The 144,179-nt window shown below is 44.5% G+C and overlaps 1 protein-coding gene across 2 annotated transcripts; it reads left to right on the top strand.

Moving 5' to 3' along the window:
- The first annotated feature begins 29,708 nt into the window (after positions 1-29,708).
- On the top strand, positions 29,709-123,738 carry RCAN1 (regulator of calcineurin 1). 2 transcript variants are annotated; one of them, XM_058523056.1, is made up of 4 exons: positions 29,709-30,055; positions 116,767-116,940; positions 118,680-118,839; positions 121,990-123,738. In XM_058523056.1, exons 1-4 carry the CDS (start codon positions 29,813-29,815, stop codon positions 122,160-122,162), a joined length of 750 nt encoding a protein of 249 aa, XP_058379039.1. In that variant the 5' UTR covers positions 29,709-29,812; the 3' UTR covers positions 122,163-123,738. The 2 variants fall into 2 exon arrangements, with proteins under 2 accessions (XP_058379039.1, XP_058379040.1); XM_058523057.1 differs by lacking the exon at positions 29,709-30,055 and adding an exon at positions 113,827-114,076.
- The last annotated feature ends 20,441 nt before the right edge of the window (positions 123,739-144,179 follow it).

Here is a 144,179-nt window from a genome sequence, read left to right as displayed (position 1 = left end):
TGAGAGCCTCTGTCTGCCCCACTCCCACCCGATTTCCACCTGCCCTGCTCTCCTCTCCTCCTCATCTCAGCTCAGGCGAGCCCAGCCTCTTTTCCTTGGTTTTTCAAACATACCACCTCACAGAAGGTAGTTGGCATAGTTAGGACAACATTTATAACCAAAACTTAGACACTTTTGAAAGCAAAAGTAATTATGCTGGGGCTACAGGTGTAAACCAAGGGACGGGCCCAGCAAACTAGGACACATGGCTCCATGGCATGGGAGATGTTTATCTAAGATTGAGGGCTAATGATGGGCAGTGAGTTGGGGATTGGTTATGAGAACCACAACAGGAAAAACATGCCAAACAATTGGAAATTAGACATATAGATTCTTAAGGGCTCTAGGCCATTCCCAGCCCCAGGAGTTTTAATTGGTTACACCTTCTACTTGTAATACCTTCCCACTCTCCCTCTCCACCTCATCCTGAGTTCTTCCCCTTAGCTTGCTCACACTCAACCCCAAGATCCCTATTCCTTGATTATACAAAGCAATTTAGCCCTTTCTCTGTTTCATGCCTCACCCCATCTGCCTATGCCCTAAGAGCTATTGTTCTAAAACCAAAAAGGCCCATCAATGGACTTTTGCTAATCAGTTCTCCCCCTGGTAGGATTCCTCCATCTGCTCATGAACTCCAAAGCAGAGGGACTAACATTAATAGCTAATGCATAGTGAGTCATTAGTGTGCTAAGCTCTGCATGTAGATTACTCGTTCCATCCTTTCAGAGCTCTATGAGATAACTAAAATTACAATCCCCATTTTAAAGATGAGCAGACTGAGATTCAGAGGTATCAAATAACCCTGGCAGGAGGCAGAGCCAGGACTGCAACCCAAGTCTCTCAGACAGCACAGGTGACCTGCAGAACTGCCAGTGCCCTTCCTTGCCTTGTCCCAGGGCACCTAGCACGGGTGTCAGGCAAATGTTTGCTGTCTGGCTGCTTGATTTAATTGTTTAAACAACCAAATTAACTCAACAGCTGCCAAATAACCCCACTGTTTCCATTGCATTTGCAACTGCGTGAGCTCAAATTTAATCAGTGAAGGTCAGTATGAGCTTATGAACGCAGGTTCAAGAATCAAAAACACGTTCCTATTCTTGGCTTCTCAGAAGCTATGATAACCTTGTTCAGGGTTTGAAGTCATTTCCCCTCTAAACATTAAAACTCAGACTTGACACTGCACCAGGCTATTTCTCTCTGACTCCAGACCTGTGAATACAAACCAAAAATGTGGAAGGAGAATTCAGGTTTTAGTTTACTCTCCAATGGCATAAATATGGAGAGTTAGAAATGCCTCCAAGGCAGATTTAAATTTTCCATTTCGACCAAATGCTTGATAAGAAGAAACTACATGGTTTTATACAATTGGCAGTCCCTTCTTTTCTAATGGAGGTGTCGACAAGCCTGAAGGTAGGAACTTGAAATGCATTTTTCTCACGGAAACAATGTGATAAATGGCGATTAGGTGTCCAGAGAAGCTTCCCCATGGGAGTCCTGGGGAGAGAGAGTCAAATAGGGGAGGAAGAAAGAAAGAGTTTCATTCTCACTTCTTGGACCCGAAATTAACCTACCCTAAATTCTTGTAAAATGGGTGAGCTTCTGGAACCTTCCCACTCTCTTCTGCACTCCTCTCTGAGGTCCTAATGTTATTCTTGAGAATTCCAGGTTCCTGGTTTTCTCTTATGCCGACTTGAAGACTTCCTCCCTACCTTGTCTCCCACCCCCTCTTCATCCCAACCATCCACCATCCCCCTCAAACCAAAATTCTTATCCTCTTAGTGTAAATTCTATTAAGTGTTTGGAAACTCTAATAACAAACTTTTATATAGTGCTCACTGTTTGCCAGGCACTTTTCTAAGCAAGTAACATGTATTATGATAATCCTTCAGGTAATACTTATTATCACCCCACAATAAAGGTGAAGAGACTGGAAAATAGAAGGTAAGTAATTTGCCCAAGGACACCCAGTTGGAAAACAGCAGAGACCAGCCATGTACCCAGACAGGTTGGCTCCAGAGTCTGTGAACTTGACCCCTCCTAATATTTGGGAAGCATGTGCCTAGTACCAGGCACTGTACAGTGTGTGCATGTATTGAGCAGATATGCCCTGGGACCAGCTGACGTGCCAGTCACTGTGCTGGGGCTGGGGACACAGGAGTGACAAAGCCTCATAGCCTATGTCCTAATGAAGCCACAGTCCTCAGACCATTAGCAGACAAAGCCTCAGACAATTAGCAATTACAACCTGGGGAAGTAAATGTTCTGTGAGGAGTGGGCCACGTATCCAGGAGCATGTCGGAAGAATGCCCAACCCTGACCTGGCGCTGGGGAGGCATAGAGTGAGGCTTGGTCAGGTCAAAGGTACACCTGAAGGAAGAATAGAAGTTTACCTGGCCAAAAAGAAGGTACGAGACAGCATTCCAGGCAGAGGAAAGAGCATGGGAAAAACCCAGAGCAGGAAGTACGACGAGAAAAAACAAGTCATCTCAGTGAGGATGGAGCAAAGCGTGGACGCGCGCAAGGGGCGGGCTGGTGAAGGGCTAAGGCCCTAGAGAGGCAGGCAAGGACTGGACGTTGATTGGGACCCATGAGCTCCATCAGAAATTCTGGGCTCTATCCAAGAGCACTGAGGCACCCAAAGGGTTGTCTGCTAGAGGCTGTTATGAACTGATGTGCTTCCAGAGAGGGCACTTGCAGGAGATGAGTTAGGAGGATGTGGCAGTGGTCCAGGAGAGGCCATTGGCCACCACTCTCTACAGAGGAGATGCAACAGCTTCCTGAAGAGTGGAGGGCTCAACCTGGAGTTCTAGGGCCCTAACTTATGCACTGGCTGGATAGCAAATAGTAAGGGGGAGGTAGGGGACGTCTGAAAAGGGCCACCCAACTGTGAGGCTGTGGTTTCCCACCAGTGGTTCTCAACTGGGGGCAATTTTGCCCCCCAGGGGACATTTGGCAAAATCTGGAGATACTTTTGTTTGTCCTGGCTTGGGGAGTACTACAAGTATCTAGTGAGTAGAGACCAGGGATACTGCTCAACATCCTACAAGGCACAGGACAGCCCCCACAACAAAGAATGATCTGGCCTCAAATGCCAGCAGTGCCCACAATGAGAAACCCTGCACTAAACAGATGACCCAAACAAAGCAATGTGTAAACAGTTCAGAACAAGCTGGCCACGGGACAAAAAAGGAGGGACATTGCCCTCCGAGGTGGCTAAAGTAAAGAAGAATACAATTCTTTAAAAAAATCTGAAGCAGAACGATAAACAAAATAAACCAACAGGCCCCCGTGCAAGACTCCACACCCTGTCTTCAGCTTCCTGACTTCCTAGAGCAGGTCAGCCATCGGGGTCACACCCTGCTCCAGCCTGCAGGGGCTGCATGACAGGTCACCCACCTGGGAGATCCAGTTGCCTGGTCTGATAAGTGCAATGATAATCCCTGTGTTCAGGATAAAATGAGTTGATAGTGTGTCTGGCCCATTATAGATGCTCAATAAACATCCGTGTCCTTCCCACTTCCCTCTCCTCCTTGTGAGTCTGGACATGAGAAGAAGGCAAACTTTCAGCCAATCTAGAATTCCACTTCTGGGATCAGGGGAGTGTGGGGCAGTGGTCCCCAAGGCGGTGGGGTGCCCACACCCCAGGGGTGAAGGAAGTGAATACAAACACACATTGAGACACTTTTTGCCATTAACATCCTTAATACATATTTTTTGTGTATGTTCTATGGTGTAACATTCTCCTACTAATATATAAAATTTATAAATATAATATTTATATGTTTAAGTCTGTGGTTAAAATTTACTAATTAATATATTTACATATATTGGGATATTGGGAGTACAGGCTCAAAAAAAATCTTTTTTTTTTGCTGATAAGGGTGTTCAATCAAAAACTATTGGCATTGACTATAGACTGTTGGTTAGGGTGGGCTCCAGAATGGGGTGATTTGAGGAAGACTGGATTTGGGGAGGTTATTTTATTTATTCCAGTGCTTTAAAAATTTTTTAGACCAAAGGTTTCTACCCTCCCAAAAGTCAACTCCTTCCCTTGAAGAAATTTTTCAGCTTCTGGCAAATGTAGACTTGAAGTAAGTGAGCAGATAATTCGATTTTCAGCAATGGGCCTGGGTTCATTTCTAGCACAGTCCTGGGCCTCACTACCCTTTGCCAAGAGGCTCCACCCCGAGATGAGGGTGACCCCTCTGACCCGTTGGTTGGAAAGGAGCCTGAATGGAAGGGGCCTGCTCCTGGCCAGAGCTGGAAAGGAGTGTTGTGTTCATCAAGGCTTTCTCTCTTTTCCTTTCCCACATTCCCAGAAAGGCTGGGCTAATGGCTCAATGCGGGAAAAATAACAATATACAGTTACTAGAGGAGGGGGTGAGGGTGGGAGTGAGTCATCTCTGTGGATACCTTTTTAGTGTGGCTGTGACTTTTGAGTCCTGTGCATTGAATCTATTACATTAAAAATATTAAATTTTTAAAAGTATTTTTACCAATTCAAAAATATTTAATTAAAAATTTTAAAAGAGGTTAGCAATTCAGATTTCCAAACTTTTATCCCTTCTGAACTTTATTTGTAAACTCTGGATTTTTCTGATGGCCTTTCTTCTTAATGAATCTTTATTTATTGATGGCATCTTTATCGAAACACCATACTGGCTGATATTCCCTTCCTCGGAAATTTACACTGCTGATACGCACCCTATTTCTTTACAAAAGCTCAACCTGCCTTTAATCTTTCCTGAAGCCAACAGTGATCTGGTTCCAGTGAACCTTGTTTTGTTCCAGGACTTACCTGTGAAGTGTATTTATTCTACAGGGAAGCTTTTGAGTGAATCGATCACCTGATCGCTCTCTGGTATCCATAGGCTCTGAGAGGTCAAAGTTCCTGTTTTCTTCCATGGCCGCCAAGTCCCTTCAGAAGCATTTTTAAAGCCGGCTGACTCATTAGGAGAGCCTATCGTATATCCAAGGTGTGTGAGCCCTCCTTTCAGGATTCAGTCGCCTGAGAAGGGGTTTTTGGCAGGTGATCAATCTCCAGGAATTTGAAGCCTTGACTTGTTACCCAAAGCCCTAGATCATGGGGCCCAAACTCCTCGATTTGGGGGATCAGCCCATGGAATTTATGACGCATGTATCTGTATCAGACAGGCCGGCATGTCTCCACTATGCCCAGATAAATGGAACCAAAACCCTTCCTGCATTTCCAGGAGCGGGCCCTCTGCTGGCTCTTTTTGGAGGTGGTGGGAGGCAAAGAGGATCCAGAGTCCAGGCTGGACCCGTGGGAGTAAACAAAGAGGGACTTGATGCGGGAGGAAATTCAACGTCCAGTACAGGAGGGAGCTTTCCTTTTCTATAGGACTTCAGGGACATGTAATGCCATCAGGGGACACTCCAGCACCAGAGTTCTTCTCCCTGGGGATGGTATGAATTTTTTTTTATTGAAATAATTTCAAGGTGCGGTGGTTTTAATGATGCTGAAATAGCCAGCCATTAACATTTTCCAGTGTGTGGCATTCGGGCACCTTTGTAAGTGCCTAATAATTAAGTAGCCTAATTGATTTGTTTTCATGCACTAATAAAGAGTCTGTTTCATGGACACATTGAAGAAAACCTGTAATGGCAACTGAAATTATAGCCCGTCAACATAATTTTTCTCTTGAGTGGTCTCTGCCCCTGGTTCCTGGCACAGGGCTCCTGAAACCCTTGTAATTTCCTGGGTGATAGGAGTGTCTTTTGTTATAAGGAGGTGACTCTGGGTGGGCTCCTGGATGGTTCCTGGATGGGGGCTGGTCACTGGAAAGAACAAGCCATGATGAGAAGCTTGGAATATTCAACCCTGCCCTCCATCCTCTTGAGAAGGGAGAAGGGCTGGAAATGGATTTAATGATCAATCCTGCCTGCATGAGGAAGCCACCATACAAATCCCAATAGTATGGGATTCGGAGAGTTTCTGGGTTGGTGAACACATGGAGGTGCTGGGAGAATGGTGGGTGCCCAGAGAGAGCATGAAGGCTCTGTGCCCCTTCCCTAATACTTTGTCCTATGCATCACTTCCATCTGGATGTTCATCTGTATCCTTTATCATATCCTTTACCCGTAAATGTAAGTGAACTGTTTTCCTGAGTTCTGTGAGCCACTCTAGCAAATTAATGGAACCCAAGGAGAGGGTCGTGGGAACTTCTGATTTATAGCTGATAGGTCAGGAGCACAGGTGACAACCCAGAGTTGTGATTGATATCTGAAGTGGGGGGCAGTCTGGTGAGACTGAGCCCTTAACCTGTGGGATTTGGTGCTATCTCCAGGTAGACAGTGTCAGAATTGAGTTAAATTGCAGGACACTCCGCTGGTGACGTGGAAGTGCTTGGCATGGGGGATAAAACAAACCCACACATTTAATGATCAGAAGTGTCAGAAGTGAAGTGTTCTGTGTGGAGGTAAAGGAGACACACAGAAAGACTGGGGATTTTTTTCCCTAACTCAGTGGGACATTGTGCCAACAACTTAAACATAAAGCATAAGAGTGATAGACATAAAAACTTGTGACTCAAATGGTATAATATTACAGAGGAGGATTTGACATTATTTAGTAAATTTATATCTGCATTTGCCCTTTGACCCAGCAACCCCACTTCTGGGAATCTTTCCCAAAGATATACTGGCAAAATGCAAAGATTTATGCACAAGGCTGATCACAGAAACACTGTTGTCAATAGCAAAATGCAGGAAACAACCCAATGTCTGTCAATAGGAAACTAGTTGAAAAAGTTAGAAAATGGTTGAATAAACTAGGGTGCAGGTACACAGTGGGATGTAGAAATGAATGAGGAATAGTTCCATATGCAACTGTGGAATGATTTCCAGGAGATAGCATTAGGTGAAAAAAGCAAGATAGAGAAAACAGCAAAATACACATGAATTAATATGTAATACCTGTTCCCCACACTGGGGTGGGACTTGCAGGTGAGGAGAGAGGATGATGACAGACCTCTGTCGCTCCGGTCTCCAATAGGTCCAGAGTCTGCAGCAAGGATGGTCTCTCTGAGCAGAGTTCTAGAGTTCCCTGAAAGGTTCCTCTTTTCCCAAGCTGTTCCTAAACCCCCGAGTAGCTCAGTGTAGTCCACTTCACCATTATCTCTAGGTTCTGACCCCTAGGGCACCATCTAGTTTTTTATATCATGGAGACATGATGCTTTCTTTCGAGTATTATTAAACTATCACTCTTCAGAGCTCTTCAGACGAAAGGGTATGATGAGGCTGATTTTGTCCTATTAATCAGGCTTGTTTGCTTGGGGCATTTTATGAGATTCTAAATGGTAATGGAAAGGGGCTTGGAGGATGAAATAAATGAATATATATGCAATTTTTTGTTATAACCTTTGCAACCTAAAATTGACCTGAACCCTCTATCTTGCATCTGGAGAGAAGTCCAATGTGCTCACTGATATCTTGATAAATTTCCAGGAATAGCAATCATTCCTACGGGTATGTTGGCCGCCACTCCAGGGCTGAGTCTCATTAATCTAAGCTGGTCATAGTGGTCCCATGCCCCCATCAGTGATGGATCCAAGAACTCAAGCCTGAGCCAATCAATAGGTGGTATTTTTCCCACCAAAGATTAGTTCAGCGATGGACCGATTGGGCCGATGGTTGTGAAAGGAAGTTTTCTGGGGGGAAGTCTGGGAAAAATCCTTTGCTCTTAGAGAAAACCACAGAAGGAACCACTTTCCTGTTCCTTAGGATGTTGTCATGTCTGGAGGTGAGGCCTAGAGCACTGCATCCATCTCAGAGAAGGGCAGAGCCAAGAGAACCATGGGAGATGGGGCTGGAGTCCTAGACTTACAGTTACAGTTAGGTGAGTCAATCAAGAAGCCACTTGGTGGAGCCAGTCTGAGTTGGGCTTTCTGTTATTTATGGCCAACAGCATCCTGATACAGAGACCTCTGCTTCACACTCCTGTCCCCCTTGAAGTCTCTAATACATTCATGTCTCACATTGGTGGCTCTTCTCCTCCACCATCCCATGTGGGGGCATGGAACACACCTCCAACACCCTTCACCCCAAACAAGTGAGAGTGTCCACTGGATGCAGGTTTGGGTCTGCCCGTGCAGGCATATTGCAGTACCTTCAGCCAAAAAGTCCCAAAGGGAAGTTCTACTCACTCTTTTCCTAGAAGTCCTTCCACCATGTTGCGCCCTCCTTCTCTATGCCATCCAAACAGTGGTCACCTCTGGGATGGGGGAGTGGGTGTGAGCAGGCAGGACATGCTGGAGCTTCTAAGTTACTGGAAAGATCTCTTTATTAATACACGTGGTAGATACATGCATATTTGTTTTATTACTCATGAACTCATACATGTATATTTAATGCTTTCATATCTAATATGCATCTCACAATAAAAAGAATTTATGAAGTAGCTGGGGGATGAGATGGGAAGAAAGTGGTAGCTTGCCCTCCTTAAAACAACCACAGCAAAACACTGTGGTTCATAGGAAGTCTCACTGCTCTGCTCCCTCAGAGACATTGGACAGCTCCCCTCTGCCTGCAGAATAAACTGCAAGAGTCCTCAGCTTGAGGCCTCCCGTTGTCCAACCTACCTGCCTTTCCAGGCCTTCATCTTCATTACTGGTGCTTTTTCTGAAACTCTTCCATTCACCATGGCCTTTAGCACCCCCCACTGCAGATCTCAGCCCAGAATGGGTCTGAGGGGTCTGTGCTCTCCATCCCCCTTCCTGCTCTCTGAACTATGGTCGGGATGTCAAAGCACCATTTGTGTTTCCATATGCAGCCAACTGCGCCCACTTCCCACAGAACACGTGATGGGCAGACCCAGCACCCAGGGCCAGTCAGGCCCTGCCCCTGAGGCTCTCTCTCTCTCCCAGCTGGGGACCAACCTGGGAGGCAGTAGGTTTGAAAACCCCTCTGGGTTGGCGAGAAATTTACATTCACATGCACAGCCAGCAGGCAGCCAGGTTGAGGGAAGTGGGGGGTGAGAACAGGGAAAGACCCAAGGCCAGTGTCCCACCGGCATGGCTCTAGTGACCACCTGTAACTCCCAGGAATTGCAGATAGGACAGATTTGGCTCTGTGGCTTTAATACCAAGCTCAGCTCGGTGGGTCTTTGAATTCAGCCCCAATTCAGGCCAAGACTTGGAGAGCCTTGGACATTGTGAGGAATAAAAGATGACCAATGCAGGACAAGTGGGGACATCTCCATGTGGTTTATTATTATTCAGATTATTCTGATGACAAGAACGCCTAAAACTGGTGACTTCCAGATTTTAGTGTGAATTGAAATCATCTGAGACTTTTGCAAATGCACCATTCCCAGAAATTCCAACTCAGTAGGTCTAGGTTGGGCCCAGGAATCAGTACGTTTAGCACGAGTCCCCAGTATATCAGATGCATGTGGTCGCTGGATCCAATTCAGTAACCCTGCCTTAGACACCAATTTCCCGATGGAAAGAAATTATGCTTTGTCAGAAGCTATTAGTTCATTTTTTCAAATTGTGTCACAACATCAGTTGTATCAACATCAACACTACAATGGCTATAGTCTGGGAAATCTCACGGTGGCTTCAACAGCTCTGGCAAATGGCCCCATAACAAAACACAGTGTTGTGGGAGGTTATCTTCACCAATCGTTGACACACCATAACCGGAGTCCTCTTCCAGAATCTTACAGTCATGGTCACTTGAGTCCTGTTGCAAATACATCTGAGGAGTCAGGGCCAGGACCATCAGAGGATCATGAAACTCCTGAGCTTCACCATCAGGGGAACAATCAAATCCACCTGCCCTCAGGTCTCATGACCTACTACATCAGCTCCTGGTTGATGCTGGTGGGTTTGAATGTTCTGCTTCAGAATCCATTCTCTATGTCCTTGAACTTGCAGGTAGAGCACCGTGAATTCTACCAAGATCTGGGGAGGGGTTGGTGCTCTCCAGCCCACAACTGCAGGTCTCTGGGAATTTCTAAGCCATGTGTCTCTGAAAGAGGACTGTTAGCCACCAGATTCCACCAGAGTCACACCACCCCCGCCCACCAGCTCCTGGGGATCTCAGAAACACAAAAACAACTTTGCACCAACATCACATCTGAAACCCAGAGCAGGTGTCCCCTGAAACCTGATGCCTTGCCTGGCCCAGAGGGATGTGCATGTACCCCAAGCTTCATGCTGAGCCCTCATGCCTATGGCACTGCCATGCCTCACGTCCATTTCTACTAAGCCAGCTTGCTAATGTACAGGCCCCTGTGGTCATTTATTCTCTTAAGTTTTCTCATCCACATGCTGCTGTCTTCCCTTCACTAATTTATGCTCCAACTCTTGCGTTCGGTCTACTGTGTCTTCGGGAACCACATCACTTCATGTGCCTCTTCTTCACGGGGGTCACACCTGGGTTCAAACACCAGTGGAGGCACTTGTGACCTCTATGACCTTGAGCAGCTGTTCGTCTTCTCAGGTCTCATCTGTGCAATGGGTTTGACAGTTCCCCAGTTCGGGCAGGGTCCACTTGTAGTTCTAGGAACCAATCTAACTCTCTTAAGCAGAAATGGATTCAATACCGAATTTTTGTGCTTACAAAATCTTCAAGAGGGCTGGAGAAGCAGGCTACAGGTGAGGCTTCCAGGAATGACACATAGAACAATACCCCAGAACTAACCCACCAGGGACCTGCCTCTTCTAACTCCAGCAGGAAGCTCCAGCATCAAGAAGCTGCACGGCTCCGGAAACTCTGAGTCAACTTTTGCCTCCAGTTACAGAACACCTTGAGTGGCCCCTCCACACCTACTAGATCTGCACAGGCAAAAAAGATAGGTGCCCATGACTACCACCTCTCTGTGCACTTGATCTCGTTCTAAATTCAGCTCTCTCCTGGCTGCCTCTAATCTGCAGCTCCCGAATCATGCATGGAGCCCTGTTCGCAAGGCAGGCTGGGAAATGCAGTTTTCGCCTCTCCAGCCTCTGCAGAAAAGAAAAACCCAACAGAAGAAGGTTGGAATGAATGAATGAGATCTATCAAACTTGCCATACCACCTCATAGAGGTGTTGGGAGGAATATAGCCAGCATCGTCGGACATTTTCATTGGTTCATTCATTCATCTGTTTACTCAGTAAATATTTATTGCTTTTTATGGACCAGGAGTTCAATGATGAATGAAGCACAGTTTCTGCCCTCAAGGAGCTTACAGTCTATGCTGTGGACTGAATTGTGTCCCCCCCACAAATTCATATTTGAAGCCTTACTCCCAAGGTGACTGTGTTTGAAGATAGGGCATTTAGGAGATGATTAAAGTAACATGGAGTCATAAAAATAGTGTCCTAATATGATGATATTGGTGGTCTTATAAAAAAAAGGAAGAGATATCTCTCTCTCTCTCTCTCCTTGCACACACATGGAGAAAAGTCCATCTCAGCACACAGCAAGAAGGCAACCAATTGCAAGCCAGGAAAAGAGCTCTCATGGGCAACTAAACCATACTGACACTTTGATCTCAGACTTCCAGCCTCTAGAACTGTGAGAGAATAAATTTCTGCTGTTTAAGCCCCCAGTGTGTTTTGTTATGGCAGCCCAAGTAGACTAAGACAGTCCAATAGGGATTCAACCAAGGGAACAGGCATCTATAATACAGTGTGGTAAGTGCCAGGCCAAGCACCTCGGGCTTCAAGAGCACAGAGGTCACCTTTGTAAGCCTTGAGGGGCCAACAAAGGCATTTGTGAATCTGAGAGAAAAATATGTGCAAAGGTCCGGAAGGAAGAAAGACCCTGGCACATTCAATAGGGCTAGACGTGCCCTATTTCTAGGGCATTTGAGGAGCTTGAGGAGGAAGAGGTGAGGGATCAGCCTAGAGCAGCACATCCCTTGCACAGGATCCAGTTACCGAAAGTACTCACGGATGCCACACGGTTACACACACACGGCTTAAATAAAGGGAATGATACAGCACAACAGGAAGAGAAAATGGAGGCAACCACAGAGAGGTTGGAAAACCTCCAGGCACTGACCCCCACGGTCCTTCCTCAGTCGCAGAGGATGCGCGTGTCTCCAAATTACGAACCACCAAGATGTGTGTGCATTATCTCGACTTCAGGGGCCACTGGCCAAAGTTTACAGCAGGGTCTTTTAGAGCCAGATCAGGCTGTGGAACTGGTTAAAGCAGATGTATAGCATCAATCTCTACATCCACAAACAGGGTAGATGAGCCAGCCCCCAGTGCCTCCAGGAGAGCTGCAAACTATACATAGCACCTTATAAATCACTAACTAGCTCATCTCATCATTATCTTGTTTAAGAGTCAGTACCAAATAGGTGACCCAACCATCCCGGTCTTCCTGGAACTGAGGGCGGTTTTCAGTGCAAAAACCAGGAAATTCCTGGGCAAACTGGGATGAATTCGTCATCCTGGCAGCCGTCCAAGCATCTTCAGGAACCTTCAGATTTGCACAGAGCTGCCCAAGTCTCACTGTAAAATAGCCTTATCTTACACAAGAGGTAAGCATGTTCAGATCTGACAAGCTCCGTGAGCCACATGTGGAGCTGTCGTAGGTACCCCAACAAGTCCCCTCTGTGCTCACAAGCCATCGATGTCCTTCTTAAAGCACCTGTGACTCCCTATGAAGACTTAGCTGGAAGTACAGGAAAGTCAACACCTGCAGTAATCATCCTCAATGGGAGTTGGAAGATGAACACCCCAGCTACCGTACCTATTGGGTGGGCAACTCTGAGGTGTGCTCCACACGTCTCCCACAGGTCTCCACTGCACTGAGCCGTCACCCAGTTAGTAAGGGAGGATAAATAGGGAAATGACATTATCACATGTGTATTTTCATAAGAATGTAGACAAACATTCCTGCCTTCATGAATCCTATATTTGGGCAGAGGAGACTGTGGTGGGCAGAATAATGGTCCCCAAAGATGTTTGTGCCCTAATTCTTGGAATCTGTGAGTATGTTACACGACAAAGGGGAATTAAGTTTGCAGATGACATTGAAGTTGCTAATCAGCTGACTTTAAAATAAGAAGATTAAATTGGCTTATCCTGGTAAGGTCAATATAATCCCAAGTGTTCTTAAAAGATGAAAGAGGGAGGCAGCAGAGCTGGTCAGAGTAAGAGTAAGAAGAAATGAGGGAAGCAAAAAACAACAGAGTGATGTGATTGCCAGCTTTGGAGGCGGAAGGGGCTGCAAGCCAAAAAATGCAGGCAGCCTCTAGAAGCTGGAAAAGGCAAGAAAACGGATTCTGCCTCCGGAAAGGAATGCAACCCTGCTGACACATTGACTTTAGGGAGACCAGCAAGACCCATTTTGGACTTTGACCTCCAGAACTATAAGATTATAAATTTGTATTGTTTTTAGCCGCTGAGTTTGTGGTAATTTCTTACAGCAGCCATAGGGAACTAATGCAGGAGCACGGGCAAAAAAAAAAAAAAGTAATCGAAAATCTTTATACTATAAACAAAAAATCTACTGTATATGATGGTGGTAAGTGTTACGGAGAAAAACGAAGCAGCAAAGTGGGCTAGGCTGATGGGCATGGGCTGCTTTTAGTTAGAAATCTCTTTATTTGTTTGCTTCAAGATCATGTACGATGAAAATTTCTCACTGTAGGAGCCCCCAGAAGCCATATGGTTGCCATCATCCCGTTCAAAACAGAGGACCTGCTCTCATTCCAATGGAGAGAACGTGTTCGAATTTGTGACCAGCAGCTAAGAAGCTGCCTTGGGGTGAAACATCAGTCCCCATCCTCCTGAATTACTGGATGCAGCATTTGTGAGTGTAAAGCCACCACCTGCCATTACTGTTCTGTAAGAATCTCCTCTGGTCGTGAACGATGTATCAGGCAGCTGTAGAAATGGCTGCAGACACACAGATTTCCAAAAGCTGCTCATTTCTTCGGGCAGAAACAGCTGAGCAGAGATTCCCCTTAACTCAGAGAAGCCTAAAGTCACAGACACATCCAAGAGACAGAAACAGGAACACTGAACCGCTGTGTCCTCCTGATGACATCACACACCAAACCAGATACAGCTATGGCACACGGGGAAAGGATGCAGTTCCTGGTGGGTTATTCTATATACGACTCAGGCAGCGCGTTGTGGGGTGAAATGAGACTCTCAATAAGGTATGTTTTGAGTATCTATGAATGTGACCTTCTTTCAAAACAGGGTCTTTGCAGATGTAATCAAGTTAAAATGAGGTCATATTGGATTAGGGGGGCCCCCAAATCCAGTGATTGGTGTCCTTCTAAGGAGAAGGAGATTTAGAGACAGAGACACACACAGGATTAGACCATGTGAAGACAGAGGCAGAGATTGGAGTGATGCAGCCGTAAGCCAAGGAACACCAGGAGCCACCAGAAGCTGGAAGAGCCTTCAGAGGGAACACGACCCTGCTGACATCTTGATTTCAGACTTCTGGCCTCCAGAACTGTGGGAAAGTCAATTTCTTTTGTTTTAAGCCACTTAGTTTGTGGTACTTCATTTCAGCAGCCATAGGAAACAGATACACAGAATAATCTGGGAAAGAGCAGCAGAGGCTGAAACTCTGCCTTGAGTCCTTTCATAACAAGAATTTTCCCCTACTGAGGCAAATTGACCTAGAATCGGCCACCCATTTACCAGCTAAAATGTTTCACCAGAGACTGCCGAATCTGCTGTCCCCGCAGGCCTGAAGCTAAGTTGGAGAGTGGCTAAATTTCATTTTCACTGCCTCTCTGCTTCTTGCCCTGTGGGTCTCCCCTGAACCTGGCAATTGACGTTTCTCTAAACATATCCTCTTGACCAGGAGCCCTGGGGTCCCTCTCCTCCAGCTCCAGAGTCGCTTTCCAAGTCTCCATTCCTGCTCGCCTTTCATAGTCAAAGGGACACATCTCTTTGCACCCAGGAAGGAAGGGTAGAAGGCTGCCCGTATTTCCAGTTGACACGGGCAATCTTCCGGATATAATATTCCCCACAGGCGCCCCCAGGAGTGCCTGGCCCAGGATAGGCACCCACTAGAGACTCACTGAATGAGGGATTTCCCTGCGTTTTGGCCTGTCCTGTACTGTGGGAATCAACTTCAAGCAGTGTATATAGGCAGTATTCTGTGGCAGAGATGTTTTTAAGCAAACAGAACCCGCAGTGCCTTTTAAATCGCTCTTATCTGTGGTAGTCTTTGGGCTCTCCTGATCTGATCCATCTGCCTAGGTCAGTCTGTCTGATGGAAAAACGTTAGGTACCTAACCATGGGGGCAGCCAAGCTCTTCTCCTTCCCCTTTACCTCCCTCCTTCACCCGTTCCTTCTTTCTCCCAGCTTTTGTAAAGAGATGTGGGCAATTCCCCAGTGTTATTGATGATAGCACAGAAAATAACCTGCGCACATCAAGCCATGTTTTTGAAAGTCTGTCTTCTACCACTAGGTGGTAGTATTTCCACGACTTTCTCTGCCTTACCCTGCAATTTGCTAGGAGTGGCCCCGACAGACAAAGGAGTTTATTCTCAATATTTAAGCGGGGAGAAACCCCTTACAATTAGCTACTCTAAAACACAATCATTCTTTTGACAAATGTTCTACAATATTATCCTGGAGAGGTACAATTTGCAACTAGTTTGTTCTGGCAAGTTTACTTGACTTTTTTGCTTTAAATCAGGTATTTTGTGGCCATTTTATTAGACAATTTAAAAAATTAATAGACTTTTTTTAGAGCAGTTTTAGGATTACAGAAAAAAATGAATGGAAAGTACAGAGAGTTCCTATATATCACTTCATCAGCCCCACACACAGCACACAATTTCCCCTATTGTTAACATCTTGCATTGGTGAGGTACATCTGTTGTAATTGATGAGCCAATATTGATACATTATTATTAACTAAAGTCTATAGTTTACCTTAAGGTTCACTCTTGGTGTTGTACATTCTATGGGTTTGGACAAAAGTAAAATGACATAAATCCCTCATTATAATGTCATACAGAATATTTTCACTGCCCTAAAAGTCCCCTGTGCTCCACCTATTCATCCTTCCCCTACCCCCCACCCAACCCCTGCAACCACTAATCTTTTCACTGTCTCCATAGTTTTGCCTTTTCCAGAATGTTATATAGTTGGGATCATACAGTACATAGTCTTTTCAGATTGGCTTCTATCTTAGTAGTATGCATTTAAGTTTCCTCCACGTCTTTTTGTGGCTTGATAGCTCACCCTTTTTAGTGCTGAATACTATTCATCATCTGGGTGGACCACAGTTTGTTTATCCATTCACCTACTCAAGGACATCTTTCTCAAGGGGGTTGGCTAATCGTAAGAAATACTTTGAACATTTTCATCACAACACCATCTACAATGTGGAGCTCTTGCTATTTTATAAGGAAAATCTTGATTCTTCTTGAAATAGAAGTGAGGTGCCTCAGGAGTCCTGCAAAGGGAACTTGCATTGCGTAAAAGGAGGTCCCCGCCTCTGCTCACTTGATTGACAAGGAGATGGATCTGCCTTCAACCCACTACATAGAGTTCTACATTCAGAGCAGAAAATAACCTGTGACTCTCTTCTGATCAAAACTAAATTTAGAAACTCAGGTGAAATGGGTTTAGTAGAAGGAAAAACATATTTTTTTTTTTTATAAAATAAAATGGCAGTGGTGCTTCCACAGTGTAGAGGCAAGGCCTTGGTCTCACAGGTAACTCAGAAACACCCAGGTGAGCCCTGAAGAGTAGTTGTGGGTGAGAAACAGGAGGCCCTCTTGGCACAGCCTGCATGAGGGGTCAACCCGCCCCCTTGACCCAATGCAGTAAAAATAAGAATCCCAAACAACGCATGCAGCCTTGAGGTGGCTTAGCATCTCCAAGGAGCCTGTGTAGCTGAGAGAACCGAGAGGCCCCGGGCCAGGATTAGCAGAGGATTAGGGTTCAGATGGGGATTACTCGAAGTCTCTGAATAGGAAACAGCCATAACAGTCAGCGCACGTGCATGCGCGCACACTCACACATGCTCATATACGTGTGCACCTACACAGGCCCGCATACGTGCATACACGCATGCTACCCATATAAACACACATACGTGCTACACATATGCGCACACACAGCTATGTACACATACACACTAAACATACGAACGCATACCTACATATGTACACGTGCACACATAAGCACACACAAATACACATATATACATATGCACATACAAACATACACATATAGATGCACAGATACTCACACACACAGCAAACAGAACACAGCAAAAATCCAGACGGCTCTTCCAACAAGTGGAACAAACTATCTGGGGGAAGCTAAAACTTTTCTTACTAAGATTGGCATGCCAAGTGAAGCCCTTTCCCTCTGGCATTTCGGGGGTCCAAAGGCTGACAGCTGGCTCAATGCTGCATTGCAGGCTGACAGTTACCTCATCCATAACCCCCGTCCCTCCTCGCATAGAGTGGCCACTCAGAGTTCCCCTCCATGATAGACCTTGGGAAAACTGCCTCATTCAGCAGCAAAGGAAATACATGCTGGCTCCCTAGTCCTTCTTTCTTAAGGAAACATATGAGAACAAGCAAGATGAAGAAAGTAAAATTCTTTGGAGGCCACAGGGTTAACTCAGCAGACCAACCAAAATTTTTTAATCAAATTAAAATTCCAGACAGGTATCAGATAATAAAGCAACAATTTAAGAACAGGAAATCTACATAAAGAGAAGACAGAACAAAGACGCTCTTAAAGATTAAATATGCACTTGCTCAACTCATCTACAGCGGCGGGAAGCAGATCAGTATGGTTCAGGGGCACCATGGACGGAGGGCTTATGAGGAAGCATGAGGAAACCGGGAGTGGGGGTGTGGGGGGCTGGAGGGGGTTGGGAAGTGGCGAGGGAGGGTATGTTCACTCTCTTGGTTGTGGTGACGGTTGCATCATATGTCAAAACCTATCAATGGTACAGTCTAAGTGTGTTTAGTTTAGAGTATGCCAGTTATACCTCAATAAAGTGGTTTTAAAAGTATGCTTGCTCCGCAAAAAGCTATAAAGTACTGGAAAATGAATGCAAATTTGAAGAAATCAATTAGAATGTTGAGCAAAGACCCCCTTTAGGGTCTCTTCAGTCACCCTCTAGGGTAGAAGGAGAAGTGGATAGACTGTCTGCAGTACATACAGTCCAACCGTTCCTGTAGAATAGTTGTAGAATAGTTCTACAGGATAAATGAAAATGTATTCCTGAATTAAGCCGGTCTGAGGACCACAGCGTCTGCTCCCTCCCGGAACCACTTTAGTGGACTAAACATCGCTTTGCTTCATGTCCCTCCAGCGGGCACTGACGGAATCTCTAAGAAGCGGCCGTATAAAATGTGCCGTTTTGTTTATTGGAGGGATGTCGTCCACCATCCATTCATTCCTCCAGCAGTCAGTTATCAAGTGCTTGGGGTTGGGGTGCACAGATAATTACAGGAAGGTGCAGTAATTATCAAATATCAAGCAGCTGTGTGCCTGGCATTACGCAGGGTACAAGGAGACCCCCACTGTTCCTGTTCTCAGGGGACTCTCGGTATAGTGGGGAAGAAAGACAGTGAGGTGTTATAATGCAGTAGGATCGCTGTGTTTGATAAAAGTGAGAAAGAGGGCATCGATAGGGGATTGCATCACTAAGGGACCACAGACCTTGTCTGGGGGGAGGAGGAGGGAATTTGATGATCCTTATTTGAATGCCTGACCCTTGGGAGTTTCTGGTGATTAACTCAATCACGAATGGAGAAGGCACCCAAGCCCTCAGCTCTGCTCCCACGAGCTTCCTGGGAGACACTGGAGGGCACCCATCTCTTCATCTAAAGAGAGACAGGACTGGAGGGTGCGATTTAGAGACAGGACTCAGTTACAAAGCAGCTTAGGCGATCCACATAAGAAATGCTGTGGTCCTGAGCTAAGAGCCTGGAGGTGGGAATCGAGATAATGGGGTAAACTCGGCTGATAAGGGGTGATGATTCAGCAAGAAGAGTGGACAGGACTTAGTGGTTGGCTGTCTGGAGTGGGGGATGGCCACTTGGGAGTGTGTGTGTGTAAGATAGAAGGAACCACCTACAGGACTCCTGGTTCCTTCCCTGGTGGCTAGGAAGATTGCAGGGTACAAATTAAAACAGAACAGAGTGGGGTGAGCAGGTTCGATGGGAAAGATGACGACTTTCATTTTGGCCTTTTGAATTTGAAGAGGTTTTTGGAAATTAGCCTGTGTTTCGGACACCAGTGATGAGCTGGGTGGGTGGAGAGGGCAGAACTCAGTGAAACCCTGTAAGCTCCACAGCCAGAAGCCACAGTCCCTGGTCAAAGCGAGACAGTCCGTGTGGAAGGAGCTGTCCTTGGTGGAGTCTTGTCCATTCTGTTTATTTGCCCTACGGGGTCAAGGTCACTCAGTGGGGGTGAGAGATAAATATTAGGACTTCTGTTTATATTTTGGTTTCTATCTTAAAAGGAAGAAAGAAGAAAGAGAGAGAGAGGAAGGAGGGAAGGAAAGAAGGAAGGAAGGAAGGAGGGAGAGAGGGAGGGAAGGAGGAAGAGAGGGAAGAAGGAAGGAAGGAAAGGAAGGAAGGGAAGGGAAGGAAGGAAGGAAGGAAGGAAGGAAGGAAGGAAGGAAGGAAGGAAGGAAGGAAGGAAGGAAGGAAGGAAAGAAAAAAAAGAAATTATGCTCTGCTGCTTTGCCAAGTGGGTTGACCCCGGTGCCCACTCTCGCAGCAGGAGCCCTACTGGCAGGTGTCACAGAGGGGCACAAGTCACTCTGATGGAACAGCTGGAGCTCCAAGTGGCATGGGTTGCCAAGGCTCTGCACACTTTCCTTGCTTCCAGAATTTTACTGTTATTGCAGATGCCAAATTCCCGTTAAGGGAATTTGCAGATTATATTATCTAGTTTTTAATCAAACTAATCCTCATGAAAATGGACAAGTCCCTGACAAAGATGCCTGCTAAGCCATGGTATGAGGGTATTTCTAATGATGCAAGCAGAGCTGGACAATGAGATAGGGAGAGAGCTGGCACTTATCTCCAGGTATGAGCAACCGCCAGCCAACTTAGGAAATTTGAGCCTTGGCGGTAGTTTAAAATAAATAAATAAACAAACTTAACCTGCCCCTTCAGGGTCAAGACAACATTTAACAATGAGGGAGAAAGTAACCACTTTCTGCCAGAAATGTGTCCTATGGTGAGAACATTTTAAAAACAGACGTTTGGAAAGGTTTCTATCATTAAGTGATTTTATTGCCAACAAATGACGTGTGACATCTATAAAAGCTCTCATATCTCACACTTTAAAACTTGGAAACACTTTTCTAACCTGTTAAAAAGCTTTCAAAGGATTCTGTGGGTTTTAAAACCCATTGGCGAAACATAGAAAAATGAATAATTTCCAATTAATTTGCAAGAACGGCTCATTGACATCAAGGTGCATGGAAATTTACTAACTGCATCTCAATAATAACAATAAACCTTTGCATATGTGGCAGATGGGATTGAAAAATGAGTCTCCTGATTTACTAAGCAGAGCACACATTACCCTCCACGTGGATCACTATGTTTTCCAAAAGGATGAAGCATGTTTAATCACATAACTGCTGCCAAGACATTGTTATTAAGTCATCGAGAGTAACAGGAGATTTTTGAGAAAACAGAATATTTTTGATTGTTGATAAAGACTTTGCCTTCATTGATCTTCCAAGCTAGAGAAGACGAGGATAAAAACACAATAAACATTTAAATTGTGTTTATTTCTCTTTTCTTATACTTTTAAAATTTCTATTTCTATGTATGTTTTATAATAAGCATCACATCTACTATGAATAGAGTGAGGGAGACAGATAATTCAGAAAGAAATGTGTTTTTAATTGTATATATTATGCACAGTTTATTCATATGTTATTACATACATTATCTGCATATATTTCTATATTCATATATGCTGGATGAACATATATTCATATACCACTTTACATATAATATATATTAGGTACTATTGATTGTAATTATTTTGTAGTGTTTGTTTTATTACAGAGCTCTTCCTCAACTTATGATGGGGTTACGTCCTGATAAACCCATCACAAGTTGAAAATATCGTTAAGTCAAAAATGCATTTGGGGGGGCTGGCCTGGTGGTGTAGTGATTAGGTTCACCTGCTCAGCTTCGGTGACCCAGGGTTCGAGGGTTCGGACCCCGGGTGGGGACCTATGCAGCAAGCCAGGCTGCAGCAGTGTCCCAAATATAAAGTAGAAGAAGATTGGCACAGATGTTAGCTGAGCCACAATCCTCCTCAAGCAAAAAAGAGGAGGATTGCCAACAGATGTTAGCTCAGGGCCAATCTTCAGCAACAACAAAATGCATTTCATACTGCTAACCTACTGAACATCATAGCTTAGCCTAGCCTACTTTGAACGTGCTCAGAACACTTACATTAGCCTACAGTTGGGCAAAATCATCTAACACAAAGTCTATTTTATAATGAAGTGTTGAACATATATAATTTATTGAATACTGTAGGGAAAGTGAAAAACAGAATGGTTGAATGGATACAGACGATTGTAAGCAGATCAGTTGTGCACCCTCGTGATCACAGGGCTGACTGGGAGCTGCGGCTTGCTGCCACTGCCCAGCATTACAAGAGAGACTCGTACCACATAGCATATCACTAACCAGAGAAAAGATCAAAATTAAAAATTCAAAGTATAGTTTCCACCGTAGTTATCCGTATGAATGCTTATCGCTTTCACACCATCGTAAAGTCAACTAATCGAAAGTCGAACCACCCACTGTAAGTCGGGGACCACTTGTATTATACATATTATATATAAATATTATATTTGTTTACTTCTAGTAAAGCATATGTATACATTGTAATTATGTACATAGATTTACAGATTGCATACATATATTATACTCACACTACATTTGTGTGCAAATGTAATCCTCCTACGTTTCCCTAGTGCACTCAGTCCCCGCTCTCCTGGAAGGCTACTTTACATTTTCTCACATGCCTTCAACTCCCAATGCCATGTTCCTCATCCTCACCCTCAGCTGATGGTGTGGCTTCTTATTTCATCAAGAAAGTCAAGCAACCACAGGGCACTGTGGCCATCGCACTATCGCAGCTCCCCACCCACCAGCAGCAGTGTCAGCTTACTGCCTTCTTTCTGTGACAATGAATGGATTCTATTCTTCCGTCTGGGGCCGCCTCTCCACTCCCCTCCCACTGCGCAGAGATGGCTCCAGAAATCCCTCGCCCCACCCGGTCATCAAGCGTTTCCTGTTCACCGGGTCAGACGAACCTGGCGTTTCTTCTCCCATCTGTAAACACACAAACAAAACTTGTTTTCTCCTCCCATTGCTTCTTCCTGCCACCGTCCCATTTCTCTGTCCCCTCCACAGCACAGCTTCTTGAAAGAGGTGCTTAAACTCCTTGTCTCCAGTTCTTCTTCTCCCAACTGGATATTTACCTCCCACTATTTCTCCAAAGTTTCTCTTGCCAAGGTCAATAATGACTTCCAAACTGTGAAACCCAAAGGTTAGTTCCTAGTCCTCCTCAAAGCCGACGCTTCAGGAGCATTGGACGCGGAGGACCCTTCTCTCCTCAGTGAAGTCTTTCTGGCCTCGGTTTCCAGGAGGCCCCATCTGCCTCTCTGACCGCCCTTCCCAGGCACCACAGCTGAGGGTGTCTGAGCTCAGTCTCCTCTCTTCACTCACGCCAAAGGGGCCCACAACAGCCTCACGGCTTTGAATTCCATCCAGAGCTGCATCTCCCAAATGCACGACTCCAGTCTTCTCCCACGAACCCCGGACTCTCTACCCAACCGCCTCCTTGACGACTCCACTCTCAGGTCCAGGGGTCTCTCAGGCCTAAATTACCCCGAAGTCCCACCCCCATCTGCTCTTCTTCTTTGCAGCTGCACAGGCCAAAAGCCTTGGAGTTGATCTTGACCCCTGTCTTTCTCTAAGCAGGTTGAGATACAATAATGGTCCCCGCCAAAGATTTCCATGTGCTAATCCCAGGACCTGTGAATGTTACCTTATAGGCAAAAAGGACATCGTAGTGTGATTAAATGAAGGATCTGAAGATGGGGAGAGGAGCCTAGGTCATCCAGGTGCCCAGTGTAATCACAAGGGTCCTTATAAAAGAGAGGCAGAAGGGTCAGAGTCAGAGAAAGGGTTGTGATGGTGGAAGCACAGGTTGGAGCTATGTGGGGCCATGAGCCAAGGAATGCAGTAGCATCTAGAACCTGGAAAAAGGCAAGGAAATGCATTCTTTTCTAGAACCTACAGAAGAAACATAGCTCTGCTGACCCATTTCAGACTTCTGACCTCTAGAACCATAAGATAATTATTTGTGTTGTTTTAACCACTAAGTTTGTGATATTTTGTTATAGCGTCAATAGGAAACTAATACACTAAGGAAATCCTATTGGCTGAACCTTCAAAATACAGAGAGAATCTTACTGCTTCAGGTCTTCCATCTTGATCCAAGTTCCCACCATTTCTCACCTGGGTTATTGCAATGGCCTCCTGACTGGTTTCCAGTTTCCACCCTGTCCCCATCCAGTGTCCTGTGCACATCGCTCCCAAGTGAGCCTTCCTGATAGTCATGAGAAAGTCAGATTATGTTAGTTGCTTTTTGTTTAAACCCTCCACTGGCTCCCTGTCTCAGTGAAGGGGAAAGCCAAAGTCCTCATTGTGCCCTACAAAGCCCGCTGAGACCTGACCCTATCACATCTCTGACCTCAGCACTACTCACTGCCCTGAGTACTTCCCCCAGCCCCACTGGCCTTTGAACTATTCCTTCAACAGGCTAGGTGGCTGCTGCCTCAGGGCCTTTGCACTTGCTCCTCTGCCTGGAATACTCTTTCCTAGAAGTGGGCATGGCATTCTCTCCCCTCACAGGGTCTCCCCTCATGGTCTTCCCTGGCTGATCTAGCTGAAATCCTTCCCCCCACACACACTTGCATGTGTGCACACACATATACACACATTTCCAATTCCTCTTCCCTGCTTTACTTTTTGCCCCTTAGTACTTATCACCTTACATCTACATGTTATATTATTATGACCAACATCTGCATGCTGTATTTATTTATCTTATCTAATGTCCCCCCATGACCACCACTAGAAAGTACGCTTTATGAGGGCACGGATTTTTAGCTGCTTTATGAACCACTATATCCCTACCATCCCAATGAGAATGGGAGTCCCCAAAGTCAAAGTCAGGGAGGGTTCAGGCCTGAAGGAAGCTGGCTTAGTGCTGTCACGTTAGCCCAGCTCCTGGTGAGTTCATGAGCGCTAAGTCATCATTGTTCAACACACCAGGCACTGTTAGGTGCTATAGCCAAATAAGATGTGGATCCTACACAATAAGTTAAAGTCAAAGAAAGAACCCATCACAGTGGTTAAAAACCATCCTCAAAGAAAGGCGCTGGGAGAGGTACCAATGATGCCCTACCCCAACCCCTACGATGAAATCTCTCCTGTTGAAATAATGACCATGACATCAGCTGGATCTTAGGACAGGCTAGCCCAGCACACATGGTGGCTTCCAAGGACAGACTGTCAGTAGAATGGGTATGAGGTGGGACAAGTCGTTAATGTATCACCCATCTTTCAATCTAAAGAAGAACTCACAACAAGCACAATATCTAACCAGTCCACAGACCAGATCCTGCCCTGGTATTCATTCCCTAGAAGCTGGCCAGAGGGGAAGACCTATTTACCTGTTACCCCATTGTTAAAGGACTTTAACATAGAAGCGAAGGGAGTCTCCAAGTGGGACATGCAGGACCGAGAGTAGAATTATAATCCTTCTGCTCTGAGCCCCTCCTCTGTGATGGGCATAGGTCGGACATGGTTTCTAGTCCTTGAAATACTTTTGAAAGAAAGCTATTTACATCACCTTTCTATACACGAGGATTTGGAGACTCAAAGAGATCAAGTGACTTCCCCAAGGCCACAGAGATAATAAAGGACAGGACCGGAATTTAGACCAGATCTACCTGGATTCTGGAGTGATACAGGAGATCGTGAGATACTATGACAGGAGTGACGATTTGGCTCAAAACCAAGGGACACACTTTGATCAACGAGAGCTCCCTGAAAATGCATGGGCTGCGAACTTTCAGAAGTGGACACCCATTTGCTTATGTGCCCATCCCCTATCTCTGAGAGTGCCAAGATGGCCCAAAATGACAACCTGCCTTCTGGATAGCCATTGAGGTCCAGTTTCTAGGACCTTCCCAGGGTCTGGCCACATTCCTGCATTTGGCTACCATGGGACGCCCTACATCCTTAATTTAAATTCCCTCTTGTTTAAACTGGTTCCAGAGGTTTAGGTTACTTGCAACCAAAAGAATCTTAACTCACATAAAAGCCACACAAGTCTTAGCAACCTTGAAAGAGAGCTTAGGGTAATGTAAAAGTCAGTGAACATTCTTTCTAAACTTGGAAAGGCAAAGCAACCAAATTCCAATATTTCCCCCAACACCTAATTTATAACTTGGGCTTTCTGACTTAAAAAGCATCAGAAGATCATAAAAAATAACAGAGATTTTAAGAGTGGATTTTAAGAATGAAACTTGAGTAAGGAAAACAGTTCTTTTCTCAAACAAACCAAAACAACAACAAAATAGCATATATTTCTATTCATTTTATAGAAGGTAACAAAATAGAAACTTTGGAGTTATTTAAGGGAGTCTATCCGTTCGAGCAGTTTTTGGAAGAGTCCATTCTTTGTGAAAGCAAACACTCAAAGTCAGCTATTTGGCTTCTATCTTAAATAAAATTTTTAAATGTCTATAATTTCCCAGAATGTGCAGAAATGGTTCATTTAATAAGCATTCAGCAAGTGCCTATTGCACACAGCCCCCTTCAATTTCCAGAACAAAATGGGAAGCAATTGAAAGCATCGTACAGTGAAACTTTCCCACCTGGCAAATGAATAAGCTAGTTTATCTGCGCATAGGCATGTTTCCATAACTGGGCTGCATCCGATGTAAGAAACAGGTGCTAAGAACAAAAATAACCAAACGTGGCTTTTTAGTGCCTCTTCTCCTTTTATATTTGGAAATGGCTAACATGAAGAAGTGTAAGGGGAGGAAAATGAATGGGAGGTGGTAGGATATATTAATTAAAATTTGTACCTCTTCCCCAATTTCAGAATCAGAATTCACAGAATTACTGAGAGCAGTTCTTTATCTATGTTGGTTCCTTTCCCTTCTGGGTATCTGAGATTTGGATCAAATCTGCTCCTGCGAACCGATGAGGAGGAAAAGCTCTCCAGTTAGACAGATGCCGAAGCTGGATGCAGGGACAGATCTTAGATTCCCTCGCCACAGCTGGAAAACGAGGGACAGTTAACGATTCCCCAGGAATTCTGCACATGTGCTATGGTAATCTTAAAAGACTACCCCCAAGTTTAATTGATTTCACCTCAGAAATGTCTGCAATCGTATGTAAACAGTGTGTTTTGCTTGGTTTCTGCCTGCGCTGGTGACAGCTCACATTTTCTCTGTTTTTTCCTCCTTGGGAGAGTCCATTGACTGTTGGTGTTCATTGTTAGTGTCAGTGAGGGCATAAGGCACAGCATCTGCCTTTCTTAAACTTATAAGGCCTGACAAAGATGGAAGTTACTATAAAGTTTTATTTTCTAAGTGGAAAGAGGAAGCTGACATGTTAGCACTAAATTTGTCACCTGGAATAGGGCCAGAACCTTGAGCATTCAGATATGGAAGGTATGACACTAATCCTATTTATTGAGAGCTTCCATCATTTTGCTCCGGTATTTTGAGAGCTCTCTGTCTCTTTCAAGCATCATGCTGAGCGCTGGCCCTGAGGATCTGAGAGGATCAGCAGGCTGTGCTGGGGAGATTCAGCATTTCCTTAGGACCATCACTTTGAACCTCAAGAACCTCCCACCTTCTGCTCTCCATCTCCTTACCTCTCTCTCACCTCTCTGTTTCCTCTGCTTTATTTTCTCTCTCCTCTGCTTTTCTCTACCATTTTTCTTTGGTTCCTTCCCATTTTTCTGTTTCCTGTAGCCCCAGGGGGCAGAGGCATACGGGAACGAGAGCAGGATGGTGTCCTGCTTTGCCATTTGCTGCATACTTGCTTGTGGGAAGGTCACTCAATCTCTTTGAGCCTCAGATCTAAGAATCTGGAGTGATAATACCTGTTTGCGAGGACTATGTGAGCTATTTTATGTGTGTACATTCATTAACTATTTAAGAGCTACCCAGATGAAACCGGCATTATTATCAGAGTCATATAGACAACTGAGAAATGTCACCACCTTTACCTTGCTGTCTGGGGAGGGAGAGGAGAGAGGTAAAGGTGAGATTCCAAAATCACTGAAGGGATGTGTGACTTTGTCTGTGTCTTAGTGATGACTAACTGCATTCCAAAGTTTATTACAGTGATGCCTCTATTAATGATGGGTATATGTTCTTTTTCTCTCTCTCTATCATCTGAGAAGTGCGTCTTTAGGCGATTTCCTCTCTTAGCTCAGCGGCTAGCCAGCTGTGATGGCTTGCTCTGCGTGCATTGCAGGTTTCTGTTTTGCTAGTACTTTCTTTTGCTCTTGCACGCTTTGTCCACCAGGCCCACTCTGCATGTAAGCGGCTTAGGGTAAGCCAGGATTGAAAGAGCGTACTGTCCTAAGGGCGATGACAACACAGACCCACCCAGCAACGGGGTGGCTGGGTGTTGTTTTTCCAAAACTGGTGCCTCATCCCCTTTGTTACCCTTTCCAGAATGTCTGAGTTAGTTCACAGAGAGTTTTCAACTCTGCAATGTCATCCACTCTGCCACACTTCATCTAACCCCTCGTGGCCTTTATCACATTCTCTTTTTTGTAAATACCAGCTTTATTGAGATATAATTCACATACCATAAATTTCACCCTTTGAGGTGCCATTCAGTGATTTTTGGTATATTCACGGAGTTGGGCAAACATCACCACAATCCAATTTTTGAACATTTTCTTCACCTGGAGCAGTCACTCCCCCTTCCCTCCTCTCCCAGCCACTGGCAACCACTAATCTACTTTCTGTCTCTATAGATTTTCCTATTCTGGACAGTTCATATAAATGGAATCATACAATATGTGCCTTTTGCAACTGGCTTCTTTCACTTAGCATACTGTTTTTGAGGTTCATCCATGTTGCAGCAAGTATCAGTACTTCATTCCTTTGTACGGTTGAATAATAACCCATCATATGGATATATATCTGGTTCACCCATTCATCAGTTGATGAATACTTGGGTTATTTCCACTTTTGGGTTACTATGAATAATGATGCTATGAACCCATATATACGTTTTTGTGTGGACATATGTTTTCGTTTCTCTTGGGTTTGTACCTAGGAGTGGAATTGCTGGGTCATGTGATAATTCTATGTTTAACTTGTTGAGGAACTGCTAAACTGTTTTTCCAAAACAGCTGTACTGTTTTACATTCCCACCAGCAATGTACGATCGTTCCAATTTCTCCAGATCCTCCCATCACATTCCATTTTATGAGTTATCTCTGCATGCATATTACTACTCCCCCTGGATTTAAGCTCCCAGAGGGCACGAACTGCCCTGAGATTGTCATAATAGCAAGCATAACACATGGTATGTTCTGAATTAATCTCAGCTGTTAGTTGATATACTTTTATTATAATCAGTCACAGTCCCTAACTAGACGTTAAGCCTACTTTAGGAGAAAACACAGGTCTAATTTCACATCTTCCAAAGAACCCTGCACATAAACAGAACTGCCTTTTATTGGGCCCTTACTGGATTCTTACCATATATGACCTCATTCTTCACATGAGGAAACTGAGATTCAGGTTACCGTCCAAGTAATTAACGTCAAAGCTGAAATTCAGACCCAAGTTTTCACTGTACCACATTGTCCTTTGCGGAGAAAGAATTCTATTTTGCAGGAAGAGGGCGAGGGAGAGACAGATGCTTATTTAAGGACCTCTGCTTTCCCTCTATAAACAGGTGAAAGGCAAGAACCCATGTTTTACTTCTTTTGTTGTCTCCTATTGTACATAGTGGTCATTCAAAAAATTCCTTCTGATTATATAAATTTTGAACAATGATATAACGACTAATAAGCTGAAATATAAAAGTAAAGTATTGTTATGGTCTAGTTCAATTCCCTATTTGCGACTATATCTAATAATATACGGTAAGCATCTAACCACTTGCCAATGGCCCCGGAGACATAGCCAGAACTGTATCTCGCTTAAATCTCCAAAAGTTTGCCTATGTGCCTCAAAACGTCACCTCATGGGAACCACAAAAGCGCTGCCTCTCCAGCTATCATTCCGGCGCCCAAAACACTGCCTGGCGCCATTCAGCTGGCATCAGCTGTCAGAAGAGCGGAACTGGCTAAAGAGGCCTTTGCCCCTAACCAATATGGCCGCCCCGAGGCTTCAGGCTGAGGGCGGCAGAATGATGATCACGTGAGGAGAATCCCGTTCCTTTATTGGCTTTTTCTCCTGGGAGGGCGGGACACAATGCAACACCGGGGGCCGGCCTTAAAGGGCCCACGGCTAAATTCTCCAGAGCTCCGCCCTCGGGGCTGGGCGGGCGGGGCGCCGCGCGGAACAGTGACAGGCGGGCCCGGCGCGCGGAGGCCGCGTCTCCGGGAGCCCTGGTGGCCGCCGCCGGCTGCGACGCGAGGCGGAGGGAGTTAACCGCGGAGTCGGCGGACGGGAGAGCGCGGGGATCCTGCGCGCGAGCCCGGCGCAGCCGACGGGGGCGCACGGGGGCGCGCGAAGGCAGGCGCGGGGATGGAGGACGGCGTGGCCGGGCCCCGGGTCGGGGCGGCGGCCGAGGCTGCCGAGGCGCGAGCGGGGCCCGGGGTGACGCTGCGGCCCTTCGCGCCCTTCTCGGGGGCGGCCGAGGCCGACGAGGGCGGCGGCGACTGGAGCTTCATCGACTGCGAGATGGAGGAGGTGGACCTGCAGGACCTGCCCAGCGCCACCATCGCCTGCCACCTGGACCCGCGCGTGTTCGTGGACGGCCTCTGCCGGGTGAGGGCCGGGCCGTGCGGGCCGTCGGGCGGAGGGCGGACACTTGTTGCCCGGAGGAGGCGGCGCGGGTCGCGGCGCAAGTCCCGGCTGGCCCGGACCGCCGGCGGGGCGGGGTAGGCGACCCCCGGGGACACGGCGACGCCCCCGGCCGCCCTGCCGCGGCCCCCTCTTGTCCCAGCGGGGGTGAGGCGCGCTCCCCGAGGGTGCCGGGTCCCCAGCACCTGCCGGGCCGCCCTCGCAGCGCGCCCAGGGGGGTGTCAGGGGCTCGCCTTTGACGGGGGGTAACCGCCTCCCCGCGACGCCCCTGCCCACGGGTGTTTACTCGGGCGAGAAGGGTGGAGAAGAGGTAGGAGACAATCAGGGGGTGAATTAGCCCCCCAAAGTGCCTGAGCTCGTACTGTCACCCCGGGGCTTTAACCGTCGCCCTGCCTTTACTCCTTAGAGGAGGGGGTCGCCTCATTCATAGGGAAGCAGATACTGAGTGGCGACGTGACTCACTGTTCATAAATAGGACGAGGTCCCTGCATTTTCAATCTGCACTATTGGAAGAAAAGCCAATGTTTGGGTGAGGATCCATGGTTGCTCATTATCCTGCTGTTGGCCAGTTTTGGTCGAATGGTGTTGGGGGGAAGGGGCCCATTTTCTAGGCCTTTATGATATTTAGTAGATATTTATCTTGCTCCCTGAAGGGGTGACATGCCACCAACCAGGGACACTCAGTACCTGGGGAGTTGATTTTTTTTTTCACATTCACACAGTTCAGACACTTAGGTGGGTGAGGGGGCAGATATGAGTAATCAGTAGTGGTGGTGGTGGGGAGGAGGAATTTATTTCAAATCAGCAATTAGTGTTCAGAAGAAAATTTGGACACCGTAGGCGTTGCAGACTGAAGCCTGTCTTTGAGAGATATGCTCCATTAGGAGAGCAGCTGTTAGAAAAAGCAGTGCTTTCCATGCTTGGCTCTGGGTCTGCATATACTGTCAATGAACTGTAGTTGAAGGCTGCTGCCAAGAACACCACTGTAGAACAGAGAAGGGTGTGCTTAATCCCATTTATTTATAATTTATATGCCCATCTACTTTCAGAAAGGATTTACAGTGGCTGCGTGCTTAGATAAGTTTCCATGCATGCTTTCTAATGCAACAATTGTCAAAATACAGGGTCTGGCTCATTTTACTCTAAAACCTTTTCTCTTCCTGAGGCCGAGGTCTAGCTGGCATTTCAATGAGTTTCTTTCCTCCGGGTCCTGGGCTGTCTTTCTCATCGAGCAAGGTCAGGTCATATAAGACTGCACTTATTAGCTTAGTGTCTAGCAATTCATAGTTTTACATTCATCCCAGTAAGTATGCAGACAGTCCTGAAATTGCTTTGTATGAAATTTTGCCCACTTGGCTAGCTATTCATTTGAACAAATGTGTATTGAGACTGTGCTGTGGGCCAGGCACTGATCTAGGCTCTGAGGGCAGCATTCCTGCCTTCAGGGCTAACATTTTTGTTGGAGGCAACAGGCAATAAACAAATAAATATCAAATATGTCATGAGGTGATGGTGCTGTAGGAAAAAGTAAGAGTTGGAAGCTGGGGGAGGAGGGAGTGGAGGTCTGAGAGGGGAAGGAGATTGCTGTTATACATAAGCTGATCAGGGAAGGTCTTACTACCGAGGTGATAGTTTGAGCCGAGACAGTGGGCTAGCATTCATTCATTCATTCATTTATTCTTTTGCTGTTTATGGCATGCTTACTTGTTGCAGGCACTGTTTTAGGCCCAGTGGAAAGACTGATGAACACCATGAGCTGCCTGCCTATGTTCTCGTGGTTGAGGGGGAGATAGACAATACAAAAATGTAAGTGAACAAGGTAATTGCAGATAGTGATAAGTGCAATGGAGACAATAAAACAGGAGAATGATGGAGAGTGACGAAGGAAGGGTCGGGGCTGGGCCTTATCAAACAGGTCCTAACAGGGACGTGTGGAGGTTCAAGAGGTTCTAATGAAGAACTGACCCCCCCAGGACTGAGGGGGTCACAAGGGGTGTTGGATCCAGAGGAGAAGGTAGTGTTGCTGGAACCCTGGAAGGAGCCTCCTGGCAGGAGCTGCAGACGTGAAGGTGTGGAATTGAGATGCTGAAGTGGAGAGTTCCAGGAAGGAACTACCCTGACTTGGCCTGGCTTTCTCATCCCATTGGCAGATCCCAGCTGGCAGCCAGGAAGCAGGGGAGCCCAAACAATGTAGTCCATAGGTGGGGTTGGCCTTCCAGGGCCCAGAGAAGGGCGGAGAGAGGCAGAGAATGGCTCTGGGACAGTGCGGGTCAACAGGACATGCAGAGAGGAGTCAACCTTGGGCCATTTTAGACTGAATGGCCTGAAAGGCCCTGGAAGGCCTCTGCACAGCCTGGACTTGGCTCACAGGAAGAAACTCCTTGTGTAGATTTTGTGTGTCCGGTGTCCAGGGAGAGGAAATAGCCAATATGAAAGTTCCAGTGCTGGGATGAACTGAGTGTATTCAGAGGGCACGACGGGGCCCGCATGGCAGAGTGAGAGGTGGTGGGAGGGGTGGCCCAGGTTGGACACAGCCAGGGAACGGTTCCATGAAGGGCCTTCGTAGGGATTCGGATGTTATTCTAATTGCAAAGCTGGGTGGAGGATGTCTTTTGGGGAAGGAGGGTGGGTGGGCAAGAAGAGAAGAAGCAAGGAGACCCCTCGGAGGCTCTTGACTTTCGTTGTCCAGTGGAGCCTTGAAGGGATTTGGACTAGGGCGATGGTGTCGGAGATGGAGCAAAGGACAGAGCCTCTGTTTGAGCCTGTCCCCTCCATTCGGAGGGTCGGGGGCTTCAGAATGGGGACAGGGGGAGCATTGTGCTGGTTGCCCATCCATAGGGTCCTGTAAGATGAACACAGACGGTAAAGACACAGAAACCCGATGGGCTAAGGGAGTCGGAGTCCCTGAAGGCAAAGAGCTCTGAAACAAGGCAGTGGGAGCAGACATCACTGCTGGCCACTGGGAAGCCTTCCTGGAAAGACAGCATTTCTCATTTAGCTAAAACCATCCCTCTGGGTGGGAAGATGTGGCTTCTGAGATTTCAGTCTGATAGCTGTATTATTTGGAAGGCTGTTCTTCCTTAAGGCTGGCGTGTCACCTTTGGGTGCTGTAATGAAAGTGTGATTCTACTTCAGGTTGGTGGTCTCTGACCCTTGAGTCACAGACCATTAACTGCGTTGCCGACAGAAGTCCCTGTGCTGGTGGTCTGGCTGTCCCCTCTCCTTAACCAGTCTGTTGGAGGGCCACCCAAGTTAGTGATGGTGCTTAGCCTGTTAGGGCTCCTATAACAAAACACCACAGACAGGGTGGCTTATAAACAACAGACATTGATTTCTCACAGTTCCACAGGCCGGCCTGGTTGGGTGAGGGCCCTCTTCTGGCTTGCAGACTTCTTGCTGTGCCCTGCTGGGGTGGAAGGGAAGAGGGAGCTCTCTGGGATCTCTTTTATAAGGGCACTAATCCCATTCATGAAGGCTCCACCCTCATGACCTCATCACCTCCCACAGGCCCCACCTCCTAATACCATCACCTTCAGGGGTTAGAATTTCAACATATGAATTTTGGGGGCACGCAAACATCCAGACCATGGCAGGTGGTGTGAAGGAAAAAGGCTGTGTCAAACTTGTTTACATTTGTTCATATTATTCTCTAACCTTAGTCTTAAAGGAAAGAAAGAAATTGACATGAACTCCCCATTTATTTGAGAATTTGCATCGGAAGCAGTTTTCTAACTATAACACTTGGGTCTGATATGTAAATTTGTTTTTGTTAGCCAGATCATCCTCAATATTGTGAATAATTTATACTGAGTATGTTCATTAAATGTTTATCTAAAAAATAACTGAACCCATATTGTCATTAATTTCAAGTAATATTATTAGAGAGATTCACACCATTACAAATGAATGAAAACTTTTATTAAAATAAGATTATTTTCCGTTGTACAAATATTCACTTAGCATATTCCATTACTGTGGACCTTTTTTCTTTTTACCGAGAAGGCAGAGCACTGCTCTGAACCAGTAATTACTTGTGCTTTGGGTTGCTGGCAGCGGTTCATTGGTTCCCCAGAGTAAGGGTTTATTCAGTCGTCACCATGCTAACCAGAAATTTAACGGTTCTCAAATAATATTCTGTTAGTTTCCAGGCAGTAAATATAGTTCCATACTGTAATGGAAACAATACCATTTTTTCTGTTATCTGAAACATGGACATATATTTGATAGAGCTTTGCATGAAGGCTAAGTCGGAAAATGCTAATCATAGAAAAATTTACTCTCCTTTAGTGAATAAACTCATCTTTCTTAAAGCAAATGCCCACTTAAGATTTGGGATACTTCCATGACTTTCTTTTAATAACAGGAAATATTCTGATAGGCATAAAAGAAGTTTGAGTGATGTCCTTAAATTCTTTGTATCTGAAGATCTGTGAGCAGTTCACACCTTGGCTGCCCTTGGAACCCCTGGGGAGCTTTGAAAACACCCCCATGCCCAGGGCTCCAGACCAAGTCCAGTCTTGGGGGCTGGGAACCACCTGGATAGAATCACCTAGAAAGTTCCCCCAGGTGATTCTAATTGGGAGTCAAGGCTGAGGACCATTGTCCTAGCCAGAAAGCGTTTTGCCTGATCAGAGGCATTGTTGTATCAGGAGAAGATCATTGGGTTCCTCTTGTAGCCAGATCTTGATTCCTAGATCCAAAAATGGGAGTCAGGCTCTTCCGAGTCTGGTGCCTCTCTTCTGAGTGGCGTTTGACCTTGTAGCCTGAAAGCAGGATGATAGGCCATCAGCTGGAGAGCTGGAGTCCTTGGGCAGGTGAGACGCGAGTTAAGAGCATTTTACTTTAACGGAGGGCTGCCCACCTTGGCCTTTGCATCCTCTCCACGATGCTGCTCATTCTCCATCCAAATGTTAGATCCCAGACTTGTCCTCCCCAAACTTGTTTTTTGGTAGACGAGATGTCATCCAGTAGTAATTTGATGATTGAAAGGATTTTAAGATCCAAGGTGGCACAGCTGATACGCATAGTGTCTGCTCATAAGGTTGTGTCTACTTGGCTGTGTTTCTGCCTGTTTCTATTATAAGTCAGTCGGTGGCAGCTTGTTGTAAAATGTGACATTCCAGCAGGATAGTAACATTTGGATTCTATTACAGTGTAAAATCCAGGCATTTTTAGGCCGTTTTCACTTTTCACCTTGGTGTCAAAAGCATGTTTCTCAGACTTAAATTATGCATAAAATTTCCCCTTAAACCTCGTTAAGTGTGGAGTGATATTAAACCAATGTGGTAGGGTTTAATCTACTTGGGAATGTTCAGACTGTTGTATGTTAAAAAAGAAAACTACATGTTATATACATGCAGAATTTATTTTAGAAGTTATCCACTATTTCTTTAATTTTAGAATTTCTGACTCTTAAATAAATCAAATTTTTTTTACATCCATGAGGTCCTTTTAATCCCTGCTCACCACTCCACTCCCTAGCAAGGGTTTGGGGTTTTTTTCAGCTCAGTCTGCCACCACTACACAATGCTCAAAGCATGTTATTCTTCAGTAGCAGTAGCTTTAAACAGTTTTGCCTGCAACTCTGGACTTTTCAAGCCCCAAGACAATTACATAAGGGAACAAAAAATAGGCTTTGTGATTGAACAGAATAGCTAAAGCAGAGGCTGTTTGATTTCAGTGTTTCTATTTCAGGCTGTATTCTTTCTTTCTTTCCTTTTTTAAACATGCCATCAGACAACACAGCCCACTCTTTTTCATGCATGTCGCTGATGGGCCTGTTTGCCCTGTTCTGTGACTGCCTCATTCCTGTTACTGTAATATAGTTGTGCACACGTCAGTGTGTGTGTTGAGGGGAATAGACCGCTCAGTGGATGTTTTCTATTGTTAGGGCTCATTTCAAGGGCTGTGGGGAGTGCCGATCGTTTGCGATACAATCCAGTTGTGACAGAAAGTTTTTTCTTTGGAAATACTAATCACCATCAAAACCTGGGGATGCTGACAGGTAACAAGATGGTAAATGACTCTGCCATGTTCTCTGAGCATTGCCAGGCTATACCATGGCAATAGAAAGTAAAAAGAGGGGGCCCGCCCCGTAGCTTAGCAGTTAAATGCGCGCGCTCCGCTGCTGGCAGCCCGGGTTCAGATCCCAGGCGCGCACCGACACACCGCTTGTCCGGCCATGCTGAGGCCGCGTCCCACATACAGCAACTAGGAGGATATGCAACTATGACATACAACTATCTACTGGGGCTTTGGGGAGAAAAAGGGAAAAAAAGGAGGAGGATTGGCAATAGATGTTAGCTCAGGGCTGGTCTTCCTCAGCAAAAAGAGGAGGATTGGCATGGATGTTAGCTCAGGGCTGATCTTCCTCACACACACAAAAAAAGTAAAAAGAGCTCTTCTACCCTTCTTGGGCAAAACAGAAACATTTTTAAAGTATAACATCAGGAAAATATTAATTACCTTAACTCAAACTTTGACGTTGGGGAAGGGGTTGGCTTCCTGTTGTATAGATTTCAATCATTATAGAAATCCTTTATATATTTGATTTAGTTGGTGGAGAGGGTTTTTATTTATTTTTTTAACCTCTAAGGATTTAATATGCTCACAGTCCCCATTGAAGTGTGTACGTGAGGAGGCAGGCAGCCTAATAGCTAGGGGTATGGGTCTTAAGCATACCTTCACCACTTACACAGTGTGACTCTGGGGAAGCTATTTATCCTACCTGTGCCTTAGTTTCCCTACCTGTAAAATGGGGGTGCTGATAGTACTTATGCCTTATAATGTACATAAAATGCTTATCACAGTGACTAGGTCATAGTAAACACAATATAGGTTAGTGTATTAGTTATCTACTGCTGTGTAACTAACTCAAAAGTTGGTGGTTTAGAGCAATAAGCAGTTATTATCTCACAGTTTATGTGGGTCGGGAATCCAGGGATAGCTTAGCTTGGTGCCTCTGCCTCAAAGACAGCAATAAAGTATCAGCCACTGTCTCATCTGAAGGCTCAACTGAAGGAGTGTCCACCTCCAGGCTCACCCACATGGTTGCTGGCAGGATTGCATTTCTGGTGGGGAGGGACTGAGAGCCTCAGGCCTTCGGTGGCTGTTGGCTGGAGGCCTCCCTCAATTCCTCCCCACACGGACCTCTTCGTAGGACAGCTCACAACATGGCAGCTGGCTTCCATCAGAGCAAGCAAGAAAGGGCATGCAAGACGGAATGGAACTCATAGTCTTTTTGTAACTTAATCTCGGAGTGCTATCCCAGCACTGTTGCTGTCTTCTCTTCATTAGAAGTCAGTCAATAGTACAGGTCACAGTGAAGGGGGCAGGGGGCTTACACCAGGGCGTGAATGCTGGGAACTGGAGGTCACGGGGGCCATCTTGCAGGCTGCCTGCCACAGTAGCTATTTATTAGCACAGTTTTTTCTTTGTAAACTTTTTTGACTTCTGTGGAGCAGTTAATGTTCAGAAATGTTTATTGAGGTATTTTCTAATCTGAATTTTTTTAGCTTCATCTCTATAAAAGAATACAGTTTTAGGCTCCACATCTTAGTATAAAATACCTCATTGATAGGATTATAGGTGGGTTATTAAGTTTCTAAAGTGTCAAAAGCTGTTAGCCGCTACATTTTTGAAAGAAGAACTCAGGAAACTAAACCTTTCGTAGCTCAGGAAGGTCCAGTATTTTTCCTCTCATTTCTAATTCCAGCAGGTGCGGTTATGTACGAAATTCCCACGTGTAATCATAATTAGCACCATAGGAAGAGGTATTTGAGGTTGGCCTGAATTCAGAATTAAAATACAGAAGTATTATTTAATTCAGATAGCTAATTTTGGATTTTATTCACTCAACAATAGCTTGTTTTACTTCATCACCTTCATATTTTTTGTTAAACTTTCTGCTTTATTTTAAAGATAATAAAATAGTTTCGGTTCATTAATGTGAAGTGCTTTATGTGTAATATATATATCATTTCATCTTTTTATGAGATCTCTATGAAATAAGTATTGTTATCATCCCATTCTACAGATGTGGAAACTGAGGCCAGAGGATGCCCAGTAACCCATCCTGGCTCACACAGCCAGTAAGCGTTGGTCCTGTGATTCAAACCTAGTTTTAGCCAACTCAAAAGCCTGTGCTGTAATCAGCTTATGATATGCAGTAATGTACATGAATTTTTCATATCTTTCACATCTTATTTAAAGCCTAGGACAGCTCTGTGACGAAACTATTTTTATCCACAGGAAACTGAGGTTCAGATGAGTTACAACTCTATTATTCTTTCAGTCATTTATTTATATTTGACAGATGTATTTGAGTGCTTATGGGACAGCGCTGGGTGAATGACAGACACCATCCCTCCCTTCATGGAGCTCACAGGCTAGCAGGGAAGACACAAAACTAAATTTTTTTTTATTGTGTGTGTTATGTAAATATAACCAAAAAGCTTAATAGAGCCATACTAAACCACATGTCCTGGGGCAAGTTATTCAGCCAGACCTCAGTTGCTTCATCTGCAAAATGAGCAGGTTGAACTGGCTAATCTCTGTGAGGTCATTTCTGGCTGTCAATGCTCGATGGCTCTGTATTCTTCTATCAGTGGAACACAGCCCGGCCGCTGGCCCCTTGCTCCCCCGTGCCCCCAAATGTAAAATCAGACTTTTCTAAGTAGGAATTTGCTCAAGAAGAGAATTTCTCTAGCGTGATTCTGGTTCTCTTCCATCCAGCCTCTCCAGCCTTCCACCTGTAGGGGAGACAGAACTTGACTTCCACCCATCCTAGGTTTTCAGCCGCGGCTGTGTAACAAAAAGACAGATTAACAAGAGAAAAACAGACAGTTATTAATGCGTGCAGTGCACATTGTGCAGGCAAAACCTCAGCAAAATGTCACTCACAGCGGAGGCTTAGAACTCGGCTTACATAGCCTCTTCAACAAAGAACAATAAATTTGTAGAGAAATGACATGACGGAGGAAAGCAGTTTTAGGCTTCCAAGCGGCAGCAAACTATGGGAAGGTAAATATGTGGGAGGAAACGAATAGAATCAAGTTTGCTTGCAGATTCCTCTGGGCTGATAAGATTCTAAAGTTATCTCCAGTAAAAGGAGAATTTATATCCTACCTTTAGGCAGAGAAGGAGGAGAGGACAGAGAGGGCTCTTCCTGCATGAGCTGCTGCTGAATTGCTTTCAGCTCAAAATAACTTTATGTCAGGGAGGCATATTTTGGGATGGCATTCCAGTTTCCTTCATACATGTACTCCAGCCTGTCCTGCATTGGTCAGTGGGAGGCCTCTCTGCTAGTTTGTAGCTAGACAGGAGGTAAATTTCAGTCACTTAAACTGGTCTTTAATTGGTCTTGGAAATTTACCTAGGACAGATGGGAGGGGAGCCTGTGTCAGAGAGGGTGTAACTGACCCCAGCACCAATTCTGTGCAGTTACCATTTGAGGGTTTGCCAAAGATACAGCCTCACCAAGCCAGAACACTTGAGTGAAACATTTTTTTTTTTAAACTCTGTCGATTATCGGGGCCTTTTCCAAATCTCCTAATAGTGATTACTTATTGATAGGGTGACAGTATGTCCCAGTTTCTCCTTCGGTTTATGCCTGTCATCCAGGGAAAGTTATTCATAGTACCCCCTTTTAAGTTTGGGTGATAAATTATATAGCTAGTAGTTATACAATTAATCATAAGCATCCTATTTATTTAGCACTTACCATTTGTGCCGAATATTTTATGTACATGATTTCGTTTAATCCTTCTTACAACCTTCTAAGATAAAGACTATATTTGCCCATTTATAGAGGAAGAAGCTGCCTTCTCCCTTTGCAAAACTAGTCAGCACATGGATTCCCATGGCAGCTGGGTGTCTGACCCTGGGGGCTCTCATAGAACCTCGGCAGGAAGGGCCCTCAGACCTGAGCCTTTCCTTTCTCCAAGGAGGAATCAAGGCTCAGAGAGGTGATGACATTTTCTCCGAGGTGCTCACTAGGTACTGGCAGAACTAGAACTTACCCGCCGATCTCCTTTTTCCCAGCCGGCTGGTGTTTATACCTCTCATTTAATTTTCTGTGAAATAATGTCCTCCCCTCCCACCCCTACCCCACCCAAAAGAACCTAGGGCATGCAAGTAATGAGGAGGGCATCTAGAGTCAAGTCAACTGGAACAGGCATTCTGTCACAACACACCGGTCGGCCTGTCGCCAGCGCCACTGTTCCTGGGCTGCCAGAGGGCAGGGTCTCTGTGGCCCCTGTTCCCTGAGGAGCGGAGAGCTTTGCCTTGAGAGGGAGTCCGATGCTGTTCAGCACACCAGCAGTCACCAGCAGGGGGAGGTAACTTCACATATGTTCTGCGATGGATCCTGGTGGTTGACTTAGACTTTATTTCAGGCACCAAAAACAGAAGGTGCATTTTCAGGTGGGAGAAGTCATGCCTTGTGCTACAAAAGAAGCTATTGTAGAGATAAGTTCGTAGTTGAAACTTGAAAGTGGAGAGACAGCCGCCAGCAGAAAACCAGGGGAGTGAGGGAGCCACCTCTCTGAGTGGACCTGTCCCTGCTACTGGGCGATGGGACGCCCCCTTTGGTTAAACAGGAAACAGGGGCACTGTGTTCGCCTAAAGAAATGACCCTCCTACTCCAACTATGCGTGGGTACAAGTTTGTGACATCCTCTGCCATATGCTCAGATTTGTTGCAATTTATTTGGACTCTGACTCAAATTATCAGCATAAAGAAATACCAAGAAAGAATTCACTTAGATGAAATACACACTTCATTTCACAAAAGGGAATTTTCTGAGCCGGCTTCAGATATTGGGTTACTAAGTAGATTACTTTTAAAATGCAAAGCTTGTTCTGGTGGATAGGTCTCTGGACCTGTGTGGTGAGAAGTGTTCTTTCACATGGGAGCCTCTGTCCTCGGATGATTCCAGAATTACCTGCTGCTCAGGCCACGTAGGGACAGTATTCTTCTGGGCTGGAGCAGGGATTCTGGGGAATTCAGATAGATCTTGGCTCCACTAGCACAACCACCTTTTTTCATCCTAAGCTGCAGATCTCAGATGGCGATGGAGACCCCCTCAGGTCTGGGTCAGCAGTCTGTAAACTCCTTTGCAGTCCCTAAAAACAGACTACTCATCAGAAAAATTCCCTGGGTTACATATAGTTCATGAACTGGCCTGCAGACACTTGCACATGTTTGGCAACCTCAGGGGTTTGGATCTTTATCTCTCTTTCTAGAATCGCTGAACCTAAGATGTATCTTTCAAACCACCTGCTTTTCCTCTGACACAGTATTTCAACAGAGAGTTTTCATTTTCGTAATCAATTGTGAATTTGTGTCGTTCTTCAGAGTGATTCATAAATTTGCAGGGGGATAAACTCTGACCTTAATGTGCTCTGTTTTGTCAAATACTCATTTAATCCTTGACATATACTGGGAACTACTGTTAACAGATCATAAGATACTTTGTAACCTCCCCAGTTAGAGTATTCTGGTTATTTAGGGCAAGTTCAGGAAAATGACCTGGTCCTCAGCGCCATGAGCCTACCTGAGACTGTGGCAAAGGGTGAGGTGGGGTGGGGGTAGAGAGGTTGTCTGCTGATGAGGTGACTTGCTACATTTACTGCAGGGGGTGGTTGTGCAGAGGACAGAACAGAGCATTATGTGCTGTTAGTGGCTTGGAAAGAAGCCGTACCAGCGGGCAGCTTCGAAGGCTGTGGCTGAGATTCTGAAGAGCTTCATCTTGTATCTGTAAAAGGAGGGTTGGTGGTGCTTTCACCTGACTAGGATGCTGTGAGAATTAAATACAGCACGACAATGTTTGCGATAGTATCTGAAGGCAGGCGGTAACTCCGAAAATATTTGTTTAGTCTTTATCAAGGACTCCATTTTAATGTCACTATATCGTTAGAGGTTTTATATTGGGTTGCCATTTAATTTTTGTTTGTCCATGTATTTCCTTTTCACTTATTTTCTTTCCCTCCTTTGTTTGATCTGCTAGATAGCACAGGGACCACGTTGGCAGGATCGTCTGCTTGCAGGTTTTCTTGCTGCTTGTTATTAATCGAGAGTGGAAATGTGCACCGTGTATGTGCGTATTACCCCTGAGTGCCCACCCTTCTTTATGGACAGATACCTACCTTAGTTTGGAGTTGTGCATGTTAGAAGGCAGACGATGCAGCGGTTAGGAGGGTGGGCCCCAGAGCCAACGGGGCCTGAATCCCAGCTCTGCCAGCAACTGGCTGTGTGACCTTGGACAAGTAACTTAGCTTCTCTGTGCTTCAGTCTCTTCATTTGTAAAATGGGATAAGAAAAGTTCCTACCTTATAAGGTCGTTGTGAGGATGAAAGGAGAGCATATAAATAAAAGGCTAAGAATAATACCAGGCTCGTAGTAACTGTTTAATACGTGTTAGCGATTTTATTAACATTATTATTAAAATGCAAAGATTACAGTGTCTGTATTGCTCACTACTGTTTATCCTATGCCTAAGACAGTGCCTGCCACATAGTAGGCACTTAATAAATATTTATGCAGCAGTGGAAGTAAAACACTAACATAAAAATGAAAGTATTGCTATTTCAGTCCATTAAACATTAAGCCTTATTTTCCCAGGAGTAATTTAGGCTCTTCCAGAAGTTGCATAAATTATTTTAGGCTGGTAGAGTCTTTGGCTTTAAAATTATTGCAGTGATGTGTGTGTGTGTGTGTGTGTGTATTTGTGTATACGTGTGTATGAAATTAATAGGCTTAGATATTGCTGAACACTTAGAAAGACTGGCGTGTTATCACTTGTAAATGCTTAGAAAAAGCATGTTTTAACATGAAATGAGCATCTACAAAGTTATAAACAACTCAAGAAACTAAACACTTTTTAAAATAAATCTCAAGTAAGATAATGGATATAAAAACCCCATGAACTCTACAGCGTAAAATCATTATTACTGATGATGAGAAATCCTAGGCTTCCTAACACAGTTAAAAAAAAAAAGATCTTGTAATTGAAAAATAAATGCCATGTTTGCTGGTGAGTTCCCCCCACCACCCTCCCTTCCTCCCTCCCTCCCTCGCTGTCTTTCTCTTCCCTCCCTCCTTCCATTCTCTCTTTGTTCTTAGGATGCCTTTTAGGGGACACATGGATCATTCATTGTCATCTGCTAAATCTCCATCTACTGCACCAGCCAACCTCTAGCACCCCTGGTAGAAGGTGGCTGGTCATCCTTTGCCAGATCTTGTCCTAAGAGGGCAAAATCAACCTGTGATCTGATCTCTGAATGCCATCCTGGTTTCCATTAGGTTGTGCCAGGAAAGATGACCTTCTTTGATGAAATGCGTGCTGTCTGCTTAGTACTCAGTAGCCTGCTGTGCTTTTAATTAAATGAACCAGTCTTTAAAAACTTGATTCTTACCCCCGAAGCGGCATGTGACCCAACAGTCTGTTCCCAGTTACAGGACCGCGGGATGATTACATCTTAGGGCGGCCCCAGTGAGGACTGAAGATTGGAGCGAGACTTTAGTATGGTGTGACCTGGGCTTGTAGTTCTTGGGGCCAGTTCTCTGTGCTTTAGGTCTGGGATAACTCACCCCTTAGGCAGCATTCTAGCCAGAGAGCACCGCCATTGCAAGCTGACTTGAGCCAAAAGTTACCCACCGTTGTGTTAGGTCTACACTGTGCTGGGTATAAGGGTGTTTAATGGCATTAGAGAGCATGACTCATAATAAATACCACTTGCTGAGTACCAATTATGGGTCTTTACATTTGTCTAGATTGCTGTGTGATTGGAAGAGTAATTCATTATAAAAGTAATATTTGGTTGTCAAAATAAATAAAAGCCTTTACTAAAAATTCCCTCCTCTTCTCTCAACCTGTTTCTTAAAGGTAGCCTTTGTTAAGTTTTATATGTACTCTTTCATGCATGTTCTATGCATGTTTAAACATATATATGGTATATATAAAGAGAGATAAATGCACTTAAAATATATACATGTAGGGGCCAGCCCCGTGGCGTAGTGGTTAAGTGCGCGCGCTCCGCTGCTGGCAGCCTGTCTGGTATCAGATCCCGGGCGTGCACCGATGCACCGCTTGTCAGGCCATGCTGTGGCGGCGTCCCATGTAAAGGGGAGGAAGATGGGCACAGATGTTAGCCCAGGGCTGGTCTTCCTCCGCAAAAAGAGGAGGATTGGCATGGATGTTAGCTCAGGGCTGATCTTCCTCACGCGCACACACACAAAAATATATATATACATGTATGTATTTATATGATATCATACTGTATACACTCTTTGCTAATTGCCTTTTAAAAATATTGTGGACAGTTTTTTTCTTTTGAGGGATTTTGTTATAAGAACATAACATAATTTAACCAGCAATTCCTATTGATAGACATTTAGGTTGTTTTCCCTGTTATAAACAATGTTGCAAGCAGCATTCTTATACATATATCTTTGTTCACTTGTGTGAATATGTTTGTAGAGATACATTCCTAGAAGTGGAATTTCTGAGTCAGAGGGTGTGGTTGTTTTGCATTTTGATAGATACTGCCAATTTGTGCTCCAAAATGTTTATACTAATTTTTATTACCATCTGCATTGCATAACAGTTCCTCTTTCCCATGTTCTTGTCAATCCTAGGGATTATAAATCATTTTGGATCATTACCAAGATCCTTGAGTGATGAAAATTGTCTCTCTTTGTTTTAATTTGCTCTTCCTTAGTTAGGAACAAGGTTGACTGTCTTTTGTGCTTATTGGTAATTCATTGTTGGTTTTTTGTCCTGTAAATTGATTGTTTATATCTTTTGCAAGTTTTCTGATGAATTTTTGGTCTGTACTTATGAATTTGTAAGTTTTTTTGTATGTTAAGAAATTGGTATTTTATCATATATGTTGCAGATATTTTTCCCAGTTTGCCATTTGATTTTATCCTACAGAAATTTGTATTTTTTTTTATTTGTAGTTCAGCTTGTCTCATACCTAGAGACTCTTTACCTGGGCCAAAATGTTGGGAGTATGTTTTCTTCTACTACTTTTACATTTTATTTTTGATGTTTGCCTTTAATTCCCTGGGTAGTTTGGTATAAGGAATGAGGTAGGTTTCTGAGTTTTTTGGGTATTTTGTTTTTTGCATATTACCTGTGAGTTTCAAATCCTGGAGATTTGAAATACCACCTAAATAGTTAAATATACTTCCATCAGGACTCTTCTGTTGATCTTTTTGTCCACGTCTGAACCACTTTCATGCTATTTTAATACTGTGGTCTTACCTTTTAGCCTTATTTAACAATGAAATAAGGCTAATCCTCCTCCATTAGTCTTCTCTTTCAGAATTTATTTTCCTGGCCAGTTTCATTTGCTTGTTTTTCTTCATGAACTTTAGAATTATTCTGTCACTTTCAAACTATCCTCCACCCCCTACAAAGAACGAAAACAAAAACGCAACAACCAAACCTGTTGGTATTTTGAGTGGAATTGCTTTAAGTTTATAGAGTTACTTATGGAGAATTAACATCTTGGACTATTATGTTCCTATAATTTAATGTTCCTATAATTTATTAGTATTCTTAATAATTTAAGCCATCTTTTATGCCACTCAGTACAGGATTGACGTTTTCTTCATATAGATCCTATCTATTTCTTTAGTTTGTGTTTATGTTTTAGATTCTTTAGTATAAATATTTTTATGTAAACTTAAGAAATAGATTAAAATATGAGATCTTTTTTTCCACTCTACTTAGCTTTACTTTCATATAGAGGGCATTGATGTTTCTACGTATTAACTTTGTAACCAAAAACTATACTCAAGCCTCTGTTTCTAGTAGTATTTCAGTTGATTATTTTGCATTTTCCAGGTATAAAATCATATCATCCACAAATAGTGATGCTTTTGCCATCTTCTTTACAATACTTGTGTTTTACTCTCTTATTCACGTGGCACTTCCACACTGAATTATAGTGACAGCAGATGGCATCCTTGTCTTGTACCCAACTTTTAAGGGAAATGTGCTCGTGTTTCACCATCGACCGTAACCTTGGCGTGGCACTATGGTATTGTAACTCACCTTCAGGTATCTGACAAATAACTTTCCCGATCTAAACCTGGTTACACACAACAAACACATCCAGCTCTCTCTCGCTGCTTTTATGTAGGCTCTAGCCTAGCACTCAATTATCCTTTTAAAGAAGTGACTTTAAGAATGTTCTATGAACCGTGTGTCTCTGTCTGCAGTCTCAACGCTGCCCAGTGGAACTCTTTGTGGATGGAAATATTCTGTATCCACATTGCTCAGTGCACGAGCCACCGAGTGTTTGAAATGTGGCAGATACAACTAAAGAACTGAATTTTTAGTTTTATTTCATTTTAATTAATTTACATCATCAGATGCTATTGAGCACTTAAAATGTGGTCCAGTGCTACTGAGGAACTGAATTTTTAATTTTGTTTCCAGTTTAATCAATTTTAGTTGAAATAGCCATGCCTGGTTAGTCGCTACAGACTCGGGCATCACGAGCCCCTCACTCATATCATGAAAGGATAAGATGTGAGCGCTGGGAAGGACCTAATGGCCACTCAGTGTGCCCAGAGAGGTTGAGATGGGCCCCAAGTCACACAGCAAGTTCCTGACTAAACTGAACAGAGAAGCTCAGGCTCCTTGTTCTCATCCTGAGCTTTTCCACTATGCCTGACCCTCACTTTCCTCCTCACCTCCCACTTCCCTTCTCTGAATGAAAACCAAAGTCCCAGGGTGTGCAGACCTGGAAGCGTTCAGTAGGCGTGCCTCAGCCCCACTGACTCTCCACTGATGTGGGTTGACCCCGGGGTGTGCAGCTGTGAGTTTTCAGCTGTCACCTTGCTCTGCACTGCACAGTTCTCTCCAGATAAGGGCAACGCACTGGGCCTGGGAGGCCCAGTCCCCTGGCTGTGAGTCCAGGTTCTGCGTCTGGCCTTTCTGCAGGAGGATTGAAAGCACCGTTGGGCACTGGGCTCGTGTTCCAGCATCCTCAGGAAATGTTAGTACTGTACCCTTTTGGTCCAAATATATTTTCTTGTCCTTTTCCTAAAAGATTATAAACATCCGTGCTTCCAGCAAGACAGCAGGGAGTTGCTTCTCCCCCCCATGACTACTCTAAACTTGAAGAGAACTCGGGTCTGGTGAGCCGGGAGTCAGTGAGGAGAATAAAGAAAGGAGAACCTTCAAGAAGGCCCTCAACAGGGGCTCCAGGGTAGAAGTCGGGTCTCGGTGATGAAGAAACCACAGCGATGCTCATGAGTCCCTTCGAATCCTTCCCCCTTCAGCCAACCCTTCCTCTCTCCCAGGGGGCTCCTGGCTCAGTCACGTGGGGCCGCTGCTGGTGTATCCTTAGCTTTCCCTTCCAGCTCAGTGACCCACCTTCTAAGGAACTCTTTTCGCTTTTTCTCAACCATAGGAAGCCCCGCCGCTCACATCTGAAGGTCACTGGTCGGAGCTTAGCTGTTAAGAGTGCCCGCCCGCCTGGGTTTCATTGCAGCCCCGCCACTCACTCTCAGTGTGACTTTGGGCAACTCACTCACCCCCTCTGAGCCTCAGCTCGCTCACTTGGAAGATAATAGTGGCCCCTCACAGGGCTCCAGTGAAGATTACGTGAGTCCACGGGTGGAAAGTGCTCAGAGGCTCAGCTCACCAGAATGCCCCCCACAAACGTTAACTCTTCTGCACACAGGTAACGGCTCTCCCTGCTCTGAGGGCGGGTCACCTCCAGGCTCGGTCCCCCTCTGCCCCTCAGTGAGAGTTCTCAGTGCAGGCATGTTTGGGGAGCATTGCCTGGGTGTGTGCAGATGGCTGTACCAGTGGCCCCCCCGAGAGTCCCCTTGCCTGGCCTGACCACATGTATATCCCGGCTGGGAAGAGCAGTGGTTCCTTCTGGCAGCTGGCCCAGCCCCAGTGGCCTCGTCCCGAGCTGCAAGGACGCATCCAGGCAGTGTGTTGGTGTTGGAAGCAACGCCATCCCAGCGGCCAGTGAAAGGGCATCCATGTCCGAACCTGCGTGCCGGTTCAGAAGTCAGCTCCTCGAGTGGGAAGAGGCCCCAGCCTCCTGGGAGCCTGAGGAGCCCCCAGGGTTTTTCTTTCTCAGCACAGGCTTCTGCAGTGGCTTAGATGTCAGCACTCACCTGCAGGGCCTGGCCCTCGGGACCCACTTCCCAGATGCTGGAATCTGTGATGAATAGATGGGTTGTGTACACTCTTAGCAGAGTCAGTAATTTGCGAAAAGGTCAAACTCAGCTTGATCAGAACACAAAATTACCAGGATTCTATTCTTTCTGCAGGTGTTGCTCCATTTTTCGTTTTTCTCATGGTCAAGAAAGAGCCTTGGAGTACTTTCTTAAAGCTTAAAAATGGTCAGTTTTCCTCCCCCTCTCATGGCCCTCTCTTCCTGCCTCCCAACACTCCCAGAGAAGGGAAATGGCTATGGAGACTTCCCCAAACAGTTACTCAGTTCCTGCCATGTTCCAGTCCCCACAGCAAGTGGCTCGTATGTGTGTGCTTACAAGAACGCTTTTACAAAAGTGTTTGTCCTGTGCGAGTCGCTCTTGTGCACGCTTAGAAACGTGGACGCCTTTAATCTTCACACAAACCCTGTGAGGGAGATACCACTGTTGTCCCCATTTTAGGGATGGAGTAACTGAGGCAAACAGATGGAGTAACGCTCAATGTTGGACAGCTAAGTTGTGGGAGGGGCAGGATTCGAACCCAGGCTGTCTTGTCCCTGCATCCGTGTTCTTAACCACTACCCACCGCTGCCTCTCCGCTCTGGTCCCTCGTTTAGTTTGAGGCCGGCATCCCTGTGGGGTACGCACTTGTTATGGCACAAGGCCTGGAGAGCTCGTGTGCAGACCGGTAGCCTGCCTGGGATTCAGACGCAACACCCGGGGCTCTGACTCCAAACACTGCTCTTCCTCCGGGCACCTGGCCGTCCATCATTGCCACCTGAGCCCCTGGACTCTACCTCACCACGTGCCCCTCAAGTCAAATGCAGCTAACTGACATTAGGGGTCTGGAGGCTCCCCTAAAGGGGCGCCTCTCCTCATCCCTTCATGGAACTTTCTGTTTTTTTTTCCACTAAGTCTCTGACTGCAAAGTTGTTCTATCTTCCCGCATGCTTGTGGACTAGTTCTGTTTCCTCTAGTCTGTTTCCTCCGGATAGTTCATATCCTCTGCCTGGTCAGCTATCGGGCTGTTTATTTTAGGTAGGCCCACTTTCCAACCCAAGGTCAGGACAGAAATTCCTCTAAACTCATCAATCGATATGTGACATTTTTTGTACCAAAAGGTACGTAGAAAACTATGTTGCAACAACTCTAAAAATAGTCCCTGGCCCATAATCCTGAATAAGAGGATAAGAATGCAGACTCCATGCCTCCCCTAGCCCTCCAGCCTCCCAATAAAAACAAAGGTAAGCTAGCAGTTTTTTCCCTATACGTATTATGGAATTATAAGTCTGTCTGAGGTAATGTTCGCCCAGGGTGTAAGCCACTCCTCTAGTCTGTGCACCTGTTCCTTGAGGGCAGGGACCGTCCCTGGTTCACCCTGTACCCCGGCCTGGACCTGGTGTGCCAGAACCTTCTATCAGTGTCTGTCAAGGGAATGATAGTGAGCAGCTCATATACATTCAGTGGGATGGGAGACCCAGGAATTCAGAAACTGGCCCTGAACTTCTATGAAGAGAATGCCCTCAATAGTTTTCTTCTCAGTTTTCCAGGCATTTTCCCATTTGTGTATTTACTAAGCCTGTTTCCTACTCTGAAAACTGCATATCCCTTCTCCTCGCATCAGTTGGCTCAGCAGCCAGAGGGCCCCTTTGTCCACCATGTAACTCACTGAGGCCCAGTTCCTTAATCTCGCGGAGGCTCTGTTTCTTCATCTATAAAGCAGACACGGTTGTTAGAATTCAGGCTGCCTCCTTCTTGCTCCCTCCCTGCCTAAGCGGCCGAGTGGGCACAAGCATAAGAGCGATGCTCATCTTAGTATATGCAAAAGACAGCAAAAATACTAGCTTGGTTAGCATCTCTTCATAACTTCCCTAAAAGGAAGCTTGTGATTCAGGGTGGCACCTCCGCCCATGTTGTAAGCCAAATCTTATTCATAACTGTTCAATTGTTTTATAATTTGTGATGAGGCATTTAGAAGGTTGGCCAAGCAAGGGTGACCTTTGCATATGAGCTTGCAAAATAGCTTGTGCCTTGAATGGCAGTTATAGGCACTCTATAAGCACCGAGTTAGGTGAGGGCTAATTAGCGTTATGTCAAAACACATGAAATTGCCAATACCTGAGCATTTTTGACTTAAAAATATTGGCACTTCACTATTATGCCTCTCTCTGTGATCAGGTTTCTCATATGAGACCATCTCATAAAGAGCTTCTTCCATTGCTAAAGCGAGATTGAGAACATCCTATGAAGTCTTAATCTAGGTAAACGAGGGTCAGATTTTATCGTCATCTAGATGAGGGAAGATTTAGCTCATTTTGGAGAGAAGGCCAACCATCGTTGATTTGCAGTACTGATCAGAGTTGGTGCGTAACTGCGCTCAGGGGTCTACTGTGTGTTGAAGCCCTCGTGACTGCTCAGACCCCAGTGCCCGATCTTCTGTCTTCGTGTTCCCATACGCACTTAAAAGAAACAGCGTACAGTTCCTTCCCCCGTCCTCCTGGTACTCCAATTAAGTCAAGCTGTTGAGGTTTTCCTGTAATTGTAGGTCATCTCCGTATTAATCACTGGAGTACGTAGAAGTTACACAGGAAAATCTGGTCAGGGACCAGATGGCCTTAACCAGGAAAGGTTTTTCTTTAGAATTAGAGAATACAAGTAACAGATGATTGGGTTCCGTTCACTTTTTAAGGCCGCATGAATTAATATGGGTCGTTGATAAACCATTCTCTTCTTAGAAACTTCGAGTCCTGGTGTAGAATAATGACAGGCAGCTAGATGGGAAAGGTGGCTCCAGTGGGAAAGGCGGCAAGGGGTTTGTGTGGGTGTGGGAGGGAACAAATGGTCCCATTATATTGATTTGCTTGGCTAATCCCAGTGCTGGGAAAACGGGACTTGCCCCTCTGCTTGAACTTGAATCACTTCCTGACCAGTGTTTTGTTCAGAACAGCAGCCTAAATACTGATCCTTAGGTTTTAGCAAATCTTTTTTTAGCCAGTCAATCAGAAGACAGTGTCAACAGGGTGTGGGCTTGAGCTTGGGTGTCATCATCCTGAAATAATAAGAACCGTGCTGATTGTGGGGGTGGCCTTAGCCCAGCAGGAGAGCTACCTGCAGATGAGGCCAGAAGGGGGTCCTGACTCTTCCTGACATCCAGGTGCACTGCGAGGCTGGGAGCTTCCTGGGTGCCCCCGCCTCAAGCAGAACTTCTCTACAGATGGAAGTTCAGACATTTGGGTGAATTTGGCTCCCATCATTTTTCTTTCATCTGTCTAAACCCAAACAGAGGAAGATTTGGTAAAGATGGTGGGATCTGAAATTCTGGCAGGGGGCAAGGTGTGGGAGCACTTCTTCATTACATTTGATGACACCTTGACAGCTCGGATCTCTGTCATGCTGCAAGTTGCTGTGTAACCACGTATATTGTAATAGAGGCGGGGGCAGTGGGATGGAGAAGAGAGGATGGGTTGAATTAGGTGATGGCTCATTCTGTGGACTCATGTGATATAGCGGACATTTGGGTATTAGCCTGACAATCATAAAATCCCACTTGTGGGGATCTTGAGCTCTTTTGCTGGATCAATTCATCAAATTAGAATTCAGTGGCTCAAGCTCTACTTAGTCTTAAAGGAGGTGTGTTTGAAGCTTTAATTCTGCTCCCCTTTATTCACACCCTCTGGGGTTTCCCATGTCGCCCTGGACAGTGTAGCTGGCCCATCCCTCTCTGCTGCCTCCTGTTGTTCCTGCCTCCTCAGGCCTTTGTGCCTGCCCTTCCCTCATCCTGGGATTGTTTTCACCCAGAAAGCCATAGCCGGCTTCCTCACCTCCTTCTGGTGTTGGCTCAAATGTCATCTTCTCAAGGAGACCGTCCCCTGCCATCCTATTTCAGTTGTACCCACCTCCCCTGTACTCTGTCCCCTGCCCTACTTTTTATTCCTCCGTGCCACTTACCATACAACACACTGTGTGTTTTACTTATTATTATTTATTGTTTGTCTCTTCTTTCCAGACTGTGAACTGCATGCAGGAGCTATGCCTGGTACACAGTAGGTGCCTAAATGAAAGTTTATGAAATAAGAGAATGAATCCTTCCTGACACAGATTTCCACTAGCTTTGGCCGGGTGGCGCCCTGGCAGTGAGGGCCGGATCCGGCTTCTCTCTTGCTTCCATGCTCCTCATGAGGACCTAGCTTTCGTGGGTCCTGGCAGGTCTCTTGTTCTGAACACTGCGCAGGCATCACCTGTACTCAGATTATAAGAGAACAGCTTGATGGGTTTTTACTAAGGAAACAAATCCTTATCATTCCTCCCAGGTCAAGAAAGAGAATATAATTATTCCCAGAAATTTCTAGACCATCCCAATCCAGTCTTTCTCATCGCTTCATTCTACTGCTATAATTGGCTGGATAGATGCTGTTTTGCAACAAGGACATAGTTTTACTTATCTACGAGATTCCCAGCTTCTCAAGGGTGAGAAACATGTCTTCTAGTTCTTTTGTAACCTTCCTTCTGTAAACCTTGCACACAGGGACCATCACGGATGTGACAGATCAGCCCTTAGCCCTGGCTTCACTGTATGAGGAAATGTTGGCTGAAGTCACAGTGTTCTGATTGTCAGAACCCTGCAGGGTGCTAGGTGCTGGTAGGATGTAGGGATGGGAAGAGTTTGTTATGTGTGTCAAGATAATGTGGAGAAAATACTCAGTTGAAGAGATGCAATTTAGAAAGGGAATTCAGAACATTTTTTTCCTGTAAGTTTCTGGTTCTTATTCCCTTTTAGATCAGAGTGCTGAAGTTAACATCCTGTGAGGCCTCCTCATTAGACATCCATTAATTCATTTAGTTGTTCATCCAACAAATATTTATTGAACTCTTATACCCAGACCCAGGGGAAGACAAAGCAATGTCATTGTCCTCATGGAAGGTACATTTCCTGGGAGAGACAGATAATACTTTCTAAGTGTATAGGTAGGTTATAGATTATGATTACTGTTATGAGTAAGGCCAACAAGGAGCTGTGATAAACAAGAACAAGAGGCACCTATTGGGGGCCCAGAAGTTCTGAGGAGGTGATGTAGAGGTGAGGTCTGAGGGATGCAAAGAGCCAGGTAAGGTCCAGGCAGAGGGAATGGCTGATGCAGAGGTCTCTGGCAGAAAGAGCGTGGTGTGTTCACACAGGAAACCAGTGTGCACAGAAAGTAGTGAGCAAAGAGAAAATGGGTAAGCATTGAAAAGTGTTTGCTAGACTTTGGTATTAGTCCAGGTTCTACAGAGAAACAGAACTAAATAGGATAGGTAGGTAGGTAGGTAGGTAGGTAGGTAGATAGATAGATAGATAGATAGGGATGGATGGATGGATGGATGGATGGATGGATATAGGTATATAGATATGTAAAATTAATCCCTTATATATATAAAATAAAAATATTTATAAATATATAAATATGTATGTATATAGAATATCCGAGAGAGAGAGAGAGAGAGAGATTAGTTTTGCTTGTTTGGAAACTTATATAAATGGGAACATATGTTTTTAATTATTTGTATCTGGTTTCTTTTGTCCAACATTATGTTTATAAAATTCATCCATGTTGCATGTGGTATTAGTCAGAGTTCTTCAGAGAAACAGAACCAATAGGATGTGTATATCTATAGAGAGAGATTTATTTTAAGGAATTGTCTTACATAATTACGGAGGCTGGAAAGTCCAGAATTTGCACGGTGGGCCGGCAGGCTGGAGACCGAAGGACAAGCTGATATTACAGTTCAAGCTGAAAGGCCATCAGGCTGGAGACCCAGGAGAGACCCAGGGCTGCAGAATTCACTCTTGCTCGGGAGAGGTCAGTCTTTTTGTTCTATTCAGACCTTCAACTAATTGGATGAGGCCCACCATATTAGGGAGCACAATCAGCTTACTAAAAGTTCACCAATTTAAACGTTAATCTCCAAAAACACCCTCACAGAAACAGCCAAGATAACATTTGACCACATATCTGGGCACTGTGGCCCAGCCAAATTGACATATAAAATGAACTGTCACACATATAGTAATAGTTCATTTTCATGGTTTTTTCTAATCTATGATGTGAATATATCGCAGTTTATTTATCATTCTACTGTTTATGGCCATTTGGATGTTTTGCAGTTTGGAGGTGTCACAATAATGCTGCTATAAGATTCTCCTACATGTGTTTTGACATACATGTATTCACATTTCCGTGATTGGGGTGCAGTGTTCTTTGTTACAACTCCAGCTTTGCTTTATTATTATTTTTGTTTTGGAATTTTCCATCTATATTCATGAGAGACATAGGTCAATAATTTTTCTTTCTTATAGTATCCTTGTCAGCTTTTAGGATCAGTTATGCTAAAGTCTTGAAACAAGAGGGAAGAGTTCCCCTTTTTGTGTCTTCTATTGAAGAGTTTATGTAAGTGTGATGTTATTTCTTACTTAAATGTTGGGAAGATTTCACTGCTCTTCTGTGAGGGCCTGGAGTCTTCTTTTGAAAAGCTTTTTAATTTGAGATTCAGTTTCTTTAATAGATATAGACCTAACTGATTTTCTCTTCTGTCAGTTTTGTAACTTGTGTTTTTCTAGGAATTTGCCCATTTAAAATTTCAAATATATTGTCAAAAATTTTTTATTATATTTTTGTAGGCTTTTTAATACCTGTAGGACCTATACTGATGTCTCCTTTTTCAATCCTGATGATGGCGATTTGTGCTTTTTTTCCTTTTTCTTCATCAGTCTTGTCAGAGGTTTATTAAATTTATTAATGTTTTCAAAGAGCCAATGCTTGACTGTTAGTTGTTTTCTGTTGTATATTTGTTTTCTATTTCAGTGTTTTGTACTCTCTTTTTTTCCTTCTACTTTCCTTGGGTTATATTTGCTGTTCTGTTTTCCTGCTTTTTGAAATTAATATGTAAAGCATTGATTTTCAGTCTTTCTTCTTTTTCAGTATATGCATATAAGGCTATACATTTCCCTCTAAATATGGCTTTTGTTGCATCTTACAAGTTTTATGTCATATCTTCATTATCTTTCACCTCAAGATATTTTCTGATTTCCATTGTAATTTCTTCTTTGACCTATGGATTATTTATAAGTGCATTGCTTTGTTTACAAACATTTGGGGATTTTCTAGTTATCTTTTATGTTGATTCCTAGCATAACTCCACTGTTTGATCAGAAAACACCGTATCTCAGTCCCTTGACATTTTTTTCAGACTTGCTTTATGGCTCAACAAAGAGCAAGTTTCATGTGTACTTGAAAAGAATGTGTATTCCGCAGTTGTTAGGTACATTTAACAACTTAGAGTCAATTGGGTTAAATTTGTTATTTATATTGTTCATATCATCCATTGCCTTACTGAGTTTTGTCTATTCTATCAGTTGCTGAGAGAAGTGTCTTAAAATTTCCAACTATGATTTGGATTTATTTCCCCTTTCTGATCTGTCAACTTTATATATTATTCATTTGAGGCTATAGTATTAGGTACATACAAATTTAGGATTGTTATATCTCCCAGGCAAATTGTCCCTTTTATCATTATTAAATTACTCTCTTTTTTGCTAATAATTCTTCTTGTCTTAAAGTCTATTTGCGTGATATGAGTATACCTATACCAGCTTTCTTCTGATTAGTGTTTATGTGATATATCTTTTTCCATTCTTCTGTTTTCTGTCATCTTACCATTTGTCTTCCGTTTGTTCCACTTTCCTTTCTTGCCTTCTTTTGAATTAGTGTTTTTTCATTATTTCATTGTCTCCCCTCTACTAATTTTTCTGCTATACATTCCTTTCCTCTTCTTTTAGTGGTTATTTTAGAGGTTACAATATGCATCCTTCATTTATTAAGGTCTAACATGAATTAGAAAGTAGAAATAATATCTTAGCATATACTCCTTCTATAGCTAATGCATTATTCTGGGAATGCCTATAAATTTGCTTCTTTTTTTGTATATTAGTAGGATTCCTAAGCACCTTTTAGAGCTGTTAATGTTATAAATAATCACCAAAATGAGTTGAGGGTGAAGTTTGAAATCTTATATAACCTTTAGAAATTATTCAACTTTTTTGAAATTCTATTACTAATTTTCCTAGAAAAAGAGAAATTTTTTTTTAAAAAAGAGTAATTTATAAATTATTTTTACAATAAAGTACACAGTTTATATAAAATTTTAACACAATGCCCTTTCAGCATACAGAAGTCATATCCGTTAAATGCATATCAAAGCATGCCCCTCACATAATGGATAATTCTTGTTTTTAGTTCCTAATGCCCCACATTTACATGAAGCTGTGGGCACTAGTGGTTAGTGTGTATTAATTTTGTCATTTGGATTCATGATGCTCTTAGGAATCCTCTGGTGAAAGTCAGACTTAAAAAATGTACAGATTTATTTTGAAATAGACTGTCACCAGGCAGGCAGGTACATGCTCTCACAAGGTCTGAAGGAGCCTGGCCTGTGAGCTCTTTTGAATTTGTAAGCACATGATCCAGAGTTAAAAGCAACTTATGATCTTCTCATTGTTTACCTCCTTTGGGCTGATGTCCTCTGCATCCTTTGTAATTTTCCCCGTCTGTCCCTAATTACACAGTCTCACCTAGCAATTTGACGAAAACCTTAATAGGTGTTAATACCAACGGGATTATGTTTCGCAGAGGAATGTAATTTTCCACTGCAGTCAGCGATGGAAGAAGAGGAGGTAAAAGAAAACCTTTTGCAAGAAGGATATATTTGAAGAGTTATTCACAAGAACAAACTATAATTATGAAGCTTTATTTTTACAAAGTACAAATTTTTTTTTAACCTTAGTAATGTCTGTTTTCTTAGATTTGGTAGAAACATTCAGAAAGAGAAATACTCTGGTGTTAGAAGGCTTATATGTCATTATTATTTTTGCTTTGAAGTTGACTGGTGAATTCATTTTGAATGCGACATTTTGGATGTTTCTAGCTAACTGAATTTCTGATTTCCCTTTGCATTCTTAGCATCTTCTGAGGGCTAGGGAGGGATATTAATAGAGATTACTTGAAATAAGGTGTGAGGTTTTTCTGCATCTAGACTACGGGCAAAAGGTTAAAGGTGACAAATTGCTGTGTGATGACAGTCAGCAGGCTGGCCACTCCACATGGCTCTTGCAAGCTGTCCTTGGCCAGCCCTGTCCCCGGGAATCTGGACAGGAGCAGGAGCAGGGATGCTCTTCAGCAGAAAGTTCAAAGAAAAGTTGTCTAAGATAATAAGGCAGCTCTTGGTTAGACTTCATATTGACTTTGCTTGTGTGTGTGTGTGTGTGTGTGTGTGTGTGTGTGTGTAATTTGTTTTTTTAATGATCAGCCTTCAGGTCTCTGCAGTGGCTGATCTGGTCACAGGATCTCTGTAAATTGTGGTTAAGTTTATCAACCTATAGAGATTCAAAGCAAAATAAAGGCTCTTTGTATTAGTCTGCTAGGGCTGCCATATCAAAGTACCACAGACTGGGCAGCTTAAACAACGGTCATTTATTTTCTCACAGATTTGAAGGCTGAAGGCTAAGTTCAAGGTATTGGCAGGTTTGGTTTCTCCTGAGGCCTCTCTCCTTGGCTTGCAGATGGCTGCCTTCTTGCTATGTCCTCATGTGGTCTTTCCTCCGTGCACACATGTCTCATGTCCCTCTGTGTGTCCTAATCTCTTCTTCTTATGAGGACACTAGTCAGATTGGATTAGGGCCCAGCCTAAGGGCCTCCTTTTACCTTCAGTACCTCTTTGAAGGCCCTATCTCCAAATATAGTCATATTCTGAGGTAGTGGGGCTTAGGACTTCAACATAGGATTTTGTGGGGGTGAGGCACAATTCAGCCCATAACACTATTAGGGTAATCTTAGCTCTCTAGCAGAAACAGAGAGTAGAAGGTGGTTACCAGGGGCTAGCAGATGGCAGTGGGCAAAATGAGGAGATTTTGGTCAAAGGGTACTGATTTTCAGTTATAAGATGCATAAGTTCTGGAGACCTAGTATACCACGGCATGGTGATTATAGTTAACAATACTGTGTTGTATACTTGAAATCTGCTAAGAGAATAGATCTTAAGTGTCCTCATCACACACACACACACAAAGGGAGTAACTGTGTAAGGTGCTGGATGCTTGATTGTAGAAATCATTTCATGATGTGTATGTATATCAGTTCATCACGTTGTACACCTTAAGTATATAAAAGTTTTATTTGTCAATCCTACTTCAATAAAACTGGGGGAAGAAAGAGTCTCTGCAGGAATTTATTGGTACTGTTGTTCCTAAAACAAGCATCAGGTTGTTCTCTCTTTGATACTAAGGACTCCGGACCCAGTTCCAACATGTGTGTGTGGAGGGTTTCCCCATACCACCAATTCTTGGATGCCAGCAACTCAATTATGACACAGTCTACCTGGAGATAGCGTCAGATTGCACAGGTTAAGGGCTCAGTCCTAGAAGACCGCCCCCCCCCGCCCCCATACACATACACTTCAAATGCCAGTTGTAAGTCCAGGTGGTCACCTGTGCTTCTGATTGACCAACTATGATTGGAGGTTCCAATGACCCCCTCCTTGGGTTTGATGAATTTGCTAGAGTGGCTCACAGAACTCATTTACTTACTAGATCACCGGTTTATTATAAAAGGATGTAACTGAGGAACAGCCAGATGGAAGATATGCAGAGGGCAAGGAAAGGGGAAAGGGCGTGGGGCTTCCATGTTCTCTGAGCAAGCCACTCTCTCCGAATCTCCCTCTGTTCACCAACCTGGAAGCTCTCCGCACCCTGTCCTTTTGGGTTTTTATGGAAGCTCCATTACATAGGCATGATTGATTGAATCATTGGCCGTTGGTGATCTAGCCCCTCTCCCCATTGGAGGTCAAGGGGTGGGGCTGAAGTTCCCACCTTCTAATCACAGGATTGGTTCCTCTGGCAACCAGCCCATCCTTAGGTGTGTTCCAAAAATCACCTCATTATCATAACAAAAGACACCTTTATGCTCTCATCACTTAGGAAATTCCAAGGGTTTTAGGAGCTCTGTGCCAGAAAGGAGGACGAAGACCAAATATCTATTTCTTATTATAAATCACACTATCACAGATACTCTTTAAAATGGCAGCAACCTCCATCTGGCAGCCACTCAGCTCCTTTCTCCATGCCCTACATCCAGCCCAGGTGCAGTACTAAATGACTCGTCTGGTTAGAGAGAGAGCAGCCCTGTGGCATTTTGATAACAGATTCTGAGCTGGGAGGTCACTGATGAGCCTGGTCCCTGATTCTGCGACCTAGATGGACAGGCACCCGCTTTGCAAGAATGCAGCTGAGCCCCGTGCACTCTCAGTAGATATGTAGGCCACGTCCTAATCTTCCTTTTTTTTTAAGATTTTTTTTCATTAATACCCTATTGAAACTGTCATACTGGCTATCCTGATTGTGTCTAACATTTTGGGGAGCTGGTAAGCAATAGCAGCTTTTCATTTTTAGTGATGTTTTTTCCATTAGCAATGGCACTGATGTCTGGGATGGGTGCTGTATGTCTTTTGGAATTCTTGACGTCCATGGTCAGAGTCCAGCAAGTGGAGAGAGGAGAGTGGGGGCTTGGAGGGGTGGGAGTTTCCACTTCCTCCTCCTCCTCCTCCCTCTTAAACCTCTTCTTCCATGTGAGGAAACTTTTCAAGTGAGAAGAAAGAGGGGGTATGAAGAATACTTTCTCAGATTGAAAAGACCTTTCAAGGGCAGTGTTGATTCATTCTTCGACTCTGGAAGATATTCATTTTCCTTTTCTTCTGCTTTTTAATAAGCCTTTACTCCTAGCCCTCCTTGCTCTGCCCAGTCCTGGAGCTATCTGCGCAGGGGCAGTTAGGACCCTAGAGACAGCATCTTGATTTGGTTGGGATGTTAGAATAGGTATCTTTCAATTCTAAGACAATCTTTAGAAAAAATTATGAGGGAGGCTCAAACATGTTGGTTATTTAAACTTTCCAGCTTGAGTGCATTTCCAGCTATTCTTTCCTACGGAGACTAAGACATCTCTGGGGCAACTCTGGGCCTGTCTCTGGAAGGGCCTAGAACTCCCAAATCACTGCTCAGTGCTTTTGTTTTTTGGGGTGCTTCTCCTAGTGTTGTCTAAAAGACATTTTCCGAGTTTTCTCCCTCCTTCTCACCGGTCCCAGCTCACAAACATCCCTTGTTGCCGCTTGCGTTTCTTTGCTTTTCCTTGGCTTACGACAACTTTTATACGTATGTGAGTGGGACACAAGCAGAGTCGCAGAGTCGTGGAAAGCTCACAGGTCTCAGGTTTAAATCACAGGGCCTGGGGTTGGGATCCCTGCTCCGTGCAACCCTGGGCAAGTCCTTTAACCTCTCTGGGGTTGGATTCCCTTGTCCATGAAGTGGGGCGAATACCGCACACCTCTTAGGATCACGCACCGAGGTGAGGGGTCCAGGAGAAGCATCCAGAGCCCCGCTGGGCGCTGGGTAGTTAATTAGCACGGGCAGTGACCACACCCATCTCAGCTCCCAGCTTCAGTTCTCAGGAGGACGCCCCGTCCCGTGCCTGTTTTTGCAAGCACTGTCTCTTCAGCTGCTTCGGGTTGCAGCATATAATTCTTGCAGCCCAAAGGACGTGCCTGGGTAACAGCCTAAGTGAGCTGCAGTGATATTGGAACACGAGCCCCGATCTGATTATTCCTCAGTCATTCAACCCCAGGCAAGAATGGATTCATACTTTCCACTGCCGCCTGCGCCAGCCGGTTTCCATATCAGCCGGAGCCTCAGGAAGATGGAAGGACACACTGTCATTCTTTCCATTCGCGCTGACCCCGCTGCTATCAGGCCTGAATACCAGCACGTTCAGCCAAAGGAAGTTGCAAGTGCTGACCAGGCTGTGCAGACCTCTGTTTCCAGCACACTTGGGGATAGATAAGATGGCTCTTGATGCTCTAAAGCCGGACTCGCCTTACCTGTGAAAGCAGAACAAACAGAGCCGCCGCCTCTCTCCTTGGGAATCCTTGGCCAGGTTCTCTTATTTTGAGCTGTTGAAGTAATTGCAGTGCAGACGCTTTGGGTTTGAAAGTAATGCAATGTGACATTCTCCCCTCTGTTCCCTGACGCCTGGTGTTAGTTGTAAAGGGTCAGAGTGATGGCAAATTCCATACGAATTCTTCCCAACAGCCCTGGGAGACAGATTGGTGGTTGTTATTTCTATTTTACAGAGCAGAAAGGCAATTTAAAAGAAAAAATCAAAAATTCTTCTGCTCAGGGTCGTCATAGCAAACCAATGGTCTAGATGGAATTAGAGCCCATGGCCCTGGACCTGCCAACCCACCACCTCCCTCCTCTCAGCTCAGGGATGTTGCTGACACTCTGTTACAGTTTTAAAAAATTTATCCAAGGGAAATGAGAGATGGGTCTATTTTAGGACCCCTGACTAATTCATTTTATTCTGTTTTCTGTAAAGCAGAGAGTTATTCATCAGCAAGTATAAGCAATGTCTGAGCAATGCAACTACACTGTGTTAGCTTTGGGGTCATGATTATTGAATTGGTCATGAGCGTTTATTAAATACATGCATTGAATCATATAGTGTTAGAGCTGGGAGGGACTTTAGTAATCATTTAAGCCAGTGGCTCCTAAATCTGGCTGTTTATCAGAGTCATCCAGAGAGCTTATTAAAAATTCACAAACCCTGGTCCTACCCCAGGCCCAGGGTCCATGTTAGCATTGCCTTTTTTTTTTTATAATGTTTACATCACTCAACTTGTTTTTTTTTTTTCTTTGAGGAAGATTCGCCCTGAGCTAACATCTGTTGCCAATCTTCTTCTTTTTCTTTTTTCTCCCCAAAGCCCCAGTACATAGTTGTATCCTAGTTGTAGGTCCTTCTAGTTCTTCTATGCAGGACGCCACCTCAGCATAGCTTGAGCGGTGAGTAGCTCCACACCCAGCATCCGAACCCACGAACCCCAGGCCGCTGAAGCGGAACACGCAAACTTAACTGCTGTGTCACCAGGCTAGCCCCTAGCATTGCATTTTTAACAAGCTTCCCAAGTGGTTCCTAAACAGCTAGGCTAAAAATCTCTAAAGGACCCACATTTGAGAATCACTAAACACAAATCCTTTTTTTTTTTATTTGCTGGTTTTTTGTTTGTCTGCTTATTGTTTTTATTGTTCTTCAGGTGAGGAACCAAGGGCCCAAATGCTAGGTGAGCTTGCCTGGGGTCTCTCAACTAGTCAGTGTTAAAGTTGGGACTAGAAACCCAGCTCTGCTCTTCCCAGGGCATCAATGTGAACATAGCCTGAGAGGGCGGCCAGCAGAGGCTGATGACCAAGGCACTGTATGCAGAGCCACACAAACCACTCCTGGGAACATTTTCTAATGTGCCAAGGCTCCTGCAAAGTCTCTCTGGTCAAGATGGATCTCTGTCTGGTCAAGATGGATCTCTGTCTAGTCAAGATGGACCCCTCAAGATAGGTTCAGGAGATTCTTAGGGCTGTCTACAAAGCCTGCTTTCCCTCTCTGGGCAGACCCTAGGGCCCAGAAGGGGCCCACCAAGACCAGACCAGATGCCAGGGCTTAGCTCTGAAATAAAGCTGATCTGCCCAGTCTATCTGCTGTCCTGTGATAGCAACCTTCCTGGGAGTCCTGCTCCCAGATAACCAGTTCCATTGCCTTAGACAATGACCTTTACTTGTCAGTGGCTTCAGTTAAATGGCCCATTTTAAAATAATTGTCCAATAGGTTTCAGATGGGGCACCAGCTATCTGATTACTTATTTGGCTCAGTGGACAGATGATAAGAACATGTCATCTGGTCTGTCTCAGATTTCTAGGCGGTCTGGCTAATTGCTACTCACAGCAGGAAACCTACTAACCTATGATGTAATCCATTTCTTCATTTTCTCCTGCAAGATAATTCTGATGTCTTTCTTCCATCCCTCCCTTTCCTGGAGTTTCTCAATATTCTGACTTATTTCCAGATCAAATAGGTAGAAATGTCTTTCCAGATTGTGCCTATCCTTGGTACTCCTTTAACATGGAGTCCAGTATGATGTCCTGATCTGTTTACCCAAATCATATATTCTGGAGGGAAAAAAATCATAAGGTAAGTAGTCAGAGAGATACAAGGGTGAAGGACAATATAAAATCTTCTATTCCCATAGCATACATCTTACTCTTTCACGTTTTTGAATTATCACCTCCACATTGGTTGTCCTCAGGACCCTGGCCGTGGCTGGCTCAGTGTCCTCCTCCTATTCACCCACTTGTCATAGTCTGCTGACGGACACACCGAGACCCCTCTCTAAGGGCTCCAGACCCTGCTAGCCGCCTTTCTAGTGGACCTTCCACCCAGCTGCCCCGCAGGCATTTCAGGCTCCATGTGTCCAAACCCTGGGCCATTGTCTTCACTCCTGAACTTGCCATCCCCCTTTCTTCTCTCCCATCCACTCAGTTGTTCGTGCCAGAAACAGAGGAGATGTTGACACCTTCTCTCTCATCCTCATTTATTCAGCCAAAAGTTCTGTAGATTTCACATCTAAACATGCTTTCCATCTGTTTCCACTTTCCTGTCCCCACCAGAACTGCCTTAATTCAGTATCTTAGAATGCCTCTTGCCTGGGTTACTGCAGCAGCCTGCCACCTAGCTTTCCTGTTCCGTCCCAGCCCCCCCGGTCTACCTGTAGCCTGCTCCCTGAGACGTCCTTCTGAAGACCTATTGAATCATCTCACTACCCTGCTTTTAACAACTCTTCCACACTTAACCATTTTCTATAAGATAAAATTCAAAATCCTTACTTTGCAAAAAAGGCCTTTCATTTGGCAACTGCTCTGTCCCTGTCCCATTCCCTAGTATGGGTTGTTAATGCAGGGGTGCAGAAGCACTTGGGGTCCTCAGATTGCAGAGTGCTATGTGATGGAAACTGCTGTTGGCTCTGCCTGGGATGCGTCACCCCACTTCTTCGTCCAGCTGACGCCTGTGGTCCTTCTTAAAATTGTTTTTAAAATAGACTTCCTGTTTTAGAGCAGTTTTATGTTCACAGCAAAATTGAGCGGAAGATACAGAGATGTCCTGTATACCCCCTGTCCCCACACATGCACAACCTCCCCCGCTACCAACATCCCCACCAGAGTGGTACATTTGCTACGATCAATAAACCTACACTGACACATCATAATCACCCAAAGTCTGCAGTTCACATTAGGGTTCACTCTTAGTTTTAGTGTTGTGTTGTACATTCTATGGGTTTGGACAAAGGTACAATGACGTGTATCCGCCATTATAGTATCATACAGAGTATTTTCACTGCCCTAAAAATCCTCTGTGCTCTGCCTATTTATCCCAGATAGACTTTTCTCAGTAGCGGTCATCTATCTTCCCAACTAACCTCTGATCTTCTCCAGTGAAGAACCTGTCTTAGTATTGCCAGCTCCTAGCACAGTTGCTTGCCATGTTATATGTTATTAATAAGTGTTTGATGAATGAATGAATGAGTTAGCGAGTCATTTAAAAACCAAGTCATATAATTGAACCAAAGGGGAAAGCATAATTCATTAGGTCTCTTTGGGTCTTCTCCCCTCTGCTTGTTTGTATTATAAAATTGGACTGCAGTAGATTTCTTGCCAAGCAGCAGTTAGACCCCCTGGAAATCTGCCCAATTTAAACTTTAAAACATTCACGTGTATTTACCAAAATGTGCAGACTTCTGCAATGTTGGTGCATTATTCTCAATCAAAAGTAATTTATTTCTTCTAAAGTCTGTACTTGCTGGCTGGTTTTGGTTTTGTTTTTAATAAAATTCATCATTGTTCCTTAAGAAGAAAGGCTGAGTTTAAGAGCACACAAGACAACCATAGACTGATTTAAAGTAAAAAGAGTGCTCCATTGAGCCTGGAACCCCTCACGGCCACCCACCCCACTGTTCGCTTGTGTCCGAGTTGGATGGTGTTTCAGAGGCTCTTTTCTCCTTGTCACAGGCTCCTCTGGAAGCTGTCCAGAGCCCTGCTCTTGGAGAGGCCCCAGTTCTCGTTGCTGGAAGGAACAGGTCAGGGAGAGGGCATGGCCCCCAGGCTGGGGTGGTGCAGGTGTGAGCCTGCAGAGCTCCCAGACTTGATTATCGCACTGATCTGAGAAAGACAGTGCAAAACCCTGTCATGGTTGAGGGTTGAGAAACAGAAGGAAGAACTAGGAGGCCAATTATGGAATCATCGAAGTTTATCATTGGGTGGTACCAAGGGAACATCTAAGGTGAGCTACATTGTTGAGCTCTTGGATTCGAATCAAAATCTTCCTTAAGCTCTCTGACATGTTGCACTTCTTCTCCTTGAGCTGTAACATCTGGGGTGCAGTGTTGGGAGACTTTTGTTGGACGCTGGCTTGCTTACTCACTCACTCAGAGTAACCAAGAGTTAATGATCACAGGTGGTGTGATGGAAGGAACCCAATCTCTGGTGCTACACAGGCCTGGGTTGGGCCTACTCAAGTTCTTCAAGTTTGTCTCCTCATCAGTAAAATGATGCCCACCTCAAAGAGTTGGCATGAAGATTAAAGGGAGATGATGTGTTTGAGGGTCCCATAGTCGTCCCCCAGCAAACTGCTGTCTCATCTACTCTTCTGTGTTTCAGTTGGCGGATTTTTTGCATGTGCCCTTCTGGTTAGTGGAATTATGCTTAGGAAGTCCTAATCACTGATCTTTCTATGTTAAATGCCTTCTAGAAAACACTTTACTTTACATCTTCTTCTCTGTCACCTCCAGGCATACTTTCTTCGGGCCTTAGGTGTGACCCTGTTTAAGATGGGCTCACTTTGAGAGCAAGACCATAATGTTTGGTATATCAAGAAGCTTCATGATGGGGAGAGGAGAGACGGAAAGAAGGAGGAAGAGAAGGAGGAAAGGCAGGAAGAGGAAATGATATCCCCAGCAGGTTGAGTGTGGTAGACCCAGGCAGGGACAAGGGGGAGAACCGTGTTTTCCTGTGGAGTGATGCCATCCATGCTAAGGGTGGGCCTGGGCCATTTGGGGCCACCCAGGTGTGGACGGCAATGGGGGCCAGGTAGCTGTTGCAGAGAGAGGCTCACTCTGACCACATCTCTGAAAAGCCCAGGACCAGTTTTCATAGAGTGACCCATGATGCTGTTTGAAAACTGATTTGATGTAAATGGACCGGTTTTAGCAGATCCCCTCAAATTCTGGAATTGAGAGTTTCTACCTTCCTCTTCCTCTCATTTCTTCTTGACTCAACCTTCCACGTGTCCAGTTCTACCTTCTAACAGCGATAGTTTTACGTTTACATTTAGGTTAACATTACATTCTATGCTGTAACCATTGTCCATGTTTTACTCATAAGTTGATCTAAAACCTGAAAATCAGGTAAGTAGAGTTTACACTATTATAGGTATAAAAATATTCTTCAATGCTGGGCCAAGCAATTGGTTAGGATCACGTTTCCTTCTAAGTAGGTCCAATTTCATGATGCAGGAGGCACTTGAAGAGAATGTGTTTAGCATCAAAGGTAAATGGATACTCCTTTTATACACTCAAAAACCTGCCAGTTTAAAATCATGTCATGTTACACTTTACTTCATGTTTGGACCTGACTTTCTTGAATAGAATTTTTATTTTTCTTGAAGTTTCTGCTTTCTTTTTTCATGTGTCATGTGCTTTATTATAGTCTTAAGTTTTTGCATCTTCTCAATTATTGGAAACATTCTATTATTCACATTTCCCATTCTGGAAAGACAGAATGCAAAGTAAATTGTCTGATTTCTTGAAAATATGTTAAAGTATATGTATTTCACCTTTGCACTTGATCACTAATTTCTCTGCACGTAGAATTCTCTGGTGAACACTGTTTTCTCTCAGAACTTTCAGGGAGGCTCATTGTCTTCTAGGGTCCAGTCTGGCTGATGTGAAGGCTGATGTCAGTCTGATTTGCACACCTTTGTAGGTGACCGATTTTTTTTTTTCTCCTAAAACATCTCTCTTCATCTTTGATATTCTGAAATGCTTTGCGGATATGTCTACATGTGGGTCTTTATTCACAGTAGTCTCCATTTGATGAGTTCTTTCCATCTGCAGACTCATCCCTTTAGACCTAAAGAATGTTTTTTAGCATTTCTAATCTCTTCCCCTTCATTTATTTCTCTTCTTTCTGGAACCCTAGTAATTGAATTTTGGGCCTTCTAAATTGATACTCTATATCTCTTATCTTTTCTATCTTTATGTGTTTTCATGACACAGGTTTTGGCAATTTTCTACTAATTAGAGAAGCAATGTATATTGTAACAGCAATAACAAAAATTACAGGTAGGGGTAATTATAAGATGGAGTAAGACCTTGGAGGAGGCGGGAGGGAGCAGAATTGAAGGAACAAATGAAGGCTTTATGTTTGGGAAGAAGGAAGGATGCTTCTTATTGACATGATAGAGGAAGAGCCAAGAATGAGTCGAGATACAGAAAATGTTGTAGTACAGAGTGGAGAAATTAACTCAAGTTTCTTGGCCTTGATGGTGGTATAAAGTAGAATTAGAGGTTTTCTACTTAGACTGAAGACTCGGGGATATAACAAGTTATGAAATGTCTGCTGAGGCAACAAATGGTGAATGGAAGTTTGACCCAGAAGCCTTGAAGACTCATCAGAAGTTATATAGGTTGTATTTGTAGTGGGACGGGTTGGCCTGGTTTTGTAGCATCCAATAATTAGAACCCGTGAGCAGGACTGGGATTGAAATTTGGCAAGGCAAGCACAGTAATAGGACATTGATGAGGCCACTCAACCAAGGGAAAATATTTTCATCAGTGATGTTAATATGAGACATGAACTAAATGATCTTGACTTTATCCCAGTCCGTGACTTAATGTTCTCTCTGTGGCCCTCCCCCTAATCACCATCACCACGCCAAAGTTTGCCCCAGGAAAAACTGAGACTAAAAGGAATTTGGAAACTTTGGGTCCCCAAATTTGAGGGTCTCTTTCCGTTGACATCAAGTCCGTTTTCAAACAGCATCCTTGGATCACCGTTGTAAAACCAAAATCTCACCCAGGAGAGTAATTTCCTCTTGCATGCAGAATTTCCAGCTGATGTTTGCTTGGATCTAGGAGCAGAATCCAGATAAGCCAAATTCACCCATGTTCATGGACTTTAGAAGGTTGAGCACGGAAGAAACCTTAGGGATCAAGCTCAGTGGTTTTGAAATGGTCTCATTTTGGGCTTTTGTTGTTGTTTTTAATGAAATGTTTGAAATGAACTCTTCTGATGAACCCAAAACATACAGAGGGCAAAGTGGAGCTGCTCTGTTGTACAGTAGGGTATGCCCTGGAGCCCCACCATGAGTTCCCCTTCCCCTCCTGTACCATCTCCACAGCCTCCTAGAATGTCCCCTTATTTTATGATTGATGAAACTGAGCCCAAAAGAGGGCAAGCAGGGTCAGAACTGCACCCTAGCCCGCTCTGTTCTGTTCGCTGTGCTGTTCTCCCTGCCATCCGAGAAGCAGCAGGTCCTGGACCCGAAAGGTATGTGGATGAATCTAGACCTTTGATATTCTAGCTCCTCATGGGGATGAAGGGAGCTTTCTTAGGAGAGCTTTAATCCGAGGCTTTTTTACCGTAGGCTCTTAGGAAATCTCTCGGTCCTAAGGGAGTTAACTGCTTGTGTTTTAGTCCCACAGATGCCTATGTGCCCTTCAGATAAAGTGTGGGTTAATTCTGCAGATTTTCCAGCCTACCATCCAAGGAACCGCTGGGTACTGTGTTCCCTAGTCATAAAGAGGGCTCTTCTTGCAAGAGAATGATCATTCTCTGCCCTTTCCTGGTCACCAATTATGTTAGCGATAATTAAATTAGGTCTTTGACAGGCACGCAAGTAAAAGCAGTTTGCTGTAATTTACCAAATTCAATAAATTGTCTTAATGATTAATTGTAAAGTCATTTAAGATTTTTATCTGTATTCTCTGCATAGTTTTAATTTAAAATGAATTCATTGGCATTCTTAGGGAAATTTGAATTCTTTGATTAAAAGTACATTCATGTTTTGAAATAATACTTATTTTTAAGAGGTAGGTGTAAGTTTAATTTTTATAGAATACATTTAATCAATTTTTAAATTGTGATTTATTTTTATTTTTTCAGGAGAATTTTGTCAGAAAACCAAACTATGTTGTGACATATTTAAATATGTTCCATTCATTTATAAAGCAACTTGCCTCTGAGAACTCTCCCTAATCATGACTAATTTGTGTGGGTCTTTGTTACCAAGTTTGCAACTTGCTTGAGTCTGTGACTGGGGAAAGGATTTTTAAATATATATATGACTTATACAAAGTCATGTAAATCTCTATAAACAAAAGCATATTCTAGCACTGTACCAAAAGCAATTTGCAGCTTTTCTTTTCAGATTGTATTTGGAGCAAGTTCACCAAGTACATGAGAAAATTAGATGGGGGTTATGGTCACATTCTATTTTTGGTTTATAATAGTGTTACCTAGGTTGATCATGCACTTCATGTACCAAATTTTGGTTTCAAGTGTTAAAAAAAAAACCAAATTCACCATCATCAAAGAACAGAAATGCATCATCAGAAAAATGTGTTATAGAGGCAATATGCAGCGTGACTTCCAAAAGAGTTTTTAACCATATAGCATGGAGTACGTGGACAACATGCTTTAAATATTTTAGTGGTGGAGTGCTCATTCAAGATGTCGACCATATTGCTCTACAGTCTAAACTCCTGTTGCCTAAGAAGTTGTCATTTACATCCTATTCTTAGGATTTTTTTCCATATTTACTAGACCTCTTACACCATTGGTACTTAAATTAATGGAAGTTACATGCCAAAGCAAATCACCTAGTCTTTTAGAGAATGTTTGTGCCATAAAAGCTTCCTTCCTGGTCCAGCCCTCTGGCTTAGCAGTTAAGTGCACGCACTCCGCTACTGGCAGCCCGGGTTCAGATCCCGGGTGCACACCAACGCACCGCTTGTCCAGCGATGCTGAGGCCGCGTCCCACATACAGCAACTAGAAGGATGTGCAACTATGACATACAACTATCTACTGGGGCTTTGGGGAGAAAAGGGGAAAAAAAGGAGGAGGATTGGCAATAGATGTTAGCTCAGGGCTGGTCTTCCTCAGCAAAAAAATAAATAAATAAATAAAGAGGAGGATTGGCATAGATGTTAGCTCAGGGCTGATCTTCCTCACAGAAAAAAATATAAAAAGAAAGCTTCCTTCCTTTCTTCCTTTCCTCTTTCCTTCCTTCCTTCCTTCTTTCTTTTTTGAATTATTATTCCCTTACTTGATTTGTTCTCTTTTATTTTCTCCAGAGCATATTTTACCTATAACAATTTTTCACTCTGAATTTTTAGAAATGAAAGGGCCTTTTTCATTGTCTGGGATCTTCTGGATTGACTGGTTCTCTTTCAAATCTCTACAGACACCACACTATTGAAAACTCAACCATACGGGGGCTGGGGATTCTCATACAGGCTCCAGCGGCCATGGGCATAGACCTGCCCCTTCCCTGTCCCCTGTCCCTCAGCTTCAGTCTGTGGATGGACAATCCCACAGGCTTCCAGGAGAAGCAATGGGAATGCCCCCACCCCCATCTTCACTTCTGCTGCTTCCTCTAGCCCCTCTCACCTCCATCCGAGGCTCCTAGATCTTGCCCAGTGGTCTTTGGCTCCAGAAGGGAATTAACTGATGACCTCAGGCAAGACCTTTAACCTCTTTGAGATTGTTTCCTCCTCTGCAAATGGAAGTAACATGTACCTCATAACCAAGATGAGAAATTTAAAAAGATAATATATTTGAACACCTACGCCCGGTTGCTGGCACGTAAGACATGCTGAAATTTTTAGTTGCTTTCCCTTCCTTTTCTTTTCTTCTCTCTATGGTTATCCCTCCATCCCTGTCCCCAGTAGCTCTGCCAGTGGCTTCCCCACCTCAAGCAGTGCCTGGAGGGCGAGCATGCAGCCGGAAGTGCTCCACCTTGTTGTGAAGGTGCAGAGAGGCAAGACCTTCCATCTGCAGCTCTGGATATTCTTTCTCATGGGATAATAGTCAAAAACGGGTTTCTAATCTAAGATATGCAAACATGTAAAGAATCACCACAGAATAAAGGTAACATTAATTTATTAGTATTTGTATTCAATTATTTTAAGACAACTTAAAGGAAATAGACTCTTATTTGAGGCTCAGTCTTTCAGGATTTATGGCAATTCCTATACAGCAATTCTCCCAACTTCAAAAATAAGTTTTATTCCAAAAAACATCTCTTTGTGAACGTGCCATTTAGGGTTTGGAAGGCATTTTCCCACCTGCCCCTGAGAAGGGAGGCCCAAATGCGTCCTGTTCAGGTGGTTCCACCCCAGTTGTTCCTGAGCACAGTTCCTTAGAGAAACAAAGCTCCTTTCTGCTTAGAGCTCCCTCACCCTTAACATACGATTAATAAGTGACTCCTCCACTTGGCGTAAGGAGACCCATCTGAGGAGCCCAATCTGCTGTAGATGTCAGAGGATTAGGTTGGAGCCAACACACCTTTGCTCCCTGGCATCGCTGCCATCTCTCACCAGCAAACGCACTTCTGAGACTCAGTTCCAACTTCACATCATTGCGAAGTGGGAAAACTGAATTCTCAAAAGTTAACCAAAAGGTTAAAAGATGCTTGAGGTCACGCTCTTCACAGCCAATATAATTAAACAGCAAGATCTTTTGATAGGTTTGATGGGGGAGAAATTGCGCCAAATATAGAGCGCCTTTCTCTTGCCTAACATGAGCACAGAGAAGTGTCTAGATTTCAAGATGGAATTCTGACTGTTGGGGGAGCGAAGGAAGTCGTTAGCAGAAGCCTCAGTAGCCAGCTGAAGTGCTGAGTGAAGCAGAAGGTCAGCTTCCAGTGTTCATATTGAACTTCCTCTTAATGGCACCATGGTGTGCTTTCAAAGCTGGAGCCCAGGTCCTGAGCGGAAGGCTCATGTCCCAGTGGAAGCTGTTTTAAGTGCATTGTCACACAGATCTGCCAACGCTTCCCCTATTCTCAGAGCTAAGCCCCTTCTACACAGTTATCCATCAAGTGGAATTTGGTCCTGACTATGAGATCGACCGACCAAATGCATGAGAGATGTCTCTATTTCACTCCGATGATCTTCTGTCCACGGAGCAGACAGAATTCTGGGATATAAATGGCAACAGGGAGGTACATGATTCCTCCCCCTTTTTTCCTCTTATGTTCCTACTATTTCTTTACACCAGCAATGCAAGAACAAGTAGAAAATTCCAATGAAGCTCATACTTGCTGAAGACTTCTTCGGTTGTAGGTTAAACCTTACAAAGATTTCCCCATTTTCCCTGCCGGTAACTAGACTGAAGTTTTAAGTTTCAAAGTTGATTTGAGAGTATTCCGAATAGTTGTCTTTTTCTAACAGAGGGATGCCTCTTAGAGCTTATGTTCTCAATCCATTAAGCATTCATAATTTCTTTTTAGTGGAAATGATCTGAACCTTTTTTACTTTAGAGCATCTGGTTTGTGCCTACCCAGAGCCTCAAATTGCAGAAACAGGTAGAACCATAAGGGGCTGTGCAAGCGTAGGAGTGGGTGGAAGGCAAAGCAATACTGTTTATCAGATTTTTAGTTTAAAGCTGCAGAAAACACTCAAGTGAGGGCGCGAGACATGATTCTGACCTCTCCTCAACCTCCTCTTCAGCTGAGGTCCCAGTCGCACTGGTCCTGTGTGTCTCCTCCGGGTCAGATGGCGATCTGACCGTATCCTGCTCCGCACTGGAGGAACACGTGGTTGGTCCATAACTGCGTATGTGCGCATGCGCGCGCGGGAAATGCACCTGTGCGTCTATGCTCCCACTGAGAAGGGAGAAAGGAAAAGGAACAGGGAAGGAAAAGCAAGGAGAGTCTGGTTAATCGTAGTTGGGAAGCTAGAGGACAAAGAAATCACGTTCTTTTGGGGAGTGGGGAGCGTGGCGTGCTTGTCTTGTAATCAAGACCTCCTGTAGACCCAGGCAATGGGCACAAGCCCTGGACCTGGTGCTTCCCCACTGTAGCCCTCCTCTCTGTCCACACCCCTATGTCCTCAAGGGGACATGCCACCCATACCCTACACCCCTTCCATTTACACCACATTCTGGAGTTTCTTCCCAAAATAGCCCAAATCCACTTCCAAGGTTTGAATGAACTTCTTCCCCAGATCCTTTTATGCCACCAGGTGCTGAGGAGCAGTGGTCTCCTCAGGCTGTGGACAGAGCTTCAACATATCCTCAGGAGTGCTGACCTGGAGTGTACAAGGCCCCTTGGGGAGTGACCCCAGGGTGTGAGGTGCAGGCGGTGGTAAGGAGTGAAGGGGTCAGTTCTCTATTCTCTGTTACATTCCACTGAGAGACTCTAAGGAGTTTGAGAGTCCTAAATTTGAGCCTGACCTTCCAGGTTACTATGACTGTCTTTGTCAGCTTGAGATGCTATAACAAAACACCATACACTGAGTGGATTATAAACAACAGAAATGTATTTCTCACTGTTCTGGAGGCTGGAAGTGAAATCAGGATGCCAGCATGGTTGGGTTCTGGTGAGAGCCCTCTTCTGGATTGCAGATGACTGACCTCTCCATGTATCCTCATGTGGTAGAAGGAGTGAGCTAGCTCTTAGACCTCTTCTTGTAAGGGCACTAATCCCATTCATGAGGGCTCCACCCTTTCGTTACCTCCTAAAGGCCCCACCTCCGAACACCATAGCATTAGGATTAGGGCTTCAGCATATGAATTTGGAGGGGGACATAAACATTCAGTCCATTGCAATGACCATCCTTTTTTTTCAAGATAGGAAGATAAAACATATTTTATTCAAACTTTGTTATTGATGTATAACTTTTAACCATTTAGGCACATGGTATGTGGGCCTACATTTGTCCGTGAAAGGCAGCCCACTGTAAACCCAAGTGCTGTAAGATTGAGCAGGTCTGAGTTCTTCACACAGAATTTGGAGACCCAGGAAAAGCCTTTCCATGTCCAGAAGCCATCTGTGCTGCACTGCCTTGACATGCCCAGGTACATGCCACGTGGTTGCCTGGCCTCTTCACTCAGGAAAGGGCAGCTTCCTCTGTCCCCAGGCAGCCCATGCCATCTTTACATGGCTCTGAAGTAGGTCCCCCTTCTCTTAAGCCAAAGATATCCCCATTTCCACTGTGGCATTATCTAGTAGATTTCAGAAAGATGACAGGTTAGGCGAGGAATTGAAAGTGTTTCTGAGTGAGCATAGTAACCAGCCCTCGCGGTCCAGGAGACAAGGTGCAGCTCCACTGAGACAATAAGCACAGAAAGGCCTTAAACCATCTCATGCTGTTCAAACAGGAGGTGGTAGCGCTCATTCTGTGGTCCTGCTCGGTGCCATGCAGACGCGCATATATGTGCGTACACGTAGGATGGTGACATGAGCCCCGCCCTTATGGAGCTTCAGTCAAATGCATAAACATAGTCATTGTTGAGGAGACGCGACGAAGCCCTTTGAATCAAAAGGCATGTCGTCTTTCTGTGGCCAGTTCTTATTAAATGCAAGTCACAAAATTTTCAGAGAGCACATGAAGGCCATTGGATTCATCTAATAGTGCCTTTTAAAAATGACAAAAAATAGAGGGGTCAATCAGGAGGAGGTTCTAGTGCTCTTTAATGGTCCCCTTTCTTGTCGCGGCAGCACTTCTCATCTGTTGTAGTGTCTGATGCATACACACACACACTCATCTAAGTGATCATTACAGGAGTGTTATCCCCTGGTGATGGCTGTCTGACTGTATCATATGGCTGTTTCCCAGCTGCTGAGCCCTCACCATCCCAACCACCACATCAGTGGAGCAGCAGCCCAGATTTGGGGGTGAGAGTGGCCTAAGTGGCCCTGGTGCTAAGCTTTGAGTTGGAGCAGGCGGCCCTGTGTGGACCACACCAGCCTCTGAGAGCCCCGCAGCTGTGCCGTGTTTTTAGTCGGTGTTTCTCAAACGATTCGTGAGGGTGACCTGCTTTGTTTCAATTTCCCATCTCTTGCCAACTAATAAATACATTATAATAAAAATAAATTACCAGAAGAATGAAGTAGAACAGAAAGACATACAAAACACAAGCATTAACTTTTTATGATTAGATGCAACAGACATGCAATTTTTCTGATAAATTGCTTTACAAGTTTCTGAATACTTACTCCCGGTTTCTGTTGTTACCTCATTGCAGACTGGCCCCCGTCCACAGACCGCACTTGGGTAGCACTGTCCTGAATGACAAGTAGAGGTCGGAGCCTGGATTTGAAATGAGAAATATGTATATTTATAATTATGAGGTTATCATAAACTTTTCAGGGAAAAAAATGAAAATCAATGCACATCGTATTCAATTTGCATGACTTTTAATTTATTTTTAAATTTTTTCCAGTGAACAGGCACACATTTTACATCATTGTAATCCCTAACTGTGTTTATATTCTGCTTTTATTCACTGCCCTTTTCACACACCTACGTCTCCAGAGCCACTGCCTAGGTCGTGACCCTCCTCACTTGCCAGCTGGTCACTGTCCCAGCTTCCACTGTTCTCCCCTCTCACCTCTGTTCTCCATTCAGGGCAAGCCCCATGAGGTGCCCAGAGTGGTCTTCCCAAGTCACAAACCTAGTCTCATTCCTTCCGGTGGTCTCTCAGTTCTTATAGGACGGTGTCTATGTTCCTGCATGGCCTGATCTGGCCCCTGCTCGCCTCTCTGGCTTCATTTCTTATTTATTTCTTGTGCTATGATCTTCTCACCCCACCCCACCCCAGCCATGCTGAGCTCCCGGCAGCCCTGGAAGGTCTCTGCCTTTTCATGCCTCCCTGCCTATGGCACTGATAAACCACATCAGCGTCCAGCACTCAGTGAACCGTAGCTGTTTGTTCTTATGGAGAATTCCGCATTCTGGTGCATTTCCCCAGATATTTTTCTATCATAAACAGCACTGACTTAAACATCTTTATGCAGTCTATCTTTTTAAATAGAGGAATTAATTCCCGCAAATGGAATTATAGAGTCCAAGATTATGGACCCTTTATAAACATGGTTGCATATTGCCAATTTGTTTTCCAGAGAGGTGGAGCTACTTTCAGCATCAACATCAATAAGTCATGAATTTTAACTCAGAAATATTGTGCCAATATTGACCCCAAGTTAAGTTTTGCATTGGATTATACAGTGTGTTCTTAAGTTTGTGATAGCTGATGGCACCCTAATTGGCTCTCTGCTGTGGATGTTAGTTCTGCAAAGGCAAGGGCCTTGTCTTCCAACATTCTTTTACCCTGAAAACAATGGACACATAATCAATGCATGATGACAGTGATGTTGATGACGCCAAGTCTGATGCTGAGGTGAGAAGAAGTTAAGATAAAAGGTTTGTTGATGGAAAATATCTGTCCCTATGGGTCCAGTAAAGGTGGAAATGAAGAGTAACAAAAATGGCCAGCTCAGTACATACGATATGCCTAGGCATGCTGGTGGCAGAAGGTTGACATGGATGCACCATCCACAGGGTCTTTGATCATTTGGGGTAAGAATATCCTAACATGTGCACTTATAATAGTGCTGGCACTGTGAGCACTTCCCACTTACACTGAATCCTCACAACAACTGTATGAGCTAGTATGCTAATAGGGTGCTATTAGCCCTTTTTATGGATGAAAAACTAACGCCCAGAGAGATTAAATAACTTGCCCAAGATGGCAAGTACACACAATGAAGCAGGGATTTGATCCTGGGTGGCCCGGAGGCCCAACACCACCCTGTGACAACGCCATGTTTAACTTCTGCATTTGCCCGACTTGATGTGGAAGTTCTTTTTTGGGGCAGTTATTATTATGGTTATTGTTGTTATTACACATAAGTTGCAAGTTCAATACAAGTAACTTTTGTTCTGAGCCATTTGAAAGTCGTTGCCAACCTGATGCCCCATCATCCCCAAAGACAGTAGAATATCTCCTAAAACAAGGACGTGCTTCTAGATAATTACAATAAACTGCCAGGGTCCGGACATTAACGCTGACACAGTACTGCCATCCAACCCTGAGACTCCATGTAAACTTCCCCATTTGTCCCAGTGATGTCCTTTGTAGTAAAGGATCCAGTTGCACGTTGTCAATAGTCATCTTATCTCTTGAGTCTCCTTCAGTCTAGAACAGCCCCTGTCTTTCCTGGACTCTCATGCCCTGGACACTTTTGATGGGTATAGACCCATCGTTTTGTGGCATGTCCCTCAGTCTGGGTTGGTCTGATGTTTCCTTGTGATTAAATTCAGGTCATGCATCTTTTTTTTTTCATTGTGGCAAAATACACATAACATAAAACTTATCATCTTAACCACTTTTAAATGTACAGTTCAGTAGTGTTAAGTATATTCATGTTGTTGTGCATAAGTGTTCTTTCGTAAGCATCCTGGACATCTCAGGTGGGTAAGAACACCTGGGAAGGATGCAGGCTTTGCTGGCAGCACCACCCCTCCCTCCAGTTCTCCCACTGGTGTCATCCCGCGGCCCTTTGTGGGTGCCTCCCTAGGGCATTTGTCACGTGACTTTTTTCACATGCTGCCCTTTTCCTGGCTCTCCTAGAAAGTACACTTTCTTGGGAATGCCTGGCACGTAGTAGGTATCCAATCAGTGATGACCGAATGAAGCAGAATATGCAGGGGAAATTATCGAATGTAGAGTGATTTCATTTTCCAGGAGTGTAAGAATGTCCCCAAACTGATGTCACTGCAGAGTAAATCAGTGCTCCATAAAGTCTTTATTGACTTTTAGCCCGGAGATTAGCCCTGAGGGAAATGGAGCAAGATGATGATCTTATGTGCCTTCATAATGGAATCCACAGAGCGCTTGGTCAGATTTTCTTGAAGCACTCGTCCTGCATGACCTCACAGAAAGTAGGAGCCCGGCCTGGGAGTGCCCCACTCGGGTAACGCAGTCACATTTAAGAAGCTGTAATTGAGTGCAGCCCTAGTGCACTGGAGTGATAAACAATCTGGAATTTTCTGGGTAGATCCCTGAATTGGAAAAGATAGGATCTTGAGCCTTTTAAGGAGCCAAATTCCTGAATCCCATGTACCTGTGGAAAATGCGGTAGGGCAGGAGCTGACTCACGTGCTTCGGCTCTTCTGACTGGTAGAACTGTGCTGGCCCCCTGACATGAGGCCAATATTGACAGAATGTTTCTGAGTTAAAATTCAGGCTTTATTGGCATGACACTGTTTATTAGTTTCTCTTCTTTTCCTAAACAGATTACTTAAGTAATTATCTTTTATGTAAAATAATCCAGAAAGAGGTAAAAGTTTTCCAGAAAGTGCTAGTGCTTGCAATTCTGCCTTCAAGTATTTGAACCAGCCAAGTAAAACTAGCAGCAATATTTTTAACTCTTGGAGGAAAATAAAACTATTCAAATGTATCTTTGTTTACATACAGACCATTAGAATGGTATTTAAAATCAACAGGATATGTAGGCAGATCACTATTTCTAACATCACAAATAGTCCAACCATGGCTTACAAATATACTTTTGGGATTATTTTTCTTTGTACTAAAATAAAAGTTTTAAAGTAACTGCTTGCCAAAAAGAATTTCCTGGCGCTTGAGGAAATGGCATAGACTGAGAACTTTTTCCTATATTTCCAGTGATTATGATTTCAGCATAGCATTAGTTTGTAAGTATAGTCAGAACAGCTTTGGGGGACATTGCTCTTCTTTTTTTTCTTTATTTCACCACTAATTCTCCATTTAGCTTCTCCCCAGGCTCTCACTGTGCTTCCTAAGCAGATATATCATTCTTCTGATGTCTTTGTGAAATCACGTCGATATTTCCAATTTTTAGCACATTATTTTCTTTTTGTTCTTGCTTCAACCAAATTTTTTTCTGGTATACTTTTCAAAGTGTTATATTAAGTATTAAAATTATTAAAGAATGCAAAATGGTTTCCATTATAAAACCCTATTTTCATCATTTAAAACTTCACAACAGTCCTCCTTTTGTAAAGATGTTTTCCAGTCAATGGATGTCCCACAAAAATCAGCGACCTTGAGATGAATATCAATATGGATATTCGTGGTTTGCCTCTGTTTTTCCTCAATTTTTATTGTTATTCTCTATTACCTGCTTGTTCTGAGTATAAAAGATGGGGAAACGATAAAGGAAGATCCTGCTTTTAAATTCTTACAGAGGTCTGGGTTGCTGTCCTAATGTGGAGCAGTTCACCGAAAAAGTTAGCCTTCTCGCAGAAACTTCCTGCCCCTTCCAGTGTGGGTTCTTCCTTACTAGCACTTTCATGGGGTGCCTGCGTCTGTGCAGAAGGTGCCTTTGATCAGCCACACCTCCAGACTAAAGCTTATTAGAGTCTTAAACCTGCAACCTCGATTACTAGCTTAGGCAGATTCTGGGCTTGTATTAGAGCTCTAGCAAATGCCTAGAACCTGACTTCTTGTATTAGAAGATAAATTTGGGGGAAATTTTTTTTAGTTATCTTAACCCTTTCTCAGTTCAGAGCCTGCGACCTGAATGAGCTCACCAATGTTTCTTTTAAGTCATGTTTACTGACTCACCACCCACAGGGGCGCCTACATTTCGTGGGCGTTTGGTGATTGTAACATCACAGACCTGAGCTGGTGTGGTTTGGACCCACACACCGTGCAGCTGAAGGCAGTGGTAAACCACTACTGTATTTTCCTTTTTTTTGAAATATGAGATAGTGGTGGAAGATGAGGTGTCCCAAGTCGGAAGGCACTCAGTACCTTGGGAAGAGCAAAGAACAACCACGAATAGTATTGTTGCTAATGACGCAGCCAGACTCCAGCGCGAAGGTCGTCTAGCAGCTGAAATGCACAAAGCTGAAAGCAAAGTCCGATGCTGTACCACACACACAGCTGGAACATGGAACATGAGAAGCATGAACCAAAGTAAGCTGGAAATCGTAAAGCAAGAAATGGAATGTTTAACTCTCGCAGTGCTTGGTGTTAGCAAACTAAAATGGACTGGAATGGGCCACATTCAGTCAGACAACTACAAAGTGTTCTACTCTAAGTGAGACACTCAGAAGAAAGAGAGTGGCTCTAGTACTGAGGCAGGAGGTAGTACAGGCAGTTAGGGGCTCTAGTGCAAGGTCAGACTGAATAATATCCATCAGACTTCTGAGAAAACCTACTAACGTAACCATCACCCAAGTGTGTGCTCCAACGACAGGTGCTGAAGAAGATGAAAGTGAAAGTTTTTATGCAAGTATCCCAAAAGAACTTGATCGTTCACCAAAACAAGACATGCTGATAATTGTAGGTGACAGAACGCACAAGTAGCAGAGAAAACGGAATCAAATGTCGTAGGAAAATTTGGACAAGCGGTCAGAAATGATGCAGGAGAATGACTCGTGGATTTCTGCAAAGCCAACAATCTGTCCATCGCAAATACACACTTCAAGCAACAGAACAGACGACTGTCTGCACAGACATCACCAGATGGCTGATATGGAAATCAAATAGGCAGGAGATGGATAAGCTGTATCCTCTCTGCCAGAACAAGACCAGGAGCAGCTTGAGGGACTGACCATGAACTGTTAACATCAAATATCAGAGCAAAGCTGGAGATGAGCACAAAAAGAATTGTAGCGCCGAAATAGAACAGAAACCACATTCCTGAGGAAATTTAAAGTCCACGTGAAAACCAGATTTGCGTGGTTAAACTTAACTGGCCAAGAACCAGAAGAACTACGGACTGAAATCAGAAATATTAAGGAAGAATGCGAAAAGACAATGCCTGAGTAAAAAGAAAAGAAAAATTGAGATGGACGACGGAAGAAACCCTAAAAATTATTTAGGAGAGGTGAGAAGCAGAAGTGAAAAGAGCCAAAGGTAGGGTTAGAATCCTGAACGCAGTTTTTCAGCGACTGTCACGTAGAGATAAAGAGAACCACTGTGATGGCCAATGCAAAGAGACAGAAGAGAACAACGAAAAAGGAGGAACAAGAGGTCTCTTCCAGAAGATTCAAGAAATCAAAGGGAAATTGAAACCTAGATTGGGAATACTGAGCAGCCAATAGGGAAGCATACTCTCTGATCAGCAGAAATTAGAGGGAAGGTGGAAACAGTAACTGATGATCTAAACAGAAGAGACAAAAGGATGACAGATGCCTTTGAAGAAGATTCCTATGAGGAAGAACTTGTAATTTTAGAAAGCGAAATGAAAGCTGCCCCAAAAGAAATGTCACCATTTCTGGGGCAGAAATGGGAAGAAATGTCACCAGGGGTAGATGGGATATCAGTAGAATTATTTCAAACCACAGAGACTGAATCTGTCAAAATCCTACCAAGAATAAGCCAACAAATATGGAAAACAAAACAATGACCTACAGACTGGAAATGCCATATAACCCAATCCCCAAGAAAGGAGATGCCAAGGAGTGCAGCAACAGTAGGACCATTGCTGTAATTTCCTATGCGAGTAAAGTGATGCTCAAGGTGCTGCAACAGAGGCTTTTACCTTACATGGAGCAAGAAATGCCTGATGTCCAAGCTGGATTTTGAAAAGGGAGAGGCACACGACATCTAATTGTGATTATTCATTGGCTACTGGAGTGCTCCAAAGAATTTCAGAAGAAGGTTGATCTATGTTTTATAGACTATAGTAAAGCCTTTGACTGTGTGGATGATGAAAAGCTATGGGCTGCTCTGAAAGAAATGGGTGTGCCTCAGCACTTGAATGCCCTGATGCGTAACCTGTATTGTGGACAAGAAGCCACTGTCAGGACAGAATATGGAGAGACAGAATGGTTTCCAAAGTTGTCAGACAAGGGTACATTTTCTCTCCCTGTTTAGTCCGTACGCAGAACATATCACATGAAAAACTGTGCTAGACTCAGAAGAAGGAGGAGTGAAAATTGATGGAAGAAATATCAACAATCTGAGATATACAGATGACACCGTCTTACTGGCAGAAAGCAGCAATGACTTGAAATGACTTCTGATGAAAGTGACAGAAGAAAGTGCCCAAGCAGAGCTGCATTTGAACATCAAGAAGACAAAAATCGTGACTACCGAAGAACTAGACAATGTTGACCTAAACAATGAAGACACTGAAATTGTTAAAGATTTTGTTTACCTTGGTTCAGTCATCAATTTAAATGGAGACTGTAGCCAAGGAAGACTGAGACTCAGAAAGGCAGCAATGAAAGAATTAGGCAAAATCATCAAGGGTAAGGAAGTGTCATTAGAGACTAAGGCCAAGATTATCCACGCCCTCATATTCCCAATTACTACACACAGGTGTGAAAGCTGGACACTGAAGAAAGCTGACAGGAGAAAAATGGGTTCATTTGAAATATGGTATTGGAGGAGAGCTCTACAGATACCCTGGACTGCCAGAAACACCACAAGGGGGTCCTAGAGCAAATTAAGCCTGAACTATCACTGGAGGCAAAAATGGTAAAACTGAGGCTGCCCTACTTTGGGCACATCCTGAAAAGGCACGATTCCTTGGAAAAGGCAATAATGCTGGGAAAAGTAGAAGGCAGCAGGAAAAGAGGAAGACCAAATAGGGGATGGATTGATTCCAGAAAGGAAGCCATAGGCATGAGTCTACAGAGGCTGAGTAGGGCTGTTGAAGACAGGACGTTGTGGACATCACTCATTCACAGGGTCACCAGGAGTTGGAGCTGACTTGATGGCACACAACAACAACTGACTCACCACGGAAATCTGAAGTCCTGTCCTATACCTAAACTGTGCCTTTTTTGGTACTATCTTAAGGGTTTACCGGAAGGCGTATTTGGGTACAGCCATCCTGCGTAACAGTCAGAGGGTGTGATTGTGCGTGTTGATGTTGCCAGTTATGAGCTATATGACCTTGGGCAAGAAATCTGAGCTCACCGAGCCTCATTTCTGCAAAGATAGGGTTAAGAATGCCTTCCCTATGTCCTCTCAAGGGTTTAGGGAAACTCAAATGAGTTAATACACGTGAAAAGACCTTGTAAACTGCAAAGTGTAGATTGCATGTAACTTTAGAATTATCATCAGTCAGCCTGCATAATAAACTGGAAAATGTGAGCTACGTTCTCAGAAGAACCTCAGGACCTTCTGTGAGATCCGTTCTGGTTATTTTGACTGACTGTATCCACTGGAACAAGGGGATATTCCAGAGCGTGGCATTTAAAGCATTGGGCTGGTTAGAGCGTTACCAGCGGAACATTTGTGCACCTTACAAACGAATTCTTTATCTTCTCCCTTGCCTATGAAAGTTATGGGAACACCTGCTTAATAGGATTCATCGTGGAGCTCTCCTTTAACTTGCACTTGTCTGAACTTGTTCATGAGCGTGTCAACCATTATCCAGAACAGAGTTTGATGAGAGTTCTTACAGAAAGAATCCTGCGCTGTGAATTGAACAGATTATATTAAACTTCCTGACACCGCTTAATTCATCAGGCAAGTTTTCTTTTCTTTTTTATCCCCTACCCCTGGCCTTGTTCCGAATTTTCCAATGATTCCTGGAATAAGTAGGCTACATTTATCCATCTTTGCATTCTCACAATTTCCAGTGACTCCAAGGGGACTTTCATGCAGCTAGGATGACAGCAATTTATGATCTTTTTTTACTATTATGATTACTTAGAAGCCTATTTTTAGTATTCAGGTGAAACGTTTTTATAGTGCTCATTAGCATAGATATTAATACACTCGAGTATTTATAACTCTGCCTGCTTTCCCACACTTTGTTCCGTTATATAAGCTGAATCATATCATACATGGTTATGATCTTTCCTATCCCTGCTGTTATCCTTTTGGATTCTCTGGATCCAGAGCGTTGGAGCTGAAGGAGCCTTTACCATTGATTTTGCAACAGATGAGACTGAGGTTCAGGGAGGTGAAATGTTCTGCCCAAAACAGCACAACTTAATTTTGCCAAAGCCGGAGCTAGAAACCAAAACTGACTCCTGGACCAGCGTCCTCTCTACCCGAGTCAACCTCTGTTATTCAAAAGCCTTAGATAGCCAGATTTTCTGTAGAGAAGGGTCTGTAACATTTTGATTGTTAGGAGTTTAATGTTTAACCATTTGGAGATCACTGTCTAAAATGGACAGTCCAGCCTTGCCTTCTTCAATAGGGATGAAAAGTTTTTTCTTGATAATTTCCTTTCTTGATAATTTTTGATCATGGCTTTTCTAGATCATTCTAGCTTATCAATCACCCTGAGCCTGCGCCTCAGTCACTGTGTTTTGCTACTGGTGGACGTGGCGTGGTGTATCAGGTGAAAACCGGGGCCTGAGCTTTCTGAGCAAAGGTCACGGGCTTTGCAAACTTTTTGATCTTTGCCTTTCTCGAATACATTTCTTTGTTAGTTTGTCAGCGCAGGACGCCTGTGCGAGGTAACATCTTCCCGTAAAGTGGCTGAATGTCTCTTGAATTGTCAGCAGCATTAAAAGAATTATGCTTTTTCCATCAGTAGTATGTGAGACCACAGGCACCTCCTTGACAGCTTGAACTTGTCATCATAGTTTGCCACTGGGCATGATGGATCATTCTTCACTATTGTAAGAATTTGTGTTAGGCTGGGTGCAATTTCATCATCGCTTTCCTTCGGATTCTGATTCTGATTCAAACATCCAAGAGAATTAGGCATGACATGTGGCCTTAGTTCCTCATCTGTGGAAAAAAAAAAATTAGTGCCTATCTCATAGAGGAGTTTGAGAATGAAAAGAAAGAATGTTTGCAGAGTACCTGCCTCAGTACCTGGCAGACAGTAAGGTATCAATTTATGATAGCTGCTGTTTCCCATCATCTTCATCAGCATCCTTATCACCATTTGCTGCTAAGTCTATTAATGTCATCTTCTTCTGTGAAAAATGGACACCACCTTTCTCATCTTTTAAGTACATTAAATGTGAAAGTTGTTTTAGTGTTTACTTTTAAGAATTATCTGGAAATTTAAAAACCCACCACCAGATACTTGCTAATATGCATCTTAATATGTCAGTCTGTTTAGCATCTTCCCCAGGCTTGGAAAAGGTACACTGTGATGGTTAAAGCCTCGTGCTGGGATGTCGAAGTGTTGGGTTGGGTTCTATTTCTGGCCTTCCCCTTGAATCACTCCCTGGCTTGAGCAATCACGTGATCTGCATCCATCTTTTCGTAGATGAAATACAAACATACAGATTGCCACCTCCACACCTCATTGGATTGTTGTGGGAGTTAAGAGTTAGTGCTTCTGAGATGGGGGGCTGGAATGAGACATGCAGGCATGAGGTGTCTGAGTGGCATATCTGGTAGAAGGGACATTATCTTTATGGATAATGTAATGGCTCTCGTGTGGTCTTCACAGCTTTAAATGTTTCATCAACAGTGCAGTAAGGGCACCCTTCTTGGCATGGCCCTCAGACCTTTCAAGTCACATGATTGATTGATAGAAGTCTGTTATACAGTAAGACGCAAAAACTTCGGTAATACTTGGTCTTCACCTGAAAGGTGGGTTGAGATGTTTCTCCGCTCGTATTTTCCAGCACTTTGAAAATTACTAAATACTTTCCCTACTGTCTGTATTACCATGATTGTAAAAATAATCTAAATATTTTCCCTACTGACTATATTGCAATAGTTGCAAAAATAAATCATGTCCAAGAGACTTCTATTGTATACTTTTACTGTCAGAGTATGCAATTTTTCATCAGAGACCTCGCTTTCTTGAAAAATTGTTAAAACTCAAATTACAAAAGCAGAGAGGATAGTCTAACGAACCCCAAGTACTCGTCACCCAGCTTCAACAATGATCAACACATGCCCCCTTCCCATGGGGTAATTTGAAACATACCCCCAGACATCATATCATTTCAGTTGTATGCCTCTCTGAGAGATAAGGATTCTTTTTTAAAAAAATAAAATAAAAGTATTTTCTTAACATCAGATATCCATTCTGTGTTCAAATTTCCCTAATTGCTTCATGAATATATATATATTTTTTTTGCAGGGAAGGATTTACCCTTAGCTAACATCTGTTGCCAATCTTCCTCTTTTTTTTTTTTCTTCCCCCCAAAGCCCCAGGGCGTGGTTATATATCCTGGTTGTAAGTTCTAGTTCTGTGTGAGCCGCCACCACAGCATGGCAACTGACAGCCAGGTGGTATGGTTCTGCGACTGGGAAGTGAACTCAGGCCACCGAAGTGGTGAGAGCACCAAACCTTGACCACTAGGCCATCAGGCCTGGCTCTCATGAATCTATTTTTCTAATTAGTGTGTTTGAATCAGAATCCATGAAATGTACCCGTTGCTTTTGGTTGATACATCTCTTCTGTCTCTTCTGTTTTTTTTTTTGGTGAGGAAGAGTGGCCCTGAGCTAACTTCTTTGCCCATCTTCCTCTATTTTGTATATGAGACGCTGCCACAGCATGGCTTGATGAGCAGTGCGTAGATCCGTGCCCAGGATCTGAACCCACAAACCCTGGGCCGCCAAAGCAGAGCGTGCGAACTTAACCACTATGCTACCAGGCTGGCCCCTCTTCTGTCTCTTAATATCTGGGTTCATAGTTGTTTGTATTTGAAGACACTGGATCATTAGTCTGGTAGAATGTCCCACAATCTGGAAGCAATGATTGTATCCCTTTAGCATCCTTTAGCACATCCCTTTCTCCTTCTGTTTATTGTAATCTCTTAGGTCTGGGAGACTGGTCAAAATCAGAGTGTTTCGTTTGTTTTGTTTTTGTTTACCTGAGATATCCTGTTACTGACCACTGCTGTCCATTGAGAGGTGCACGATGACTGGTTGTCTCTCCTTTGGTGTGTCAGATCAATCCATCCCTGTACTAGAGTGTGGTCAGTCTAATCCAGCTTATAAAATTCCCCATCAGCTTTTCCCCTGATGGTTCAGCAGCTGTTGCTGGCCCTTGCCTGTAGATCCATCATTTCGTTAGGGTTTCAGCACCTGAAATCTAACTTTGAGCACCCAATGCATAACTCATTTTGAAAGATTTTCCAAAAATATTCCTTAGTGGGTATTAGGAATACTGAGTGATTCTAATAAAATAATGATTTTTAGGTAAAAGCGATTGCATGATTGAAAATGTTTTCATGTTTTTATATAGAAACATGCTTTTTGAGAAGCTAACTAGAAAAATAAAAATAATTCTGTCTCAAAGAAAGAAGTTATGAGAAATAATTAGAAAAGGGTTGACTTGTGTACTCGCTTCCCATAAGCTCCAACTGAAGATTTGAAATATGCATTATTTCCAAGAGTTTTTTTTTTTTTTTTAGAAAAAAAAAGTAATTTTAAAGCATTTATCTCCCTTAAAACACAAGCAGATCGAGGCAATTTAAAGTACTTCATGTTCCTTTTGGTAATAATGTAAAAAAGAAATTGGCGCTTAAATATTGAAATGCCCCTTTAAATAAAGCATAATAGTGCGCAATCTTATAGAGCAGGCGTGTCTATAATGCTTCTAATCCGCTTTGCGCCTCATCATGCTTTTTGACTTTAGACCTCTCTTTGGTCTGAAAAGATTTTTGCTTTATAGCTTATTTGTTCCATTACTGGTAGATCTGATTCTGGAACTGAATTCAGTAAGTTTTGATCATGGGCCCCACACTGTGCTTGCTACAGGCTCATCTCCTGGAGTATATGATGTCCCATAGAACCCAGAAACGTTGGTCCATCTTATGAATTAACAGCCAAAGTTTAATTCAGGACCTAGGGTTAAGACTTGAAAGTTGTACCTAGGTTTCTGGGTTTTATATATCATTCCACTTTTTATATGGAATAACCTTCATCAGAATCACTTCAGGAAATGAGAAAAGTAGGATAGGGTTATGAGTCAGCCAGGGAAAACTGCGGCATGGAATGAATTAGTCAGAAGAAGGGTTTCAGTGGCCAGCGTGAGCTGTGTGCTATCAGGAAGTGGCGTGACTTTCCATGATTTTACGCACTGTAAATCATGTGGCATCATGCTCCAGACAGCTGGAGTTTTTTTTTTTTTTTTTTTTAAGCATAAGTTTTGAAATAAAATTGAAAAGTACTATGAGCCAAAGCACCACAGCCCTCTCAGTAGTCAGCCACCCCTACTGTCAGCTTGAATGGATTTCCTCCCACTGCCACTCCATCCGGGAGAGGGACGCTCACGTGAAAGACCTTGGAGCTGCCAGGTCAAGTCTGAAAAACGATTGGTCTTGGCAGAGTCTCTGCTACAAAGGGCAGCATCTGGCTCTTTCTTTGGTTTCTAACACTTTTTCTGATACCCCAGGTCCTGCTGCTTATAAAACCAGGCCATTTATGGTCTGCAAGAGAGTTGCTTCTCCCTGTGTTATGCTGTGTTGTAGAAAGGTACTCTGAAATTCAGAATAAGGCAGTGTGTTTCTGTCTTCCATCAGCCTGTTAAAGAGAAACGAAAAGCTTGTGGAAATGGGTGGATTAAAAGTTTGAGTCGTGTAACGTCTGTAAAACTACATCTCTAGGGGAAAAGGCTAAAAATAGATAGTTAACCACTAAAACAGGAGAGAAATACGTTCATTTTATTGGCAATGCAAGTCAATTAAAATACAATCAAGTAATCAAGTCACCTCTTCCCTGTCACTTATGCTTGATAGGCACATATAGCATTCAAGAATTACAGCTTGGGAGATATATGTATATTTATATACATATATGTGATATATATATTCATTTATTGATATTTATATATAAAATATGTGTATATTTTTAACCAGCATATCTAGTGGAATAATAATTTTTTTTAACCAGCATATCTACTGAAACAATTCACATTTTTTTAACCAGCATATCTAATGGAATAATTCAGTTAAGAACGGAGCCTGCATGTGAGTACTCACATTGCCCACTGAACACCAATGAAATTTCCAGTTGACTCTGATGCCCTTGGCAACCTGGTAAACATTTTCTCTGGAAGAATCCTGTAAACCAAGTTTGCCATTTGTGGCAATCTGGCGAGACTCCTGTGGAGAATTATTGGTCCACAGTTAACCCAGGATGGTTTAATGTTCTTGTCACATGGTATCTACACTTAGCAATCAGATGATGGTAATAGGCACAGTCTTCCTCCCCTCCTACCCTAGACCAGTGCTTCTCAAGCCTTACTGTGTGCCATAGACTGAATGTCTGTGTTCCCCTGAAATTCGTATGTTGAAACCCTGACCTGCAATGTGATGGTGTTAGGAAGTGGAGCCTTTGGAGGGTTATTAGGTCATGAGGGTGGAGTCCTCATGAATGGGATTAGTGCCCTCATAAAAGAGACCCCAGAGAGCCCCCTTGCCCCTCCCCTTGTGAGGACACAGTGAGAAGATGGGAGTCTATGAACCAGGAAGCAGACCCTTGCCGGACACCAGATCTGCCAGTGCCTCGATCTTGGATGTGTAGCCTCCAGAACTGTGAGAAAGAAACATCTGTTGTTTATAAGCTGCCCAGTCTACGGTATTCTGTTACAGCAGCCGAACAAACTAAGACAGTGTGCATACTCAGAGTCACCTGGGAATCTTGTTAAAATGCAGGCTGTTACTTCCATAGATCTGAGGTGGGGCCCGGTGCTCTGTATTTCTCACAAGCTCACAGGTGATGCTAGTCCTGCTGGCTCAGGGCCACCCTGTGAGTATGCAGGGCAGTGCAGAGTCAGCAAGAAGCCAAACTCTAAAAGGTATGGCTGCCTGTATCGCTGATACAGAGCCCTTTGTTCACGACCTCAAGTCTCTACATCACATTAACAACCCCCCACCCAGCAGGACTGGGAATCACCCCAGGATGGAGGGACCCTCATAGCCACATAGCATGAGTCCCCTGCCGGGCGTCCCACCCAGCATCTTGAACCATACTTCATCCAGCACATGACCATCTGCCCCAGACTCAGCCAAAGCCTCATAAAGGTCTGGCAATTCCTTCCATTTCTCCACTGACTGGACTCTTTCTTAGTATGAAGAGGATTTCTAGAACTGTTGGTCATCTAAGTCTCCTCACGGGACCCATGGGTCCTACTCTTAACTATTCATCCCAAGACTTTTTTACACAACCCATTTGTCTTCATCCTCCAGCATGCAGAGAAAGGGCTCAGAAAGTTCAGAATGACAAGAAAGGATTTCAGCATTAGTGACCAAGCAGTCAATGCTAGAAGTTCTGTGAACAAAGGATTAAGAAGTTTAATAATTCCTTATGGCTGGTTTCAAGAAAGAATGTTCACCAGGAGAGGATCCCAGCCTAGAAACTTCAGCAGTTGCTGTCTTTCAGACCCATCAGAACGTGGGTTGTGGACTAGCTGAAGAGTTACTAAGCCGAAGTGATAGAGCCGCTTTCTGCCACCTTCTTTCCCTTGATTGCCCTGCTGGAAATAGGTTTAATCTTTAATTGGTTATTTTACAACAATGGAATTTTCAAATAAACCAGCAAAATCAGCATGATTGTTTTAAGAACCTAGGAAATATGATTCAGGATTTGTCATTATTTTTTCCAAGGAAGAAACTGTTACAGATATTTTCTGCAAGGATAAATTTCTGTGACTTTTCCAGTTAGAAACCAGCCAGCAGACCTCCCATCCCCCCGGTTTGAAAAGAAACAGTGTTCAGAATGTAGGAGTAAAAATAGTTACTACTGGCATGCATACATCCTCGATGGCTTCCGTTAGTGCAATGGGGGCTTTTGAAAGCCTTTCCGCTGTTCTCCTTGGGTCTTTATTTAGGGGAAAAAAAAACCCATTCCAAATGATTGCCAAGAATGTGGCATTTGAAAAGGCAAATTTGATCATTGTCTTAGACTTGCTCATCTTATTTAGCAACATCAGAGAGTTGTGTGGTTTTGCATATATGAATGAGTGACTTCCAGTGTGGACTCGGATGATGGCAGGATATGAATTCCAGCAGATACATGATAAAGCTCTGCACACACCACTAAACGTGTCTGAAGGCAGCTGGGTGTGCATTCCAGTGGTGCACTGGAGATGTCCTTACGTTCCTGTCTATCATTTTCTTCCGGAGACTTTTCCTTGAAAACATGTAGGCACACTAGATAGAACTGGTGCTTCTGCAGAGACCTGATATGAGGATTTTCAGTAGGAGGTAGTTCAAGATGGGCACATTGTATATTGTTACGTACTCTTAAGTTGGCGGTTATATTAGTTTCATAGGGCTGCTGTAACAAAATACCGCAGGCTGCGGGGCTTAAACAACAGAATTAATTTTCTCACGGTTCTAGAGGCTGGAAGTTCAAGATCAAGGTGTCGGCAGGGTTGGTTTCTTCTAAGGCCTCTCTCCTTGGCTTGGTGGCTGCTTTCTCGCTGTGCCCTCACATGGTCTTTCCTCTGTGTGTCCGTATCCCTGGTTCTTTGTGTGTCCATATTTCCTCTTCTTATAAGGACACAGTCCTGCAGGATTGAAGCCCACCCTAACAGCCTCATTTAACTTGAATTACCTCTTTAAAAGCTACAGTCACATTTTGAGGGGTGGGGGGTTAGGACTTCAACATAATGACATGAATTTTGTGGGGACATAACAAAGTTCATAGAAACCACTTTGAAATTGCAAGACTATTTCTTAGACTCAGATTATTTGCACTTCTTCCATTTCTTTTCAAGAATGGTTCTGTCTTCACCTTAGTGGGGAGAAGGCAGATCGGGAATATTATTTTGGAAGTCAAAATTGCGACAACAATAACGTAATTCTCTAAATGGTATTTTAGGCCACTGGAGAAGGTTTTACTCTGTGAGAAGACTTCATTAGACATACATCTGGAATGTCTGCAGAGAACAGAATAGACCTTTGTCACTTAGGAGTCTCGGCTGTGCTTTCTCACTTGCTCTACCTCACAGTCAATGTGCTGTCCTGCAGCTGCCACCACCAGCAGGAGCACCTGGGGGCGGGGCCTCAGAACTACACCTGGATTCTGTGGTCAGTAGCTCCCAGGGTCAGTTTGGGTGGCCAGGTCTCCTCTGTGGGACTGTCGGCTCCTCAAGGAACATGGCGGAGTCATTTCTGGGCCCCAGCACCTGGCTTAGTCAGTGCCTGACCCATGGTAGATATTCAATGAATGGATGAATGAATGAATGAATGAATTGATAACAATGGCAAACCACTTCACACCTACCTCCACTTGGAAGTATTTCAGAAAAATTTCAGCCATTGAGGCCGTGACCTCCTCCTAGTCTACCATCATTGCCTCCACCCTGTGCAGTCCTTTACGGACAGCTGCTATAGACACCGCCAGTGGCATTCAACCTCATTTTGCATTATGTATATTGGAAACAAGGCAGGTGTTGTGCGGTCCTGTTTTAACCTGGTCTGGAGGGGCACCAGCACCATCCTGGCTGTGAAAGAGTACTAATTTTCCAAGTTTACCTCCATCATTTGTCCTTTTGGGGTCTTAGGCACCCATCACTCATACTGATTTTGAGCAGCCACAATGACTCATTTACTAGATGCATTTTCAAACTCAAAAGCAGATTAGAACATCATGTAAACCACCACCAGGTTAGAAAATGAGCATTACGATGAAAACATAAAAATAATAATTATATAGTCATAGGCTGTCTTAGAAAGTGCCTTCATGGCAGAGTTCACCTTTTTGAATGCAGGCTGCCGCGACCATGGCTACTGGCTGGTTGACTCTCTTCCTTCACCCAGTACCTTTGAGGCCCACTGACAGCATAAGTCAGAACACGCCAGGACCCAACCCAAGCGTGCAGGGGCATGGCCGGTGCCTTAGTCATTGGCCAAAGACACCCAGTTTTCTTGCGTCAGAGAGGATGGAGACAGTAAAGATATGAGTAACCCAAGGCAAATGAAGGAGAACTTTAGACGTGACTATTTGGTCATAGCCCAGCATCTGGCAAACAAAATCTCATAGTCCCTCCCCTGGGTGTTTGACCACAAAAAGCCAGTTTGTTGACAGTGCAATTTAGCAAAATCATCAAACCTACACAAAATAAGAAATGAGCGTGCAAAATAAGCACAAAGAGGAAAGCACGAATTTCTTTGTAATTGCTTCATACTCTGTTATATCCTTTGCTTGAATTTTTACAATATAAACTTAGAAGAAATAAAGTTTTATTTAAATGGCACTAAGACAGATTTTACCATTCTTCTGCCAGCACATTTTGCACTAGACATGAGTAGATTTACTGATAAGTGTAGAAGTTCATAACTGCTTTTTAAATTATTGTGAATAATGTTTTTTGGTTAAAACAATATTTCTCATGATGTTAAGCAAAATATCAATTTTATCACAATACAGTTAAAGGCAAAGATTTTTAAAATACCATAACGTTTTTTAAATTATATCTCAATAAAGATCTTTAAAAATGTACTATGCTTATATTTCAAAACTTTCAATATTGCGGAGCATTTAAATCCTGAGCATGTACTGACTTAACCTTTTCAATCATTTTTACCCTTTCGAAAACTACACTTTTTCAGTTTAAATCTAAAAACCCAGCTTTCCCAGTTTAAGAGGTCATTAAAGAGCTTTTGCAGAAATCAGAGAAATATCATTTTATTAAGAGAACTGATTTAATTATCGATATGTTATTTTCCAAATTCTTAATCGTCCAGTACATGTCTAACCATGCAAAACAAATTTCATATGTAGCTTTGAAAGCAAAAAGTGCATTGTAATTAAACCACATTGAGTGTCTTAATTCAGTGCTTCTTGAAAAGTGGTAAAGTGCAGTTGTTAAGAACATGGGCTTAGAATCCAGAGACTTTGGCTTGAATTCCCGGTTCCAAAGCTGCGTGAGTGCCTTAGCTCAGGCTGCTATCACAAATGCCATAGTCTGGGGGGCCCAAACAGCGGATGGAGCCTGGGGAGTCGAGCTCAAGCGGCCAGCATGGCATAGGTTCTGTGTGCTGTCTTCCCGGCTTGAAGATGGCCACCTTCTTGCTGTGTCCTCGCATAGTGGAGAGAGAGAGAGCTCTGGTGTCTCCTCCTCTTTTTGCAAGGACGCTAATCCCATCACGGGGGTCCCACCTTCATGGCCTTATCCATTACCTTCCAAAGGCCTCACTTCCTAATACCATCACATTGGGAGTTTGGGCTTTAACATATGAATGTTGTGTGGGGACATAGCGGTGGACAGGGTACTTAATTATCTCATTCTCCTGGCCTCTTCGTGACAGATTTTTACTTTTTCTTTTGGGACTATTTTTTTCCAAGTTTTCTCTCTCCTAGGGAGTATTCACCTGCATGGCAGGGAGCAGGTGGTGGGGTGGGGGGAGAAAGGGGATACGTGGTGTACAGAGAGCACTAGGCCTATATGACTTCCCAGTCGCCCGTGCAAGGTCTCCTGACTTGAGTCCCCATGCCTGGGCACAGGCTCCTGAGACAGCCGGGCACTGGGGCCCCGAGCGCTTTCCTGACTCCACTGCTCCTTGGTTCTGGGGACGGCATGGCTGCAGCCTGGTGGGAGTCTTTCTGTGACGCTCTGAGTTCCAAAAAAAAAACAGCACCCACAAAATCCACCTGTCATGCTCACTGTGTAGACCTTTTAAAAGAATGGACCCCAAAACAGAGGTTTGGGGAAACGTTCATTCACGTAGGCCTGTCCTGTTATCCAGAAAGTCGTTTTTCATAAGTCATGCTCTTATGACTCATCATTTTCTCCACCTTTTTTATTTTCCAGATAGGACATAGTAATAGGTCAAGCTACTTATACCTTTCCTGTTTCCTCTTTTGATGGGAAAAACACACTATCTTTCCATATCTAAAATGGAATTGAACATTTCGTGTAAAATATACATCTCAGGGAAAAACCCATTGCTATTCTAAACCGGCTTCCTCCTATTCTTGAGTTCCTGGTACGGTGGATGTTGTTTGTGACCTCTGGCTTCTACTTTCTGAGTCGAGGAGTTATAATAACTTATTTGCTTATTGATATTTGAAAGTGCTGTGTTTATCTTCAAACTACAAAGACAGTTTTGCTTTTAAGCTACACTGATTTTTCTTTCACTTTCAAGTTTGTGGTATCTTTTTGGCATCAGCTTCTAAAATAAAGAGTAGTTACACACTGTTGACGGTATATTAACAGTATACTTGGGATTTTTTCAAATAATTTAATGCTCAATTATATCAGTAAATGATTTTAAGTTAAAGCCTATTTAGTTTGAAACAAAGAAATGGTTTCTACATTAAAAAAAAAAACTAATTAATGATAAGGAAGAAACTGTGAACAAGTACACAGAGACAATATTTTTATTCCATTTCCTCTTAGAGCCAAAGTTTAGTAAGTTCTCAGCCTGCTGGCAAATGTTTGGAGCGGGAGGTTGCTATTAGGCGCATTTTTTTTTTTTTAGTGGAAAAAAGTGAACTTTTGCCTGATGTGATTTCTGGCCATTTTCTGAGTCAGTGCAATGTTTGTTGTTATTCATTTTATGTCTGTAAATCACTTTCTTTTGCTATCCCTCAGATGATCAAAGAGCATGTTATGTCTCTGAGGGATTTCTTTTTATTCAAGATGGACTGAAATCTTTCAGCATTTCTATGTGTGTATTTCAACAGAGTGATTGAGATCAGAACAATATCTGCTTTGGACTCTTTTGAAATGACATGTTTCAAAGGAGCTCTTTATTAAAAGAGGTCATTCTTTCCTGTTGACAAGAAATTAAATGAATGTGTTTGGTGTGCTGGGCCTATTCTTAGGATGTTAGAACAAACCTGCTTAATTTTAGATCCCAGAATTATCCTCCCAGTGACATTTGAAAATCCATGGGAGGCAGGGGGTTGCAGTGGTGATGGGGTGAGGGGAGCTGCTGGCATTTGGGGAGGGGGAAGGGGAGACCTGCAGGATGCTAAACAGTCTAGAATGTGAAAGACAGGGCCACATGAGGAAAAATTGTTTCATCCAAAATGTCATTAGTGTAACTGTTGAGAAACACAGAGAGAAATCATAGGCTCCTTGAATATTAAGACATAAAGGATCTTCCCAGCTGGTTCGACTCCTTCATTCTTCAGAAGAGCAAATGGAGTGCACACGTCTCTTTTTTTCAGCGTTTTCCTTCGCCCCAGCCCCACATTGCAGAAGTTTTCATCAGAAACCACAGGGAGCCCAAGATACACTTCCTCATTTCTAAACTGACTTTGTTAGTCACGGCTCAGATCAGTTTTCTGTGGGGGACCAAGGGTCATATACTCCACCAGCACAATCTTTTGTTAGAAAATGTCAACCCAGTGTTCAGATTGTCCTCCGGCCGGGTTTTGGGAGTGTGGGTCATACATGCCTGACGGGCCCAAACTGCCCCTTGTGCAGTACTGTAATCTCCCTGGGAGAGCCAGAAGCAAACTGGAGGTGACATTGAAACAAGGCATTGGAGGGGGGCTGCTTCTGTGACTTTGCTTTGCTTTTGCCTTCTAGTTCAGTTTCTCTGAGGGATCATGTCCCATTGCGAAGTATACGGAGCTGCCGAACCACAGGCCAGTCCAGCCTGCCCCCGATTGCAGGCATGGGGCTTGGGAGAGGTGGTCCCAGTGGCTCTCACATCACTGACAGTGGGCCGGAGGATTCTGTCGAGCTTTGTCAACATAAAGTCGCGTATAAAAGGCCTCCATCTCTCTTAGGGCTTCCTGGCCTTCAAGGATAGATCCTGAAGCTCACATCCCACAGCCTGTAAGAGGCTTCCCTCCCTGCACCAGTGGCACTCAATGCTCCCTTTTCTTGGGTGTGCATCGCTCATACGGCTGTTTGCTAAGACTTAAAGGATAGTTCCGTGTACCCACCGGCCTTTGACTCCGACCTGACATGGGTGCTCTGAGAGCATGGCTGTGTCTCATTCACCTGATCTCTCTCTCAGGGACCAGTGGGGCCCCTCAGACAGGGAAGATGCTCAGAAAATGCTGTTGAATGAATGGGGAAAGGAAATCTAAAACTCAGATTGTCCCCCACTCATTTATAAGTTTTAAAAGGTGCTGATTACCTTTTTTCTTTTTTTTCTAAATTCCTCTTTTTAGGTCAATATTTCAGAGTTTACAGAGAGCGTGATCATTAATTCATTCAGTCATTCAGCCAACAGATGGTCACTGAGCCATCTCCTGGGTGTCCAGCCTGGGGCTAGATGTGGAAATATGGCTGGCCACAGGAAGGTCACTTTCCAACCCTAAACCCAGTACTGATTACAGTTGTCACATGTGCCAGGAAGGAATAGGCGCTCTTAATAGAGGACTTAACCTCGTCTAGGGGATCAGGGGCAGTTTCTCTGAGGGAGGATGTTTAAATTGTTATCCAAGTGGGAATCAGCCAAGAGCAGATGTGGGTGGTGCTCTAGGCAGAGAAAGCAGCCTGGACAAAGGACCTGAGGACGGGTGTGGGGAGCACTGACGACCCAGGACAGGGTGGCTGGAGCTGGACTGTGGTGAGGGCGGGGCCTGCGCCGAGAGGTAGCAGGAGCCACTCGTGGTCAGCATGCTGGACTTTCTCCCGAGAGCAAATGGAGGCCAGAGAAGAGCTGACAGGAGGAGAGGGCAAGCCATTTCCAACACCCTAGTCGAGAATGTCTCCAAGAAGAGGCCAGGGTGGTGCATTTTCCGAGGCTCACCTTCCCGAATGCACCTCAAGACACGTCTTCCTCCTTGTATGCTGGGGCCTGTTGCATGCAGAGAACTGGGTGGGGCTGCCAGCCATCCTTTCCGGTAAACAGGCTGCCCTAAGCTTACGTGAAAGCACCCGTGGCCATCCACCACCCTCCCCAGGACCCTCTGGGCAGCCCCAGTGAAGGAAGCATCTAGGAGTGAAAGGGGAGGTGGGGGATGACTTGGGAACAAACCAGAGAGCTGGAAAGAAGGATGGGGGCCAGAAACAGGGATTTGAAAAAGAGTCAGAAATCGTAACAAATATCCTAGATATTAATCCAACTAGATCAGTAATCTCTTTGAATGTCAGTGGTCTAAGTGCACCAATTAAAAGACAGAGACTGTCAGAGTGGATCAAAACACAAGACCCAACCATATGTTGTCTACAAGAAACCCACTTTAAGTATAAAGATACATATAGGTTAAAAATAAATGGATGGAGAAAGATAAACCATGCTATTGCTAATCAAAAAAGAGTGGGAAAAGGCTGGAAGGAATGAGAGGTGTGTGGAGAGAAATGGAGGGAGATGGAAAAGGGGGTCCACCCTGACTGTGCATCTGCTGAGTGCCAGGCCCCGCGCTGAGCCCCGGGTATGGGTCTCTCATCACATCCTCACAACCGCCCTATGAGGGAGGCCCTGCTGTTATAGTTTTGGAGACTCGGGTCCCCCTCCCCTGCTCGCAGCCTCTCAGAATAGGGGATATGGTCCCACCTTCCCTGGCCCACTCCAGTTAGAAATCTTCTTCTGCAGCTAGTTGAGTGGTATTATCTCTAGCTGCCCTTGACCCTTAGGCTGAAGGGGAAAAAGGAAATTTCTCATGGCCTCCTTATCTGGTGTTTGCAGAATGTCCAGGGGCCAGTCTGATCTTACACCCAAAAGGGCAAGCCGGGAAGATTTTTTTCTTTTGTGCTTTTTCAACCTTTTTCAAATGCAACAAAGGAGCCAGAAGATTCTCTGAATATATAATGATAGTCCAGCCGCAGGTGCTGTTCGCGCCGACCTACTTGCAGTGAGCTCTGTGCTGGGTGGGTCCTTTATGTACACCAGAGGTGCTCAAACTTGAGTGCACATCCCAGTCACCTGGAGGGCTTGTTAAAACACAGAGCTTCTGACTCAGTAAATATATTCTGTAGCTGCGTAATGAATTACCACAAATTTAGTGGCTTAACAACACCCATTTATTAGCTGACAGTCTGTGTTCAGAAGTCCAGGCATGGCTGGGTTCTCTGCTCAAGGTCATAGAAGGCCAGAATCAAGTCATCAGGCCAGCTATGTTTCAGGAGGTGTGGGGAAGAATCTGCTTCCAGGAACATTCAGGTCCCCATTTCGTTGTGGGGAGAGGCCACTCACATCCCTTGCCACCTGGCCCCCTCCATTTTCAAGCGAGCAACAGAGGATCTCGCTCACGGCAAATCTCTGACTTCAGAAAGAGCCTGGTCCCTTTTATGGGCTCGCCTTGTATAGTCTCCCTTTCACACGCTGTGCTGTGTAATGTAACCTGATCCCGGGGTAAAATCCATCATGGCCACAGTCCTGGGGTTTATGCAGGGCATGTCCACCCAGGAGTGGGATCTTGGGGCCATTCTAGATTCTGCCTCCTACAGTAGGTGGGGCGAAAATTGGCACTTCTAACAAGTTCCCCAGTAAAGAGATACTGCTGCTCTGAGAATCAGTTTGAGAACTACTTACGTACACCAGTTCCACAACTTTTGACTTAGACTGTGCCTAATTTAATGATGAGGAGTTTTAAGTCTAGGGGTAATATTCAGAACATACAGAAACTAGTACCTCGTGGGCACTGACCAATCAGAAGGGATGTCGAGATAATCAGGACGGATTCTGGCTGTGAATAACCACTGGGGCCCTGCTGGCCGACACCAGTTGACTGGGGACCCCAGCACGTAAGGGCTGGACATGCCAGAGCTGGGACATTGGCTACTCCACCATGCTAAGACTAAAGAGCAAACGTCCCACCAAGGCTAAGTCAGGATGAGAGGAAATAAAGAGAGAGCAGTTTATTGATTCCAAAATCCATCTTCTTTCCATCATTCTATCTACTCCATGTTCTGTAAAGCCACCTTTCTCAAGGTTAAAATCTGGATTCGTTTCCTATCGTGGCTGTAACAAATTACTAAGATTTAGTGGCTGAAAACAACACAGACTTATTACCTTACAGTTCTGGAGGTCAGAAGTCCAAAATCAGTCTCAGTGAGCTAAAATCGAGGTGTCGGCAGGGCTGCGTTCCTTCCAGGGGAACATCTGTTTCCTTGCCTTTTTCCAGGTTCTAGAGGCTACGGCCTTCCTTGGCTCGCAACCCTGCATCACTGCAATCTCTGCTTTCATCATCACATCTGGGTCTCCAACCCTGACCCTCCACCTCCCTCTTATAAAGACCCTGTGATCACACCAAGCCCTGTCCAGGACAATCCAGGGGCATCTCCCTTCTCAGGAGCCTTGACTTAATCACACCTGCAAAGGGCCCTCTGCCGTGTAAGGTAACGTATTCACAGGTTCCAGGGATTAGGACACGCGTGTCTTTGAGAGGCCATTCTTCAGCCTACATCACCATCTAAGGCCCACATTTATGCGGATCACAACAGCAGACGCATTCCTAGAACCTCCTACGTGCCAAGCCCTCTGTAGACATTAGCTCAGTTGGTGCCACAACCACCGGATGAGGTAGGGTCTGTTATTATCCTGCTTTTACAGACAAGGAACCTGAAGCACAGGGGAGTTAAGAACCTCGCCCAAGGTCACGCAGCTAAGAAACAGCAAGGCCAGTGTCACACCCGGGTGGTCTGGCTCCAGAGTCCGCCGTCTTTACCACTCTGTTCTGTGCCTCTCATAGATGCACAGGTAACAAGCAGCCCACTTTATATAAGTGGCAAGAAACCAAAGTCACCATCCCCACCTCCCCCCGTCACCTGTCCTTATACTCCCACTGCCCTTGTTAAGGACCCTGTGCTCCTCTGGTCTCTTAGGTGGGAAAGCAGTTAAAAACTTTGGTCTTTCCTTTCTTCCTTTCCAAATCTAATTAGTGGCAAGGCCTGATACTTCTGCCCATCTCTGAAATGTTGTTCCAGTTACTCTTGCTATGAAACCAACCACCCAAAACTTAGTGGATTAAAACAGCAACAGTCATTTATTTTGCTCATGAATCTGCAGTCTGTGCGGAGATGGTTCTTCTCTCCTCCATGCGGCATCTGCTGGGTTTGTGTGGTTGGGGACAGGAGAGCTTGCTCTCTAGATGTCACACTCACATAGCTGGCAGGTTGTGCTGGCTGTCAGTTGTCAGCTCAGCCAGGGCTTTGGGCCAGGGGCCTCAGTTCCTGTGCACGTGGGCCCCTCCATGGGTTGTTGGGCTTCCTGACAGCATGGTGACTGGGTTCCAAGAGAACAAGGCGGGAAGTGCAAGGCTTTTTATGACCTAGCCTCAGAAGTCATATGGTGTCACTTCCCCCATATAGAATGGGTTGAGGCGCTCACAAAGGCCCTCCCACGTTCAAGGGCAGGAGACAGACACTCTTCCTCTTGATAGGGGAATGGCAAGGTTCTACAAGAGCATGTGGGATGTTAGATGTTGTGGCAGCCATCTTTGGAATAGTCAATCTGCCAGAATTATCTTTACTATAGCTCCCTGAATCCTCCTCACCCCACCCACACTTATCAATACATTATTCTCCAAGCCCCAATTTGGGTGTATGAGCTAACAGAAGATTTTGTCTAATATATAATTAATTTATTTTGATATTCTTACCAAAATATTAAATATGTAGCCACATATATTGCATGTATTGTCTTTATTTTAGAAATAAATCCAAGTATGCAAAGGTAAGTTTGTCCTGAAATCCAGGACATCAGATTAACAAATATTGGCACTTAACCAATGCCATGTAAAAATGCAGGCAATCAAAGAAATTTGTTCAAAATGAATAAACTTTGAATATCCTTTAGTAAAAGCAGCTCCTTATTTGATTCTCCATGATAAGGGATGGAGAAAATGTTAACTTTCCTAATCCCTTTTTTTCAATTAGGAATGAGAAAATAGAGGGATATATCCTTTTCCCACCCATTTAAAATCTAACCTTGTTTTCAAGGCCTTTAACCAGAGGACTGTCCATGACTAGATTAATTAGGTATTGAGAAGGGATCATTACATACTACACTAGATCACCACCCTCCACCTCCAATAGTGTGACTCTTATTGTCTGCATCACACAATGAACATCATTTATCTTGCCACTAGAGTTGCAGTCTTGTCTCCCAGGCTTCAATGTTAAGCCCCTGGAGGGACAGGAACTGGGTCTTGGGCTTTTGAAGCCCCTAGTAGATTACTGAGACCTGGTACTGGCTTAGTACATATTTCCTGGTTGATTTGATGAAGAGCTTTTTGAAAGAATGGTCATGCCTTCCTCTTTGTATCTCCAGTGAAGAGTCAGGTACTTGGCTACATGTGCTCGTTCAACAGATATTTATGGAGGATCCTAAGTGTTCAAGGATCTGTGGCTTGGTCTGACCTCAGTTTAGTAGAGGAAAGCAATTAAAATGTGGTAAATGCTAAGAACTAGAGGTTCCTGGTGTTATGGTGTAATTTGTAAAATAGGTGTAATTTGACCCAATCAAGGAGTTTGAGAAGGCACATAGCAGATCCTTAATAAATGGTGGTTGAATGAAGGAATGAATGAGTTGTTTTCCTTTAAACTTGGAAGTCTGTTCTTAACTCCAAACAGCCCGTATAAGAATCTGCTCAATGACACAAGCTCGAGAATCTGCTTGAAAAATATGTGTCTCATCTCCAGGTAGGCAGCACCTGGCACCAGAAGAACCAGGCAGTTTCTCCTATAACTGACTTGCTGCCTGGAATTTCCCCCTTAGTGATGCATTTTTTGGGGCTGAGACTTTGATCTCCAGAATTTGCTGATTAAATTGGCCCTATACATTAAACAGCTGTCATCGTTAACGCCGTAATAGGAAAAAGTTCATTAGGTAACATTCCAGTGTTGTTAGAAGGGAGCTACAGAGGGCAGGACCGTTCTAGGGAGGAAGGAAAAGACCTGGATATGATTCTGGGACAGCAAGGAGAATGGAGAAAGTAACACAGAAGAGGAAGGAGTAAATGTAGGGACAGGGCAGTGACAAGAAAGAATTTGATAGTTTTGCTCAGAGAAGGCATCATGGTGGGGGACATTTGCAAGACCTGGGTAGGAGATTTTCCAAAAAACATTGGATATTCTCTGGAGCCTGCAGAATGTTCTGCGTGATATCTGTTCACACCAATGCAGAGCTCGGCCCGCTACCCGCGCTGTGGAGCAGGACAGAATCACAGGACTGTTTCCTGGCGTGCGTCCGGCCCTGACTCCAGCGAGAGTGGCTCTGTCAACACAACTGATTAGTTGGGCATTTCACCAGATAAAGAGGGTTGGCAGGAGAGGTTATCAAAGAAAAGCAAAATAAACATTTTCTGGTGAAATCCCTGTTTTTAAAGGTATTTAGGTAAGAAATGGAATTCTTTCAACAGTTGGCACCCCAAAATATTAATGGGCTAAAAATACCAGGTTTGGGAATTGTGCATTACAAATACTCCCAGTGCAAAGAAATTAAAGCCATGATATCACACCACTGTGCAAAAAGGTGTAGATTTCCTATCTGACTAACTTTTAACCTTACATCTGTTAACCATGGTTAACCATGCTTTTCATGACGATTGATAGAACAAATAGTGGAGGGAAGGGAAAGAGAGAAGCTTATTTGTTATTACAAAAGAAAGAAATGTTCATTGTGGAAATTCTAGTAAGTCCAAATAGACAAAAAAGGAAAACATTGCAATTTTCTTTAATACTAACATGCATATTTTTTCTTTTCACCGAAATGGAGTCACAACAATAAACATTACTTTGTAACCTGCTTTTTTCTTAACAGAAAGTTGTGAATATCGTTTTAGGTCATTAAATAGTTTTCATCTCCTCAGTGTGAGTAGTCTATAGCCTACTGAATGGATTCAGCATATTTATTAGCCAGTCACTGATTGGATGTTTAGGTTGGTATTTAGTGTGTTATTTGCATGAACAGCGTTGCAGGGAATGTATTTGCATCTAAATCTTTGCCCACAGCCATGAGGATTTCCTTAGAATAAATTCCTAGGAGTGAAACTGTTGGGTCAATATTCAGCGTTTTAGTTGACCTGGATTATACCACAAGTTGAAACAAGTTTCAGGTTGAGTTTGCTACTTATTTTACCATGTTCCTTTTGAAGTTCCTTACATGGATAGAGGAGCTAATGATTTGGAGTGGAATCAGTCACATTTTCATGGTGTCCAGTTTAAAGTCTGGCCTATCTGTGAGTAATTTCAGATGATTAGCTTAAGGTACAAATCTTTGATTTTGGGTCTTATTGTTTCCTTGACTTTGGATTTTCTCAGTTTCTTGACCTTGGGTCTGGTTGCTTGGTTGGTTGGTTGGTTGGTTGGTTGGTTGGTTGGTTGGTGGACACAGTGACACACCCCAGGACCCTCCAGGAATAAAGGATTTGTCCCCCAGCTGCCCTTGGCAATTGCCCCCTTTGGGGATTACTTCAGCTGAGGAGAGCCACCACCCTAAGTCCCCTCCTTTCTCAAGGTAGCCCCTATCCCAGAGCTGACCAATGTGGGGGTATCAAGGCCCAGCACTTCTGCTCCACAGAGGGTCATCCCATCTCAGTGAAGCTTCCATTGGGACCACACTGTGGATCCACCCTCCCTCTCCCCAGTCCCAATTTCTCCTCTCCCCTCCCTTGCCCTCCCCGCCCCTTCCCTGGGCGTTGATCCCAGAAACACTCCCTAATAAACCTCCTGCACAAGAACCTCTGACTCAGATTCTGGAAGCAGCCAGTGACTGTTGAGTTTTTGTTGGCTGGTTGGTTGGGTCAGGGGGCAGGGGTGGGGGCTCGGCAGACCCCAGCGGTTGATCACTGTATGTGACACACAGTTTCACCCCTGCAGAGGCAGTAGTGCCACTGTGACCTCCCTCAGGATGGAAGAGCCCAGGGCGGCTCAGATTCACGGGGAGAGTTTCTTACAAGTATGAGGTCAGGCACCATCTTCCTAAGAGTTATCTCAACATAAGAAGAGTGATCAAACGGTATCCTAGATTTTTATAAGAGCAGTTTAAAAGGCTGTCTTCTCAAAAAGGTCTTTTAAAAGACTATGTTAAAGGGGCCGGCCTGGTGGCATCGCGGTTAGGTTCGTGCTCTCTGCTTCAGCAGCCCGGGGTTCGGATCCCAGGCGCGCACTGGCACACCGCTTGTCAAGCCATGCTGCGGCGGCGTCCCATATAAAGTAGAGGAAGGTGCGCACGGATGTTAGCCCAGGGCCAATCTTCCTCAGCCAAAAAGAGGAACATTGGCAACAGATGTTAGCTCAAGGCTGATCTTCCTCACACAAAAACAAAACTATGTTAAAAACCTCACCCTGAAAGTACCTGGATCTCGGTCTACTTTCAGATCATCTTTCTAACCCTGTCTTCTAATGCTAGTCACGACAAAGCCTTTCTGCCTCCATTTGTCATAAGCTAGGTCTGTAGAAATCTGTGAGTATTAAGGTTCTGATCCTCAGCCATGCTGTTCGCCTCCTGGTATGGCCCAATCATGTCTTACTAACCATTGCTAAAGAAACAAAGTGTGGTTTGTAAAAGTTTGGGCAGAATCTAGGTCATCCTCATAATAATGTCGCCACCGTTCACTTGGATTACAGTATAATTTTCAGGAGTGGGAGAGAACATTCTGCAAATGCCCAGGGAGTCGCCCATGGAAATGTGCTGTGCCAGAGAATGGGCCAGAAAAAAATAAAGGACTGCTGTGTAAGGAGTGAGGGCCACACTCTCTAAATGTGTTATTTGGAGTCAGTTATTTGACATAGAACATTTGGGGCCCCGGGGATGGATGGTAAGCTGCCATACATGTATTCCTACTTCTCACAGTGTCTGGCTCACAGCAGGTGACTAATCTATTTTTGATGACTTACTAAATTAAGCCAGAGGCCAAAAACTCAAAAGCTTTGGGGTCGAGAGCGATGGGGCCATTGACATTTGGAAAGCCCGGGTTTAGCCAAAGGTTCAGCCATAGCCACATGGGCCTGTGGGCCCCAACTTGCCACATCTTCCTTTTTTGTATCCTAAAGAAGCCACCGGGCCTGTCCCAATCATTCCCTTTTTTGATGGCAAGTGTTAATATCCAAGTGTGGTGGTATCTTGTTTGTTCTGTTTATAGTTTATTGTTTCTTTTTTTTTTTAAAGAGACATCTGTTTTTAAAGATTTTATTTATTTATTTTTTCCCCCTAAAGCCACAGTAGATAGTTGTATGTCATAGCTGCACATCCTTCTAGTTGCTGTATGTGGGACGCAGCCTCACCATGGCCAAAGAAGCGGTGCGTCGGCGCGCGCCCGGGATCCGAACCCGGGTCGCCAGCAGCGGAGCACACACACTTAACCGCTAAGCCACGGGGCTGGCCCTGTTTATAGTTTCTTAAGTATGTTTTGAATCATTGTGTTACTCGCCTGAAGATAACAGGATATCCTTCCTCAAGTGACTTATTGCTAGACTTTTAAATAATCGGCGAAGAAGGCAATGTAAGTGTAAAACGACAGTATATTGGTAACTTCTCAACCACAGACATGGGAACAGGGCCTGTGGGTAATGGAAAGAGTAAGAACACAACGCACTTTTCTCTTCTCCCACACTTGGCAAAAAACGATTTCTGAGCTGACTCCTGAGATTTAAAGCTGGGTGTGGATACAAACTCTGCATAGCAGAGTTGCTGAAAACTGTGTTTTATATCTGGTATTAAAGATTTACAGATTTCAGTTTTACGCCTATTATTCCCCCTTCCTCTCTTTTGATCTTCAGTGAAGCCAGTCACTCACTGGGTATCAACAGGGTGTTGGCCTCTCCCCAGCACTGTGCCAGTTCTCTGGGAGAACCTACTAGAATGAGATCCGGCCTCTGCCCTGTGGCGGCATGCGTCCTGGCCAGGCTTTAGTTGTGTCAGTTCTTCCGAGATGAGTCTGGAATATGGCAAGGAAAGGAATAAGGCTTTTCCACCAGCGTTAACACTAGAGCGTAGAACCCACACTTTGCGTGTAAAGGGATTTATTGATGGGAATGAACCAGTCTGGGGCTGGGAAAGCTGTTTCATGCTGGAATGAAAGATCACCACGTCCTGGTGACTGATGAACGGTGCAGTGGCAGCCAGTCCCTAGCCCACTCCTGCACAGCTGTTTCTCCCCAGGTTTTTGTCTGATTGTGCAGGCTTGTGTCCCCGCCTGAGAACCGCTTCAAAGCAGAATTTGAAATCAGTAATTTAAGCAAGGTAGGTCTGGAAGGGAATAGACTAAAGAGAGCAAATCAGGAATGATTAATGAGGGTGGCTTTGGCCCCCATCATCTCTGAATAAATGTTCCCTCCCTGAATCCTGCGGCCGCTGGTCTCCAAGTTATTAAGTGTAGTTTTGATTTGCCTGTGGCTGTTTCCCCATCTTAAGCATTGCAAGCAGCGCGTTTCCAAGAAGTTACAGAGGAGTGGTTAACCTTTATGTACTAAGGAAAGATTGAGGTAATAAGGAAACAAGTTAATGGGATTTTGAGTGCACATGGAATTTACCAAACAAGATGAAATCTTGTACAAACTGTGACCTCTCTCTTAAGGAATAAATTTGAACACGCTCTTCCCTATTTCTCCCAATCAATTGGCTATTTTATTTTATCTTATTTCTTTTCTTTCCTTTCTTTCTTTTTTTATGATGATTGCAATTTTTCTTTATTTCCACCATGATCTTTAACAGAGCATGATTGCCATTCTGCTAAAATACGCGTTTGTCATTTTCATTATTGCATCCATCGTTTTTGACACTGGCATCAATAAGCCACTTTTTTAATTTAAGTAATTGAAAGTTCTGTGTTATCTCAGAAATACAAATTATTTGTACGCTATCTTGTAATAATCCATGCAAAGTACTAATCAAACAATATTTCAGGCTTTTCTACTTTTTTCCAAGTGTCAGAAATGTGCCAGGCTGAAGTTTAGTATTAATACCATTTCTTCTGTGTTATCCTACAGATTCAGAAGATTAATGCTTATTAAACTTAAAGGTGATTTTCATTTAAGGTGGTTTTCTCATTTCAGATTTAGAATTATCAGGCTTCATCCTCTATCGTGAGAGAAACAGCACTTGCCTGTTTTCTCAAGGGGGTTCTGGTTAGAACCTTGAAGCCCTTCAGAAAAAAGGTTATCTGCTTTGTTTTACATTCTCTTTGAAACAGAAGCCCCTCTCTGTGGCCGAGCAGATTTTACCAGTAAAAAAAAGCAAATACTAAGAGCGATAAATTCCTGAGCCCAAATCTGGCCTCCCAGCCCATTCCCTGATTACCTCTAAAAGTGCACAAAACTGGAAATTCCTTTAGAGATCAAAAAGAAGAATAGTTTTCCTGTTCTCTTTCTTACACTTGATCGTTCTGAAGAATCCTAAAGAAAGTTGGGAATTTCATCACACTGCTGCTTGGACAAAGGGTCCCCAAATGTTTTTGATCATGAACCTCATTGGTAAAAGATTTTTCAGTACCTCCACCAGTAAAAGCATTTTATTTGTAAATTCTGTGCAATTTCTACTCTACACTGGGCACCTTATAAAACACACCCTAAAAATAAGGATTTAAAAAAGACAAGGGTGACATATATTCAGTTGAATATGGTCTTCCCACACGCAAAGGATTGTGGAGACTACTGCCGTAGACCCCTAAGAACTACAAGGCTCTGGTAATGTTGCGTGGGGCGGGGCCTCAGAGTCGGGGGTTGGTGGTGCAGTCCCATGCCCCGGCGCCCTGCAAGGCCCCGTATAGCAAGGGCAGAGAAAGGACACTGGAAATGTGATGGCGCTCGTTGAGCAAACATGCCTTTACCAACGCTATACCACCTCCTGTGACAAACAAGAATGGCATGGCCTTTGCTCAAACCAAAGACACAGGACGCCCTTCAGTCAGGAACACAGATGGCCATGGCTCTTTGATGCCTGGTGAATTCCAGCTCTACATCTGCCTCAGATGGGCCATCCCTAGTGCAGTCCCTGGACTTCACAAGCATTTATCCGCATCTCTGGGGAGCGCCCTCATGCAGCTCTCGCTGTAGTGGGGAGATTGCCAGGTAAGGAGTCATGCCTGGCACTCTATGGTGAGAGCCAGGGGATCTCCAGAGTTCAAGGATGGAGAGAACATTTAGTTGGGAGGGGCCCCTTCTGGACAAGTGGCATTCATGATGGGCTTTGAAGGATGAATAGGAGTTTGACAGGCAGTGAAGAGACAAGGGAGGAGCCAGCTGAGGGAACTGAGGAAAGTGGGTACAGCGGAGAGCATGTCTGGGAGACATGGGCTCCACAGCCGAGAAGGCCTCATGCCTCACTAGGCACCTTGCTTCCACCTTGCCCCTCCCTCTGTTCTGAACCCAGGCACTGGAGTGATTCTGTTATATGGAAGTCAGATCATGCCCCTCCTCTGCTCAGAACCCTCTGATGGCTCCCACCTCAGTCAGTGTACAAGCGAGAGTCCTTGCAGTGCCTAAAGGTCTCACATGGCCTCGTTTCCAACCACTTTCTCCATGTCCCTCCTCTGCAACCACCCTGAGCATCCTGCTGGGCCTTCAACATGCCAGGCTTCTCCTGCCTTGGGGCTCTGTGCATTCTGTTCCCTGGGCCTGGAAGGCTGTTCCCCAACACCCCATGGTTCACTCCCCCACCTCCTTCAGGTCTTGATGCATCCTCATGTCATCGCAGGATACCTTCCCTGGCTAGTCTTTCAACATCTCTTTTTCCCAACTTTTCTATCTCTGCTCTCTGCCTTATTCCCAGCCCTTGTCACTATCCAAACCTACTATATATTTCTCCCCATCAAGAATGTAAGCTCCACAAGGGCAGGAGTTTTGTCTCTTTTGTTCACTTTGAACCGCCAACATCTAGAACAGTGCTTGAGTGAAAGAATGAGTGGATGGATGGATACATGCGTGGATGGATGTGTGGATGGACAGCCAGATGAATACTAAGTGAAAGGCTTCATCTTCAACCTCGAGCGCAGTGAGAAGTCACTGAAATCTTATATTAGGAGAAGAATGTTTTATGTTGTGGGAATTACACACCATATTGGAGCAATAAGAAATAGGCCACAGTGAGGCCAGTTAGGAAGATCTTGTGGGTGCAAAGGACTGCCTGCAGTGGTGTGCTAGGGGTCCAAAGTGGAGGGTGGTACAGAGAGCCTACAGAACTCTCCATTGACCTGCGGGGCACAGGACATCCAAGGTGCCCCGGACGGTCCAGCGGAAGGACTGAAAACAGAGATGGGGAAATGAGCTACATACCAAAGGGCACTGCTGCTAGACAGGCAGAGTCCACGGAACAAGCGTGGAATCTGCAATCAAGAGACCACGGTGAGTCCTGGCTGTCCTAGACACAGGGTGCCCCTTGAACTTCAGTATCTTGTATGGGTGAAATGGGAAATAGAAACGCAACTAACATGCTTCAACCATGGATTGTGTCTCAGGCCCTGTGCCTACATCATATTGTTCAATCCTCACCACAATCCTGAATTTGATATTGACCCGTTTTACAAGTTGAGGACAAGAACTCCCCTCAGTTAGTAACACCTCTCAGACTGGGAACTGATTGAGATGCCTAAGGGGTGAGCCCCTGTGTTTTTCTTTTGTTTGGTAACTTAGGTTAGGGGAACAATGCTCCACATTAGAGAGGGAAGGGCTGCAAATATTCAATAACAGTAAAGCTATGCCATCATCCCAGAAACTGAAAACTCCACTAAAACATAAGTTTCATCAGATTCCAGATAAATGCTCTGAAACCTTTTACCCTTTTCCTTCCCGAGAGATCTTTTGCAAATTGCCTCATTCTTTGCTCTGCTTTTGTTTGCACATCAAAGTCAAAACTCAGTTTCCTTCCCTGGTCATTTTGTAGAATGTTCCACCCATGGCACATTCTTGGTGTAGTTGTAAACTCCTTGGGGTTTATAATGGACGTGCTGAGGTCATCCTAGCTATGTTTTAGGAATGTTGTAATGGGAATGATGGAATTCAGCATAAACCTCAATTTTTCCTCACTGAAAATAGAAACTTCTTAATGAAAATATGCTCTAACTGTTTGGAGCCAGAGAATGCAGGTTAAAGAGATTCATTTAAGAGATTTATGGTGTGAATGGAAGAAATGCCAAGCATCTAAAGCATTTCATTTCTTCTTTAACTTCTGGTTTCAGTCTTGCTATTTTAAGTGCAATTTTTAGTATGCTTTTCAAGAGTTCTAATGAGACATTAGGCACTGCGTTTGTCAAATCACTTACATCTGACCAGCAAACAAGAATCTAGAATGTACCTGTCTCTCAAACCACAAGGGATATACAAGTAAGAAAGTCAACTTTTTTTAATACTTGCTTTGGATCAACTTTTATTCTAGGTGGGGAAAATTGCTATTTACAAACCAAATTTTTGCATAGGATGTTTAGAAACCCAAGTTCACGGATAATAGACATGCAGTCAAAGAGCGGACATTCCTAGAGAGAACTGTCAGATTAGCAGGTGAAGGGAAATTGAGATGTTTAAAGCAGTGTTACCTCTGGATACAGGGACAGGTGTCTGTCCCCTTGGCCAGCCAGGGTGTTAGAGCACCACAAAGGAGCCACACTACTCAGAGTGACACACTGGAAACATGGATCTGCTCCACCCCTCTCACATAGCTGAGGGAGCCTGCGCCAGCAGACCCTAGGTGCCCTCTCTCCCGGTCCAGGGCGCTGGTATACTTTGTGACCCAGTGACTTGCCAGATAGGATCTGATCCAGCATCCCTACAGTTGGCTGCCATTTTGAGCCCCTTTCCCTGATCTAAAAACGGAAGCACTCAAGTTCGCTAAATTCAATTCAGAGGGAGCTTAAAACCAGTTCAAAGGCAGGCGCAGAATTACACATTTTGTTAGGCTTTGGGGGCAGCCTAGTGAAAGATCGATCATTTATCATTTATTTCTACGAGCAAAGATGGTTGAACAATCTTCAAATACCTCACCATTCTTTTTTTGTTTTCATCTGTATAATGAAACCAAAATTGTAAATTTGGGTGAGCTCAGTACTGTTGTCTCAGATGAACAGAAATGTTCCCGATTCACCTGCAGAAGTGAACTGGAGCTTCATGTCGTGATTTTTTTAAAAAGAAGGAAGAGAAGGAGAAGAAGACAGTGAAATTGGCCTCTTCTTTCTCCTCTGGTCACCTTTGAACTCCATTTGCCAAGGTGGACTCCAGGAGAAAGAGAAAAGGCGGCGTGAGGGGTTGGGGGTGAGGGAGGGAGTGCACCTCAGAGAAGTTCCCAGCCTCCCTGGAGGAGAGGAACGAAGTTCTGAGTCTCCTACCTCACTCTCCCCTTCCCCTTAGTCTCCCCCCCACCAACGCCTCCCATACAACCTCCACCGCCACCGGAGTCTGCACATGCCTCCAGGACCCGCCGCCGACTCTGCGCAGAAAACGCAGCACATCCAAGCCCACGTTCCCCATCACCAAGCACCATCCCTGTGGTGATTGATGTACATCGAACTATTCACAGCGTTCCAAACCTCTTTAGAATATATGCATTTAGATCTTTTCAGGTTGGGAGTTATGGGTAATTTGGGAAAGCAAACACCATAACTGGTTTCTTACATAACTCTACAGTTGGCAGCAAGGCACCGTGCATTGAAATTAAGCAGTGCTCATTCATCCACGAAGACTCTGCTTTTCCTTTTTTGGAGGGATCAGTGCTCTGGTTGGTTTTTTTCCCCATTGCTTATATTCTTTTTATTATCGGCTGAGTTTAATGATTCTTTGAAGTTAATTTTTAAATGTGAATGGCAGGGTTCCATTTAACTTTTAGAAACTTAAGAAGTGTATCTGTGTGTCTCTAGACTCGAGAATGCTTTTATAAATGACATGAGTACTTGTAGGTGATAACGAAATTGGGGAGATTGGAAGGCCTCGGACCCAGACTGCCATAGGGATCTAAACTGGTAAAGTGCTTAGAAGTTCAAAGAGTTGCAGCCTTTTGAAGGAACTGGCATCCTGCCATTCAAGTATGCTTCTCTAGACCAGACAGCTTACCTGAAGAAAGACAGCTGAATTAACTTTTCAATTGTAGTGTACATTCTTTCCATTTCTTCTTTCTTTCTTATTTAAAAAAAAAAAAAATCAGTCTGTGAGTCTCAAAGCAGAGTGACCTCTTAATGTTTCTTTTCTCAGCTTCAGAGACTAGAATCTCTAAACGGTTTTTGTATCTTTTTCTGACTTCCGTAGCTGTTAGAAAATGATCAAAGTGTTGCATATTCCTAGTTCTCAAATTACAATAATAAAGTTTTCCAGTGAAAATTCTAGGATGGCCTGAGGATCTCCTCCCATGTTTTCACTGTGGAATACAAGTGAGAATTAGGACCTTCATCCAATAAAGTTCAATTGGGAAAAAAGAAAATCATATTTCACAATGAATTCCACTTTTTTCTTTAGAAACAGAGTTCACTGACCAAGACAGATTTCAAAATGTTCTCTCTAGTACCCCGATATGAAACTTTGATGGAGGCTTTCAAGAAATTACAGGGATCAAAGCACTTACCAAGACTTTGGTTTCCAGGTTTCCCAAAGCCTTGAAACTTCCCTGGAGGCTAATTACTGTTTACTGCTGTAGACCTTCCTCCTTTTTCTTCTGTAACATTTTCCATCTTAAGACGCTTGTCCCATTCAGCTGAGCAGCGTGGTGTCTGAGTGGCTGAATGGAATTACTACCAGTGGAAACTATGCTGCAAGAGGGGTCGATAGAGCAGCTGCAGAGCAAACCTCGGCTGTTTTTTCCATCCTCCTCGAGCAAAGTTAATTAGCATAGGGAAAATGACTAAGGTGCTGACGTCACCTCTTTCCAGTAGAAACTTACACTCTGTCCCTGTCTGCCTGCAAGCATGCAGGACTTGAGTCAGGAATTTGCTGTCCAAACAGGATGCCCTGGAAGCTGCGCTTTTGTTCCCAGGGGGCTGGACCTCGGCGCTTTATAAGCGCTGGCTCCAGAAAGAACCTACAGCCTCTCGCAAAGGAACCTCACTTGGAGCTTGACTGCGAGCGTCTCTAGCGCTTTCACTGCAAGAAAGCAAGATGCATTTTAGAAACTTTAACTACAGTTTTAGCTCCCTGATTGCCTGTGTGGCAAACAGTGATATCTTCAGCGAAAGTGAAACCAGGGTAAGGCTTCTAATATAATGGGATTTCTGCGAGTTTTCAAAGCATTACGTTAATGGGGACTATTAACTGCAATATTTGGGGGGGTCTGTGGCTCTCTTGTGGGTTTGGGGGTGTTGAAATAAATCCAAAATACTTTGAGCCTTAGAAATCAAAAAGTGTCGCCTGAGGAATTAAGTAGGAAGGAATTTTTAAAGCTCTCAATATTTGAAAACTAGGAAGGCAGAGTTTTGGCATCGTGTGTTTTTCATGCTGTGTAGCTTTGTAAGTAAATTTTTTGGAGGGAAGTCTTTTCTGACAGTGAATAGAAAGTTTCACTTTGCCATCTAGAGTTCAGAATATTTGATTTTATCTTAGGAAATAAATATTGTAAAGATATTTATATGTTCGCAGTAATTACAAGGGTCTGTCCTCAAGTTTCCAGATTTCTCTAACTACAGAAAAGGCAGCCATAGCAAATAATAAAACTGGGTAAATAACTTAAGTGTGGGGTGAGTGTACCTCCTGGGAAACAGCTCTCATTGATGGTAATTAATATAATTAGTAATTTTAATTACTGTGCTTGCTTCTTCATTTGATTAAAATGTAACATTTTCATCCGTAGCTACCCAGCTATCTAATTGATCTTTAACAATATTGGATATGAATGAATTCTGTATGTTCTGTTTGGGGGGTGGTATTCGCATTATATGCTTTATACCCAAAGCCATATTGGGACATCTGAAGGTTTCTTTTTTTTTTTTTTTCTTTAATTCAGTTTAACTCCATAATTGTGTACTGTGGTTTCAGCTGGGACTACAGTTTTTGAACTAAGTATTAGAGCACTTTCTATGTAGTAAAGTACTACCAGGTAGTAAAAGTACTACCAGGTTTGTGTATTTAATATTAGCCTTATGTGAGTAAAATTGCTATTTTATTTATTTAAGTAAGTAGGGATTCCATCCAACAACTATAATAACTAGATATCAGTTATTAGAACAAATTAGATTATTTTATAAGAGAATAGTATAATAGTATGATGGACTTAACAGATAATGTGGGTTCTCTTGTGTTCTTGTCCTAAGCCTTGACTTGTATTCTAAAAATATTCATCAAAGTCATCTCACCTAAATTATGAATCATAACTTCAGAACTACACAGTTGGTGACAGTGCCCATCGATGAGGTCATGCGAAATTCCAAATTTACAGACACCCTTATGCCAGAAACTTGCCCATGCTCAAAGAGGTGGAGAAAAAAAGTCCCAGGCGGCCAGATGAAATCCCACGGGAAGCATCTGCTCTGCTTTCTTTCTCGTTTTTTGCCTCTGTAAAGCCCCTCATGGGAAAGTCACAGAAATGTCCATAAACTAAAGAAAAGCCAGGGAATTCACAGAGAGAAAGTTTGGGGGTTGTTCCCACTCCCCCCTAACAACCTGCCTGTTGGAGACCTGCTGGCAACCCTGCCATGTGGAGCAGGCACCTACAGGGAGGCCCATTCCCTCCTCCTCTTTCTAGCACTGAATATTCTTGAAGATGTTCTCCTCTCTTGCTCAGAGTCCTCTCTCCCCTCTGCAGAAATACTGTGCTTTCCATAGGTTTCCACAGTACTTGGGCCCCGCCTCCTCTTCTGCATCAGTTGCCTGTGTAAAGGGCATCCACGTGCTCAGCCACCCCCTTCTGCCTTTCACAGGGGTTCCCAACCTGTCCTCAGTGTTTAGTCTGGAATAAAAGACTCATAAAACACAGTGACTAAAAGTCCGTGCAATCTTCCCCACAGTTTCGACTGTCCATCAACTCCCTCTCTGGTTGGAATCCTGAAGGATTGCAGTGGCCTCCCAGCTCCCCCCATGGACACCTCCACCCCAGGACCCAGCCCAGGAGGCCTCCCCCTAGAGCTTTCCGAGGAGGCTAATGAGCTCTTTCCTGAATCTAAGCTTGTAATCATTGAACTTGGGCATTTCAATTCTAAGAGCTCCTGCTGTTTGAGAATTTTCACTAGCCCTGATAACACTAGAGCTAGATATGTGTATATATAATTAACACTAGCATGCAGAAATGGGTCCATTGGCAGTACATTCATTTTTTAAACCAGTATTATTTTAGAGAGTTAAAAAGTAACAGATTGAGGGGGAAAACGGTAGTAGGAATTTTTTTTTAAACTGCTTCCTTTACATTAAGAAATGCAAGGCTTGTTATTAACTTCATTATTTTCCAATTCAATAAAAATGGTTTTTTCAAATTAGCTCCAGTGCTTTTAAGCCCTACAGAAGTCTTTGATGTACACAGCAATGCCGCAAGCTGAGAGGTGGGGTTGGAGTTCACCAGGCTGCGGAAGGTTGTGGGACACAGAAAGTGTTAGGCCAGAGGGGTGGCAAATTACCAAACCGGTCCTCCTTGGAAAATGCTCATTCTACTTTAAAAAGAATGTTTCTGTGACTATAACAAGTGGTTAAGAATTAGTAATTGTTCTGCTGATTAAATGAAGTTAGTAAATCGTATACATTCTTACTTTCATATAAAATCACCTGTACCCGAATTAAAAGGGCAGAATCTCCTCAGAGGGGGAAGTTCATCTCTCTGTCTTCTCTGAGAAAGAAGTTAGGAGTTCTTGAAATGGTTAATAATTCCATTCCTCAATAAGAAATGTAATGAAGTCTTCTAGTCAGGGACCATATGCAGGTAAATTTTAACTCCTCTCGTTTTTATTTTTCAGGCCAAATTTGAATCCCTCTTTAGGACATATGATAAGGATATCACCTTTCAGTATTTTAAGAGCTTCAAACGAGTCAGAATAAACTTCAGCAACCCCCTATCTGCAGCAGATGCCAGACTCCAGCTACATAAGACGGAATTTCTCGGAAAGGAAATGAAATTATATTTTGCTCAGGTGAGTCGAGTTCATCCATCTGCTTGCCTCTCTCTTCTCTCTCTCACCCTTATTAAAAGTAGCTTATACATCAATTACATATCCATTGATTTAAAACTCCAAGATTTCATCTTGAGAGAGGCAAAGTTCATACTCCAAATTTGCAATGTCTTACTGCTTTTAGGAAAACATCAGGGTGTATTTGAAAGCGACCTCAGAAATGGCTCCTGACCTTGGGTTGAGTGATGATGGCAGAAAGAATAAGGTTGTAGAGGGCAGTGTTGTGGGCACGGCTACTCTAGAACCCTAAGATTCGTGCAGCAAGTTTTCATGCATTTGCTCAAGGATCAGGGCTGAGGACTCGTTCCAGACCGAGAGCAGACCAGACTGGCTCCCCGCAGGTCCTCAGCCTTCTCGAGGTGGAGAACTTGTAGTCTGCAAGCCGTGGATGTGCATCAGCGCAGGGCTGCCAGGCCCGCTTCAAAGGAAGAAAATGAGTTACCCAGACAGGTGGCCAGCGCTAAGAGGAGTCCTGGCCCCAGGGCACTCAAGGGGGCTGTGAGTGGGCTTGCTTTTCCTGATGCTCGCCACCCTTCCAGCTCTCCCCCTGGGGACCTTCCATGATAGGTGCCCACCTTTCAGGCAGCTCACAAAGTTCCATTTGACGATGTAACGGGGGTCTAACAGGTTTACAGGGGGAGGAGGACGGAGCTTCTCTCGGGTGCTGCTCCCTGGTTAAATCGAGCCCCCATCCGCCGTGGGGGCTCTCAGTTCGCACCAGTTTGGGAGCAGACCCGGTAGAGAGGCTCCAGCGGAAGGCGGCCAACTTGCCCACTCGTCAAGTGTCTGTTAGAGCTGGGATGCCCTGCCCCCTGGTGGTGGTTGGGAGGCACAGCTTTGACCTTCGATGGTTGGTTGAGTCCACTTCTCTCTGCATTTGGTGGAGTTCCACGTAAAGAATTACTTAGTCCCTCCACGACTTCTTCTGATTAGTAAAGTAAATGTATGTTCATCGTGAAAATCGGGGGCAGGAAATATTAAAACACAAAGAAAATTCTAACCGGTGAGATGTTGATGTCCTGTCTTTCTGGACAGCCCTCTTGATCACTGACATAATTTTTAAGCCCAAACTAGGATCATAGGTTATTGTTCCTTATTATTATTTTTTTAAATCTCCTGGAAGGTGGATTTTTTTTCCTTCCACACTTTTGGCATCCAATTCGGAGCCCCAGAGGGAGGGAAGTGTGGGGCTACCACTGGGAGGGGAGGCCTGAGCATGTCAGGGGCAGGAGTCCTGGGTCCCATCCCTGCTTTGCCCCTCTGAAAAACTGTATAATCCTAGAGATGTTGCTTAGCCTGTTGGAGCTTCAGTTACACCTTTATGATATGAGGAGCTGGAAGAAATGGGTTCTGAGATCCCTCTGACCTGGATGATAGTGGCTGTATTTTTTCCATTTAGAGTAAAACCATCTCTGTTGGTTTTCCGTCAGTCTAGGTTAAGTGTAATTACTTGCAGTCCCTGTGCCTGTGAGTCCCAGTCCTGGGAGGAGCTTCTAATCATGTTTGCAACCAACCCAGAGTTCTTCCTTTCCCCTCCCCTCAAAGACCAAGATCCCATTCATCCCCGAACGGCCCTCATTCTGCTGCCCAGACATGGCTCGTCTTTTCCCCCTGTCTTCAATACGCGGTCATTAAGTGCTGTTGCACTGCTTCAGTTCTTCCCTCTGGAAACGTCCACCTGTATTTATTTCTCTTCTCAGACTTTACACATAGGAAGTTCACACCTGGCTCCACCAAATCCAGACAAGCAGTTTCTGATCTCTCCTCCTGCCTCTCCGCCGGTGGGTTGGAAACAAGTGGAAGACGCTACTCCCGTCATAAATTATGATCTATTATATGCTATCTCCAAGCTAGGGCCAGGTAAGCGGAGCTCTCAGGTGGGAGCGGGGCAAGGGGACAGGGAGAGATGGTGCTAAAGGTCTCAAGACACAGAGGCTCACCTGCAGCAAGGAGCTGCGGCCCCATTGCTTTTTCAGCTCTCATGGGATGTGTTGTGAATTGTTGCTATTTGCATTGTTCTGCACCACCGTAACTCATGCTGGGAGCCTGTGTGCCTGCCTCAGGCCTCATTCCTTGGGATGGTATACAAGAGGGACTGTAGCTGGCTATGGGGGACCATGCACCATGACCCTCCCACACGCCATCACATGAATCCATCCCTCATGCACTGAGCACAGCCCCCCATGGGGGTGGCTCAAAACCAGGCCCCACGTCCTATCGCTCCAAGTGGGGATGAACAGGTGGCTTTGGAAAGGGAAAACAGACCCCTCCTTTTAGAAATTTCGTTTTTGGTCAAGGTAATTTTGTTCATTGATCTGATTCTCACCTGCCCATTTGAATTTGAGGAAATGGAGAACAGAACTGTAGATCGTAGTGAAGAAAGAGACCCACTCCTGCATGCCCCCTTCTGGCCCCATAGGGGCGCTCCCCTGCTGAGCTTGCCAGGGAAAGAAGAGGGTCCAGACTCCTGAAGGGACGAAGGTGTGAGCATTCCGGGAGACAATTTCTCTGGCCTCAGGCTCCTCATCCGTAAAATGGGTATAACCCCATGGAGTTGTGATCGGTAGATGAGACCATTGTGGAAAAAGCCCTTCAAATAGTGCCTGGCCCATAGGCAGCACTCAATACATGCTTTTTGGAAACAATAAAATGTTGGTGGCTCCTGTCCTCTCTGATAAGGTTTGGGTGAGTAGGCAGGTGCGAGGGGGATCTTGGGGTACAGAAGTTTGAGCCCCACTCCTGCCCTATCTGTGGAGCAAATGCAGTAAGTGCTGAGACCATCAGCTTTCTCCTTGACCCGCAATCTGATGTTCCTTTGGGTTGAGGGTTTTATTTTCTCAGACCATCAGCAGTTTCATGTTGAAAAGGTTACTACATTTATGAAAACATCGCCCAGACGGAAATCCCCTGTGTCGTAGAAAGCAAGAACCACGTGACTTCCTGCTAACCATGGCGTGAAGGTCAAGATGGAAATGGCCGGTTTGAGGAAGCCTGTGCCCCTCTGGCAGCTCCTGGCTGAGGGGCATTAGCAAAGCTGAGGGTTGGAACCTGCTGGGATGTTAGAGGAGGGAGGAAACGAAATCTTCACCTGCGGAGACGTGTCAAACTGCTCCAGGGGCAGGAAGTACTGCTAAAGAAAATTCCCCACACTCCAGAATCTACCACTCCTTACAGAAGGCTTATTTGAGAAGGCTGTTTTAGAACAGAGGCGTAATAAGATCAGTTTGCCCCTTAGTTTACTTAACAATGAGCTTGAATAATATTTCGTATTTCGGCTGTGCTTCGCAGCCAAGATTGCAAAGATTTTGCAGATACGGTCCTAGGTGGAGTTTTCTGGCTTGTGACTGACTGGTGGGTAGATGAGGATTTGTAGAGAGCATCCTGACCAAGGTGATCTGTCTGACTCTCCACCTTAGTTCTCTCCCTGAGAGAGCTAAGGTTCCTTCACCTCTCCAAAGGCAATTGCAGGAACATTCTAGTCTCCTGTGTGGGATAGAAAAAAGGCAACCAGCTTTTTTTATGGGTAGAAGCGCCTTCTCTGTTCAGAGGAGTCACCAAAGCAGCATGAGGCAGGAAAACATAGTTAGCTGCTCCTTCCAGCCTAGAATCAGGCAAGAAGAGAACCTGGAGGAAAACTCACCCCAGTCCTGCCCCCCACAACTGGGAGGTAGAGCAAACTGAAGCAAACCACCTCCCCCTCCCCCACCCCTTTCTGAAATCCCTAGCATTTCTACCACTCCCAGCTTTCCGCCAGTAACCATTCATGCTCTATTTTTAAGCATAATAAAGCTGGGTGACACTTGTGGGGAATGTGTACCATGGGCCAGGTACAAATGCTTTGCCTGCATTCGCACGTGTAATCAGCTCCCTGAGGTCAATGCCTTTATTATCCCATTTTACAGAGGAGGAAACTGAGGGGCACAGGGAGGCGAAGGAACATGCCCATGAGCACCGGGTACTAAGTGGTGGGGTCACAGCCTGAGTGTTGGCCACTGTGCTGCACTGCCTCCTTCAGCTCCCAGGATGCAGACTCTTCTGTCACCAGACTGGCGCCATAGAGCTCTGCCAGGGCTTTGCAGTTACAGAAAGCTCCCCAGGCCCTTGCTGGACCAGAGTGGCCTGAACTTGAATGAACTGGTAACACTCAGGCTGACCTAGAACAGCAGGACACTCTTGGTTCCAGGGGGTTGATAGTTGTCGTATGAAAAAGGATCCTGTAGTCAAAAATGTTTTCGGAGCCCCTGGTTCAACCAGCCACACTTGTGTCTTCGTGCAGGCCCTCCTTGTGCCTCCCGTCCCCCAGGGTGATCTGTGGACCTCAGCGGGAGCCTCCAGAGAGAGGCTCACCATGTCCTCTCCTAACACGTTTATTTGTGTAGCGTCTTTTCCTGAACAGATACTCCTCACACTGCCCTGGGGGAGTCCACTGGGTGTTTTAGGAGACCTGCTGGACATGTTAAGTGTAATTGGAAAATACATTCCTTCCATACCTTTCGTATGCCTAGATTGAGAGTGTTTGATTGAAAGCAGAGTAATATACAATGGTGATACTGTATCTTACAGTCATGCCTCATTTAATGACGGGGATACACTCTGAGAAATGCATTATTAGGTGATTTTGTCATTGTGTGAACATCATAGCGTGTACTTAGACAAACCTAGATGGGATAGCCTACTACACACCTAGGCTGTATGGTACTAATCTTACGGGACCACTGTCATATATGTGGTCTGAAATGTCATTGAAATGTCATGACATTGACAGAAATGTCATTATGTGGTGCATGACTGTGTGTGCATGTGTGTGTGCATATGTATATATATATTTTTTCCCCTGAATGAGCCACCAAAGAAACACCAATCCAGAGCATAGTGGCCATGTCCCTCAGTCCCCACTGAATGTCCACAGAAGCTTGGCCGACCACACCCCTACCAGCTTTTCCAGTTACTCTTACCCATTGGCTCTCAATGACTTGCCTGAGTTACCCTGCAATTGTTTTCTTTCCCCAGGGGAAAAGTATGAATTGCACGCAGCCACCGACACCACTCCCAGCGTGGTGGTCCATGTATGTGAGAGCGACCAGGAGAACGAGGAAGAAGATGAGATGGAAAGAATGAAGAGACCCAAACCAAAAATTATCCAGACCCGGAGGCCAGAATACACGCCTATCCACTTAAGCTGAGCTGGCACCGGGACGAAGAAGTAATCCAAGTCATACTCACGGGGAGGAATCTTTTACTGTGGAAGTGGCCGGTCACAACTTTGGAGGTGGCAGCCGTGATCGCTGTGGCAGAAATTCCAGTTCATGTTGCTCAAGAGAGAATCAAGGCTTTGTCTCCTGGTTCTAATGCTGCGCATCCGTCAATGTTCACGGCTCCCGGGAATGTCCTGGGCCAATCACTGAGTCTGGGGTGATCGCACAAGGACATTTGGGAATGTCTCGAGAAAACTGATAACAGTAGTGTTTTGTACTTGTTCTTTTCTAGTAGGTTCTGTTTTTGCCAAGGGCAGGGTGATCAATGGGTCCGGGGAGAGCCTTCTGTTTCTAACCAGCCCACGGGTTAGACTCTCTCTACTGGTAGGAAAAGGCACTGCGTGAAGCGACGAAGTGTCTGGTGCAGAAAGGTTGTGAAAACAACAACACAATGTGGGAATTGTGGTGTTTCCTTTTTTTCCCTCATGTTCTAATGTTTGTGCATGTATATAACTGATTTTCACAACTAACCTTTGTTCGTGTATAGAGTTCCGCCATTGTTTTACATCTTTTGGGAAGCTAGGAAAGCATTTGAAAAAGCTATCACCTTTCCAGATTGATGACTCTCTTTGCAACAGCACTCACACGTGGAATTCTACCTGGAATACACTCAGTCAGCATCCTGTCTGATGCAACCTACAACCAGTGCTTTGGCAAAAGAAGTCAATCTGAAATTCCTCCGTAGAGTTTCGCTTGTAAAATTCAGAGAACCACAGTTTCACTGCCAACTTTTCGTGGGTGAGACATTTTAGTTTAGATGTTTTGGGTAGGACGTCGGTTTCATTGATTTCTTTCACGTGGTGGTTAAATCCATGACTCATAGCCAAAAACCTTTTAGGAGGATCTGTCGGTTGAGATAGTTGAATTTTCACCCCACTAAAAACATCAAGATAAACTTGTAAATAAAGCCAATAGCATATATTCATACCTGTTGTGCACTTGGGTGAAGAGTATGGCAGTGGAAAAATAGTGTAAGATGTATTAACCCACCTGTGAATTGTACGTCGTAGAAATGTTTGGCAGGACTTGAATTCAAAGCATGTGAAGTGGATAGTCGATTGTGGTGACATGAGAGAGATGCAGTGCCTTTCCCCATTAATTCCTGATGGAATTGTTACACTAGGTTAACGTTTGTAATTTTTTTCTAGTTGTAACGTGTATGTCTGGTAAATAGGTATCATATTTTGGCCTTACGATATCATAACAGAATTTGTCCTTTTGAAATACCTAATGCTGGATAACAGTGCATGCTTTGGAAATTTGGAAGATGGTGTCCTTTAAGAAGCAAATACATTGGTGGTTCATATCAAGAAATTGACTGAACGTTCTCAAAACCCTGTTTACAGAACTTGGCGGGTGGGGTAGGGCAGGTGAGGGAAAGACCATTGCATAGCTGGTCAAGTGTTCCTAGTGAAGTGCTTTTAAACTGGAGAGGCTAACCTCAAAATATTTTTTTTAACTGCATTCTGTTATAATAAATCAACACAATATGCTCTTTATGGAAAAGTTATCTGTTTGTCCTTTTATTTCTGATGATCCATCTGTGAGCCCTTTGAATTCTGCAGTCTCAGAAGGACACACTCCTTCCTCAGTTTGAGTTTAGAAACTCTTAACTCTTTGCTATGGTTCACGGAGGATCAACCGCACTAATGTACATCACTTCATAAAGGGGAAAATGCGTGAAATTGGAAGTTTGAGCACTTCCCTTGTCGAGGCGGATGATACTATGGTGAAAACCAGCAACTCCACTAAACAACGGTGTTTATGATTGTTAACTTGAGGAATTCTCTTCCCATTAGAAAAGACGTCCACAGAAGGTACTACATTACGAAGGCCCGTTCTTTTCAGAAAGCCTGTCTCTAAGCCTTCTGTTTGCATCTCAGGCAACCTTTTCCCTGGAATTCTTATTACAAATGGTAGTGAGCTTCCTAGGCCAGCCCACAAAGGCCTAAATAACCCAATATTTATTTGCTGAACTCTAGCGAATGACATCAATCTTGATCAAGATTAACATTCAGCATTTTTCCATAAAAATTCACCTGTTCCTCTTTGTTCCGTTTATGAATAGCCTCATCCTGTCGTGTCTCAAGAGTATTTACGTATTTCAGAGCCATATATGTTTGAGGTTTAAACATGTTGGAAAATCCATGTTTCCATCAGGTTGGTCGACTCTGCAGATTAGTGAGCAGATTCACTCATTGACCACCTAGTAGGGGAGGAGGCTGTCATCTATCATCATTTTAAATAGTTAGGAGCCCATGGATGAACAGAGCTGGATTGACAAGTGTGCCAGCCCAAGATCCTATTTCATAAAAAACCCTGGAATGAAGCCGAAATGTGTTGTCAGTTAACTCAGATGTCCAGCAGGTCCCCTTACACAACTGGGAAAGGTAAGTGGATGGTCCCACTGCCCGAGAAACCGACAGACCCTAGAGTAGACATCGCATGTCAACCAACATCCTGGCTCATGACGGATAACGTCTGATGAGTAGTTCTGTGGCAGGTACATGTGGCAACCTCAGCTGAAACTCTGAAACCAATAGTGTATGCAGTTGCTGGTTACCAGGCTGATGCATATGAAGGGCCCCAAATCATGAACGTGCCCAGGACTGCTAGTGAGAGGGCTCAGTAAAACGCAAAATGACACACAAAATGAGTGGAATCCTGCAGAACACATCCTTTGCCATTGATTGAATGTGTTCCTTAAATAGATTTGATAGACTATATTTCTGATCTGCTGGTAAGTGGCTTAGGGCCATCCAAGAAAAGAAAATCAGCCCCTTGGAAAAGTATGCTAAATCCAAGCGAAGGGTGATAAACGATGAGAGAAGCATAACATTTGACGCAGCTATTAGTACTTGGGTTATAAACATTGATTTGCAGTCAGCAAGCATTTAGGATTTTACATTTCCAGAAGGTTGTGTGAATTAGTGCCCACAGGAGATTTGGGTTTTCGGAGAGCTTTAACTTTAGGTAAGATGTACAGAACTCACTACACAGTAAATAGATTTTATCAAATACCAAATTGCAAAGGATTGAATACACTATATGGACATGTTATGACCAAAAATGAATCAGCGGCTGGGCTTTGTCACCCTTTATGGCTTTTGCAGAACTCCATGGAATGTTTGCCTCGATGTATTAAGTGTCTATCAAGTAACATTCATCTAAAAGTCAACAATTTGGATGGAAACTACATAAATAATTTACCTTATAATTATTTGGGAAGAAGTTAGAATATAAGGAAAAAAATACATTCTTTCTTCCCCAGTTCTCTGGTCTTCTGATTCTAAAATAGGACATGTCAGGAATTTTTTTCAAGTATGCCACCACTCTTGGCAATCTTTAATTCACATCTGAAATTCTCTGGTGACTCACCAAAAGTTACATGGCAATCAGGTAGATGGGTTTTATTCTCGCATAACTCATTTTCTTCAGCAGTCCCTCCCTGCTGTTCGTGAAAGGTCATTTTAATCATGGCTATGTTTATGAGAGACAGAAGGAAATTATTTGCAAGTGATTGAGATGTGGTATCTATATTCAATATTTCTTTTTCTTTTAAAATTCTGATTAGGGCTTCATGACCATTCTAAACAGCAAATGAGAGCCAAGCAATTGCTATGGCCCCAGCTCACAGCTCCCTCTTTCAAGGCCATCAGGGCCCCCATCCTGGCTGACATTCATATTCTGGTCATGTGGAATTTTGGGTGTTTCTAACTCACCTTGTTGTCTTTTCCCTATGCTCCATTACACAGGTTCTCTCTGCCTAGAACATTATCCCACTGCCCCAGCCCAGCCTGGACTAAGTCCACAACAATATGCACCCCATGAGAGCAGTCCCATGTCTGTCCTACTCACATCTGTCTGAATCACTAGCAGCTACCACTGTGCCCAGCCTGCAGCACCCAATAAATGTGACTGAAATAATTAACTGACTTGTTGATATTTGTCCTACAGGTCTCCATCGTTAATGTCTCTTCCCCCTGAGAATCATTCTTAGCTATTCCTGCTGAGTATCCCATTGTATCTCCCATACTTCCCCATTATACTATGTATTGTCTTTTTAGCATAATTGTTAAATTGTTTGTCTTTTGTGTTAGAACATAAGTCAAGTGGAGGCAGGATTCTTGGTAGCCTGTGGCTCATAGTAGACACTCAACAAAAGTTGGATGGATGGATGGATAAGTGGGAGGATGGATGGATGGATAGGTGGATGGACGGATGGATGGATAGATGGATGGATGGATGGATAAGTAGGTGGATGGATGGATGGATAGGTGGGTGGATGGATGGATATGGGTGGATGGATGGATAGATGGATGGATGGATGGATGGATGGATGGATGGATGGATGGATGCAGAGGTGGGTGGGTGGGTGAATGGAGAGGTGGGTGGGTGGGTGGATGGATGGATGGATGGATAGATACATGGAGGGTTGGATGGATGGATGGATGGATGGATGGATAAGTAGGTGGATGGATGGATGGATAGGTGGGTGGGTGGATGGATAGATGGGTGGATGGATGAATAGATGGATGGATAGATGGATGGATGGATGGATGGATGGATGGATGGATGGATGGATGGATGGGTGGATACATGGATGGTTGGATGGATGGATGGATGGATGGATAGATGGGTGGATGCATAGATAGATGGGTGGATGGATGGATGGATGGATGGATGGATGGGTAGATGGATGGACGGATGGGTGCATGGGGATTTCAGAGGCAGAGCAGTGAGAGGTCACTGAGAAAGAATAGAAAAACAATGAAGCATATTCTCCTCTCTCTACTCAGTAGAGCCAACAAGCAGCTCAGTGCTTTAATCCAAAAAATTGCCAGGCTGCTGGAGCAACAAGAAAGGGAGAGAGAGAAAAAGAGACATAATTGTGTTGGGGTAGGGCAATAGATGAGAAAAGAAAAGAAAACTTTGTTTTTAAAATTTTCTTCTCAAAACAGAGTGATTGGCTAGAAGGTGAATGACTGGGAAGGGCATGAAAAAACTTTTCAGGTGGATGGAAATGTTCTGCATCTTGATTGAGCAACACAGTAATAGCAGCAGTAAGAACACAGTCGTAGTAAAACAAGTATATACATTTGTCCAAAACTCATCAAACTGCATACTTATGATGGGTGCATTTTGTTACATGTAAAGTGTGCCTCAATAAAGTTGATTTAATTTTTAAAAATCAGGATAAGGGGAAAAAATTTCAAATTTTGGACAATGGACAACAGTTGGGGGGAGGTCTTAATTCTCATTATCCTATGAAAAACATTTTCAAGTGTATAATGCTTTAATAACATTTTTAAAACACAGTGTTATATAGCTAGGCAAAGCAGCATCCCTAATTAAGCTTTCCTAGAAGAGCTTGATATGTCCATGACAATGTTAACTTTAAAAATTGACTTTTTGATATTTATTTCCTTGAAGAATAATACACACCCACAAATAACCAGTGGTAAATAACATTGACTTAGGCTTGTCTTTAATGTCAACCCATACTCTCATGAGACCTCGGGTAGCAGTGACATATTGGACCAGGAAAATACATTTGCAATGATGCATTTGAAATGAATGAACTATTGGAAAAACAAACAAACAAAAAAACACCACTATGTTTCTGCAAGGTCAATATTATTTCTGAAGCTTCTAAAACATTTTTCCTGCAAACTAGACAAAATGTACCTCATTCTTTTTATTGTAGAAATAAAAAAATTTTAAGCACCATGAATGTTGGAGAAATGACTTTAAAAAATTTTTTTTTCTTTTTGTGAGGAAGATCAGCCCTGAGCTAACATCCGTTCCACTCCTCCTCTTTTTGCTGAGGAAGACCAGCTCTGAACTAACATCTATTGCCAATCCTCCTCCTTTTTTTTCCCCCAAAGCCCCAGTAGATAGTTGTATGTCATAGTTGCACATCCTTCTAGTTGCTGTATGTGGGACGCGGCCTCAGCACGGCCGGAGAAGCGGTGCGTCGGTGCACGCCCGGGATCCTAACCCTGGCGGCCAGTAGCAGAGCGCGCGCACTTAACCAATAAGCCACTGGGCCGGCCCTGACTTTTAAAATTTATATAGGATCATAAATAACCATTATAAATAGCGGCTTATATCAAATATGCATTTTTATACCTTCCAACATCTAATATTTTTCTTGTGGTTTTACTATAGGTTCAGTTGCCAAATAACTTCTTTTAACAGAGTTCATTTGAATTCATGGTTTGTATAAGGTAAAAATAGTCCCAGCTTTAGTTTTTGGTCTTTGAGGCAGGTCTTTGGTGAAAAAGCAAAAAAACTGCTTTATAGAGGTACTAATAAGTGGGTATGTAGAAGTTTCTTAAAATATCTTCATATTGAATAATCAAGAACGGAGGGATTCACATAGATTCACTTGGATACGGCATGATATCTCTTGTTTTTATTATGAAATGCTACCGTGGAAATAAAAGTGATTTTATCTCTACCGGGGAAAAATGCTACCAGGGAAAAAAGTGCTCACCGCCTTCACCCCACCACCTGAGTTTGCCGCCGGCTCCTAGGCTGGTACTGGGAACTAACGAAGCTGAGAGCCTGAGAAGCCCAAGGGACCACTTACATCTGGGAAAATAGGAGCTCACGTGGGAAGAGGAAGAGTAAGGGTGGACCTTCAGAGAAAAGGGGCGAGCAGACCAGCTTTGGTCAAAGTATTCAGGGAGATTTCATTTGAGGCTGGTGAGAGGCTCTGGGCAACCGCTGGTCTCAGGAGTTAGACAGACAGACAGATAAATGAGCTTAAAAACCAACTAAGGGTGGGACTTGTTTTCATTTAGTACCTGGCCGCCCGTCTGCTGTTTCCTTAAACCTAACCATGCAGTGCTCAGACTCTGAACTGCCTCAGCTTTGAATCAGTTGCTTAAAATTTTCTCTGCTGAATTTCATTTCCTAAATAGTTTTTCTTCTTGTTTGGTTGAGAGCCATTCTGTTCCAGATTCTTGCCCTCCCAGCACCGTGCCGTCACAGGACAGGTGAACACAGGATAGGTGTTGATCTTCTCCCTGGGGTTACGCACCGTCTCTGAGCCGAGTCTAGTCTAGCCTTGTGACCTATTGAGAAGTTATTCTTTGCATGGATGGGTTTCTTGTTCTTCTTTTTTTAACCCCTGCAGGCCCATTAGGAAAAGAATGGAAAAAGTTTCCCCTTCCAAAGCATTTAACCAGGATAATGTGCTCCTAAGACTGGGCTCCTTTAGCCCTCAGATGAGGTCAACAAGATCTCTTGGGGTCCCAGTGTCTGGGGATCCCCTCTCTGAAAGATCAAGGTCTTCCTGGTGAGAAGTCAAGCTTCCAGTCTCTGAGACAGGAGTCACAGAAAGAATCTGGGCTCAGAGCTGGGAGGGGAGAGGCCAGGGGTCAGGAGAGGTTGGGGTTGGCGGTAGTGGGGGGTACAGAAAGGGGCAAAAGGAGAGAGCTGAGCCTGCAAGCGTGCAGGGCCTCCCAGGAGCGAAGACTTGGAAGAGCCTGACTGGGTCTTTACAGGTGAGATTCAGGGCCAAGTGTGAAGCCTCATCCAAGATGCCCCAAGGCCAAGCTTGGCAAGGCCGCAGTTGATGGCTCCTCCCACTAAGGATCCTCTTCTTCACCTGGGCCGTGAAGGCCTGAGCAGGGAGCAGTGGCAGTCACCGCAGAGGAAGAACCAGGCCCTTCCCATGGCGTGGGAGGGCAGAGCCCCAGGCTCCCTGCCTTCATGGAAAAAGCCCCCCAGTTGACCTCCACTGAGCTGCCTACCAATCTCGGAAGGTGGGTTCCTGCGCAAAATTTCATTTTATCCTATGCTCAGGATGTTTTTTTGTTTGTTTTACTTTTCATTCATTCAGACAAAATGTACCCAAATCCAAACTTTTTCTTTTTCTCTCTTTACTGAGAACAATTGGCCCAGAGCTAACATCTGTGCCCATCTTCCTCTATTTTGTATGTGGGATGCTGCTACAGCATGGCTTGATGAGCAGCGTGTAGGTCCATGCCAGGGATCCAAACCCATGAACCCTGGGCTGGTGAAGCGGAGTGTGCAAACTTAACCACTACGCCACCGGCCAGCCCCCAAAATTTCTTTTTAATCTTAATTTCCACACGAGATCCTTAGACCTGTCCCTCCTCCAGTGTTCCTTATCCCCCTCAGTGGTGACACCATTCACCCAGCTCAGCTGAGAAACCCTGGGGTCATCCCTGACTGTCCTCTGTCTTACCCCTCACATCCAGGCCATTAGCAAATGTTCTCACCTGTCTTCAAAATACATCCAGAAATCCCCCTCCTTCAGATCGCCTGGTCTAAGCCACCTCTCTGCCCAGGGCGCTGCAGGAGCTTCCCACGTGGTCGCCCTGCTCTGCTCTTTCCCACTCCAGTCACTTCTCCACAGCAGCCAGAGGGACTCTTCTTACAATAGATTGGCTCCTGCCACACCCTTGCTCACCGCCCCCAAGTGACTTTCCGCGTGTGATTGACTGAATGAAGGACCCCAAAGATATCCAGGTCCTAATCCCTGGGAGCTGTGGATGTGACCTCATAGGGCCACAAGAACTTTGCAGGTGTGATTAAGATAAGGCTTTGAGATGGGGAGAGTATCCAGGTGGGCCCTATAGGTAATCACAAGGGTCCTTATAAGAGGGAAGCAGAGAGAGATCTGACGACAGAAAAGAGATCTGAAGATGCTCCACTGCTGACTTTCAAGATGGAGGAAGGGGCCACGAGCCCAGGGATGCAAGGAAGACAGCTCTTGAAGCTGGAATAGGCAAGGAAAATGATTCTCCCCCAGAGCCTCCGGAGGAAGCACAGCTTTGCCAACAGCGGGACTTTGCCCAGTGAAACTGATGTTTGACTCTGGCCTCTAGAATGGACAGAGAATAAATGTGTGCTGTGGTTAGCCACTGAGTGTGTTTATTCGCTGCAGCAGCAGTAGGAAGCTAATACACCCCTGACTTAGAGTGGAATTTAAAGTCCTTACCAGGCTCCGAGGCCCTCTCCCTCCTGCCCTCTGTCCTTGTGTCTGACATCCTCTTCTACACTCTCCCCCCGGCTCAGCACTGCTCAGCTACACCAACATGCCAAACACACTCCCTCGTATCCAAGTTTGCCACAGATACTAACTTCTGTGCAGTTTCCTGGACAACACAGAAAGAGGCATGGATGGTGAGTTTTAGGGCTCTGCCTTGGGCCCTGAATAATAGAAACTACCAAATGTCTTCTAGAGGAGGAAATTACACCACAGACCGATGTTGCCAGACACCCAGGACATCTGATGACCCCTGTTGCCCTAGCCTGGTCAAGCCACATGGGCTAGGCGGTGGGTGGACCACCGAGCCAGTGGTGGAAATCATGAATTACCAAGAATTCAGAGTACTTTCTGGAAATAAACCTTCCTCCCCAGGGAGCAAGGGTTTTGAATCTTGACTGGGATACACCACAGGGATGCTCCAAGGATGGCGGTTCTCAGTGAGGCAGAAGCAAGTGGCCAACAGATGGTCTTAAGTGCTCAGGTTTTGGGGACATTTCTAGTCCTAATGCCCACTCTTGAGTGATTGCAGCAGAAAACCTGAGTCCTTCAAAGAGAGGGTTTGGGAGGGGCTGGGTGGGGAGCTGTACAAGCCATGCAGACAGATTCATGGCGATGGGCTGTCCACCTGATCGGGAGAGTCCTAAGACTCAGGCCATGTGAGAAGGGCACCTTGAGGGACACGCTTTGCTCTAAGCGCAGAGCAAGTGAGTTTGAGCCCCACTCACCACTTCTTCTAAGTACAGAAGCTGACAGAGATGGGAGGAGGAGAAAGGATTGCTCACCTCCAAAAGTGAGGGGAGCGTGGTGCAGAAGGATAATCATGGCGCCAGACAAGGCCCACGTGCACGGGGGCAGTGCTGACCCAGTGGGTCCCAGTTCACACTGCTGCCATGCGGGACTTCAGGGGCCTCATCGGCAGGCCTGTGTAAGCTGCCTGCACGCCCTGGGATACAGCCCCTGGGCCTGCTGTGAAGGACACAGAACGGTGTGGCCTGGGGCTCACCTAGGGCAACTGTGCCCAGGAGGAAGAGACTAGAAAGAGTTCTGCCAAGTTCCTGAGACTGCCCTGAGGACAAGAACCTACTGCCAATAATGTGAACACTGTAGTGGGCTTGAGGGGGCCTTCAGAGACGAGAAAGGGATAAGAGAAGGGGCAATACAGGCCCCTCTTCTGTTAGGGACCCCTCAGCTCCCACCACTATCCTCACCTCCACCCCCAGATGCCGGACAGAGTGGGAGGCGTCTCATCTGCTGACGGGCCTGGCCATGGGAGCCCTCATTCATGCACTCTGCCACCCAGACGGGGCAGGGCCTGACTCCCCTGCAGAGACGCAGGCGGGGAGAGAGGAGACCTCAGGTATAAGCAGAGCCTACCTCCTCCCCGGGCCAGGGTCCCGACAACCAGGAGGGAGCCGGGAACCTCGGAAGATGAGCTGGCCTGGGACGTGACAGCTTCAGCCTCTGTGGCTGCCCACCAGCCGAGGCCAGCAGCGCCCCCTGCTGCCTGTACTGAGCGGTGCACACTCAGAGAGCAGCGAGGAGAGAAACACAGCACCAGCCGCGACAGAAGTTCTGAGGCGGAGGCTGGCGTTACAGGGAGGATGGAAGGGCAGGCAGAGAGGTGACCTGAGCAGGTCACGTAGGGCCCTGTGGGAGAAGGTAAGAGGGCTCAGCAAGTTGGCATCCCTGGTCTGAAAAGATAGTTCCTTTATCCCCAGTCTCCAGAGAGTTCTCTGGACTCGGCAGAAGCCCGGCTGGAGGCTGTGTCACCGGGATGGGAGAGGACAGGATTGGTGAGAATGCCATTGTGAGTTTGGGCCTTTTGGGTTGAGAGGTTGGGGTAGGCAGAATGGCAAAAATGCCCCCAAGATCCCCACCCCTGCCGCAGATGAACATGCCTTACATAAACCCCTCTGTTAGAGAGTGTGGGCAAGACTTGTGACTATGATGGGTATCACTCTCATGATTATATCACTTTATAGGGCAAAAGGGATTTTACAGGTAGAACTCAGTGCCCTACTCAGGTGACTCTGAGTTAATCAGAAGGAAGATTATCCTGGGTGGGACTGACCTAGTCAGGTGAACTCTTGAAGGAGACAAGAAGCCACAACAGGGCTCTCCTGCTGGCCCGGAAGAAGTGAGCTGCCTGTGAGAGGAGGGCTGTGTGCCAGGGACCTGATGGAAGCTTCTAGAAGCTGAGAGCAATCTCTGGCCAACAGCCAGCTGGAAAAGGGGGATGTCAGTTCTACAACTGCAAGAAAATGAATTCAGCTAACAACTGCATGAGTTTGGAAGAGGCCCCTGAGCCTCAGGTGAGACTGCAGGGCTGGTTAACACCTTGATTTCAAGGTGGTCTCACCTGGTGAGAGACCCTGAGCAGAGGACCCAGCCAAGCCATACGTGGATTCCTGACCAAAATTGTGAGGTGATAAATGTGTGCTGTTTTAAACTTCTATGTTGGTGCCAATTAGTTGTGCAGAGATAGAAAACTATATGGAGGTGTGACCTCTTCATCGGGGCCAGGCTCAAAGGGCATAAGCACCCCTGGGCAGGCCATGCACCCCTGTGACCGTCAGCCCCAAATGGCCCTGAGCTCTCCTCACCCCATCCCTGTCCTGCAGGCTTCACGCCATGTTGATTTAAACACTGGTTTCTTGTCTCCTTTTTAAGGAATGCATTTATGGATATATTTTAGTAAGCTCTTTCCTAGGCGGTTTTACAAAAAGATACAGCTATGAATTTGGGTGGGTTTGTTTTTTTCTAAAGGGTATGATACTCTTGGTACAAAGCATTCTTGTAAAATGTGCAAAATAAAGTTACTACGATTTAAAAATCAGGTTCCTCATGACTACTTGAACTAGTGAAAGACTAGAAGCACAGATAATGCCATACACAGGCCAATATTGCAATATTTCATTCAATGCTCATTTAAAAAGTATTTATTGAGCATTTAGATGTGCCAGACACTGTTGGCAGAGCTAGAGATGAAAAGCACCAACGTGGAGCCCACTCTCACAGAGCTTAGTAAGAGGAATTAGACTGGAAACGTATAAACAAATGAATTAAATAATTTCAGGTAGTAAGAGATGCCATGAAGAAGATACATCAGATGTATCTGTTTCCTGTGGCTGCTGTAACAAATTACCCCAAACTTAGTGCCGTGATGCAACACAAATTTATTATCTTCTGGATAATAAATTCTGGAGGTCAGTTAATAAGTTCTGGAAGTCAGAAGTCTAAAATAAAGGTGTCAGCAGGGCTGTGTTCCTTCTGGAGGCTCTAGGGGAGAATCTGTTTCCTTGCCTTTTTCCAGAGGACACCCACATTCCTTGGCTCGTGGTCCCTGCCTTGTGTCACTCCAAACCCTTGCTTGCTTCTGTCATCTATTTTAATCACCTCCTCTTCACTCTGTTGGTGAGGGGAGATTTCTACCCCAGGATTATGGGGATGGCGAACACCCGACAATGGACACATGAGATCAATAGCTGTTGATTAGTCTCATACACTCACAGCCAGAGGGAGGGGGACACTGCATGCCACGTGGGGCCACACAAGGGCTGCACTCGGAAGCAGAGTGAACGACTAGGGTCTGTGGGAGGCAGGCTGTGTAGTAACAATAGGATGAGGTGACCCTTGGTTCTCACAGGAGGGTGTGATGGGCTTGTTTGAATAATTCCGCTAGCTGGGCGGGAACTGAAACCCACTGCTCAGGGATAAGCAAGAACTGAGCCTGGTCCCCTTGATAAGGAGGGTTGTTTGGCTGGGGGATCTTATCCAGGGGAGCAGAGTCAGGAGGGGAACTTGCAGTTAAGCCATTCAAGGCCCTCCCAATTCCACCAGATGTCAAGGCAGCACATATAGAGTCTGATTTTATGTCTTGCATCACATTGTCACATCTCCCGCTACTGGCAGAAAGCGGTTGAGACAAAATTTCCACTCATATTTGTCTGACTCCAGAGCTGTTGCTCTAACCACTACGCTACACAGCCTCTCTAGCACTGTGGGTGTGGCAGCCAGTGTGCAAAGATGGCCCCCAAGGAGCCACACTTGCCAGCATTCATGCCCTGGCGAAGTCTGCTCCCACACTGAGTCTGGATTGGCCCTAAGACTCAATTTAACCAACAGAACGTGGTGGAAATGACACTGTCTGTTTTGGGCCTGAGAAGACCTGGAAGCTTCTGCTTCTGCCCTCTTGGCAGCCAGCTGCCATGTAAGTAGTCCGACTACCTCCTGTGGAGAGAGGCCACATGGAGAGGCCCTGGAGGATGAGACCCTCCGTGGAGAGAAAGGCCACAGGAGCACCAAGATACCAGCCATGTGAACAAAGAAGCCATCTTAGAATGTTCTAGAAAAATAGAGCCCTCAGAGACTGTAGCCCCAGCCAACCTGATGGAGCAGAGGAACTGCCAGCTGAGGCCAGGCAATCCACAGTGGGGTCTGAAAGAATACAATGGTGGTTGTTTTACTCCACTAAGTTTTGGGGTGATTTATTACTCCCGTAGATAATTAAAACTCCAGTTTAAATCTTCTCTCAGCTAATTTTGCACCATTAGCGAAGCATAAACACTTCAGACTAGTGCTGCAGTAAAGAAAACAACCTAATTCTCTCTATGTACAAGAAGAACACTTGGGTGAATATACTTGTATGTCAATAAAAAAGGATGAAGAAAGTCTTCTAGCTGTATTGCATTTTTTATCATTTATATTCACTTCTGTGGATATTTTAATAAAGCTGTCCAGTGACTCCTTCCTCACTCTTTGCATATTTCCCGTGTTTTAAAAAATATATTCTGTCCTAATGCTTGATTATGCTGAAGCCTTTCAAGAGAGACTTACCTCATAGATGTTCTTCCAGAAACACCAAAAGCATGACTTAAGCAGATTAGCTAACCTAGACCTGAGGCAACGTGTTAGTTTCTTTGTGTGACTACAAAGAAAGGTGGTGTGTAATTCCACGTGGTGGTGTCATTAGGCACAGCTCCTGTTCTAAAAAACATTCTAAAAGCCAGAGGAGGTGTCTTTAAAATTTTTCAGATGCATGCCGAAGCTAAGTCACCGGTGGCCCTCCCACCAGGCCCTCCCACCTCTCCCATGGCTTGTGATGTGCCAGGGTTTTAAGGGAAGGCATTGTATTAAGCCGAATATTACCTGCTCAAAGCTTCCTTGTCATCACTGACTTAGGTCCTTTCCCAGGCAAGGGAGACTCTGGGATACCCCATCCCTAGTCGTCATTTAATTCCTCCAAGAAAGATATTCGAGGCTGACACACTGATGCGTGTTTATTTCTGTCACCGTTAGAGATGTGCTTTTCTTCTTTGAGAAAGAAGTCTTGGCATACTCGTGAGGGCCCAGACCCTGCTTCTCTTCACACTCTTCCGCCCAGCCTCTCTCAGGAACTCCATCTGGGCATGTCCATTTCCCTTCCACGTTTCCAGATTTCAGTCTACCCAGTCCATCCAGTAACTCAGGCTAGCACCATGGAAGGGGTCCCCTCTTTCCTTGTTCCCCACTTTATTCACTTCTCAAGTCCTGGTCATTCTCTCTTCTTTCTTTAGAACATGTGCCCTGTGCTCCAACCCCAGAGCTCCCCACCACCACCCCTAGCCCAGCCCTAACCAACCACGAATCTACTTTCTGTTTCTATAGATTTCCCTACTCTGGACTTTCATGTGAATGAAATCATATCACATGGGATCTTTTGTGACTGGCTTCTTTCACTTTTATGACATTTATGAGTATCACATTGTGACATATATCAGTACCTCATTCCTTTTTATGGCTAAATAATACTCCATTGTATAGATATACCACATTTCTTTTATCCGTTAATCAGCTGATGGTCATTTGTGTTGTTTCTACTTTTTGGCTATGATGAATAATGCTGCTATGAACATGTGTGTAAGTTTCTGTGTGGACATATTGTTTTCATTTCTCTTGAGTATATATCTAGGAGTAGAATTGCTGGGGCATATGGTAACTCTGTATTTAATCATTTGAAGAACTGCCAGACGGTTTTCCAAAGCAGCTGAACCATTGTACGTGCCCACTGGGAGTGTATGAGGATTCCAATTTCTCCACATCCTCTCCAACGCTTACTGTTATCTGATGTTTTCACTCTGGTCGTCCTAGTGGGTATGAAGTGGTATCTCACTGTGGTGTGCATTTGCATTTCCCTGATGATTAGTGACGTTGAGCGTCATTTCCTCTACTTAATTGGCCACTTGTTTTGGTCTCAGAGGAGGAGCCTCATTTTTCAGAACATTCTACATCTCACTCTCCCTCTCTGTCTTCCTCCTCCTCTGCCCTCCTGAATCCCACCCACCCCAAATGCACACCCAGATCCAAACTCTTCTCCCTCCTCTACATAGGGGGGCTTCCTTCTTCCTCTGAAGGCCCCGTGCCAGTCAACACAAGGGCCCAGGGGCTCAGGATCTTCCACAAGTGGCAAACTTGACAAAGGCAGGACTTCTCGCACCAGCTGCTTAGATGAAGATTTCTCCACCTTCCTACATCTGTGTAACTGGCACATGGGAGGGGCTTACTAGTGGATAGCTGTTAGTATTTACATGTGTTTGAAAGTGCGTGTTTACTGCTTTGAAGTGCTACAAATTCACAAGATGAGGAGCTCCTCCAAAAATTCAGAAGGAAGAAAAGGGTTTGGTGGCATATGTTGAAATTCTGGACCCCCAAAGAGCCCACTTTTCATGAGGATCTATGTCCTTTAAAGTAAAACAGATGGTTTTCTAAAGAAGAAGGAGCCTTTGGAAGATGAGAAACTCACCCATGCCTGAGGGTCGCCATAGCGAGATTTATATGTAAAGCTCAGATATTCTAGAGCCGTGCTTCTTAAGAGAAAATACTGTGGCTTAATAAGGAATGTTGTGACTTCTGATCATGTGTCGTTACAGCCTTGGCTGAATTCCAGTCTCAGGCCAGTGCCCTGAGCATCTCTTTGCACTTCACACGTGTCAGGAAAGAATAATCAACAGTAGGTCCTCGGTGCACTCTTGTTGCCTGATGGAGGGACCGGTTGACTGATGCAGGGACCAGTAGGACAAGTCACCAGATGGGATCAGGTGAAAGAGTGCAGGGAGTTGGGTGGGCACAGGCTTTCCTAATCATGGCACACGGGGAGCTCCATCCAGGTAGGCACTAGAGACGACCAGGAGGGACCAACAGCAAGAACTCCAAGGTAAGTCTACACCCATATAAAAGGCAGGATGTGTCCTGGGATGAAAAAATCAACCTGGGTTTTGGTCGTTATCCCTGGTTGGTGCAAAGAGATGAGAAACTAACAAGCTGGATGACTTTGTCAAATGGGCGAATTACCCTCAAGCCAGCTTCTTCACCTCTTGAATTCATTCATTCATTCATTCTCTGAACCATTATTGAGTACCTGCCAGGTGCCCAAAACAGTGCTAAATGCTAGGGAGAAAGACGAAGCAAAGTCCTGATAATCCAGCTAGGATAGAGTGCAAGAGGAAGGATTGGGCCTTCCTACCTAAGGGATCCCAAGAAAGGTTCCTAAGCAAGGTGGTATTAATGCTGATTCTTTTTTTTTTTTTTTGTGAGGAAGATCAGCCCAGAGCTAACATCCATGCCAATCCTCTTTTTTGCTGAAGAAGACCGGCCCTGAGCTAACATCTATTGCCGATCCTCCTCCTTTTTTTTTCCTCCCCAAAGCCCCAGTAGATAGTTGTATGTGGTAGTTGCACATCGTGCTAGTTGCTGTATGTGGGATGCCGCCTCAGCATGGCTGGACAAGCGGTGCGTCAGTGCGTGACCAGATCCAAATCTGGGCTGCCGGTAGTGGAGCACACGCACTTAACCACTAATCCATGGGGCCTGATTCTCGACAGATGGGAAGGACTCTGCCACGTGGACCAAAAAAGGAAAGGTGCTTTAGACAGTGTTGTTGGTACAACAGCAAATGCATGCAGAATGGAGTGTTCATCTAGTCTGTCCCCAATTCCCAGGACATCAACATTCCTACTCTTACCAAGGTATGAGACCTCCAGGTCCACACCCACTGGTTGGTGATAACACCAAGGCCAAGGCCCACCTTGGGATCTACAGACCTCCAGGGTTCAGAGATTTGGGGTGATTATGGAGCTCATTGTTTCTGGAGTCCAGAGTGTAGCTGAGGTGTACTTTAACCAGAAATTAACAGATGCTGTCTTTAGCCTGTAGGAGTCAGGGACACTCCATCCTGCTGGGGATGAGATCATAGTTCAGGGGTAGGTTCTCAAGTCTGGGCCTGTACTTGGGGCCCTGGCATGGGCCCTACATACTTAGAGCTTTCTTCTGTCTACCAACCCTTCCACCCCCAGGCTCTGCTGGTTAATATTCCCACACACTCACCAACCATGCCTCTTGGACCCAGAGACTAAACCTTCTCATCCACCTCCATCCTTCTCTCAGGGTCCTCTAATCCTACTTGTAGGCCCGGAAACCCATAGGACGATCTCATCCTCTTTCTCAGATAGTTGGATATCTACCTCTAGGACGATAACAAGAGTTGAGACCTGGGGATGGGAGTGTCCTCCCAGACCAATGGGTCCTGTCCCTACTTCCTGCTAGAATCCCCTTCCCCATTCCCAGCGGAGCTATGAGCAGCAGTCCTCAAGCTCTATGTAGGTAGTTGCTCTCATCTTCTGCCTGGAGCAGACCGTTTCTGTGTTTAAGAATGTGGGGGCCCTTTTTCTATCATTTTTTCCTCTAGGCAGTAACTTATTATAGTGAATTACCTTGTCTTGCCTGGTCCTACTCTCTGCTGTGATATGTACGTAAGTAGAGTCCTTGATCCTTCTTGCATGAGACTTGAGATGGCCTTCCACTCTTCTACTCTTCTGAGCTCTTTTGTGCTTACGGGGCAGTCCAACTTCCACACGAGAGCAGCTTCTTACCTGGCATTTACACTTGCTTAATCTCACCCTTGCTAAAGCAGGAGACAGCAGTGGCAAGCCAGAACAAGTCCTGTAGCTTTGGGCCAAGGGTGGACGACACTTGAGTGATGTCCCCCAAAGTCTCGCCTCCCTCATCCGCCCCATAGCAGAAGTTGGCAAGCAGTTGAAATGCCTAATTGTAAGGATAACTAAAATTATCATATCTTTTTTAATAAGCAGGAGGTTACAACTTTGAGCCAGGCACCATTGCTAACCTTGCAGAGAGACAGGGAGACAGGGTGCTATCCACCTTGATGTTCACATTTCAAAGAGATGACCCCAACGCCCCTAAGAAAGACATTCCTGGGAAGCCAAACTGATAGGGGGCTTATTTAGCTTTTTGAAAGATTGACACACATCCCAAAGAAACAGAGAAAAGATTCTAAATGAAATACTCTAAGAAAAGGGAGAGAGGAAGTACTCTTTCCCTTTTGGCATTAGGGAAAATCCTGCTTCTTTTTACTTGTATTTACCCTTCCACTGCCTAGGAAATTAAGGAGCAGTTGAGGACCCACTGAGGGGAAGATCCTCCTGGGAGAAAGGTCCCCCAAGCCCAGGGCTAGAAGAGCTTCTGTGGTCCAGGCAGGCCGGCCCTCCTTTTCCTGTTCGCTGGCTGCTCCACTTCCTGGGCCACTGGCCAGTCCTGGACCTGCTGTCTCCCGAGCTCTCACAAGCGCCCTATCGAATCCAGGTCCCCTCATCTTCTTTCCTCATCCCCACCCCCATCTCTCTATCTGAAATCCACTATTTGCTGCAATGGACTGACGTTGGAAACACAAAAGTCCTTCCTATTTTTGAGCCACCAGAATCTGCAAATAGTTCAAGAAGGTATCAGCAGGTCATGGGGAACTGAACTAAAAATCCAGGTACCTGGGACCCTCCCCAGACTGATTAAACCAGAACCACTGGGCAGTTTTTAAAACTCCCAGGATTCTAAAGTGTAGCCAAAGGTGGAAACTTCTGGCAGGAGGCAGAACGTGGAGGAATCTTTTGTGTATTACTAGGGAGTCTGGACTGGAGTCTCTGAGCAAGGGGAGGCCTGTGAAACTTTGTAGGGAGAGGGATAGTAAGATTGGGGATTTTGAAATATCCTCTGGCAGCCATGTGGAGGGCACACAGGAGACGAACAAAGCTGGAGACTGGGAGGACGTTGCTGGGTGATACAGGTGAGAGCCGTCTGGGCCTGGGCTTGGTGGGGGCAAGAGGCCTAGGAAGAAGGGAAAGAGTCTGAGAAGGATTAAAAAGGGGCTTCGACCTCGCTCACCATCGCTCAAGGTCGTCCTTTTCCACTTCTCTCTGCTCTTAGGTTTCTGCAGTCTTTAAGTCAGTTTCCAGAAGAACAGGAGCTAATGTTCACACCAAGAAGTTTCGCAAATGTCCTCTCATGAGGGGCCAGAAACATCTGCTTACATCACTCATCACAGATGAATTTAAGTGGAAGGTCATTCTAACAGGGCAGTGGAAGGGGAGAGAGATTCTGGATAACTTTTAACTAAACTCTATTTACAAATTTTTGTAACATGGTTACATTACTTAAATAAAGGAAAACCAAATTCAAGATAATAACAAGTATCGTTAAACAATTTCTGCTCATAGTTAACATTCTTATGGCTGATTCAAAGTTCCTGGAATGCAGTACTGGGATTAAACTCAAGGATTGCTGTCTTCAGTTTTCTTCTGCCCATTCCTAACTGTCTGAGAAGGAGAATGAGCTATTTCCCAGTCTACTTAGTAATAGAATTCCCTAAGATGGAATATTACAGCCTTTGGTGTGCGGCTAAAGGCCTGGACATGAGTTTCGGGTCAATCACAATCTCAGGTGGTGCCATCTAACCAATCACAGAATCCAGTGCTGGGCTGGAAATTGTTTCTTCCCAGTAGGGGACAGTATTTGCTGTTCAGTCCTTAACTGTGATGTAATGTGCTCCCTACAGGGACCGAAAGTTTCTTTTCTTCCTAACTCAGCCTGTTAGTTCCGTTTCCATCATTGCCGTAGGAAAATGTTTCTCACACTTGAGAATCCAACAAGAATGATGGTTGCATCTCTTTTTTATCTGGAAAACCTTGACCTGCTTTGCATCCTCATCTTATCAGACATTTCAGCAACATTGGCCAGAGGGAACCAACCCCTCCTTTTTGAGACATTTTATTTTCCTGACTTCTAGGATGATATTCCCTCTAGCTGTTCCTCCTCAGTCTCCTTTCCTCCTTTATTCTCCTGAGAGGCTGAATAAACAAATGGACAATGGCCATATCAGGTATAAAAATAGAACTCTGACTCACAATCTGCAGCAACCTGCCCAGGAAACCAACCTCTTATCTACAGTAACCAGCTCAGGAAGCCAGCCTGCCATGAGTCAGGCACCTCAGAAGCCAGGCTGCTATCTCTAATAACAATATGCAAGCTCATCAACAACTTCTATAACAAGCAGCCCCAAATGGCCAGGACTTGATTAATAAGTGACAGCTTCCCCAATTTTTGTCCCTGCTCCCAACTTAGAACCAACCAGAGAAAGCCAAATATGCTCCCCAAACCAATCATATAGGATGCTCTCCTTCTAGTTGGCTGTCGACAGCTTCCCCAGGCCCACAGCCTCCAATCAGGACACCTGAAGCCTTCCCTTTTTTCCACTATGAAGCTTTCTCACTCCTCTGCCTGCCCTTGCATCTCTGCCAAGATGCCAGTGATGGTGGCCGAGTTCCTTGCTACAGCCAGCTCTGAATAAATAGACTTGGTTTTTCTCATTTGGTTGGTCTTCATTTATTTGCACACTCATCTGTGAAACTCTAACCCCTGGAGTGTCTCAAGACTTAATCCTCAGACTCTCTACTCTAACTGCCCTTTCTCCAGGGGAGGTCTCAACAAGCACCCCGGCATTAAGTACCATCAATATGCTGATGACACCCAAGTGTATGTCTCCAGCCTGCCTCCTCTCTGAGCTCCAGATTCAATATACAACCGTCCACTTCTACACATGGACTTTGAAAGGCACCCCAAACTTCACATGTTCAAAAGACAAACTTCTTGATTTTCACCGCCACACTCCTCATCTCAGTTAATGGCACCAACCTCCACACAGCTGCTCAAGTAACCCTAGCTGACTTCCTGGATTCCTCTTGTCCCCTCCCGGGCCCTGCCACATTCTTCAGAGCCATTCGGCGACTTCTGACACCTGTGCCTCAAGTCCTTTCTCAGATCTGTATGTTTCTCTCTCTGCAGCCAGCCTAGTTCAAGCCCCATAATATCGCACATGGACCATATGGGTGCTGAGTTCATGCCTCGGAGCGAATGAATAAGCAACCGGACTGGTTTCTCACTGACCTCCAACATCTGACTGTTCCCAGTGGTTCTAAAGAGGCTTTTCAGCAGACGTAATTTATCTTCCAGGAAACTTTGAGATTACGTTCCATGAAAGATATGATGTTAACAAGGGGCTGGTGAAATGCAAAGGTCATTAGTCTTCGAGTTAGAACTCCTCTTGATAAGAAAGATGCCAACAATTTCCATATTACAAAGGATCAATGGATCCATTTATCCTCAGCAACATAGAGGCCAAGTATTGATCACAAAATACCTGTTAATTCTCCTAGGCTGTTATTGTTCTATATAGTATTTGTTACATATTCTTATAGATATGTGTGTGTGCATGTATGTGTATATATATGTACATACAAATATACATGTATATCTCAAAACTAGGAAAAAGAATAGAGAGTAACATCATGATTACCCGTGTAGCTGAACCTAATTGTATCACAACTTTACATTTCACAATATGTGCTCCCGATATTTTACATATGTACATATAAAATATTGTAGGTAGATGTGGGACACTCTATCCCCCTCTCCTTGATTTCATTTCCCTTCCTCCCTCTGCAGAGGTAACTGCTATCATGAATTTGGTATTTATAATCTCATGTGTGTTTTTATGTATTTAGACTAAATTTTGTAAGTCCATAAGCAAGGTACAG

This window comes from Diceros bicornis, chromosome 27 (assembly GCF_020826845.1).
Source record: "Diceros bicornis minor isolate mBicDic1 chromosome 27, mDicBic1.mat.cur, whole genome shotgun sequence".
In the NCBI taxonomy this organism is placed as follows: domain Eukaryota; kingdom Metazoa; phylum Chordata; class Mammalia; order Perissodactyla; family Rhinocerotidae; genus Diceros; species Diceros bicornis.
The sequence above is the reverse complement of the archived record's forward strand: the minus strand, read 5'-3'. Positions and strand labels throughout refer to the sequence as shown.

Bases quoted from the DNA above. Each gene is read 5' to 3' on its own strand.
- RCAN1 (XM_058523056.1), top strand. From the start codon at position 29,813: ATGGAGGACGGCGTGGCCGGGCCCCGGGTCGGGGCGGCGGCCGAGGCT. The intron at 30,056-116,766 runs GTGAGGGCCGGG...TTTATTTTTCAG, and splicing joins TCGTGGACGGCCTCTGCCGG to GCCAAATTTGAATCCCTCTT. The intron at 118,840-121,989 runs GTAAGCGGAGCT...TTCTTTCCCCAG, and splicing joins TATCTCCAAGCTAGGGCCAG to GGGAAAAGTATGAATTGCAC.